The sequence below is a fragment of the Vigna angularis genome, chromosome 3 (assembly GCF_016808095.1).
Source record: "Vigna angularis cultivar LongXiaoDou No.4 chromosome 3, ASM1680809v1, whole genome shotgun sequence".
Taxonomy (NCBI): domain Eukaryota; kingdom Viridiplantae; phylum Streptophyta; class Magnoliopsida; order Fabales; family Fabaceae; genus Vigna; species Vigna angularis.
This window is the reverse complement of record NC_068972.1, coordinates 3645486-3787650: the sequence shown is the minus strand read 5'-3', so window position 1 is coordinate 3787650 and position 142165 is coordinate 3645486. Positions and strand designations below refer to the sequence as shown.

General features: G+C 30.9%; 17 protein-coding genes across 37 annotated transcripts; 9 read left to right on the top strand and 8 right to left on the bottom strand.

Annotated features, from left to right (window-relative positions):
- The first annotated feature begins 6974 nt into the window (after positions 1-6974).
- Positions 6975-9790, top strand: LOC108326662 (probable protein phosphatase 2C 63). Its single transcript, XM_017560271.2, has 4 exons — positions 6975-7437; positions 8142-8515; positions 9001-9237; positions 9328-9790. The coding sequence occupies exons 1-4, from the start codon at positions 7173-7175 to the stop codon at positions 9595-9597; spliced, it is 1146 nt and encodes a 381-aa protein (XP_017415760.1). The 5' UTR covers positions 6975-7172; the 3' UTR covers positions 9598-9790.
- Positions 9791-12603: 2813 nt separating this feature from the next.
- Positions 12604-15482, bottom strand: LOC108326611 (pentatricopeptide repeat-containing protein At5g02860). The gene has a single exon (XM_017560204.2). The coding sequence runs from the start codon at positions 15206-15208 to the stop codon at positions 12842-12844; it is 2367 nt and encodes a 788-aa protein (XP_017415693.2). The 5' UTR covers positions 15209-15482; the 3' UTR covers positions 12604-12841.
- A 6407-nt stretch (positions 15483-21889) lies between these two features.
- On the bottom strand, positions 21890-24913 carry LOC108326597 (uncharacterized). The gene is made up of 3 exons (XM_017560188.2): positions 24233-24913; positions 23232-23579; positions 21890-23141 (listed from the first exon to the last, which is right to left on the bottom strand). Exons 1-3 carry the CDS (start codon positions 24653-24655, stop codon positions 22524-22526), a joined length of 1389 nt encoding a protein of 462 aa, XP_017415677.1. The 5' UTR covers positions 24656-24913; the 3' UTR covers positions 21890-22523.
- Positions 24914-38021: 13108 nt separating this feature from the next.
- Positions 38022-46714, top strand: LOC108326614 (protein DWD HYPERSENSITIVE TO UV-B 1). 5 transcript variants are annotated; one of them, XM_017560208.2, is made up of 10 exons: positions 38022-38206; positions 38634-38700; positions 39094-39347; positions 39836-40424; positions 41413-42039; positions 42413-42853; positions 43150-43341; positions 43733-43789; positions 45662-45724; positions 46347-46714. In XM_017560208.2, exons 1-10 carry the CDS (start codon positions 38175-38177, stop codon positions 46431-46433), a joined length of 2409 nt encoding a protein of 802 aa, XP_017415697.2. In that variant the 5' UTR covers positions 38022-38174; the 3' UTR covers positions 46434-46714. The 5 variants fall into 5 exon arrangements, with proteins under 5 accessions (XP_017415697.2, XP_017415698.2, XP_017415699.2 ...); XM_017560209.2 differs by having other exon boundaries at positions 39066-39347; XM_017560210.2 differs by lacking the exon at positions 39094-39347.
- A 4285-nt stretch (positions 46715-50999) lies between these two features.
- On the top strand, positions 51000-51661 carry LOC108325508 (peamaclein). The gene is made up of 2 exons (XM_017558589.2): positions 51000-51157; positions 51246-51661. The coding sequence occupies exons 1-2, from the start codon at positions 51052-51054 to the stop codon at positions 51428-51430; spliced, it is 291 nt and encodes a 96-aa protein (XP_017414078.1). The 5' UTR covers positions 51000-51051; the 3' UTR covers positions 51431-51661.
- Positions 51662-55323: 3662 nt separating this feature from the next.
- On the top strand, positions 55324-57262 carry LOC108325089 (thioredoxin domain-containing protein 9 homolog). Of its 2 annotated transcripts, none has more exons than XM_017558094.2 (3): positions 55324-55829; positions 55975-56133; positions 56842-57262. In XM_017558094.2, exons 1-3 carry the CDS (start codon positions 55530-55532, stop codon positions 57022-57024), a joined length of 642 nt encoding a protein of 213 aa, XP_017413583.2. In that variant the 5' UTR covers positions 55324-55529; the 3' UTR covers positions 57025-57262. The 2 variants fall into 2 exon arrangements, with proteins under 2 accessions (XP_017413583.2, XP_052730834.1); XM_052874874.1 differs by lacking the exon at positions 56842-57262 and adding an exon at positions 56690-56800.
- Positions 57263-60623: 3361 nt separating this feature from the next.
- On the bottom strand, positions 60624-62316 carry LOC108324795 (pumilio homolog 9). The gene is made up of 5 exons (XM_052874079.1): positions 61712-62316; positions 61503-61641; positions 61224-61387; positions 60878-61136; positions 60624-60761 (listed from the first exon to the last, which is right to left on the bottom strand). The coding sequence occupies exons 1-5, from the start codon at positions 62314-62316 to the stop codon at positions 60624-60626; spliced, it is 1305 nt and encodes a 434-aa protein (XP_052730039.1).
- A 4157-nt stretch (positions 62317-66473) lies between these two features.
- LOC108324021 (uncharacterized) lies at positions 66474-70358 on the top strand. The gene is given in 7 exon segments (XM_017556802.2): positions 66474-66831; positions 67211-67416; positions 67746-68019; positions 68327-68434; positions 69389-69624; positions 69819-69878; positions 69880-70358. Coding segments are annotated over 7 exon segments (1116 nt in total). The 5' UTR covers positions 66474-66651; the 3' UTR covers positions 69932-70358.
- A 1675-nt stretch (positions 70359-72033) lies between these two features.
- LOC108325197 (putative pentatricopeptide repeat-containing protein At3g08820) lies at positions 72034-76259 on the top strand. 2 transcript variants are annotated; one of them, XM_017558220.2, is made up of 2 exons: positions 72034-74460; positions 75517-76259. In XM_017558220.2, exon 1 carries the CDS (start codon positions 72286-72288, stop codon positions 74182-74184), a length of 1899 nt encoding a protein of 632 aa, XP_017413709.1. In that variant the 5' UTR covers positions 72034-72285; the 3' UTR covers positions 74185-74460; positions 75517-76259. The 2 variants fall into 2 exon arrangements, with proteins under 2 accessions (XP_017413709.1, XP_017413708.1); XM_017558219.2 differs by having other exon boundaries at positions 75491-76259.
- Positions 76260-77261: 1002 nt separating this feature from the next.
- LOC108325311 (B3 domain-containing transcription factor VRN1) lies at positions 77262-83606 on the bottom strand. 6 transcript variants are annotated; one of them, XM_052874869.1, is made up of 11 exons: positions 83200-83606; positions 82916-83052; positions 81097-81253; positions 79522-79704; positions 79184-79337; positions 78638-79052; positions 78385-78464; positions 78016-78271; positions 77867-77932; positions 77671-77756; positions 77262-77535 (listed from the first exon to the last, which is right to left on the bottom strand). In XM_052874869.1, the coding sequence occupies exons 4-11, from the start codon at positions 79626-79628 to the stop codon at positions 77302-77304; spliced, it is 1398 nt and encodes a 465-aa protein (XP_052730829.1). In that variant the 5' UTR covers positions 79629-79704; positions 81097-81253; positions 82916-83052; positions 83200-83606; the 3' UTR covers positions 77262-77301. The 6 variants fall into 6 exon arrangements, with proteins under 6 accessions (XP_052730829.1, XP_017413857.2, XP_017413858.2 ...); XM_017558368.2 differs by having other exon boundaries at positions 79432-79704; positions 83200-83598; XM_017558369.2 differs by lacking the exon at positions 79522-79704 and having other exon boundaries at positions 83200-83592.
- A 3211-nt stretch (positions 83607-86817) lies between these two features.
- Positions 86818-94372, top strand: LOC108326239 (homeobox protein HAT3.1). The gene is made up of 9 exons (XM_017559619.2): positions 86818-86989; positions 87515-88422; positions 89765-89930; positions 90021-90144; positions 90226-90338; positions 90425-90982; positions 91166-91438; positions 93479-93568; positions 93659-94372. The coding sequence occupies exons 2-9, from the start codon at positions 87578-87580 to the stop codon at positions 93914-93916; spliced, it is 2427 nt and encodes an 808-aa protein (XP_017415108.1). The 5' UTR covers positions 86818-86989; positions 87515-87577; the 3' UTR covers positions 93917-94372.
- A 1848-nt stretch (positions 94373-96220) lies between these two features.
- On the top strand, positions 96221-100422 carry LOC108324212 (TIP41-like protein). The gene is made up of 8 exons (XM_017557076.2): positions 96221-96473; positions 96682-96867; positions 97092-97182; positions 97384-97494; positions 97882-97941; positions 98046-98087; positions 98355-98483; positions 100067-100422. The coding sequence occupies exons 1-8, from the start codon at positions 96328-96330 to the stop codon at positions 100169-100171; spliced, it is 870 nt and encodes a 289-aa protein (XP_017412565.2). The 5' UTR covers positions 96221-96327; the 3' UTR covers positions 100172-100422.
- A 544-nt stretch (positions 100423-100966) lies between these two features.
- LOC108325179 (zinc finger protein 7) lies at positions 100967-102144 on the bottom strand. Its single transcript, XM_017558201.2, has one exon. The coding sequence runs from the start codon at positions 101938-101940 to the stop codon at positions 101362-101364; it is 579 nt and encodes a 192-aa protein (XP_017413690.1). The 5' UTR covers positions 101941-102144; the 3' UTR covers positions 100967-101361.
- Positions 102145-106375: 4231 nt separating this feature from the next.
- LOC108324903 (uncharacterized) lies at positions 106376-108730 on the bottom strand. 8 transcript variants are annotated; one of them, XR_001831795.2, is made up of 5 exons: positions 108481-108730; positions 108148-108308; positions 107814-107883; positions 107285-107302; positions 106376-106718 (listed from the first exon to the last, which is right to left on the bottom strand). XR_001831795.2 is itself a non-coding variant. In XM_017557848.2 (4 exons), the coding sequence occupies exons 1-2, from the start codon at positions 108633-108635 to the stop codon at positions 108158-108160; spliced, it is 306 nt and encodes a 101-aa protein (XP_017413337.1). In that variant the 5' UTR covers positions 108636-108730; the 3' UTR covers positions 106376-106718; positions 107285-107302; positions 108148-108157. The 8 variants fall into 8 exon arrangements, 4 of the variants coding, with proteins under 4 accessions (XP_017413337.1, XP_017413334.1, XP_017413338.1 ...); XR_001831796.2 differs by having other exon boundaries at positions 108190-108308; positions 108481-108729; XR_008247806.1 differs by lacking the exon at positions 107285-107302.
- A 1497-nt stretch (positions 108731-110227) lies between these two features.
- On the bottom strand, positions 110228-116839 carry LOC108326459 (alpha-L-fucosidase 2). Its single transcript, XM_017559976.2, has 10 exons — positions 116434-116839; positions 115514-115659; positions 114316-115208; positions 113971-114103; positions 113605-113763; positions 112720-112944; positions 112535-112636; positions 112238-112373; positions 111482-111677; positions 110228-110902 (listed from the first exon to the last, which is right to left on the bottom strand). Exons 1-10 carry the CDS (start codon positions 116726-116728, stop codon positions 110587-110589), a joined length of 2601 nt encoding a protein of 866 aa, XP_017415465.2. The 5' UTR covers positions 116729-116839; the 3' UTR covers positions 110228-110586.
- Positions 116840-123429: 6590 nt separating this feature from the next.
- LOC108325131 (uncharacterized) lies at positions 123430-125348 on the bottom strand. Its single transcript, XM_017558143.2, has one exon. The coding sequence runs from the start codon at positions 125289-125291 to the stop codon at positions 123717-123719; it is 1575 nt and encodes a 524-aa protein (XP_017413632.2). The 5' UTR covers positions 125292-125348; the 3' UTR covers positions 123430-123716.
- Positions 125349-128082: 2734 nt separating this feature from the next.
- LOC108325171 (transcription factor bHLH113) lies at positions 128083-130526 on the top strand. 3 transcript variants are annotated; one of them, XM_017558192.2, is made up of 5 exons: positions 128083-128529; positions 128640-128759; positions 128949-129011; positions 129132-129254; positions 129391-129849. In XM_017558192.2, exons 1-5 carry the CDS (start codon positions 128212-128214, stop codon positions 129418-129420), a joined length of 654 nt encoding a protein of 217 aa, XP_017413681.1. In that variant the 5' UTR covers positions 128083-128211; the 3' UTR covers positions 129421-129849. The 3 variants fall into 3 exon arrangements, with proteins under 3 accessions (XP_017413681.1, XP_017413679.1, XP_017413680.1); XM_017558190.2 differs by having other exon boundaries at positions 128087-128529; positions 129731-130526; XM_017558191.2 differs by having other exon boundaries at positions 128090-128529; positions 128649-128759; positions 129731-130526.
- The last annotated feature ends 11639 nt before the right edge of the window (positions 130527-142165 follow it).

Here is a 142165-nt window from a genome sequence, read left to right as displayed (position 1 = left end):
TATAGTCCACGTTAAAAAATTTGTTGATGTGATAACACAATTTTATAATTATATATATAATTTAATATTGTGTTACTATTTTTTTCTATTTTAATTCTTATTTCCTTTTCTTTACCTTTTTTTTCCTTTTATGGTAAATTCAATATACAAAACATAAATTCCACCATTCCAAGTAGTTTTCATGATCACAAATAATATTTATTTATAATTTAAAATATTTTTTTTTAGATTTTATGTTCTCCGCATACATATCCAAAAATTATAGAAAGGTGCAAAATAAAAAGGAAATTCAAATATTTTAAGGAATCAAACAATGTATCATATCTATATTACTTTGTTATTTAAAGAAAATTAAAAATATAATTTATATTAAGATAAATGAGAAATTCCTTTTGAATACTTCCCTCAGTGAAAATTTTCTTTTTATCGACAAACATTATTTGTTAGTATTTTATCAATGGAAGAAGTTAAAATTTGCACTTGCAATGCGTAATGTTACACAAATTAAAAAATATGTAATGTTCATGTAGCAATATTTAAAATCTATCACATCCAATATTTAATGTTAGATGTGATGATTTTATTACAATATTTGAAAACTACCTGCGAGTTTCACTTCAAACAGCTTCTAACTTTTGTAGATTTGTGTTTCACTCACAATGTTTGCAAAGTACCAAACAAAAAATATATAAGATAAAAATAGATATTTAATTTTATAAAACTAAATGTACTATAGATTAAATGTATAAATAACATCTATTATGGTAGGGTGGTATAGACACAGGAAGTGCTGTACCAAAAGAAACGGAATAGAAAACATTATTAAAAAATAATGTATGGAATTAATTTATCTTGTAGAGTTTAATGTTGAGTTTGTCTTTGTCTCCTGTCTCCATAAATTAAATCTGGGTGTTATTTTTACTCTCACAAGGCATGCAAAATCCTATATTATCTCCTTTACAAGATTACTGATACAAAATTTTCATTTCAAACTTAATTTTTTAATTCGTTATGCGACATAAAAAACTTTCATCTATTAATCTCAAATAAAGGTTTTGTTTCAAATATTAGTAAGAGAGAAGCTCGCGATTAGAATTCCTATCCCAAAAGAAATCTTAGATGAACTCCAACTAGAATTTAATATTTGTCTCTCAATGAATTCTCATTGTGGATATCATCGAGACAATTAAAGGATTTTTTGAGATAAGTATTCCAATAGCAAGTTTCTTCCTTTTCGTGGTGACGAGACTGATAATCAGACAATGAGAACAAAACCTTTAGAAGGACTTGAGATGATAAAGATGAATAGATGAAGGTTCTCTATCACATAACGAATTAGAAAGTTGAGTTTCGAATAAAAACTTTGTGTTAAGTATTTTGTGAACAAAACAATAAGAGATTATACATGTCTTGTGAGAGTGGGAGTGGCAGCAAGGGATTTAGCTTGTGGAAATGAAAGTAATAGTCTAGACAGGTGTGACGAGAAGAATGATAAAATCTTGATCAACAAAGACAAGCTTAATATTAAACTCACAAAAAAAAATTAATCTCATACATAATTTTTCATTCAATTTAACTAATTTAATATAACCTGAATTTAATATTTTAAAATTTATATTTAACCATTTAATGTATTAGATTATAGGTTAATTTGGTCAAATATTTTGAATTACAAATTTATATTAAATTAAATTTTTAATGAAAAAATATTTTTATTTTAAATAAATAACATAAATAAAATAAATTTTTAACTAAAAAATAATATGTATAATTTTAGTAATGATTATTATAACATACTATGCTTTTATATAATTTATTATCAAATTTTAATAAGATAGTTTCATATTAAATTAAAATTTAAAATATAAATACTGAATTTGAATTTGAATTAAGTCAACTATTCATAAAGTTTCAACCTCTAAACTCGATCGCATTTATTCATATTATTTATCTAACATTATCTGATATCCCATCTTAAATTCATGGATCGGTGGGATTGGATCGAATAAGATTTTTTTTTTCAGTTCTAACATCCGTAACTTAACAAAAAGAAGACCTAATTCTATTGGATTAATAATTTATGTGTTCCTAAACTTCACTTCCAACAAACAACAATAATCATCATGCTTCACCCTGTCTACTGTTTATGGCATTCTCTGCAAACATATCATTGATTGCTCCAATAAATTACGGCTTAAAAACTATTTTCAATTTCTTTGGGAGGAATAAAAAATAACGTTAAATCCCTATATTAAAAATATAGTTATATGGTTTTCCCTCCTCTGTTTAATGGAGATACCGTCAGGAAAAAAAAATAATAACCCGTGGGAAAATTACTATTAGTAGTAATGTGAATTTTATAGAATTGTTACTTTATTTATATATTATTTTTAATCAAAGTAAACAATCCTAGATGAAACTTTTTTATGGGTCGGAAAAATACATTTTTGGAATTATATTGAGTGTAATAAGATTATAAAAGCATAAATAATTACTATTTATTATTTTATAATAATTAAGAATATTTAATGATCTTGTAGCATTTTACATGAAAAAACAAATATTAAATGTTAAACGATACATAATAAAAAAAAGATAAAAAAAATATTTTTTTAGGAATTTTTATATAAATTTTAATAATTTAAGCAACTATCTAAATAACAAAATAAAAAAATATATGAGAGATTTAATTAATAGAACGCGACATCGTGTTTCCCATTCCAAGTTTGGAGTATAGACGGAAGTGTTGTCGATTACGCGTTACGAAAGAAAGACAAAACCTAAAGGAAGAAGTCAACAACCTGTGTGTTGGTGTTGGTGTTGGTTACATCTTATTAATGAATAGACAAGAGCACAGCACAGACATTCTAAAGTGAGGCACTGTTCTAATTAAACCAACAAACCAAATCATTCCTGAACTTTAAGGTACATTATGAACTCCGTTACAGACAAAAGAATTTCCCACACTCTTGTCGCCTACTTTTATTATTATTTTTTTATCGTTTTCTTAACAGAAGTTATCATTATTTTGTATGTTTTACATTGTATCTTCAATTATTCACATTTTACAACTTAAAAAAAAACATGACTTGGCTTATATTATTTTAGTAGAATATGTTAATTGTTATCAAATAAAAAATAGTTTAATATCAAATGTGTAAAGCTTTAAAAAATCATATGAAATATTTTTTAAATGATATTAAAATATTTTATTAAAAAATCAATTCATAATTGAAATTTCAATAAAATGAAATTAATTTTGTAAAAGTTTTGAACTCTCCAAAATAATTTCTCTATTTTCTCTCTAAATTTTTAACTTTACATTTTGTCTATGTCAATATTCAATTATATTCTATGATTCATGATATTAAGAACAACTAATCTTTTTGACAATATTTCTCAGTAAATAGTTTTTTTTTTATTCTTTTCATTAAACTAATGTTTAATTTTATTGCGTGACCTCCATGAGATAGGTGATATTAGGTTGCTCAATTTAAATCTCTAATATTTTTGTGATTAATTTGAAATTTTTTTTGTGTAGTTAGAATTATATAAGAGTTTTATGTGTGAGATCTCTATGGGTAAAGAATTTTCATTTGAAATAAGAAAAATTAGTTTATTTACAATGAATGAATTTCGAATGGACGAAATTGAAATTGTTGTTTAACTAATGAATTGATTAAATTTTAAAATTTTATTTGTGAAACTGATTTAATTATGTTACTAGGAATGCATGAGTATACAAATTTATGCAGGTGTGTGCATGTGCGTCACTTTCAATGTTTCAAATATAAATATATATTTTAACGATTGTGCTTAGTATCTTAAATTGTGATACTTATATTAGTTATTTTAATATATGCTAATATAAGAGGTTACAAAAAAAAATTCTTGCTTTAAATATCTTTTAGTTATTTTTTGGTTGTAGGTTAAATTATTTTTTAATAGAAATTTATTTATATTTTTATAGTTAATATTGAAAAATATATATCTTTAACTAATAACAGTTAAGATTTTTTTGAGTATTAATTGCAAGTTTACTATCATTAATGAAATGTTTTTGTATTATTGTTGGCCTATATTATTATTTTAATTTTTTTTAGTTTATAAATTTTAAGGAAGTTCAATAAATTTGAAGATGACAAGTAAACAAAAAAAATCACATTCAAAACTAAAATTTAACTTATTATATAAACTCTTAATTTAACTAATATAATAAGTATTTATTATATAGAACCAATATAATAGATTTATAGTTCACTACAAAAGTATCTGCACGCGTTATATTTGTATAATTAATCATCTTTTTTTCATTTTTTTTACCGTCTATATTTTTTAATTTAACAAAAAGACAATAGTTATTTGAATAAGTCATCGTTTTTTATTTTGTAATTCATTTTTTTTTTCATTGATAAAAAATAATAATAAAATTATTATTATTATTATAAAAGTAAATATAATAATATTGAAAATTTTATTATAGATAATATTGTAAATTTAAAATTATTCTGATATTTTTTTATTATATAAAAAAGTTAATGATTTGAGAGTTTGTCTATTGCATGTCATGGTTTGAGTTAACAAGATTCCAATTTATCACTAAATTGGGTTGGTTTTCTTCCAACCTGAAAACGTGTACATAGGGCCAAGAAGTTGATTGGTGGATTGCTAGCACTTTTGTATATATATATATATATATATATATATATATATATATATATATATATATATATATATATATATATATATATATATATATATATATATATATATATATATATATATATATATATATATAATTAACTTACTGAAAGATAAATTATTTGAAGAAGAAAAAGAAAATACATGGATAATGTAACAGGAAGATAAAGAATCCAAGTTAACTAAAAAAGACTATTAATTAGAGACTCAAATGTATTTACGTTTTTTTAAAATATAGAAACTATTTAGTTCTTATAATATTTTTCATATTATGTTAATATTTGAATTTTTTTAATTGAACAAATTAATAGGCTTTTTATGAAGAGTTTACTTGCTCTTAGAGCGATGACTTAGTTGTGACAGAAGGGATGATTGTCTCCCAAATTATTATATATATATATATATATATATATATATATATATATATATATATATATATATATATATATATATATATATATATATATATATATATATATATATATATATATGAAACTTTTGAGATTCTAAAATATTTCTGAGATTCGTCATTGTTATTGAATTAACTTAAATGTTTTGCTTATATGATTTTTTTTGTTAATATCCTTAATGTAACTTAATTTTGTCATGAAAAATATTTTATTTTAATTGTCTTTTAGATTTTTAAATTTAAGATTTTTCACAGTTTTGACCGATTTTACTCTAAATGATAGTACTTTTTACACTCAACCACTAGTATCAAGTGTCACAATTATCATTGCTAACTAAAAGTTATAATTAATTATGCTAACTAAATTCTCTTTCATATTTTTTTTTACTTTTACAGTAATGTTCTTAATAATTTGAAATGGATTCTGTATCGATATTTCCAATACCCTTAACTGATATTCTTATAGACAAAACTATATATTTATTAATTACGAATGATTTGTTTATATAAATGATTAATCATATAAAGTAAAGTTTAACTGTAAGTTTCGTATGAAGGTAATCCTAGATAAATTATTTTACCTTAATGAAACGAATAAATGTTTGACCGGTAAATATGTTAGTTTTCAAAATGTCCAAAGTTTTGAAATAGATTTCAAAGAACTCAAACACAGAAAATCTTAATCAAAGTAGGCTTAAAATTTGCGTTCAACACCACGAAGTGAAAAACAATAAAAAAAAAAACATAGTTACAAGTCATATCCATTTTACACTAGAATTGTCTTCACCAGCGTCAACAAAACATGCAAGATTAAATTGGAGAAATATATTAGGATCATGTTTGATGATTTTAAAATTTTTGAAAATTATAATTCAATTACTTATTGTAATATTTTTTTCACTATCATAAATTAAATTACTTAAAAAAAAAACGTAATTAACATTTAACCAGTGTACACTGAGTTTGATATAATCATTTTATTATAAGCAGAATTTGAAAATTTTGAAATGATTTAATTTTTAACAACTTAGATAGTAAATCATAATTAGATAAAGCAAAACGTTTTTGTCTACTCATACTCTCATTTCTTTTCAATGCACACACTTTTAAATATAATTTTTAAGATTCATCATGAATAGGTGGGAACCTATGTAAGTAAAAATATAAAACAGATGAAAAGGGTTATTGTTTTATTTCCGTTACCGAGGAGTATTTAAAATTTTATTGATAATTATTTTTTACTATAAACTACTTTTATTGTAACCTCGTATGTTTAATATTTGTTTATTGTATCGAAATGAATTACTCATGGTTGATTTTTTTTTATTAAATTAGAAATTTAGACTTTACATAAAATAATGTAAGGTTTGAATGAATGTTACGTGGTTAAAGTATTATAAGTTGAATTCACATTTAATTAAATCTGAATGATAACGTTTAATTTGGTGTGGGATGAGTTGGCTAAAGAAATTTTGTTCCCACTGTAGTCAATGAAAATGCCCACAGAAAAAGTCGTAAACTATGCACGTTATGAATGGGTTTCTTAAGATAAGAACAGATTAAGATGGGTCCCAACTTCTGAGGTTAATTTTAAACTATTTTTCAAAAAAGACTTTAAATATTTGAAAATTTATTTTGGTCTCTGTCCAGTAAATAAATAAATAAAAATTATTATTATGAAGAAAACCTTATTTTTGAATGAGAGGAAAAAGGAGGTGTATAGTAAAAAGGGAAAAAGAAAAAGTAATTAATTTAGTAAAGAAAAAGTGAGAAGAGAAGAAAACAGAAATTGTAGATTGTAATTGTAATATTGTGTAGTATACGCGTCAACTCAACTAACAAGAACGACAACAATAAGCATATCAAAATCAAAATCAATATCATATCATATCTTTCCTTCAGCCTTCTCTCTACTCTTCCTCTTCCAAACGCGCCATTCCCATTTCTCTCTCTCTTCTCATTCTTCTTTACACTTTTCTTTCTTCTCTGCATATTGCAAACCTAATTTCTTCGACCTAGCAAACAAATTCTCATCACGCGCCCACTCGGATTCAGACAGATCATGCTGCGTCTGTGCTACGCTCCTCTCGATTGCTGCTTCCGACGCCGTGGTGGCCGCGCCGCCGACGCACTGCTCTGGCACACAGACTTGAAGCCCCACGCCTCCGGCGACTTCTCCATCGCCGTCGCACAGGCCAATTACAGTCTCGAGGATCAGAGCCAAGTCTTCACCTCCCCCTCCGCTACCTACGTCGGCGTCTACGACGGCCACGGCGGCCCCGAAGCTTCTAGATTCGTCAACAAACGACTCTTCCCTTATTTACACAGTAATTCATCCGTCCATCCATAGACGAATCCTTTTATTTTCTTGAGTTTAAGATCCGGAACCAGTTCAACCCTCACTCATTTCTTTTTCTCAATTTCATTTGTTATTGTTGTTGAAATTAAAATATTGAATGCCTTTGATTTTTTTTAACATAAGAGTATATTTATTTAATTTAATAGCCTCTTTTTTTGAAGAATATTTCTGGGAGATATGGTATTGATATTCTGGTATGGAGTAGTGTTTCTTTATTATTAACTATCAATATAATTGTATAAAATATTGTTTGTCTTATGAGATGAGAAAATATATAAATTTTTTTAATTTAGTATTTTTCTTTATTAAGTACGAAGAATATTTTGGAAGGTATAAATTGTGGGATATTGATATTCTGGAATTGATTGACTGTTTTGTTTCCTTTGTTTTGTGATACTTAGAAACTGAAAGGTGATGTGCTAACTGTTGTTGTCTTCTCAATTATGCTTCCTCAAATAGAAGAAGCAAATGGTTTTGGTTGGTTCATTCGTCAAAGAGTCATTTGTAATTGATTGGAAAGTTGCTATCAATAGCCGCCTCTTCCCTTCCTGATTCCCCTTTTTTTAGTCTTTACCCAGTTTAAGATTGGTCATGTTAATTCGTATTGAATTTGTAAACGAAGAGTTTGAACTAAATAAGCACCATGCTCACTTGCTTGTTTTTAATCTGTAGAATTTGCCACTGAGCAAGGCGGTTTGTCTGTGGATGTGATAAAAAAGGCATTTAGTGCCACAGAGGAGGAATTCCTGCACTTGGTGAAGCTTTCGTTGCCCATTAGTCCTCAGATTGCTTCTGTGGGATCCTGTTGTCTTTTTGGTGCAATTTCTAATAATGTGTTGTACGTTGCCAACCTCGGAGACTCTAGAGCTGTTCTTGGAAGGAGGGATGTCCAGAGAAAGAACAGTCCAGTGGTGGCACAGCGCTTGTCAACTGATCATAATGTAGCTGATGCGGAGGTGAGAAGAGAAGTTGAAGCTCTCCATCCTGATGACTCACACATAGTGGTTTATAGCCGAGGAGTTTGGAGGATAAAGGGCATTATTCAGGTATAACAAACTGATACATTGTACCTTTTAGTGTCATCATTTTCTTCTTTACAGTTTTTATATGATTTTAAACTTCATGTTGAGTATATATATATAAGTACATTGTTAATATATCCATGAGGTAGTCTATGATCGCGTTTGCTAAATGTGTCTGATTGTGGCATACTTTCTTCAGGTTTTATTTACAGTTATCACCTGAGTTAGCCCAATTGATCTATTTTCCATGTTTCTTCTTTCAACTTTCTTGCATGGTTTTTACAAGCTTGATGTAGTTCTGCAATTCTACTCAGATGTCAGAGAATTTGTGGTTTCCTGTGACTTGCTATAACTAAAGATTTGGATGCTCTAACAAGTGACCCTTTGTTGCCTTTCGTGTGTTTTTTTGCTTCCATTGGAGTGAAATACACAGAGAGGTTACGCCTGGTTTATCTCATTTTTCAAGAATGGGGTCAGGATAACTAATATAGACAGTTTTGGTGTTGCAGGTTTCAAGATCTATTGGTGATGTGTATTTAAAGAAACCTGATTTCTACCGAGACCCTGCTTTTCAGCAATTTGGAAATCCTATTCCTTTGAAGCGTCCCGTGATGACAGCTGAACCTTCAATCATTATCAGGGAGCTTGAGTCGGAGGATTTATTCTTGATATTTGCTTCCGATGGACTGTGGGAACAATTAAGTGATGAAGCAGCAGTTCAGATTGTTTTCAAGTATCCAAGAGCTGTGAGTTTCCACTGTTATTCTGGAGCTGCATATAATGATAAACTTGGTACATCCTTACAAGGATTTTGATTTGTGTTCCGTTACTTGCAGGGAATTGCCAAGAGACTGGTGAGAGCGGCTCTTCAAGAAGCTGCAAAGAAGAGAGAGATGAGATATGATGACATAAAAAAAATCGACAAAGGAATAAGACGACACTTCCATGATGATATCACCGTGATTGTAATCTATCTTGATCACCATGCGGGATCCTCTAATGGTAGATTCAAGCAAACTGCTGTTGGCTATACAACTGCTCCTGTTGATATTTTTTCCCAAAATGCGGACGAAGCAGAAAAGAGAATGCTTGGTACAATTGCCTGAAGAGTGATTATTTCAAAGGATCATACACTGACATTATTCGGGGTGAAAATATTTATAGGTGACGATTAATATTGTTGGTAAACTAAAAGAAGTTATTGACAGAACATACAAATTACTGCATAGATATAGTAGCTTGGAGTGACTGACAGATTTTTTCTGATGCAGATATGCATATGTATAGTTTTGAAGTCTATTTTTTGGGTTTGATGGTATCAATTTTGTTTTTCTTTGGAAAGAAAGAAAATTAAATTAAATTGATTGTTTAGTCATGATATTTATCTCCCGGTAATGTTGATGGAGGGTAATGGGATTTGAGGGGTGAGTGGAGACTTTCACAAGCAAGCACATTCATGTTGCCATGGTACTAATATTGATCACAGCCATGATAGGAAGTTGGTTGTGTCATTTCCCACCTTAACAGGCTGAAAATTTGTGATTGACGCGTTCTAAAGTATGCTGGAACAGCCTGCATTTTATTCATCAGACGCATTGATTTTCATCAGACATTTGACTTTTTCTGAGTTTGGAAACCAAGAAACTTTTGGATCATGTTCAATTGTTATTATCTTATGCAACGTTGAGTCGGCATTTTGTTGGACTTATCGTGAATAAAGAATTAGGATCAGTAATTAATTGAATAAACTGACAAAGCTTATATTAAAAACCAATGGAATAGACAGACTATTCAAAAGTGGATACTTTGATGCCTTCCTATATACGCCTAAAGCCTGTCATTCTTAGTAAACCAATCGCTCGTCTTCCATTTCATATAATTATTTATTTTTATCAATTTCAAATTAAATTATAATTTCATATCATTAATTGTATTTCTTTTTTATGTTTAAATTAAACAATAACAATCAAATAAATTATATTTTAACTTTCATTATATTGCAATTTTACAATATAAAAAAAGTTAAAAGTTGCTTTTGTCCTTTAATTGTGATTATGTAGATGCAATTTAATTATTGATTAATAGTTTTATTTTTCATAATAACCAATAATTTGCATGTTTTGTACTAATTGAGTATTATTTAAATACTGATTTATAATTTTCAATTCTGATTGTAACAGATTTGTTTAGGTCAACAATAATCCTTATTTGGTTCGCTCTTAGTTAATAAATTAATAAGTATTTCAAGTAAATCAGTTAAATAGAACATATTGTGTTAAGATATAATTAACTGGTTTTGTAATTCACTGTGTGTAAAATTTCCGAGTTATTATAGTTTGTAATAATGTGGTATGAATAATAATTTAGGTTTGTTAGAAAGTCAATCGGGATGTTGGGCCCCAAAGTCAATGCGGGTGTGGCCTCAATCACTTTCCAAAATACTCGTTTTCATTTGAAGTGGTATTTCTCACGAATGTCGCGTAAACCTTCTTCCTCGAGTCACATCATATGCAAGAATTCTAATTTTCAACGTTTGAAGAAGCACTTCCTTAGACCATAGATTTGGTTCATTTAGCCTTTCAAGTTAGACAGAAATTTCCCAAAATAAACCCAAACTTATCTTCTACCAACTCATTGATTATTTGTTTGGAAGAGAAAAAAATTTGTGAAAAGAAGAGTACGTAGGTTAGAAAAGTAGGGAAGAGAAATATTTGAGAATTCAAATTATTTAACTAAAATGAAATAGAAAAGAAAAAGAAATAACAAAACATTATTATAAGAATTCATTTTTTAAATATATTATCGATTTTACACACACACACACACACACATATATATATATATATATATATATATATATATATAATAAGTTATATTTAATATTCATTGAAAAATTAAAAAAATGTTCGATAATATTTTATATAACTTTTTATAAGGATTTTTAAATGGATTTTCATATTTTGAAATTTTCTTTTCATATATTTCCCTTTTGAAGAGAAGTTCATCTAGTCTAAACGTGTTTATGAGAATTGAAATAAGTGTTATTTTCGAGCTTTTTCTTCTAACATAAAACTGATTTTTTTTTTAGCCGACACCATTTTTTCAATTTATTTTTTCAACTTCTTTTAATGATTTTGAAAGAAATAAACATTTTTGGAAAAACTAACATTTTTCATTTCTCCCCTCTTCTTCGCCATTTCATGCTTCTTATGTTAACCAACATTTATTTTTATACTATACTAATTAAAAGCTAGGTTAATAGTTTTATTCTATGAAATTTTAAATTTAGAATTTTTATTATTCTCCCAACCGTTTTACATGGAAGAAATCATATTTAACTAATTAATTAGCTTTAAACAATTTTTACTATAATAAAAAGTCATGGTCAATCTTTAAAGAATGTGCAGTTACTTCAAGGAAATGTTTCGAAAACATCAGGGCACAAATAATGAATGTTAAAAATATAAACTATGCAAATTTATAACACTTTCATATTTTATAGTGTTTTCTTACTTATTAACTGTCGAAATAGAAATTAACATTTTATTTTTAGTTGAAATTTCTGATTTTTTTTTTCAATATACAAACAATTTGTGAGATAATTTCATAAGCTAATTTTTGTTTTATAATTAGTTTCAAAATACATAATTTATTATAATGGTGTTAGTCGGCAGCGCATCTTCTGTATTCAACATTTTTTTTTTAAATTAATATATTTTTGTTCTTTTTAATGGTCTAGTTTTTAAAATTTTAAATTAATATCTTTCCAAATTATACTCTTAATTTAATTAATATAGAACAAAATAGTTATGATAACAGAGACAAAAGTATAATAACAAAATAAACATTTAAATAAAAAAACTAAAAAATATAATAACTAACTCGCTAAAAATATTAAAAATTAAATAATTTCACTATCTTTAATGTAACTTCCCAACAGTTCGCAAAGTAGAGCTCGTGGTACTGATTTTTCTTCAGATCAAACAACCAGTTATGACTGTATATGCCAACCTTTCAAGCCAAGTGTTACATACATGGATTGATAAGAATGAAAAGACTAAGATCCCATTTAGATAGACTTTCCAAGTCACATGTTTACAGAAAAAAATATATTAAGAGAATAAAACTTATTATATATATTCTTTTTATAAACTTTATTTGCTACAAAACTCCTCATGATCAGGTGCATAAATTATTTTTATATTATAAGAAAATTCTGAATCATTTTGACATCGAATTTCTTGTCGTGAAAGTGTTTATTGAAAAGTTGATCTAAACAGAGCCTAAGAGAATGGACAAGGGGATCACGAAGTTTCCAATAATAAAAAGGCTCAGGAGACTCTCTCTCATTCATGGTTTAACTTGTGACCGTTTCTTTGCTATGCGCTCAAGTAACCTGCTTTTTTCCTCCTCAGCAATATGTGGATCAAGGTTGCCAAGGTCTTGAACAAAATTGCATGCCTCATCTCGCAACTTCAACTTACAGTACCAGTCAACTATGGAGTTGTGAGTATTCTGGTTTGGCCTACATCCTTGCTTGATCATATGCCGAACTACATCAATAGCCTCCACAAACATTGAGTCAGCTGCGTAAGTTGCTATAAATGTGTTGTAAGTTACAACATCCGGAGCAGGAGCAGGATCTTTCATTTCTTCAAATATCCTTTTTGCCTCCTCCATCATGCGATTTCTGCAATATGCATAAATAACTACGTTGTATGAGACAACATCGGGTTCAATACCTTTATCCAGAATCTCCCTCAAGATTTGCTCTGATTTTTGGAATTTTTTCGTGCGGCTGTACCCATACATCAAACTATTATAAGCAGTCAAACTTAGAGTCAATCCACTCTCATACATGTAGTTTAAAATCTCATTGGCTTTGGATCCCTTCCTATTCTTCCTCCCATAAATGGAAAGCATTGCATTCATAGTAGTAATATCAGGCGAGATTCCTCTCTTCCTAAACTCCAAAAATGCACGTTCAGTTTGTTCTACAAGATCAACCTTGCTATTTACTAGAACTAGTGTGTTCAAAAGAACAGTATGGGTTTTAATTCTGTCAGAGTATATTTCCTCTGCTAGAGCATTCATCCTTTCAACCTCTCTTCCATTGGCATAAGCATGGAGCAAAGAAGAATATGTTGCCTCATTAGGTTTACATCCACCATTTTTCATTTCAGCAAGTACTTTCTCAGATTGTTCCCAAAGCCCTCCTCGAGCCAGTGTTGCCAAAACAGCATTGTAAGTAGAAAGATCAGGACTCACTCCAGCCTCCAGCATTCTCTTATAAACAGACATAGCCTGGTCAAATGAACCACACCTGCCATACGCACTTATCAGAGTGTTGAAGGTGTCCCTCTCCGGCACAAACCCAGCTCTCTTCATTTCTTCAAAAACTCCCGACACTTCAGAGTCCATTCCATTTTGTCCAAAAACTGCCAAAAGTGTATTCCAAGTAACAATATCAGGGGAACACTTGCACACTTTGATCTCCTTGAAAACTCTCTCCATTTCCTCGAACTTTCCTCTGTCACCATACATCTTAATAAGCGCATTAAAGGTGCATATATTAGGCTTGCACCCCACATATCTCATTTCCCCAAAAACTTCCATTGCAAGCTCATCTTTCCCCGCTTTCACAAACCCTGACAAAAGCGTAGTATAAGTGTAAACGTCAGGCTTAATCCCTTTCTCCACCATTTTCCTCTTAAGCTCCAAGGCATCCTCCAGCAAGCCACCTCTAACATAAGCCGACACCAACGAATTGTAAGTAACAACGCTAGGCAGAAAACCATCCAGCTCCATCTGTTTCAGAACCTCGATGGCTTCTTTCGGCCTCCTGGACTTACCATAAACATCCAACAACACATTATAAGTAACCACATCAGGTGTAAATCCAGCCACCTTAATCTCCTCGAAAAGATCAAGAGCCTCTTCATACAAAGAACCCGCCCTACAACAACTTATAAGGGTATTGTAAGTACACAAATCAGGGGCAAGGCCACGGCACTTCATATCCTGAACAAGAGCAATGATCTTAGTCCAAGGCACGCCCATCTTCCCATAAACATTCAAAATTGCATTGTAAGTAATCAAGGTGGGTTCACACCCCACTTCTTTCATTTTGCCAAACACCTTGAGTGCATCTCTGTACTTTCTATTATTTGCATAAGCAGTTATGAGGGAGGTGTAGCCATACACATCAACCTCAACCCCGTCGGTTTCTAGATCGTGCAGCAGCGACGCCGCGTGGGAAACCCTACCCGTTTTACCGAGAAGGGTGACAATCACGGCAATTACGGAACCGTTCAAGAGCGAAACGAGGTCGTTTCGGGTTCGAATAAAATCGAAGACGGACAATGCGAGGTCGAACTTGTTGTTAAACCCTAAAGCCTTGATTATGCCGAGAATGTCCGAGGAAAGAGAGGAAGAAGCCGGTTGGTGGAATAGGAGAGGGAAAATTTGGTGGAAGCTATTGGAATCGAAGGAAGGATGGATTAGGGTTTGGAGAATTCGGTGAGCCTGAGGTGAGAGGCGGGGAGTGGGGTGGGTGGAGGTGGTGACGTGTAGACGAGGCGGAGAAGAGGGTTTTTTGTTAAAAAATAGGTCTTGGAGAAGAGGGGTTAGGGTTAGGGTTTTTGGGAATGTGGTGTTTGAGGGTGTGGCTGTGGGTGGGTTTGGGAGGATGAGAGGGACAGAAACATTCTGTGCCATGGAATGTGATGCAGTGTGTTTCCAAAAGCAATCAAATCTCAATCACAGAGTTGAATTTTGAAGCCTGGGCAGAAAATTTTCACGATCACAGTTGAATTTGAGCTGAGAGTTGCAGCAAGAAATAATTCCCACAATCGTAGAGCTCCCTCTGCTCATCCATGGAAGACTATGAACTAAACATAACATTTATCTCACTTCTGAAGTAGATTTAACTTTCTCTTGATAACACTAATAAATCAACTGTTCAAAGATAAGACCCACTTCCATTAATAAATCAACTGTTCAAACTTAGGAAAAATCGAACTTTATACAATTAAAGTTTTAATCAATACCACTTTCTTTACAAATTAAGTTCCTCTTAGTTTTTTTTTATGTTAATTATTACAAAATTATATATTTTTTAGTTGAATATATGTAGTTTAATTTGTTCGACTCAATAGAAAAATTCAATGACGAGAATTCAATTAAAAAATATTAAATTTTACTGCATTTAATAAATAAAAAAACTATAAAAACTCAATTAAAAATATACATATTTATTACAAGTAAGAAATTTAATTAAACTTTTTTAATTATTAAATTTCTTTTTATTCCTAAATTTCTCCATTTTTTTTGGGTCCGTCGCCTGAAAGGAAAGGGCCCATAGTGTTGCAAAACCCAGCCCAAAAAATACTTTGCTTCGTTTAGGACTTGCCAGTGAGTGACAAGTATCTTTGACATCTATTTGTTTTGGGTGTTGATCCTTCCACCACCACCCTATACTTCCTCCACCTCCCGACACTATTTTAAATACCATTATATTCTTAAGTTAAAAAGATTTTTACTTTTACTCTATTTTAAATAATTTGAAATCCTAATTTTACTTTCCCAGCACCCACCCACGGAACTCTCTTCCCCTATCTCCATTTCCGTTTCACCTCCCCACCTCCCGCACTTTCATTCCTTTTTCTTTCCAGTTTTTTTTTTTGGTTTGAAAGCTTCCACTGCCGTCGTGGTGTGAAGGAGCGTCGCCGCCGTGGTGTGGAGGAACATCGAGGAGCGTCCAGAGCATCAACCAGTGTGAGGAAGTATACATCAACGGAGGTGACATCCTTCAACGGATGTCCCCTAATAAAACAAAGCCTAAAATAAAAAACGTAACCTTTAAACGGAGGTGACATCTTCAACGGATGTCGACATTCGTTTTTCCTTAAACGGACATCCGTTGAAGGATGTCACCTCCGTTTAAAGGTTACGTTTTTTATTTTAGGGTTTTATTTCAAGGTTTATTCGAATACGCACTGGAGGAAGCACGACATGCACTGCACTGCACCACTCCACGCACTGCACCACGAGAGCGACACTGCACCACGAGAGGGAGACTGCTTGATAATTCTTTCCACCACCACCAACCTTTGCAACTTGTAGTATCTCACAACGACGAAAGAGAGGAAAAAATATAATGTTAAAATGAAAGAAAAGTATTTTACTCATGTACGATACTAGAATAGGTTATTAGTGAAATATGTTGTGAATGGCTAAAATTAAAAAATAATAACCCTAAAAATAAAATTTTACTGAGGGGCAAAATAGTAAAGGAGAGGTGGAGGGAGAAAGGTGTGGTTCATTTGTTTTTTGTTTGGCATTTAAATGAATCTTCCATAATTTGCAAAGCCTGGTGCTATTCACACCCACAGTTTTACTCTTTGACATGTCCTCCGTTTTTTGTGATGTAATGATAGCCCATAGTTTAAAATAGGAAGTGAGTGGGCTTTTGTGGGATGTAATCCAGTATATGCCAGCTAGCCATCACAGTGGTGCCATGATTTTGAAGCATGAAACAATAATACACTTCAACCTTTATTTCTTTGTTCATAAAGAGGACACTATCCCATATTTTTAATTTGGTTTGTTATTTCTATGGTAGAGTTTCTTATTTGGTCCCTAAAAATACAATCTTTATTCACAAAACATGTACTGCAGTAAAAGAATGGCAGAGGTGCATGCATGATGCATTGAGTGCAGGTGATAATAATAATAATAATATTAATAATAATAATAATAATAAAGTTACCTACCTGCGGTCCAAATTCATGTCTATGATATCAATATGTACATCAATACAGCTCTTACCGATGGAAACCCTCATCAAAACTATTTATGTAATTCAATGCTATCAACCCATGTTATAATAAAGACAAATCATACATACCTATCATCGATATCAACAAATTTAGTATTTTACTTGCATTTTCTTAAATATACAATATATTATTAAGATAAATCTTTAAATACAATTTGAAAATGATACTAATAACACTTACAATTCTATAAGTAAGTGTTTCGTGCATAGAATCAAGGTCAACAGATGGTATAATATCATTTAAAGTTCAAAAGATTGTCTACAAAGTAAATTATAAATTTGTTCAAATAGCTAGGAGATATATATAGAAGACACTCAATGTTTGATAGTTAGTAATTAATGTAATAAATGTATTTACTTACCTTCTTATCTAAAACTTCTACTGTAAGTTTTGAGGAGATTTTTGATTAATTTTGATCTAATTACGATCAAAATATGAATAATTATACTTTATCTTTTATTAGTTTTATAGTTAAATTTTTGAGACAATTTGTGCTGATCAATTCAGTCTATGTTTGACCAATCTACTTGATATATAAATTAGACTATTATTGATAGTTATGTTTATGATTAATCGGAACATACATAGAATAAGTTTTCTTCTAATAACAATTTTAACACTTCTTATACTTATTTACCTATAACCTTAAAAAGTATGGTTTATATTTGTTTCTTATAATTTTAAAATTCTGGATGCACTTGTTTTATTTCATATGTTCTGTATAAAATATACAAAGATATTATTATAATGATTTGATGAGATCATAAATAGTTGAACACGTTATCAACGATTTTTTCTAACGTACTTTTATATATTTTTGTAGATCCAGCTATGTAAATATGATATTGGTATTTTCACTGATATATATTGAGAAAAGTAACTGAGTAATAAAATTTCACTCATAAACTAAAGATAAACTCAAGACTACATTACACATGTGATTAAAAACCTCGTCTCATAAATCAATTTAATGAAACTAAATTAAATTTTTAATATATCATCGACATGAAACCTTAATCTTGAATGGAGTGCATTGGTTGTTTGTCCATTTGTAAAGTTGACATTATTAAATATATTAAAGGTAATTAAATTGACATTACATTTGAGTGGTTATATTAATTGAGAAGTACAGTACAGAGTTATTTAGAAGGCATGTTAGAGTTGCTAATACCCTCCTTAAATTGCATGAAGGTGTGCAGGTACAGAATATGAACACACCCTGGTGGACAATAAATGACAGCACACTCTGCACGTGCAAATGCCCATTTCACGATCATCTCAACGACATATATTGCATACTGAATTTTCTGCTATACATCACACGCCACTGTCAAATCACCTATATACACAAAAATCATTTTAATCTGACTCGGAGTGCAGTATTGGGAAAAAACATTTTGGTGTTTTTGCCTCAATCTTGTAAAGTTAAGATTTTTCACAATTTTATAAAAATGAGAGAAGATTGTGTTATTTTGGTAAAGCTGTGAAAAATATAGTAGCAGCAAAGGGATATTAAAAATATGGTAAGTAATAATTGGATAGGGTGGTTCTTCCCCTGGTGGCAAAGGCAATAATAGGGTATAGAGATATGTGAGAGTGAAAGAAGATGTTTAGAGTGGGATACTGAATTTGTGTAGTGGGAAGCAATGGTACCACATGGACAGTGTCATAAATATGTATGCATCAATTAGAGGTCTCGGCAGCAGTATAATAAATTTGTCTCCATCTCCGTGCATACCAAGCCTCCTCTGCCGACACTCCTTCCACGATTTCACTTCAGTAATACTACTATTTTAAGGTGCAACCTCGTCACTCGTTTTCTCTGTGTTCGCACGCATCTCTTTAAACTTCTCACCCTGTTATGCAGGATTGTGCTAACACTGTCAGAGAAACCAGACTCACAAAAGTCAAGGCAATTGCCTCACACTTCACAGTTCTTCACTAACATCAAAAGATTTTACATTTACTGTTTCATCATCTTCAAACAGAATTCATTTTTAAGGAATGCATGTAAGATGCCAATGTCGGCAACATCTCAACACCACTGGTTCAGAAATTAAAAGGGATATTTTCATGAAATGCAAAAACAATCCCGTCGATTATAATTTTTTGTATATGAAATATTAATATTATTACTATACATTGCACGAGGTAAATCCCTTTTCTTAATGCTAAATCAGTCAACGGAAGAATAAGAAGAGCTCTTGGGTTTAGTAGGAAGGCTCCAAGCATTTTCATGATTAAATTAAAAGTTGTGAGTCAACTTGGAATATAACATGTTCATGCAAGGAAGGAGACATGTTTAAGGAAGTCAAACAAATATTACTCGGGCACTGTCATCTAGAATTTTGTCTTTGAATTCTGCGTTGTGTAATTTTTAAATAGTTGGATCTTATATTAAGATAAGCAAAATAAGGTGAGGTTTAAAATGGCAGGCCTATGATACCAAGGAAAGCATCACCAACCCAAGAACCTTAAATAAATCTCGGCAACAATAGCATACACTTAAAAGAATTCTATTGTTTTTAATTGAACCCAGTAACCACATGGTGTAATTTGGTCCACGACTGCTGAATGATCAGGAATATAGTAAGGATGATACTGTAAGTTGAAGGAAGATGTCACATTTTTTGGTAACGAGCATGAGGAAAACTACTTAAGGAGTAAAATTTGAGTGTCTTACTACTAAAGAGCAGAGTAGGTGTAGTTGTTGTATTTGGTAGGAACTTTGGTCCAATGTTGCACGAGCAATTGAAGTTTGGGACTGAATTCTGAGACGGCTAATTAATTTGGATCTTGAAATCCATTTGACCCTGGGCTATATCCATTGTTATCCTATTACAGCGCCACGGTAACTGTGTCTGCATGTGTACACAAGTACCTATACACTAGGCTTAGGATTGACCACATATTTTCCAAGTTTACCGTTTTAGAATGTACACGCTAAAGGGAGGTTGGCTTGTCTGTTTCCTTGTGTTAATTACATTCACATCTTTTAAAAGGTAAAATAATTGAAAAGCTACCAAAGCCACCTGGACTTGACTCCACCGTGATTAGGAAGACAGTTTTAAAATCTAAAGGAGGGGCGTAAGAGAACAGAGATGAGGGACCTAAGTTAATTACGTTCACCCGATCTCAGAATGTTAGTCTGGTTTTTCCTTTTTAACTGCTGCTATATGTGATAAGTTGATAGAATTTACAAATTAATCCAACCTAACATAAGTCACATTCCAGTTTCTCTAACCACGCACAATTAATTTAGCAAGCATGGGGATGGTGATGGCCATAAATGTGTACACATTTGACCTCGCCCCCACAAAGATGTGAAAAGATAACAATATTACTATTTTAAAGCTAGGTTTTCTATGAAGTACAGAAGTAAGAGCATATACTCCCATATTTAATTTATAGTTTAATGTAGTTTTAGAGTCGTTAAAATTTAATGGATGGTACACGTACATTTAAAGGAACTTTTTATTAAAGGTAAAACTATTTACCAAGAGAAAAGAAAAGCTCAGAAGATTAGCTTCCAGATTAATACATTAACTTAGACTGCAGGCCACTGAAAATGGGCAAACAAATATATCAATGCTACATTTGCGTGTTAGAGGCTGGACAACACGATTCAACAAGGGATCACTAAAGAGAAAAGGAAGAATACAGATGGAATAATTAAAATTAAGAATAAGAAACAAAGCTTAACTCATATTGACTGCTTTGGGAATCTTCCTCTAGGAATATTGCTCAAGAAGATAAACAGGTAAAAAACGCTATCTGATAAAGCAAAAGAAAACCATAAAGACTGCCTTAGAATTGAGCAAGAAAGCGAAAGAAGCTGCTAACATCCCTTGGGCTTTGGAAGCCCCAAAACTCGTGGTTGGTTGTTCCATAATCATGTTCAGACACACAAAGAGACACGCGCGCGCCTTTCATCAGAAACGTAACCAAATTAACTTTATTTATTCCCTACTCCCTGTCTTCTGCACCCTATACTTAAAAAATTGTTATATTTCCCTTTAGTCACCATTTTCTTCCCTATGCTCCATTCATTTGACCAAGACCGTCAGAAAATGAGCGAAGCTTCCACACATGCAGTAACATGTGGAATGACAAGAGTTTTTAACTATCCCTTGCACTGACAATCATTAATTTGATATGCTTACTTAAATTTAGCAATTTGGGAGTTCTAAGATGCACATTTACTAAGTTTTAACAAATGAGTAAACAATCGACATTACAACGTCCCCGGTCTCACCTTCATAAATATAATTTGATACGAACATTTAATTAATCAATATATGATTGATGATGTGATTCAATAATAGACACACTGGACTGATGTGCCCGCAAATAAGATTGAATCCCAGAATGCGATTAGTATACTAAAAACTCGATAACTACTGTTCTTGACGATTCTAGTCAGTGGTACCATTCCGTTTTTCTTTTGCACACAACTTTCCCATATATAAATAAATTTGGGAGAATACCCAAGACCATAATCTCTAATGAGAAATTAAAGTGAATTATGGTTACTATTTACAAGCACACAGAAACTATGTAAAAACATAATGTAAGGAGTGACATATTCATCACGAGCATTCATTCTCTGACAATTTCATTATCAGGAGAACTGACAAAATAACATCATAACACAACCGGAAATATAAAAGAGATGTTTGGTACATCAATATAGACTGAGCATTGTTCCTGTAACCCTACTCCATTATCTCGGCAAAACACCCACGTTGCCTTTTCAAGCACATAACTTCCACACCATGTAGAAGCTGTTAGCGCCAAACTGGCTGAGGTCGATGGTGGACTCTTTAATATTACCACCATCGACGCTTAGATATGTTGCTAAGTAACAAAAGTTTAATGGGTCCACTATACCAGAGTTTCGCCACCTTACCTCGTTTATGGAAGGTAAACTAAAATTAACCTCCAGTTGCTCTATTCCGAAGTGGAAAACCGAGCTCCAACTCCATAGTTGGATTCTGCATTGAGTATAAACATTCACTCAGGTGTGCATAATACCCGTGAATTTTTATGCTCTATTTACAGAACTATATAGAGGCATGAACAAACTTCCACAAAAAGAACCAACTGAACCCCCTACTCTAACCTCTAAACGTTAGTAGTCAAAAACTAGTGACTGCTATTAACAATTGCCTTGAATTGATCCTACCCCAACGTTAGATTTCCATCTTCCAGATCATGTTATCAATACTGCAATTATGTGATTTCTCCAGTGCAACAACTTTGGCTCGGTGTACTGCTAATGAGTTTTTTCCTCTGTCGTCCTGAGGAAGTTCACAAGCTTCGCTTACAGACCCTGTTCGCAAATCAGCTGGGGGAATGAAGCAATCAACTGAAAGACCCGGTACATTGAATGCAACCTCTTCAATCGTCCAGGCCTCTTCCATTTTTGTTTTAGTGTGGCTCATGGCCATCTCCCCAAACCTGAAAAGGGTTACCACAGAATGCCCAGAGTGGGCAATCATTATACCTTCCACAGGCTTGTAATCACCGAGGAATGAATTGATTGTGGTCTCCCAATAAACTGCATCACCCCCATTAGATTGGATGCGCGTCAGATGAGAGTCCTCAATGTGAACAAGAAGACCAGTCTTCTGGCTGAAGTAGCCGAACAAGACATGCCTTATGATCTCAGCAGGACCCTCACTCCGAGCCTTCAATGTTTCAGGGTCAGTACAAAGCTTCAGGATGAAGCAATCCTCACCATTGATGTTTTTCTCTCCTATGCATCTGGCATCGGCAAACATACTTGCAGTGGTTCTAGGATCAATACCCTGATCAAACAAATATACACACTTAGAAATTACAGAGAAAAATGGAACAAGCGGCACATGTGCAGTTGCAAATTTTAAAACAAAATCAACCTGAAGAGCACGCCGCAAAGGCCTCACGGGTCCCTTGGCCGTATGAGCACCGAGCCAAGGGGTGTGCCTCCAGACAAGCTTGCCATTGCAGCCAGCATGAACCTTGCTACCCCCAACTACAAGCTCTACATACCACATGTCCGGATTCATCTGCCAGAGCACGAATCCGCCAGACTCCGCACACCTAGATGAATTTCGGTTCTTCACTACCTTAGTCGCAGTTTCAAATTCAGAAGCCACCATTCTAACCTTTCCCATCGCATAAGCATTTCGTATAGAGTTCTGCAACTTTAGCCCCCCAGATGCTGCTAGGTACTGCTGCAATATGTACTGGGCAGAAGAAGTTTCCTGCAAGGTTACCCATGAACAAAATAAAACCCAAAAAATAGTTAAAAATATTAACCTATTACCATTGAACTTCACTATTAACAATTAACAACACTTTTTATACTTTAATTTCTAAAAAGAAGAGGTCCATTTCTCCCCCTATACTGCAAAACAGTTCAATGCATCAATTTAAGAAAATTATTTGAGTTATTACCAAGTGAAACTATCTCATAATACACAACCGGGTTTAAAGGCTCTTGTTTCCTCCCTATTCTAACTATTTTTATCCCAGATTTCTGTTCTCAGCAGGCACTCTTAAAGTGAAATTACAGAGAGGAGGCACGTGACTGAGTGTGTCCCTGGTTAACGATTTCAGCCAAACACTTGGAACAAGAGATAAAACTAGAAATCCCAGAGTGAATCTTGCACGGGATCAAAAGACGACAAGGAGCGTAAAACGTTACATAAGTTACCAGAAAAGCCATATTATGAGTAGCTGAAGAGAAAACGACCAAAAATCCAAAACACAAACATCCAAACAAGAGAGAGAGAGAGAGAGAGAGAGAAAGAGAAGGAACGAATTCATTCACTGTAAAGTACCGAAGAAACAGCAAAACACCAAAGCATGTTCGAGAAAAAGAGAAATTGGAGAAGCGTTATGACTGAGAACTCACAATGGGAGTGTCTTTAATGCTGAGATGAGGCAAGGGGTCGGTGGAGCACACGTGAACGGGAGCGAGTGGGGCGCCCATGACACCGAGAAGGAGTCTCAGATCAGACCTCTTGTAAGACACGGAGGGGGCACGTGACAGCTGGCCCTTCATCCAGTGTCCGAGACCCGACCCGATTCGCTTGGGATCCCCGTTTTCGGAGGCGTCCGGGTCGGGCCCCTCGATAAGAGGCGTGAGCGTCTCACCAAGCGGGCGGAGACTGGCGGATCTCGCAACGGAGGAGTCTGGGTTGTGCTTCTTGCGGCGGAGGAGACCCGAAATGGGGGAGGCGGTCCGGGCAGGGCTCTTGGAGCGAGAACGCGAGGGGGAGAGGCCGCGTACGACCTCGTCTTTGAGAGCGGAGAAGAAAGACTGCTTATTTTCCATTTGAGAGAGTAAAAAAGAAAAAGAAAGAGAGAAAGAAAGCAGTCCTAGAACGGTGAGGAAGAAGTGGTGAGTAGTGAAGAGAAGGGAAAGAGAAAAAGAGAGAATTTCATAGATATAGAAAAAGAGAGTGAGAAAACGGTTTTGGAAGAGTGGGAGGAAGTGAGTTTTGTTTGGAGCAGTGTGTGTGGTTTGTGGGCGTACGAAAAAGCGAAACAGAGAGAGAATGGTATTTTATTTGCTGCTTTATGGGAAGGCTGAAAGGTTGTGATAATATTATATAGCTCTTTTTGGTCAGTTGCACTAGCAGTTGCAACCGCGGAATATTTACCTTTTTTTATTTTCTTCTTTTCATGGATTTCATTTTCATTAAATCCTCTTACCACATTTTATCATTTAAACGCTCTTTCCTGCTGTAATAATGGGTATCTCTTCCTAACGCACCTTCCTTTTTTTCTCTTTCCGAGTTCCATTTACTTGTATGGGGAAGAATTGAGAATAAAAAAAATATTAATATTAACAGTTTCTATTCAATAGTTTTCAGAATCAATTAAGAAATAAGTAATATAAAAATATTACCGTAATTTAATATATTTTAAATAAAGCTCTCTTTTAGTTAAAATTCATTTGCGTGTGTATCTCTCTGTATATAATATATATAGTAATTTAGTATGTTTCCTTTTTACCTTATGAAATATTTAAATTAATTACTATTTTTTGGTACACAATTAATTACTATTCGATAGTTTCAGTTTTTAAACATGTATTAACGTTTTTAGATATAGCATAAATTAAATTAAGATTACCTTCGAATTTAGGAGAGATTCAAGTCTTACCAAAGCAATTTTCATCCAATATAAAGGAGGAACAGATAATTGATGACATTCAAGGCAACTAAGAGTTGTTCCGGTAATAATGTTAATTACATTTTTTTTATAGTAAAATCTTAAAAGAGTATAATTTTTTTCTGAATTCAAATTTTTAAGAGTCATAATAAAAATTACTCAGAAAAAAAAATGAAATGACACATGGATGTTGAAGGAGGATATGATAGCCTCAAACATGTATAGAAAGTATTTGAAAAGAAATATTTGTAATTCAATTTTTTTTATTCTTATAATGTTTTATGAAAGAAATAATTTAAAAAACATGAATATCGAAAAATAATTTAAGAAATTAAATAATTTATAATTTTATTTTAATTTTACATTATGTTAAATTTGTTAAGTAAATTTATATAAAAAAACTTGATTTTATAACTCCTATTTTTTTTTCTAATGTTATTTTTATGTGTTTTGTTTTGAATTTTATATTAAGGATTTTTTTATTTTTTTTAGATTTTCTTAAACTTACATGTTTATATATATAATAATGTAAATATTTTGGAGTTATGTTATATGTATATTTAAAAGAAGGGATTCTATTTGTTCTTGATTAGAATCTTTTTAAAGATTAATATTTTTATGACAAAACATCACTTTATTTATCAATTTGTTAAATGATATATTTCTATCACTGTCTTATTTTGTATTATTTTCTAATTAATTTTTATTATGTCTTTTAATAATTCAAACTCATAAAAAGTCGTACTTTTTACTTGCCATTGATCATAAAATGATTATTTTTTTAAAAGAATTACTAAATTCTCTTATAATCCCTAAAATATATAATGAACTTCATTAAATGAATGCATATTATGTTATGCAATTTGGGTACTAATGATAGATTAATGATTTGAAACACTATAATTCACGATTCTCAAACGAATGCAAATCGATTTCGAGTATTTTTGAGGTGCTTATTAAGACTAACGAGTTAATTTTAAGCAGGATTTACAAATTTTGAGGTACTATAATGTTTTGTTTTGATAAATTCAAAAGAAAATTACTGCGTACAATTTTTCTGGTAAATATTTATAGATATTTTATTATATTAATGTGAATTGAAAAAGTATTAAGAATCCTTCCCATATCTTCTCAATTCAGGAATCTGAAATATATTAAAAATATAATCTAAAGCTAAATAATTACATCATAATGTAGCCAAAAAATAAGTAGCTGGTAACGTGATCTCTTCGCTCCTATGTTACAATTTAATTCACGTGTTGCTGAGAGACTACAAAACAAAGGAATAAAATCTCTACCAATATTGAGAAGCAAATAAAAAATGATCAGACCAAACACCTCCATGAAGTTTGTTGCGAAAGATTTCTTAAAATATCAGGTTTCTTATTCCCGGTCACGATCCAATCAAATAATTTATTTTAATTAAATATAATATAACTATTTCGTGACTAAAGTATAGCTAAAATGATCATATATTTAGTCATTTTCATAGCTAATTCATGTTTAACATGTACTTCCAGGTTAATTTATAATCATTTTCTAGCCAAACTCATTCATTAACTTTGTTACTTTTGAATTGATGGGCTTCGGGTAAAAAATTATTACATAATAATTAGTCTTGTCGTTGAAATTCTACTTTAACAAGATGAATCACATATAAAAGAAAATCACAAATATTAGATTTATCACTTATTTTTCTATTAAATATAAATAAATAAATGACATTTTGAATATGCAAAATTTTTATATTTATTTGACATTTTTTTTCCTTCTTAAAAGTATAAAAATATATTTTTTTATGATCATTTAATCATTATAATGTATGCCAAATAAATATAAATGTGTGTCATTTTACCATTGCTTTAAAATATTACAATTTTTTCAAATCTATTAACAATAAAATAATTTTTAAGTTGAAGTATTAAACATCACCATGGTTGAGTTATAGAACGCTGATTTATTAATTTAACTTTCTATAAGATTGGATATTTTATTTTAAATAAATAAAAAAAATAAAAAAATGCATATAAATACGAAGTAGAGTTGAAAATAAAGAAGAAATAATTTGGTAAAAAGAAATCAAACTCTGAATTGAACACGTGGTAAAATAATTGATTGACAAATTGAGAGAACTTGATGTAATAAACTATAATAGGATGTCGATTTGAGAAATTCATCCCTCGTGTAAACTACATAAAAAAATTATGTTTCTAAATCTCATTAAAGTATTTAATTTTTAATTATTTACGTAAATGATTTATTATAATTTTAATCTTTGATAAATTATAATCAATCAATTAATACTATAAAATAGTATTGTAAAGATGTCAAATTAAAATTAATCTATTCATCTAATCAACTGTAAGTGTTATTATCAACACTAGATTAGATGTTTAAATTAAGTCTTAAACATCAATTATTTATAATTAAATTTAAACAAGTATAATATGATTAACCAACAAAAACCTTAAGTATGTAGATATTTTTTATTATTAATAATAAATATAACAAATAAAGACTCAATCAATATAAAAACTAATATGTAAAAAAATATATACTTTCTACCTATATGCCACTGCAAAAAAAGTACATAAATAATAATATAATTAAAATAAACTTTTTGATGATACTAAAATCAATTGTCTATATGAATTTTTAAGTTTTATCATTTAATTTTATCTAAGAAGGAAATTAATCATTTAAACTCTGCTAAGAAAGAATTTTTTATTCATAGATGAAAATAAATTTACTTTCCAATATTAGTTAATATGTGAAACGAAAAGTACTCTATATAAATATTATAAATGAATCCCTTTTTATGGTATTATGTATTTAAACTTCTAATTTTGACGATAAAATTTTCAACCGTAAGGTATTATGTTTTTCACACGTGATAAAGAAAAAGTTAGATATATTTTAATCCAGTACGTGTAGTAAAAGTTGATGATTGTTTGTTGTTTGAATTTAAAAATGAGTTTATGTATAAGAGTGTGTTAGTTGTAACTAACTGGATATACCTATAGAGTTGTTGAATAACAGAAAGGAATCTTGTTGAGACTTTTTGTTTATGCAGAGAGAAAGTAAGAAATGAAGGATGGGTTGTGAGTGAAGATTCGTTGTTGTTATTGAAGAAGTGTATGAGTATGGGTTGTGTTTGAATTTGGAAACATGGTTGGAGGAGGAGGAATTGGCAGTTAGAAAGGTGGGTGGTGAAGGAAGTTGTGGCGAGACGACGTTCAAAGGGACCCGCACCTTCACTCTTCATGATTCCTTGACTTGTTCCATTCCATAGCTGAAATCAGTGACTACACAGATCAATCATGCAAATTCCTGTCTAATTCTTGATCATCAACCACACCATGGTGGGTCCTATCAACTTCATACACGCCCAACGTGTAACATGACCTCAAATAAAAAACACCTTATTTTACTGCATCCTAAACTTCATATATACACATAAAATTTCACTTGTCAGTATGCTTAATTAGTATCAATTTATACAGCCTCGAGTAACCAAATCTAAGCTTTGTAGATTTGAAAACTTCAATTTCATTAGTTAAGTCTATGTAACATGGTATAAAAAAGTCACGCACAAAACTTTTTTATACTGGTTAGATTGCTTTCTGGATTAAGTTCTTACCGATTTATTTTTTGTATCACTAAAAAAATTTTATTAACAATAAAGGTATCTTATGTGTATATAACTTATGTTTATATCTTGTTTTATCTAATGTGAGACTTTGTTTATATCATAACAATCCTTTCTTCAAACAAAGGACTACCTCTTTTACAACAAAAGTTTTTTTTATCCTTGAATATACTATGTCTACATTGAGCATCTCTTTCTCTCTTTCACCACTCATGGTCACACCACTGAGCATCTATTGCTCTCTACCTCTCATGATTTATCTAGTTGTCTATCACCGACCACCTGTTAGGGTCTCACCTTACCATGGAGAGACGTACTCGTCTAAGCCTGGTCACAAGACTTGAACCACTCGCTCTAATAAACCGAACAAGTGATATAAGAGTCATGTTAGACCCAAATGAGTACTAATCTTTGTATCGAAAGTCTTCATGAAAAAATGGTTAGAGGTAAGCGTGTCCTGTTAAGATGAATAGCGGTACGAAAAGAGATACTTGAATGTTTCCACTAGAGATGAGTGTACCAATGTGGAAGAGACTTATCCTTAAAGGAGAAAATTGTTAGCATTTCAAATGTGAGTCTAAATCCCACATTGAATTAAAAATGAGAAAATAGAACACTATATAAAGGTCAAAGACCAATTAATTCATTGGTTTTAAGGTTTTGAGTGAAGAGTGATGTCGATTCTTTATGTGGTTAGACTTAGATTTCATTGGTGTTATATCCCACTAGTGAACCTCTTCGTATCCAACATTTAAGGATATCTGATAGAAGATTCGTGATAGTTAACTTTATTCATTTTTTATATTGGTTGATGAAAAATTTGGTTTATACATATGAAAAATCTCTTCTCAAATACATTTTTTATACTAATTTTGAAATTAATTTTAAAAATAAACTTTTTATGTCATTTTTAAAATTGATATAAAAATTTAAAGTTTATATTAATTCAAAAATCAATATAAAACCATTTTTGTACTCTATACTTTTATAGGGATTTGAAGATACATGTAGTTCTAGAATAATATCCAAACTATATCATGAGGATTTCACTACCCACAAAACACCAAATCAGATCAACAAATAGTCATCTTATATTACACACTAGTAACCATTATCCCACTATTTATATTACTTATATAAAGCTTTTTACTTCAAAATAAAGTTTCAGAAACTCTTAATCTCACAAGACAACATGCAATTAGAACTCATACATTGCATAGCTTCCAAAAATTGACTAAAAAATAGTCAAAGTGATGATGTTTTTAAAATAAAACTTGATGGACTTTTCTATTTATAAATGTAACATCTTAATAATAAAATACTCAAAATTCACCAATAAAACTTATGTTATTCTTAATTATATTTTTTTTGTTCTTACATTTTATCTAAAATTGTCTTCACATTAATTAATTTAATTAATTATTTGATAAATAAATAAATATATTCTATATAGCTCAAGCTTTTTATAGGTAAACTAAAACAAAATTTAAACAGTGAATAATATATATATATATATATATATATATATATATTAAAAGATAATAATATAAAAATAAAGCACAATATTCTATATAAAAATTATTAAAAAATATGTTCCTTATATTATTAATTTGTGTTTCATGTCAAATTTTCTTATTTTAAAGAGTAAAGTTTTGTTGTGACTTCTTATAAGTTTTCTTTACACATCTGTTACGAAACAACTCTTGTAAAATTACACTCTCAAATCTACATAATTCATATAATCCATAGAACCAAGAAAATTTAAGTAGAAAAATAAGTGAAAAAATTAGTATATTTAGAAAATAGTAAAGATTTAAATTTATTTATAAATATTAATAAAATATTGCTTATACTAACAGAATATATTGTGTTATAATATATATGTACCGCACATGTTTGAAATATTGGCTTGGATGAAATCGTATTGGACATAACATTAATAATTGATAAAATATTATTAAGTTAAAGTATACTTAATCAAATTAATTATGTTATATGAATCAGGTCTAGGTCCATTAGATAAAAACTTATAATCATAATATAAATAATATATACAAATTAAATTAGAAACGCTTATGTATTATTATATTTATTGTGCATTTTAGTAGCATAAGTTTTAAAATGCTTTCTATAAGCACATTTCAATTTAACTTGAGGAGGACAAACACTAAGACATTTCGGTCTAAAGTGTAAAGTTTGAGCTAAAAATGTTAGGAGTTAAAGTTTTTTATAAAATTAAATCAAAATATAATTATTAATAAAATATTTATGACAACATCAATTATATATTATCATGTTAGAAATATTATTTATTATATAAACTATTTGATAATATCATAAATTCTTATTTAATTTAGTATATGATATTATATTTGAAAAATTTATGTCTTACATTTTTACTCGTAAATTTCCTTGGTAATTTTGAAAAGAATAGCTTATTGTTTTTTTTATTTTTTTATTCTTCTATGTACCTTCTTTTTTTTTGGTATATTATTGATAAAAGGTGATAATTATATTTAATATATAATGTCATTAATTCATGTCAAAGTTATTTTTGACACTTTTTTTTTTGTTTGAGATGCATCCAGATTCCTTATCACATGGTTATGTATTAGGTATAATTACAGAAAGAATTACGTGATTAATTAAGAATTAAAATGAATATACAAATTTAATTTTATCCTAAAACTCTAATGCCAATTGTAAAATAAGTAATAATATAAATATTAAAACAATCGATATTTTGAACCGATATATCTGTATTCCAGGAAAGAAAAATGAAAGTAAGAAGATAGGCTTGTTTTTCTTCTTTGTAATTTAAAATGTATAAACATATATGAAAATACAATACTTTAGTGTTTTTATCTTGTTGAAGCTCTCTTTCAATTTTATAGTATTTAAACAATCATGTGCAATTACACTTTCCAAAACTAGAAAGTGCATTTGAAATTAAGAATGAAAGACAGCATGTATTGATAGAGTTTGAAATTGAATTGGTAAAGTGATATAATTTTATTTATGGCATGGAAAAACATCAAACACAAGAATAATCAACAATGGAGCATAATTTTCTAAGGCTTTGGGGCCCAATAAACGCGTTTTAACTTTATCCTTTTCGGTGCATCCAACTAATCACATACCCTCACAAAATCTCCCACCAAAATCTTCTCATTCCTATCAAATAAAACCAAAAATATGCATATACACAAAAAAGTCGTTTTTTATTTTTATTTTTAAAAACACCTGTTTGACTTCGCTTAACATTTTCCATTTTTTTTATTTATTTATTTTTGGTTTCCCTCTTTTCAACAAATAAAGTTTACAAAAGTAGCTTTTATTTCAATAATAACGGTAACAATCTTGACGGCATGGCTATGATGCGAATTTGGTTTGGAGTCTCTTCATTTTTGTTTTTAATTCTACAGTTGTAATTTTCAATATGATTTTGAAACAACAACTGAACAGAGAACAGATAACAGAGAAGTCGTGATTAATGATAATTGTATAAGTTAAGTTATTCCAATAAAAACTCCTTTACACTAATTCTCACACATTAATATATATATATATATATATATATATATATATATATATATATATATATATATATATATATATATAAATCAATTTTTTATTATCATAATTCCTTTTATTAATCAATTTTCACAAAATTGGTCATTCTAAGTTTTATTTTATCTTTATCATAACTTTTCATGATAACCAATAGTTTTTTATATTTTATTAAATTATATCTGGGTTCATTCTATTGTTTCATATTAATCACATAATCAAATTAATTTGTCATTTAGTTTTAACTAAGTGTTACTAAAATATTACTCAAATTTTTATATTGCCATAATTTTAAACATACAAAACTCAGGATTATGGTGTTTGTGTATGTTCATTAACACATTGTGTGTGGTTTCTGAGTTGAGATGAAACCAGTTAGTTTAATTAAGCTGATTCCCATAGTCCAAAAGCAGAAAGCATTGTAACCCCTACTTTGTTAATTACGAACCCAGTTATCAATGAACTAGTGCTTTTTAGGTTAATCATATAATTTAATAACTGTATGAATTCTCAATTCTAATATTTTGCTTAAAGAAATATTAAAATGTATAGCTTCTCTCTCTATGCATATTTTGTATTTGATATTGTACATGTGAGAATTAAAGTAATCATGAGATTAAGCTAATAATGCGTTATATGTACTGGACTAACAATTAAGAAATGCATGATATGTATGAGAACAGATTAAAAATCATTGTATATAGAGACAAAATATTAAACAAAGTGTTTTACATAATTCACATTTATTTTAAAAAAAACACAATATTTAAGAGTATCAATGTCATGCTCAAATTAATCTTTAAGCAAAAAAAAAAAAAAGAATTTACAGTAATAAGTATTTTATGATTTAGAATTATTGATGTTAGGATTCAAACAAAAAAGTCACATATAAAATAAAAATAAAAATAAAAGATGGTCTTCAGTTTATATACATATATTTTTAATTAGTAAGAAATTTATGAAGGTTTAAACAATATTTTACTCGAAGAGTAAGAGATGTTAAAGTGATATGACCACGAATATGCAAACCATGTACTCGTGGATATTTTATTTTTTTCATAAATAAAGTAAAGAACCAGAATCTTTTATTTAACAGAGAATGATTAAAGTAAAAAATAAAATTCAACTAAAAATAAAGATGTATATGGATTTATATATTATAATATGTGTAGTTAATATTGTGTAAACACATTCCATACGGATTATGTTTAAGATGGTGGAAATACTAATGGAATATAAAGTTGGTATAATGTTGAAAATTGGAGTACTATAAAGGTGATGTGGGGGCATGCAACTAAATAAAATGATTGGAAATTAGTGGGCCAATCTCATTTTTATCCAAGCAGTGGACAAAATTGTTGTTCCTTATCGACAAAGGCATTCTCTTCCCAACAACCTTTTCCTTCTTCATCTTCTATATATTTTTGTTTATAACTTTGAAAAAGTAGGATTTTTCCTTTTCCAGTCCCCCCTTCACTTAGATTTGATGTTGCACCCTTCTACTTCTAAACCTGCATTAACACTTCCCACTTTCCTCATAAGCTTATTTTAATTAAAACTCTCTCACATTGTCACTATCTACAACCATAAGTGATCCAAGTGAGCCAGCTTACACATATCATTATTAATTATAATTTGACCTCTGCACATAACTTCATTAACTTTCTAACACCTCTTCAAATTCTCACTTAAATATAACTATCTACCACAACCACACCATCTCGTGTTTCATAATAATAATTTCAAAGTTAATTCTCCTTCGTATGTGGGAATAACATTCAATAGCTTCATTTGTGTATTCTTTTGCAAACAATAATAAAAAAGTGTAACACTAAACTGTGACGTTTTTAATGGTTTAATTAAATTAGACTATGATGTTAGACATGAAACAATGATTGTGTTGGTGAATCATGCTTAGAAATGCACGTGAGTTATGGTCGTGTCTTTATAACAGGATCTAAGCTGGTTAATTAATGGGGGTTTTCTGAAGGTAGGTTTCTGAGAGCTGGTACTAGTTTCCACATGGAAGTAGTCACTCGTTTGTTACACTCTGATTTTTTTTTTCCTTTTCCTTTTGGAAATGCATGTTATGTTAGTGAGTTCTTTGTAACTCTGGCATGTTGAAATATTCTTTCCCATCTTGTTGCATCTATGTTTGTTGGTTTTGACTAGAATAGCAAAAGGAATCCATGTTGTGCTGCAGTGTGCTATGTATCAGAGTAGCATAATAATTTAAGAATCAGCTCGAACATTAAAGCAGAGACTCCATTTGGGTCCCAAAACCATATGCTATCGTTTCTTTCCTCTTGCCAGCAACCTTCCTCTTTACGCGCTACAGCACGTGCCACGCAGGTTTTCGGTCTTAAAAGAGAAATACATAAGCAAAAATGTTCACTTTAGTTATACTCCTGGTTGAACTTCTCCCGGAGATATAGTAGCAATAACAGTTGAATCTAATTATACAAGATATTAACGTTACTTTTTATTCAAAATTTAAGATAGTAGGTTAACGAATTTTATATGATGTTTTACTTTTATATAATATAGAACTTAAACTCATACTTAGAATACTAATTATATTGTATAGTCATACAGTTGTATAATAGGATTGATCGAATGAGACTTTTAAGAGGAGACGATCAGATAAATAGTTTTGTGTCAGCCACCAAGCGTTACATGATTCAGATAACTAACATGCATACCGTTTGTCATAGAAAACGCGAGACTGAACGGATAACCTACAATGATAATCATCTTTAAATATCTCCTCTAATCAAGATTACTAATAAATGTTATCTAGATAATGAACAATGAAACTCATCTCAAAATCTGTAAATAAAAGTCAAAAAATAAGAAAATAAATGATTGTATATTTGTTATAAATTTAAAACTTTATTATCACTCTCGAATTAATTAAGTTAAGTCGGAGTGCTTAACAATTATACTTAAACAATTTAGACTGCAACCATAAAAGGATTTGGACCGAAAACATTCAGAGTTACCTAAAGTAACGGAGAAATGAATGAATGTTTTGTAAAAGATCTTCGACCATGATACACTGACAAAAAGTTATTCTAACAAAAATTTTATGTGTGAAAATAAACCATAATACTTTTAATATACGATGATTCATCTAAACATATTAGTCAGATGTAAAATCGAAAGAGCTAAAGTGGGCGATATTGTTGATGTGGTGGGCTCGGCTTTACAACTAATCTTCGAAGAAGAGGAAAAAGAAGACATCCCGTTGAAAAGTGAGAAGATGTGGGCAACTTTTTCTTCTTTCTTTTTCTTATTTTTTCCAAGTTGTGTAGCTGTCAAGTCTGGTGCATGACCAACGTGGTTGGGTTTTTGAGTGACAGACATTTTCTTATTTGGATTTAAAAGTTATAATCTCGCATTCAATGATGACCAGAGAGATCAAAGCATGGTACCTTCATACTTATGCACCTTACTTTGTTTTTTAGTTTATGTTTTTTCTACAGATATTTATGTAACAATTGTTAAGAGTATCTCTAAATGGTATCTTACTCAGAAAACTTCTGTCCTGCTCAAACATTAAATTCATCTATTTGTAACACCTTTTTATCTAAAATACCAAATTTCCATCCAAATCATTCTAATTTTTCTTTTTCTTTTTACTAAATTGTATTTAAACAATATGACTTCATTAAAAAATAATAATAATATATTATGTATAATTTCAGTATAAAAATAAATACATGAACCGAAATAATATGTATCAAATATGACTTCCGTTTTGTGAAAAATAGAAAATTAAAATTATACTTACAAAATTCATATTCTTGAACCGAAGTGACTTTCAAAACAAATTATCCATTTTTAAAATTATATTTTTATTTTATAAGTTGTCTTTAATATTTTTATCTTAGTTTTTAGATACATTCTCTTGAGGAATTTAAATTGACTACGGTCTCTCGCATGGACTTAAAATTCATAAATTGACTGCGTTTCAAATATAAGTCTTAATCCTAATTTAACAAAAACCCTAATCATCTCTTTTTCCTCTAGAACTATTTATTCTCATAATAGCCAGTCTAAATTAATATATTAAAAATATAATTAGGCATGTTAATTAAGATTCCAATTTTATTTTGTTGAAAAAAGTATCAAGTAAGATGGTTTTTGTATGACAAAGTAAAATTTAAAGATCAAAACCATATAAAAGTATATAAAAGATTGAAGTAAAAGTTGTTTAATGATTATATGACAACTTCAAAACGTCAAACAACCTTTTCCTATTTATAATTGAGTTTACCGCGTCTTTTCATTTTTTTTAAAATACTGTAATCTTATGCTATTTTTAAGATTCAATAATCTGAGGATAATTTTTTTTCATCCACTCGGAATAAAACTCTCCTCATTTGATATACTACGTAGGCGTTTATATATATATATATATATATATATATATATATATATATATATATATATATATATATATATATATATATATATATATATATATATAATATAGAATATATTTTCACATTCTGATTCAATAAACAAAATAAATTACTATTGTGACCAGAATAAAATTAAAGCTATTTTTTTTTTAAAATAAAAATTTGTTTTCAAAGTTTTTATTTTTATAACTCTTTGTTTATTACTTTTCAAAGTTCATCTGAATGATATGTCTTCATTTTCAATTGGGCCTAATGTCTTTTTGATACATTATACAATAGTGGGCCTACATGGACTCACCGGTGATATTAACTTCTTCTTATACTTCCATATTTTTTAAAATTTTCATTTTCCTTTGTTGTGTATGGGAGTATTCGGTTTGGATTTCGTTTGAATTCTACTTATTCCAGATTTAGCAGTTCGTAAAGTAATATGAAAACTTAGTGTTTTTGTTTTCCTGAATTAATCCAAAACTCGAAAACAGTGTTTTGAATTACCACGCCTAAAATACAACTTTGACTTTTGAGTTTATATTATTGATTTGTAATTCAAATCATGGCAATAATATTTCCGATTTTACAATAAAAAAATTGTGATATGATTCCATAAATTGTTAAATCTGTCATACGTCGAATATTTTACTTTTAAATTGTGTAATCTGCATCACTTAAATTGGAGTTTTTATGGCAAAAGTGTATGAAGGGATATTTTTCACATTTCTCACACCCATGAAGTTGGAAGAAGAAACTAACAGGGTGCATAAAAAATATATATTGGGCTTGGACATATTCCAAAACGTGACCCATAACAGGCCTAAAGAAAAAAAAACTGATAGAAGAATAATCGATAGCCAAGATGACCGTAAGAGAAACTTGAAAAAAGAAAAAAATAAAGTAAGAAAGATAGAAAAGAGATAAATGTTTGAATCAGAGCGTGGTTTGCATTGTGACATAGTAAATTTTCGTTTTCCGCTTTGGATTCCGTAAGTGTTGATCGGAGATATTCTCCAATCACTCTGTGCTGTGCGATCACCATGACCATCGACATCCAGACCTTGGAAGACAGGTACACTTCATCAACTCAACAAAATGCGTTCTCATTTTTTTGTTTGTCTTCTTCAATCCTTTGTTATTTTCGGATTTCTATTGGCTGTTTCAGTACTTCGCTCTTAATTTCCTTTGAATTCGCCGTTGCTTGTTGAAATGAGGAACTTCATGTTCTCAAACGAATTCGCTTTTTCGGTTGTATTGTTTAATACACTGAATATCATTCCTCCTCCCTTTGCATTGTCTTGTCGAATCAAAATATCCGGTCTATGAAGAGAAAATATGAGCAATAGCAAACTTACTAGTAATTTGTGTCACGCCTCTTGCTTAAATTCATTGATAGTTTTCGTAATTGCTAGTGAAGTCACTGTACTCTTTTTTTTTTTCTTTTTCGTTTTTGTGTTATTGATTCCATTCTAATTAGCTAATATTGATTTTGGTTCTAGGTATGTTGATTCTTGCAGGAGACAGGGTGTCTTGGCTAATTCTTCTATTTTGTCAAGTCTTTTCAAGGTCAGTTATCAATTTGAATCACAAAATCTGCTAGACCACTGAAAAATATTTCACCATTTTTTATATTCAAATATATGCAGCTTTGCTCTTGTCGTGATTAGTGCGTCAACTACGAACCACACAAACACTTATAAATGTATAATGAGTGACTCTAGTAAGAACATTTGGTTATATTCAATTCAAAACTTGCCATATGTGGTCCAAATTTTTAGTCCTATATTCTTACAAATAACGAGCTTTTAACATGAGTCAACCCTCTATACAAAGCAGTGTATATATATTTATTACTCCATTTCTTACTGTGTTTAATCTCCCTGAGTAGGGAGCAGCGAATGTATTCATTTTTATATTTATTATGGGGTTAGGAATCTAAGCCTGACCATGATCGAACAGGCTGAGGTCAAAAAGTCCAATCATGAACTGTGCAAGCTGGAGATTTTAATTGATGACCTAAAGGATGTTGATATTGCTCCACTTCTTGACTTGTGCATGAACTTTGATGCTTCTGAAATAGAAGCTGTTGATGTTCGTAATGAATCATCATGTGTATTAAATGGAGAACATGCATTGTCATTGATGCGTGCTGTTAATAAAAAGCTTCGAGTAGTGCATCTACAGGATCTGTTGCATGGGAAGGACTTCTTACGGTATATTATGGTATTTATGATGAATTATTTTTGTATAAACGACATAATTTCTGATTTCTTGTTTGTTTTCACCTCCTTAACAAATTTAAATTGGTAACAGGGAATTCCTAGCCTTTGAAATTCTGGCTATTCCAAACATTTAACAATCTTCATGTTATTGAATTTGTGAGTTAGGTTTTTAAGTGATTAGAAAAATATCTTGCAATGTGTTTTTATATCAACGTGTCTGACATTATTATCCCGCTACTGGCTCTTTTCTCTCTAAGGATTACCTTTGTCATTGACTGTAGCCAATTAACATAAATTCCATGAGGTGCTTTGTTCCTATTAATGATATATACCAAACTGGCTTATGTTTGCCTAAAAGTCTAAAACGTGAATGGATAATTCATCATTGGGAGAACTGGCTTTTTATGGTTGTATTTTCTGATTTGATAGGTTTTGTTGTATATTTTCTTTTTCATGACTATGTTGGATCTTACCATTAGGGATATTTCACAAAGAGGTTTGGCATGCCAAGTTTTGACATTGAGGTGCTCATGTTTCCGAAAGCTGAACTTAACGGGAAAGTTCATGCATATGCATACCCTAAATCTTGATTTCAGTACTTCCCTTACGAGTTTCCAGGAGGAATGTTTCAATTGTATGCCCAAGCTAATGCGCCTTTCAATGTGTGATACAAGGATTACAAATCTTTGGACAACTGTTGCAGCTCTCTCTAAGCTTCCTTCTTTAGTGGAATTAAGGTTTCAGTATTGGCAGTATTGCAATGATGCTGGGACATCTTTTACCTCATGCAGTGGGAAGTCTGATGACACTGCTGATTTTAGCCTGCTTGATAGAATTCCTTTTATTGTTGAACCCTTGACCAATACAACTGAACTGACAGATCCCAACTTTAGTGCTGAAGATCCACTAAGGAATTTTTATTCCTTGGATGAAGAAGTTATAAATCATGATGTTCAAAGCATGGCTGAGGATTCGTCTGATGACAGTGAAGTTGACTTTACTAGTCGTCATCATAGATACTGGTTGTCTTTTCCTGGGTGGAGTGCTGAAGTGCCTCTTCTTTATGAGGTAGTCAACTAAGCCACTTTTTCCCTGTTAGTAGATTTCCTTTACACTCTGTTTCTTTTGGATGAATTAGAGTTGAAAGAATTAGAAGGATGAGATAGTCACTTCACTAGTTTGGATTGTGATACTCTCTCATCGTGGAGGGATGTGTGTGGGAGACAGGTTTATTTTATTTTATTTTATTTTTTAATTTTGCACTTTCTTGTTTTATTATGAGTGCTTATAATGTAGTTTTTGTTTTCTAAAAAACTTAAAATAAATACTTAGACAGGATAAAACGTTTGTAAAAGATTTGGGATCATCATTGTTTGGTCAAATAAATAAATTATACAGAAAGGTTATTTTATGTAATATTTAATTTTTTTTACTCTCTTTACCAACAGTTCTCATAAGTTGATGTAGAATTCTCTGTTATTCTTTTTCATTTCTATTCATCCAAACAACATATATTTTCAACTCCATCTCTATCTTATTTCTTTCTTCCATTTATCCAAACAAAGTATTATAGTGGCCTCAATAATAGAATAACAGTAACAAATCTCTCTTTGTAGCTAATATGTTTTTCATTATTGTAAGATAATAAATTGCATACCATCAGTTAGTGAAAAAAAGATAATAGTTTGGGTTCTACAATAGCAGCATCATTAGAAGTTCAGGCTTGTGAGGTTATGGTGTCACCTTATATTTAATATTCCTTTATCTATTGTTTAGAATGCCATTTGGTTGTGGTAATGAATATGGCTTGGATACTGAAATAGTAGCCTGCATCAACATTGTTTTTATGGAATACAGTATTTTGAAAGTTTAGTAAATGACACTATTTGTTTGATTTGGACTACAATATAATATGCCTGTTTTAAGGAAAACATAATGAAATGCTTGATATTGAATTGCTTAGAAATGATTTCATGTTACTGTAAGTTTCTTCTGATCACATTATCCAAGTTGTTGTTTCTTAGGCCTTCTTGATCTTTAATGGTTCATGTTACAGAATGAAGATGAAGAAGATTCATCTCAAGGCACTTTTATGGAACCTATTACTGATGTTTCTATGAAGTATATGTCTCGCCATGCATCACCAATATGCTATGAGAAGCATTACAGAGAGTTCATGATTGCTTCATTGCCAAATCTGAAAAATTTAGATAATATGCCTATCAGAAAGATTGACAAGGAAAGGGCTACTGGAATATTTTCTCAATACTTTGAATATCTTCCATATAAATGGAAGCACAAAGAGAGTGTTGTAAGTATCTTACAGAAGAGAGAAATAAAATCAGGCCAGAATAAGGTGCACTCTTCCAAGAATAGGACGTCATATCCTTCTAGACAATCCCAATATTTTTATACTAGGTCTCTTTCTGCTGCTAAATTGGGATCCTCAACTTGGCCTTTCTTGCATCCCCTTTCTCTAATAGGATCTGAACTGGACAAGGGCTTTCATCCAAGGCAGTTTGAGTATCATCCATCTGACTCCAGTTTGATGGTGTTTGGAACTTTAGATGGTGAAGTAGTTGTAATCAACCATGAGAACGAACATATTGTTAGTTATATTCCATCACTTGGAGCAATGAATAGTGTTTTGGGTCTCTGTTGGCTCAAAAAATATCCCTCTAAGGTATGTGCTTATTGCATAAAAATTGATCTTGTAGTTATGCTTAGTACGGGTATTAACTTCTCTAGTGGATGCTAGCTGCAACATGTATTGGCAGTTAATCAGATTTTACATAATGTGTTGTTTGTTATACATAGCCTTCTAGAGATAAAAGTACGTTTAAATAGAGAGATACTGTATTCTGTAAGAATGCCAGTACAACCTTGCCAGCTGTAAGGATAATTGGGTATTTCGTTACAGAAATCAGAATGGTTGTAAAGATTATTTATCATAGGCAAAACCTGTTCTATTCTGCATTGTTAGAGAATTTATCCAGCATTTTTTTTATTTGGTTGTCAGTTTTTTATTCTTTTATTTTCCTGTTATTGCATGTCAGCTTATAGCAGGATCAGACAATGGTTCCTTGAAATTGTATGACATCCACCACATACCAAGAAAAGTTACTGGCATACATGGGAATTTTGGTTGGGTTACGTTTGATGAATTTGACCAGTTGACATCTGTACATGTTAACTCTACGGATGAACTATTTCTTGCAAGTGGTTACTCAAGAAATGTTGCTTTATATGATATCAACAGTGGGAAACGCTTACAAGTTTTCACAGATATGCATCGTGGACATATTAATGTAGTCAAGTTTGCTAATCATTCCCCATCGATTTTTGCCACTTCATCGTTTGATCATGATGTGAAGATGTGGGACTTGAGACAAAAACCAATACACCCCTGCTTTACAGTTTCAAGCTCCAGAGGAAATGTGATGGTTTGCTTTTCTCCAGATGATCAATATATTCTTGCTTCAGCGGTTGATAATGAGGTAATTTTCATTCAGTTTTGTGATTGGTTTCTGGTGACCGCATTTGAAGTGAAACTTTTTGTTATCTATTTAGCAATAGTCAGTTGTAATACTGTAATGTTTAGTTAGTAGTTACCCCTTAAATGGTTCGGTAGAGTAGGCTTTGAAACAATGCAAAATCTGATTCAGCTGTAAAACTAGTAACATATTCCATTGGATTCTGTTGTCTATGTAGTAAAGCAACTTAAGTTGATTCAGTACTTGTCTGTCTTTCATTTTGAAATTTTTTTTCTCCAGACTGACATGACTTTATTCAGGTTAGACAATATCTGGCTGTTGATGGTAGACTTCACTTAGTTTTTGATATAGCTCCCACTGAAAGTTCTCAAAATTACACCCGTTCTTATTACATGAATGGGAGGGACTACATCATAAGTGGGAGTTGTGATGAGCACGTTCGTATTTGTTGTGCTCAAACAGGGAGGCGCCTAAGAGATATATCCCTTGAGGTAAAGCAATCTTCCATTTTTTCTTCTTTATACATCAACAAAATGTTACATTTACAGGAGGCATGTATAGACACCTTAAACTTTTTTTTTAGGAAATTATTTCTCTTTTGAAAAGATCCCTGGAAAGCTGCCAAAAAAATAAAATAAATCTCAAATCAACCACTACATATATGCACTTGCATGATAGAGCTGGACCATTTTTTAAAGCTAGACTTCTCTAACTTACCTGTCTGTTTATATTCCCTTTTATATTTTTTTTTCTATGAAACAAGCAGTGTCTCAGAAACCATCACAAAAAGGAACACAGAATTACTAACATCTGGCTGCCGTATTTTCATTTTATTGAATTATTGTTTCATTGTGGTAAGATTATTCATTTATTTGTATGCAGGGAAGAAACTTAGGAAGTTCCGTGTTTGTTCAGTCTCTGAGGGGTGATCCTTTCCGGGTAAGATATTTTTGAAAGCTTTTCCCTGCCGTCTCTTAAGGAAAAAGAAAAGGCTTAAACGGGTTATTACGAGCAATGTGTGGCTTTTTATAGTTAAATGTATTCTACTATATAGTTTTTGGATATTTTATGATTTTTCTCTTTCGTTTTTTTTTTACAAGATTTTCTTCATAATTTCCGCCTTCTTTGTTTAATTGTTTCCGGGGGGGGGGGGGGGGGACTTTCAAAATGTCAAGTAGCTTGAATATGAAATTTCTTATAGTATTCTTGCGGAGTTTTGTTTTCCTAATTAAAGATGTCTTCCAGTTGATTGTGATTATTATTATTAGGTTTAATACATCATTTGGTTCCTACTTTTAGGGGTTTGGTTCAAAGTAATCCTACCTTTTAAAAAAGTTCAGTAAGACCTCATATTTTGTTAAAAAATGTTCAATCCGATCCTTTTCGCTCACGCCGTTAAAAACATAACGGTGCAAACGCCACCGTGGCATCTCATAGGCACGTGGCACACGTTAATAGGTGGACTTAAATATTTTTTAATTTAAAAAAAAAAGTCTCTACCACGTCATCATCACCATCTCCAGACAAACCCTAATTTCTCTCCAAGAAACCCTAGCCGCCGCACCACCATCCAGCACCGTCACCGTCATCCTCGTCGGCAGCTGTCCTCTCCGACGCATCACACGCCCACACCAAAGCTATGCAACGAGAACGCGAGAAACCCTAGCTCTCCACAGTTTGCTTGCAGGTCTGATTGTGGTTGCAGGTGGAGGCAAGCAGCGGCGCGAATAGTGGTGGAGAAGAGCGGCGATTCGCGATCTGCAGCAGCTAGCGATTTGGCTGGTGGTTAGTGGTGGAGATTGGACGGCAGTGCTGCTGGCGCGACGATGATTTGGCTGGTGCGAGGGTGAAAATGGTGAAGATTGGTGGTCGCGGCATAGTAAAGGATCGCGTTGGGTGGTGGCGCGAGAACGAAGGTGAGATGCGAAGGTGATGGAGGTGCAACAGAAGGGAGAAGACACTTTGGTGGTGATGCGTGATGTGTTGAAGAGTACGGCTTCTGGCGAGAATGGCGGTGACGGCGCTGGATGGTGCGGCGGCTAGGGTTTCTTGGAGAGAAATTAGGGTTTGTCTGGAGATGGTGATGATGATGTGGCATTTGCACTGTTATGTTTTTAAAGGCGTTTGCAGAAAGGATCGGATTGAACATTTTTTAACAAAATATGGGGTCTTACTGAACTTTTTAAAAATGTAGGATTACTTTGAACCAAACCCCTAAAAGTAGGGACCAAATGATGTATTAAACCATATTATTATTATGGCGTGATAGCTATTCTGAAATTCCTTATATTGTTACAACCTGACCCTTCGGCGTGTGTTTTTTCTATAACCATTTTCTAAAAATCCAATCACGGCGTGAAAATTGAAATTACTGTTTGTATAACCATTTTCTAAAAATCCAATCAAGGCGTGAAAATTGAAATTACTGTTTGTTGAGTAGTTTATACTCGCAAATTCCTCACCATGCAAAAGTATGTGTAGATTGGTGACAACCCAATAACTTTGTGCCTTGTTATTGTGAGCTTTAACATAGTTAAAGGTGATTGTCTAGTTGGGAAATGCCCTTCAGAAAGGAAGGAAACAATTATTTTATATTTTCATTTATCTTGTATCATGTATTTTTGTTCTTTTTCCCTTGATATTATGAATAGGATAGAGTACCACGTTTTGTTTTTTTAATTTCGTCGTATTATGGGTTTCTCTTACTTCAGTAGATTGGAACTGGAACTGTCGCTGATCCGAAAAGTATTCGCAACATCTTGTTTCTGTAATTTCAGTTCTCCTTGTTTCATTTAAATGGTTTGTGTACAGGATTTCAATTTGAGCGTGTTAGCAGCTTACATGCGGCCAGGCTCCAAGTCTAAAATTGTCAAGGTTGTACCATATTTTCTTGTTTCTTTTGTGCATTGTTCTAGAGCACGAGAGTCTCAATGATATGTTCGCTGTTTTCTCAGTTTTCTCTTACTTGTCCAGAGTGTGAATAAGAAAAAAGAAATTGAGGTTGATGGATCCATTGAGTTCGAGCATCTGAATGTGGGAAGATAATGACTGCAATACTGATAGAAGAATGCTACATTGCTATTTTAAAAAGACCAAGTTTCATTTTCTAAAACTAAATATTTTGCATTAAAATATTTCTAAAAAAATGTTATATAGTTTGAAGAATTCTATAAGTAGTGCTTTTGTAGTCATTTGTTGCCTTTAATATTAATTGTTAAGAAGTTCTTCTGCTATATTTAAAATTAAATGCATTTTATATCTAAATGTAAGAAAGCTACATTATTAAAACAACAGTCAAGTTTTTCGCCTTCATTCTTTCGTCACAGGATATTCTTTTCCATGTTCATTTTTTCAATTTACACTCATTTCCATATATTACTACAAGATTTCTTTTTACATTCGTTCTAATTATGTCTTCCACATTGGAAGATTCAATTTGAACTTACTAAGCTGGAGATAAGTGTTCTGAAATTTGTATTCTTGTTTATTTTTGTAGATCAACTTACTAGCATCTAGTGGCCATGCCAACAAGGATGATTCTTTTGATCTGCACCCTTGTCCATTTCACAGCATGGGAGCTTGATGTACGATACTGTACTTGTTGTATAGAGGTTAGTTACAGTCTGTTTCATAGAGTTATAATTTGAAGCTAGCATGCCCATAGTTTTGCTTGCTTGTAATGAAAATTTAACTAGTCTAAAATAAAAAGCATTCACTGTCTGTAAAAACTTTTAATGTATAAATGATGTTATATGATGAAACCTGACATCTCATCTGGTTGTTGAAATTCTTTTTAAATCAATGCCAGCTGGGAATAATATGATGAAATAAGACGGAGATAAATTGACCGACGGTTGCACTTTACCTCAGAGCGCTTCAAGATTTTAATTGAACGATTTGAAATAATTGATTTTGGTTGTTATAATTTTTACTTATAAATTTTAAAATTAATATTTAGTCTTTTATAAAATATTTTTTTTACTTTTAAAATTTTAATTAACTGAATTTAGTCTCGCGTATATGTTTTAAGATAAATAAGTAACATTTACTTTGTGGATTTTAAGTTTTTTTTTTTTTATATGATATATGTTGAAGTGGATATTTTCTTTTCTCAAACTCTTTCCATTCACTTTTTTTTTTCATTGATGCAATCATTTAATGATCTAAAATAATTATATTAGTACTAGTAAAAATGGACAACACACTAAAGGAAAATGAAATTGTCAGTTTTACATGCTTCTTTTTCCTTGTTAAAAGCGCTTCTTTAATTTCCAGCTTTGCAATTAGAATTGGAATAAACCTTGTCCAAAACGCTGTAAGAGTAAATTTTATACAAATTAAAAATAAGAAAATTTGTCGAACAATAAAGATCACTTTGCAAAACATCCAACTATTACAAGTTTTTTCAAATTTTTGTATTACTGCACGTTCCATCTCTCTTGGCACCATTTTCATGCCACTGTTGCGGAATGTTTGGATCATTTTAAAGTTCCTTCAAAAGAGCAGCTTTGTAAGTGATTTTTTCCCTATCATTATGCACATGATTTTTAATTTTACTTTATGTTCTTTTTAATTTATGTATATGATTTATAATTCAATTTTATAACTGTAATACATATATGGTTTTTTAAAACTAAATCCAAATACAATAAGAAAAAGGAAAAGAAAAAACTTTCGCTAATTATTTTATTATTGTGTTTTCTAGTTTTCGTTAGAACTAAAATATAATTATTTTAAAAATTATTTAAATTCAACAGCTTAAAGATGACACGAGAGAACCCTAAGAGAGGAATGGTTGGAAACGATACTATGGACATAATATTATAACACTAATAATTAAATAGAATTATAGTTTAACTTTTTGTAATACATAAGTAATTAATTAGTGTAATCTAATACTAAAAATTAGTGTTGTCAAAATGAGTTACAATCCGCGAGGTAACCTGGTTCGTCATAGGTTTGAGTTGGGTTGGGTTTGAAAAAAAATATAATTTTTTATGAGGTGTTGCTCCCTCCACCACCCCAAGTACTTCTGCATCTCTCCACTATTTTCTTTTATTCCAAAAATACTCTACATGTCCCCACTATTTTCTTTTATTTCAAAAATACCCTACACCTCCTCACTATCCTCAACAATCTTTCTCTTTCTCTCAGCATTAATGGAGCATTATCTTTCTCTTTCTCTCTCTACATTAATGGAGCACTCATATGGCTTAGATTTAAACTTGTGATATATTGCAAAATATAAAATTGAGAGGAAACTTCAATATTAGTGCTTCTAGCACTTCCATTTTATAAACTTAAAGGTTAGATGCAAATACAAAATAATAAACATAATCATATTAATAGTAAATAATATATTATTATTATTATTATATACTAACTTTATAATGACGAAAGAACTAAATAAATACCAAATCTTTAACAAATAACTTTTCTTTTATATTTTAAGTATTTAATAATATTTTTATATTATTTATCTAATAAATTAAATACTTTATTCAAGTTATTTGAGTCAAACATGTCAGTAAGTTAAAACATAATATAATGTTAAAAATTATAGATATGAAATGTAAAAAAAACACACATATATATAAACATTTTTCTAGAAATTTAGAACAAAATTTTACCATTTATTAAGTGATTTGAAGAAAAAAAATATATTGAATAGTGCAAATAAGATTCAATCAAGCTTATTTAAGGGAAAGTGTAAATAATCCATTAATGTGGAGAGAGAAAGAGAAAGATTATTGAATATACTGGGGAGGTGTAGGGTAATTTTGGAATAAAAGAAAATAGTGGAGATGTGTAGAGTATTTTTGGAATAAAAGAAAATAGTGAGGAGGTGCAGGAGCATTCGGGGTGGTGGAGGGAGCAACACCCTTTTTTATATGCGTTAGTTTTCAACCCGGCTCATCCGAGTTGAACCCGTGGTGAGTCGGATTGGCTTACCAACCCACCAATTTAATTTAATTATTTATTATTTTGTGTTTCAATATTATAACATTTTTATTATTATATTGTAGATAGAGATAAAAAAAAAGATGTTTCAAGTGAGAAAATATATTATAGATTTATCTATTCAAGACTTTAATATTATAAACGCACAACTGATACAAAAATTATCAATATTAAAAACTTATTTGTTCGCCTTTTGTGTTTGTTTTTTATTACGTTTGGATGATATGATTTTTTTTTGAATTACATTTAGAGTTTAACATCATTTTAAAGTAAAATTTATTTAGATTTGAATTAAAAAGATTATGATTTTTTTATTTAAAAAAACTTATAATTACAATCCACCAACCTGTGGTGGGTTTGACCGAATTCAATTTTTTTTAATTTGCTAATAAATGAGTCGTGTTGGATTGACTCACTAAGTTGCTCAATCCATTATGGGTTGAACCGTATTACCTTCAAATTTTATGAAAACAAAAATACAGAAATAATTTTATAAGGAGAAAATCAAAACTTTCCTATTTTAATAGAACTAAAAATTTGTTTAAGTGTAATTTGAATCACTTGCCTATATAAACTTAGTTTGAAAATTTATTGGAGTGGGATGAAGAATTATTAAATTGTAAAAAGTATAAATGAGTTGTAATTGTAAAATCCATTTAAACAGTGTAAAAGAAGCATAAATAAAATGTTGGCATGGAAATGCTCCAATATAATCTGAAGAAGGGTAGACATTCGAAGACAAACAAAAATAAGAAAATAAATAAATAAATGAAATAATATAATAAAAAAATATATGAAATAAGTGAAAGAGCAATGAATAGAATAGTTATGAAGTTGTTGTTGTGGGATACAGCTTACATACAAGGGAAAGAAAGAGAGAGAGAGAGGACGACAACAACACAAAGTGACAAACAAGTGTAAAGCTTCATGCGCAGGTTGTCAGAAAACGCGTTTTTTCCTGCTTCTGTGCTCTATATTACGTTTACAATTTTTTTCATAACAAAGACAAATTAATTTTAATACAAATACTTAATATAATGACAACGAGGGTTAATGAATTTCACCTTTTGGTGAAACCTAATATGAATCTTATGATTTAGGTCAATTTAAGTTTCTTTAACTAAGAATTCTTTGAAATTTTATGTTTAATGACTTTCCTTTTAGTTTTATATCACAAATATTTTTTGTTTGCTTATATATAGCTTTTAAACTCCGTCAAAGAAATTAAATAATATACTCGAAAAATTAATTAAAAACAACATATGCAGAATTAAAAAGAGATATACAAAAAATAAGATTTTTTTTTTATAAATATAAAAACTAAACAACTAACTTAATCTATTTCTGAAATAAAATAAACCTAAATTCAAACCTTTTTCAGTTTAAAGATCAATTTCGTGTGATAAAAAAATTCAAATTAAAAAGCATTTGTTCTAAAATGATATGCAAAAAGATTATACCATAGACTTATATTTTTAGTTTATAAAATATGAAGTGTAGTCAATTTAAAAATATTTATAGTCTGTCAATTTAGAAAAGAAAAAACATTGTTTTTAGGTTTTGTTTAGTAGAGGAAAAAGAAATACAATAAGAGAAAATAAATAGGCTAAGAGGAATAGATTTAAATAAAAACAAATACAATTAATTAAAAAAGATAATAATTAAAATAAAAAATTATTTTATTTGTGTGAATAATGCCTATATATAATTATTGTATACAATAAAAGATTTACTAATATATGATTTTATTTATTAATAGCTGTTTATTTCTTTAAACTTTATCGTCCAAAAGATAAACGATTTTAATCATTTAATTTTTTCTTTTCTCTATCCTCACTTATTCTCTTTTCTCGAGTTTCAAAACATACCATTAACTTTTTAACTACTGCATTTAAAGAATTAAACTACTTCTTTTAAATTGTTGTTAGTTTCCAACAGTAAATAAATGAAAAAAAATCTTATTTTCAAACTTAAGAAACAAAAAAAATATTGAATTTCGAGAATAAAGATTATTAAAAAAATAATTTGAAATTTCTGAAACAAAAATCATAATAAAGTAAAATAATATTTACTCTTTTCGATTATTTTATAAAATAGAACTGGACTTGGTTGTAAAAAGGCTACTATCCAGTATTCCCCATTTTCATTTACTTTATTGCTACCAACTTCATAAAGAAGTCACTGTCTGGTAGCTTCCAATTTCAAGCTTCATCACTATAAGTACACGCACCCTCTTGCAAATGGCATCACAAAGCAAAATGAAACTTCTCTTTGCCACCCTACTGCTTTCTTCTCTTCTTCTAAGCTCCTCTTTCTTGGAGACAGCCATGGCCTACGAAGAATCATGTAAGATTCAGTTACTGCTATATGTTGTCTAAGTATACATATTTTTTGAAACTAAGTGTGATGTGTTTGTCTTGTGTGTTGATGGTAGCTTATTGCAGCAGCAAGTGTACGGATAGGTGTTCTGCCGCAGGGGTTAAGGATAGATGTCTCAAGTACTGTGGAATATGTTGTTCGGAGTGCAAATGCGTTCCTTCTGGAACCTATGGGAACAAGCATGAGTGCCCTTGCTACAGGGACAAGCTCAACAAGAAGGGGAAGCCCAAATGCCCTTGATTCCTTCAAACTCATGGAGACAGATTGTGTGTTGTGTACGTTAGTTGTTAGGTTATGTGTTTACAAATGTTTAAGTTTTGTGTTAATTAAGTCTAATCTGTTTATCTGTTATCTGTTATCTGTTATCTGTGTCAGCTCATGTGTTGGATTCTTGCATAATCCTAAACTTCAAGTTTCCAATATCTGTTGATGTTAGATCTAAATCCGAATAAATTAGACATTCTGCGTAAACCTTGTCTTCTCAGTTAAAACTATAGTTAAGATTTTATGACAATTAATCTATGTGCTTGATGGAGATTTAAATTTCATGCCAAGAAAGTAGCTCCATTATTTATTATCATATAACTGATGATGCATGTACACAGTACTATCATGTCTAAGAAACATTTTCTTAAGAACATACCTCGGATTCTCCCACATGTGATTCCTAGATGGATGTTCAAAATTTAAAGCACCGTCATGATGTCACTGCGCACTTGCACGCATGTGACATGTCTGTAACATTATAGTAAAAAATACCCAAACAAGGTGCCACTATACTGCTCATACTAGCCGTGCATCTTACTAAAATGAGATTTTTTGCCTTACTCTCTCGAGTTACTAAAATGAGTTTAACATAAAAAATTCATGATATTTTTATTTTTTCAGTTAATACACCTGAAAAATCTCAATTGTTCTCCAATTTTCCATCTTTATTAGTTAAGATCAATTAGGATTTAGACTGTTTAGTAAAAATAGTATTCAGTTTTATGTTATTTTGGAGTTTTGTTCTTGGGAAAATGCATGCTATGTAGTAGCGGGAAGCTGGTATTGGTGTATGTTGTGGTGGGATGATGTGTGGTACTTGGTGCGTGTTTGGTGGTTCTGGTAATGGGGATCGTGTTTTTGGAAAATTTTCTTGCTTCTGATAGTTGTTGAGAAGCTGAATTTGTTAGTGCATTATTGCTAATAATGGATGGGCTAAACATTCACTTACAAGTTTAATGCCATGAATAATCACTTCTTAGAAACATGTAATAAACTAAGTGCATATTTAAAAATGTAATAAGTGCTGCAAATATTGAAAAACAACAATGAAATTCAAATAAATAAGTTACATAAAACACTTTAATATGTATAAATTCATCAAGTGTTAAAATTATTTAATTATACCAGTTTGGATAAGATATATCTTTAATCCCTCGGTTTAATATGAATGAGATGTAAGAAAAAGTCTAAACTATCCATGTAATATATTTTAATATTGCATAATTCAAAAATATATTTTGAATTGCAAATTTCAAAATTTATAATTATATGGTTACATATTTAGATTTTATAGTGTGAAACATTTCACAAATCCATTATGAATATACAATACAGAAATATATTATGAGTGTATAATTTAAAAAAAAATGTTTTGAATTGTATAAGTCAAAATTCATAGTTATGTTTTTAGATTAGAATAGGTATTTTTCTTGAATTTCATAATCCAAAAATTAAAATTAAAATGGCAAATTGTACAATAATTTATTTTTCTATTAACATACCTTTTCACATTGTGTAATAGATAAACCAGTTTATTATAATTACAAAAGATGCTACAATTTCCTTTCTCATTGTCCAATTCAAGAGACTTCTAATTATACAATAAATTGTAAAATGAAAAAATGAGTCAAAAAAAATCAAAGTCAGCTCCTTGTTAAAATTCTTAGATACTTACAAATAGTTTATTAACTTCAATACCTACAAAAAGATCACTTCCAACTAGGAATGATAAAATATCCGCGGAGACAGATATCTGGGGTAAAATCCGCGACGAATAGTTACTATCCGTGAATATTTACTATCCGCGAGTAACGGGTAACGAATATTTTATTATCCGCTTCTAAACGTGTCGGGTATGCATAATATACTATCTGACCCGCGGGTACTCTTACTCGCAAAAAAAAATTAACTTATATATTTTTTAATTAAATTTAATTAAAAATAAAGTAAAACTATATTTTATTAGGTTAAATTTAATTAAAATTAAATTTTAATTTATATAATATTATATATATATATATATTGTAATTTTATTTTAAAAATATATAAAATATATTTTTTTAATTTTTTATGGGTATCTGTGGATATCTACTGATTTTAAAATATTTGTAGTATTTTCTAAATGAATATTCACAGAGGTAGCGAGTACAATTTTATCCGACGGATCGAGTTATGGATATTCATTATCCATGTCCGACCCACCCATTATCATTCCTACTTCCAACTATAATGGTCTTTGCCAACAGAACGTTTAAAACAAAGATGTTACAAACTAGATTGAGGGAAATAAATAACATAACAAAAAGGTAAAATGTAAATTTTAAAAAATAGATGTGCATCTAGAAATCACAAGCCAAAGGCCCAAGAAATAACCATTAATTTAGATAAAAAGATAATTGAACACACTGTTTAACCCTTTCTTTCAAAATAAATAATGTCTAGACATATTTAAGTGATGTATTACTTGACATCGATTATTTTAATTTAATTATTAGATTTTAACTCTCAACTTGTAGGATTGTGTTTGTTTCCATGAATGACACAGTTAACGTATATTTAGAACGATTAATTTACAAGTAATTGAGACGTTTGTTTCAATGGATGTAACACAATTTGTAAGCGTCGATTTACGAGAAATAAAGTTAAAGCATTCTGCGTGATCATGAGATTTGAAAGGATTAATTGTTTATATATAACTCAAAAAAATATCAAAATATTCTTAACACATTCATGTATTAGGAAGGGAAACAAGTTAACAAATCGATTCTTGAATTTGTAGAATTGATTATGAAGATGTGAAAGGTCATCGTTCAAACAAAAAAGCATGGATTCGATTCTTTAAATTTTGTAATTGATTCTGGTTGTATTTCAAAAATGATGAATCGATTTTTCAGCTTTTGAAATCAATTCAGTGTGTTTTAATGTTTTTGATGAAATATGTTCCTGTGTCCATGTTGGAGAGAGGAATTGATTCCACGTTTGCTTTGCTCCACTTCAAATTGCTTTGTTTAATGCCACCATAAAATGTAGTCATTTAATAAAATCAATGCTAACAATGAACCTATTTTCTATTTTTTGAATTTACTCTAGTGTAACTTGATTTCGATTACAATATTAATAATTATAATTATAGTTAATATTAATGATAAAAAATTATAATTAGAATTAATATTAATACTAACAATAATTAATATTAACAATAATTTTAATAACAATAAAAAATAAATTAAATAAAATAATATATTTAAAATTTATTCCTACAAATCCCTTTTATGAATTTTAATTTTATTTTTCTAATTTTAATTTTTCTTATCATAAATAACACGTTCAGTCTTATTTTTAATATAATTTCTATTACTTACATTTAATTTTATATCACATTTCTATATAAAAATAAATTAATAACGATCTATTTTTATCAATAAAAATAATTTTATAATCTATCATATTATATGCAAACTTTTATGAACTTTTCATTCAAATTCTTCTATTCATCCATTCATATTTCTTAATCTAAACAACATAAAAATAATAGTATTTATCTCCTTAAATTCTTCAACTTACTCTTCCTAAAATCTACTTCCCCGGTCACTTACTAAATGTTAAATAGAAGAGCTTTTAAGTGTGTAAAGTGATTTTTTAGTTTTTTTCGCAAAGCTTTGGATAATTTGTCTCAGGAATAATGATCCGAGGAGTATTATTCATTTCTTAAAAGCAATTAACTTCTTTAAGGCAAAGAACATAGAAAACATAAGTAATATATTTTTTATTATTTAAATAATGATAAAATAAAAAAGCTAATTTTAAAAATAGGAATTAATTTAATTCAAAATTTTCTTTCCTCCAAAAATGAGTAGATAGTTTTGAAATCCTAAAAGGCAATGTTGGTGTTGTTAGATCTTGCAGTAACCTACACCATCAATATTTCCTTTGTTCATGTTTTTGAGTGACATTTGCGGCAAACCTTAGATCCTGAATTGATTCAAAGGATTAGAGGAGAAGGGAGTAGCGAAGAACTGAGACGGCGTCTTATCGGTTAGAGAGAGATCTTGTGTGAGAGTGGTAGCGGAAAATGGAGAAGGGTAAGATCGAAGAGGTAATTGAGCAGCAAGTCCTCACGGTGGCGCGCGCCGTCGAGGACAAGATCGACGACGAGATCGCCGCCCTCGAGCGCCTCGACACCGACGACATCGAGGCTCTCCGTGAGCGCCGTCTACAGCAGATGAAGAAGATGGCGGAAAACCGCTCCCGTTGGATCTCCCTCGGCCACTCCGAATATACCGAGATTCCCTCCGAGAAAGACTTCTTCTCCGTCGTCAAGGCCAGCGAACGCGTCGTCTGCCACTTCTACCGCGAAAACTGGCCCTGTAAGGTTCGTACATATATACATACATCCTCACTCACCTTTCATTTCCAATTCATTGGAATTTGAGTTACCTATTACGTTGATTTCTTCCTGAGAATTCAAGCTGAGTTGAAAAGGAACATTCATGTTATTGTTCGCGATTCGCTTGCAGGTTATGGACAAACATTTAAATTTGTTAGCTAAGCAGCATATCGAGACTCGGTTTTTGAAAATCAACGCTGAGAAAAGTCCGTTTCTGGCTGAGAAGCTCAAGATCATTGTTCTTCCAACTCTTGCCCTCATAAAGAATGCCAAAGTCGATGATTATGTGGTATGTGTATATACGAGGGCCGTGATATGTGTTTGCCGGGAATGTTGTGTTGGATAGGGTTTTTGCTATCTGTTTATTCTTCAGTAATTAGTTTATGTATTGATGTCTTCCAATCTCAATTGTCATGTATTAGTTTGTTGAATATTACCCTGATTGTTTTAAAAATCATATCTATCGTGATTTTTGATTGTTTGACACTTAAAGTAGTCATATAATAACGTTGTACAAAGGTTAAACTATTTTAGTGGTGTTTGTTTCTAGGTTAGAGCACCCTGAATGGGAATCCACGGTTAGAGTAGGGTTCCTTTTCAACAGGCTTTGGGGATTTTTTAAATGGTCTGTTTACTGATTTCATTAAATAGTCTGTGATGTGAAGAGATTTTCTGTTATCACGACAAGTTTGTTCAATTTTATCCTCACTATCTTAAAAATTGTACTCATCATGAATTGTGAATTGTTGGTCATTTAAAAGGTTTTATGATGACATGAACATAAATTGAATTTCTATTAAATTTTAGCACAAACAATATAATAATGGTGGTACGTGTGGTATTAGGTTGGGTTTGATGAACTTGGTGGGACTGACGAGTTTAGCACAGAGGAGCTAAACTCGTCATTTAAAAGGTTTTATGATGACATGAACATAAATTGAATTTCTATTAAATTTTAGCACAAACAATATAATAATGGTGGTATGTGTGGTATTAGGTTGGGTTTGATGAACTTGGTGGGACTGACGAGTTTAGCACAGAGGAGCTAGAAGAAAGATTGGCTAAAGCTCAAGTAATTTCTTATGAGGCTGAATCATCATTCCATCAAGCAAGGTCCAGTGCCAAAACCACAAGAAGTGTTCGGCAGAGCTCAAGAGCAGACTCCTCAGATTCTGAGTAACATGCATTTCTTGATGACTTTTATTTGCCATGTTCTCCTGAGCACTCTGATTTACACTCTAAACTCAGTCTTCGCGCCATGCGTGTGTCTCTGTCTGTAAGAATTCATCTTGATTCTAGCTTAGCACATGTTTCTTGAGATCACCCCTTTTTATAGTATAATGTTTTTGAGATAGTCCTCTGTTTATGCTAACTTCATTCATCTTTGTTAATATTTTTATTTTATTAGTTTTGATCTATACAGTGCTTTATTGTTGTGTTTTGCTAATGTGGTGATGTATTATTATACACGGATGCATCGTGTATAATGTAAATGTTGGCTGATGATAAGTTTCTATGTCGGGAACATATAGAGCTATATGTTGTGGATGGAATTGGGATACTTCAAAAGAAATTACGGTTTCTTGTTATATAATACTATTCACCAGGATGAAATAAGTAGACTGCATTTGTCATGTTAAAGATAGTCAAGCTTAAGATGGGAGATTGGTCTAAATATTCATCTAAATATCAAGTATCTATTTTGTGGCAAATTGGGAATTCTTTAAGTAGAAGCATTAAGATGGGAGATTGGTCTAAATTTTCCAAGTATCTATTTTATGGGAATTCCTGAAGTAGACACTTGATGATTGGAGAACATGTAGCACTCTTTGCTCGCAGTAATATCGGTTAGAATTGTAGGATTGAGTTCAAAAAGAAGGTTGAATTAAATTATCACCATTTTTTGGAAAACAATATCACATAATCAAATTTAGTAAACAAGATTGCAGGAAACAAAGTTTTATGTATAGAGAAGTTTGATTCAAAAGAACAAGACAATTTACGATAAATACATCAACTAAAAAACATAGAGAGAAAAAACACACACAAAGGTTTATTCTGTTCATTCTAATTACAGCTATATCCAGTCGCTCAATGGTTTTGAGTAAGTTAATCAATTGAACTTTTAAGCTTTACAAAGATACTTAAAACAAGAAAAAAAGAAACCATAAGAACTAGAGTCTTCTACTTGATAACTCTATCAAGTTTATAGCCTTTTCAGAAAAAAACTATTCAATATAAGATCAATGTCACTCGAGAAATTGAAGTGCACCACAAAACAGTGACAAAGATAGGTGATCACACAAATGTTCTTCTCATGACAATTATCAATCACAAAAAAAAAAGATAATTCAAAAAAATATTGTATTGCTCAAGTCTCGATCTCCCTCGACAGGTAAAATACTTTCTAAAAAAATGCAGTTAATTTCGTGTAATTTGATTTTGAAACTAGAAATATAAAAAATTTAAAACTTGATTGTTTTAGTGTATTAAAATCAGTTTTAAATGGTATTAATAAATTAAGTTATCGTTATTAAAACAATAAATTTGAATTACTTGATAATTAAGGAATTTTAATTAATTTTAATTATTCAAATTTTAAGTAATTTTAATCGATTAATTCATCATTTTAATCTAGTAAATTCTTCACTAGCGCTTATGACACTAAAAATGTTAAAACACATTTTTATCAATTATATTTTAATATATTAAAATAAATTTTAATCAATTAAAACATAGTTACAAACACATTCCAATAAATCGAAACCCAACTGCAAACATGGCTCCATACTACTTTCATAGGCTTCTTAAAACCTAAATCAAATTAAGATAAAATAAATTTGAAAACCTAAAACCATCATCTAAGACACACCTCAATCAATATTGACTTTGGATGTGCATCACTTCATCTTCTCTCCTTAAGGCCTTGTTCTTTTGAGTGGATTTGAGGGGATTTGAGAGGATTTGAAGATAAATTTTTTTATTGTTTATTTGAGTGAATTTGGAGGTAAATGAGAGTGAATTTGGAAATAATTTTTTTTAAGTTGTCACGTCAATACAATTCTATACTATTTCTCACAAATTTTATTTCTAAATTCACTCTCATTTACCTCCAAATTCATTCAAATAAACCACAAAATAATCTTCAAATCCTCTCAAATCCCCTCAAATTCACTTCCTCAAATCCACTCAAAAGAATAAGACCTGTCTTCCAAAAAATGGTTTGAATTGATTATCAAATTCACCTAATGCAGTACACAGATAAGATGGTAAAATTGCAAATTCATATCATGAAAGAAACATTATATTCACATAAGATCAGTTATTAGTGATTTATTTTGGATTTTCGATTAGAATTAACAAATCAATAATTACTTATTTAGGTATTTTGCTATTTCAAAAGCTACATATTTAGGGATAGTAATTAGCTTTCTATTGAAGTTTTTAACACATGTTTTAAAGTCACAAAGCTTATGTTTTTACAAAAATATTAATTTTAAAAATATATGAATCATTGTGATTATGCTAATTAATATTGAGAACCATTTGTAAAATACTATTTATTTTTTAAATATATGAATCAGTTTTCATAACTTTTTATAAGTATATTAATATTAAATTAATTTTAGATATTATATTGATAAATTTATGAAATGATTTAAAAATATATATATATATATATATAAAAGCAAGGTTAATAAGTTATAAATAAGTCAAACAAGACGAAATTCGAGGCTAATTATTTTTTCAAGCTTAAACGTAAGCTTTTATTTAATTATAAATAAATGAGTTAAACTCTAAAGGGGAAAAAAATAACTATGCAAGGTTATAAGGGCATGTAAAGGACCTTCAACACGAGATGCTTACCAGTTATTTTGGATTTAAGATGTTTTATGTGACACTTCAATTTCTTTTTAAAGATCTCACCAAGCAACTCAACTTTGATTTTAAAAAATTATTTTTTTATTCATTGAAGTAAGAAATGTTATTATATGCAATAATTAAACCTAAGTTTAAAAAGATAAAATTATGAATTGATTAAAGTTTTTAAAAATTTCGTTTATTGAAGCAAATTCAAGGATAAGTCTTTTAGTGATAATATGACACGGTAGAAATCACAAATTTCATATTACATTTTGTAATGTATAAACTAATTCATCTAAATCACTTCTATTTGAAATTCCCTTATTAGTTCGCTATGGAAGATGCTACTGTAGATTATCTAAGCAAAACTCTCCCGGTTCGATATAAATTTATAACCATTAAATTATTTTATCTAATGGTTAAATTTGTTTTAATCGTTAACGGCCTCTTAAATGTGAAATAAATAAGAATTGAAACTACGTAATTTATTTTTAAGTTAATTAACTCAAGATTTCAATTACGATAGCGTCAACATAACAATGAGCGAGAATAAGGTAAAAAATCATAACAGATAACGTAAAAATCTGAAAACTCTCGTAGATAAAGTCAGAAATGAGATATAATTGTTCAATGAATAACACTTGGATACTTAGACACTAAAAAACACCACATAGATTCAATGTTTCACTCTGCAAAGACACAACTACAGACACACTGATAGTAATAGAAAACGAGGCCAACAAATACATAGAGCAGCATCAGTACAGTCATGGCCAAACACTCTTGTTTTTCACAACAACATCTAATATATAACATCCCAACATAATTAAAACTCAATCAAACTAAACAAAACAACGACCCAGACACAGCAATTCATAATATAATATAATGTAAACCTTCTTCAGACGCTGTTTTCTATCCTCTCACCCTTCTGCTCTTTTGGGCAACATGTAGAACCATTTTTCCATGGAGACAGCTACTCAGTCTCTCGTGATTAGATAAAATGATGGCACAAAGACTTTCATGCAAAAAGCCCTGCAATCGAAACCCAACCTTAACCATCCAGAACAATTATACATAAATAAGGTTTAAATAGAAACAAGATTGTGTATGTTGGAGTTGTTAATGTTATTTTTAATTTAGAAAATGCTTATCTGACAGATTCAAACCTTAGTGTATTGCAAAGCTCTCTGAACAACGTAATTCCCGTATTGATGCTGAACAACTTGAAGAAAGTTTGGGCTCTCCATGATCTCCTCCACTATAAGAGCAGCACTCTCAGTTCTCGAATAGTGTAAAAGGTCTTCCACTACGTTGCTGGCATACTTGTCTATAGATAAACCAACAAATTTATAGCGAAGTTCTGATACCAACATTGCATTCACTTCCAACATCTTCTTTTTGACCAAAAACTGCAGCACATAATTTCTGTGAACAATAAAATGAAACGAACGTTAGAAATTGATCAAAGGGAAAAAATTCAAATTAAGAAAACGTGTATATGAAGAGACAAACCCGTATTGATCTTTTGCCAAGTCCTCAGCGTTTGAGATTAGATTCTCGATCAGAGCATAGAAGGCTGGAACATCATCGTGATGGATAATTTTTTGAATATTGCAGCATCCGTTTTTATTTACTGCAATATCACGACAGTTCTGCGCTACAACATCCAAAATAGCCTGCAAGAAAGTTTTCCATCAAGAAATGTGGGCAAATTTATCAAGAAATTCATTATTTCTGGATTAGTAAAAATTCAAGATTGTGAATTACATTTTTATGCTCGAGTGGGAAAACCTTCAGGCACTGTAGAATAACATAACCACCATTATAATTTTTCATAAGTGCAACAGTGACACCGCTCATAGCATGTGTAATTCGATCTATCGCGATCAGAACATCTTCAACCTCAAGAATCTGCTGAAGAACCCGACCTCTGTAACAATAAATCTAGGTTCATCAGTAAATAATAAATAAAATTCAAGTGCAGAAGTTTTAATACGTACCCCAGATCATGGATGCACAAATCTCTCAGCTTTGGCTGGTCAGCGGTAATCAAGGAGATAAAAGTGTTCTTTTGGATAACGCTGATATTTCTTGATTGAAAAAGCTTCAGAATCACGAAGCTTCCATAAGGGTGTTTTATTAACTCGTGCAAATGATACTCGAGTTCTTTCACCATTTGGAAGTTTTCATGGGGTGTGCCCTCGTCGATCTTCTGCTGAACTACACGAGACCCACGTGGATCTTTTGCCATTGAAAACCAACCTCCCCGAAGAGTTTCAAGAGTATAATGTGAGTGTGGCCAAGCCAATTCTTCACCGCTTGGTGGGCCCGAAATACCTCCAGTAGCATGAGGAAGACGATGGTGACGGCGCGTGGGAACCGTGGCGTTGGCAGACTCGATATTCCTCACGCGCTGCAAAGAAGCTTCATGGTATTGGTTGGTCTGATAACCATGGAAAGTATTAAGATTGGACAAGTTGAGTGATCCCATTCGAGACGCAAGGGTTTCCACTTGAGAAGAATCTTGCAGAAATCTTGGTGAAGAAGAAGAAGAGCTTCCCATCTGCATGAAGGAAATGGGATGATATTCGTTTGTTTGTGCCATTGCCAAAGAGAAACAGCTGAGACTACGAAAACAAATTGCAACAAACTTCTTATATAGATTCACTTTTCAGTTTCGTATGATATCAAATATCATTCCTACGAATATACGTAATAAATAAATTCTATATTTTATATAATTAATAATCATGATAATTTGTTAAATCAGCGACGAAATTGTTGACTTCTAACTATAAATTAGAGTACTTGATAACGAATCCAATTCGTCATTAAGTAATTAGAGGAAATTTTGTAAATAATACCCAATTGAAATAAGAGGTGAATATTTATAAAGCTTTAATTTTTTTAGACAATTTTATTCTCTCTTGATATCCACATTCGTGTTAAATGTGATAATTAAGTTAAGGAACAAAATCTAAAATTAATATTAAATTTTGAAAAAAAAAATATTGAAAAGGTATTAATAGAACATATAAATTTGAAATAACAAGTTGTACTATTAATTTCTCCCTTGTTGGGACTCTTGTTGGAAATATTAAGAGAATTAATATTCTCCCAATTAACAATGTATCTAAGAAAGTATCTTTGTATTTACAATTTCTGTTTTTATTTTTAAATGACATGTTTAATTTTTTCTAAAAATATATGTTATATTAATTTAAAAAAAAAAACAAACTAAAGCCACCGAAACGTCCGTTGGGTAAAATATTCTTTGAAAAGAGTATATCTTTTTAAAGACTTCAAATTCTTGGTTGGTTATTTTGGCCTTGCCGTTGGTCAGATAAATTAATTTTAATACTGTTTAAAAATGTTAAGTATGGCTGATTTCGACACATAATTTTAGATGTTTAAATTTTCATAAAATCTCAAAATTTTATAAAAGTTAATCAAATTGAATTTATAAAATAGAAACTCAATTGAGTGTTTTAAAAAGTAAAAACTCAATTTCTTTTCATAAGACCAGATGGAATAAAAAAAATAAAACCAAAATGAATTAAACAATTTCATAATTAATTTTTTTAAAATATATTTAAAAACATCAAACTTAATATCCATAAGACAAAGAAATAATATCATAAACTGAATAGAAAATTCAATTTTTTTAAGGAGTGTAGCACTAAAATTAATTTATAAATTGAAGTAATTATCCAAAATTGTTATTTTTAAATATATCTACATTATATTTTAAATTTATGACACAATAACAAAAAATTTCTTGATAGTCATAATAATTTACATTATTTTATAAATTATTATATTAACTTTACAACATCTCAATTAAATTGTTTTTTGTTTTAATTTCAAATCATCATAGACTAATTTGGACATTTTTTTTTATTTAAAAAAACAATACAAAATCATGAAATAAGACTATGAATGTTGCAGTGATACCTGAGCAAACGAAGATTGATGGACATTGTTGATTCTACTACAATCAAAATCATAAAGTATTGAAATTTGAGGATATTTATTTATAAAATGATCCACCAAACTCAGATAATGATCCTCCCAACTCAGTTCCATGTGTTGTACATTGCTTGAAGACGAAGGAACTAAATTTTCTTCTTCTCTCACCGTTCCACCACTGTGAGGCTCTAGCATGAAAGGAAAAGGATGATCATCATCTTCTTCCATAGCCACAGCCATTCTCATTCTCGTTCAAATTCAATTCAATTCAAAGCGGGTTCATCATCTATGTATACATATGAAAATATATGGTTTGATAGGATCTTAGTGTATATTTTCTGTTGTTATTTTTAATGATATATTTTAAATTTGAATCTGTGATTTATATAGTAAGATAACCAAATATCTTTATCTTTTCTCACAAGTGTAATTTTTTAGTTTTTATTTTTAAATAAGCATATTCTTTAACAAAGTATATATTTACGCATTTTCAATAATTGTTATTGGATATAATATTGTTAATATTTTTAAAAGCTTAAATATGTGGTTAGCAAGTCCATTTAAACCGTATTTCTTAAAATAACAACCTATTCAAAAATGTTAATCCCTTAATAAACATCAATACTCTCGATGTATTAAAAGTTATATTATATACCATTAAATTTCATGATAATTATGCACATAACATAAATTTTACACTTAATTAATTGTCTTTTCTTTTCTGTATTTACCATATTCTTGATATATATCTATAATATATGTATATATATATATATATATATATATATACTTTGAGATCTTTGATTTATTTTTTTAAGCTCCAACATCTATTTTTTATATTTCTAAATATTTTTTTATACTTTTTTATTTTAATTTTTTAAAAATTAAAATTAAAATTTTGATGTTGTTACATTCTAAAAATTTTATTTTTATATTTTTTCTAAATGAATTTTTTATATTTCAATATCTATATTTTTTATTGTTTTAAAATAAAAAATATATTTTAAAAAAATACATAGAATTATTTTCTAGAAAATATATTGAATGGATAAATTTGAGGAATGATATAGATGGTAAATTGATATTGTTTGTTTTAAAAGATATTTAAAGATAAAATTTGTAAACGATTTAATAAGATATAATTGATAAAAAAATGTTTTGCAATATTAAAAAAATGTTTTAATAAATTTAGCAGTGGTGTTAAAATGAGTTAGAATTTGTGGATCAACTTGATCCACCACAAGTTCGGGATGAGTTGAGTTGGAAAGAAATGAAACTTTTTCATACGAGTCAATTTTTAACTCAGCTTACTTAGAACCTAGCTCACTCGGATTAAACATGTGGTGAGTCATGTTAGTTACTCACATAATTTAATTTAATTATTTATTAAATATGAATAAAGAAAAAGATGTTTTGAGCAAAATATTATAAGTTTATCTATTCAACACTCTAATATTATAAATTGATAAGTGACACCAAAATTATCAATATTATAACTTTCTTATTCATTTTTTTAGTTTTTGGATTACATTTGAGTTGTATGCTACTCTTTTTTATTTTTGAATTGTATTTGGAGTTTAACAAACTTTTAATAAGTGTGTCAACCTGTTTAATCATGGATCCGACGGAATTTACTTTTTTCGACTCATTAATAAATGAATTGGATTGGGTTGACTCACTAAGTAGCCAACTTTTGGTGAATCAGATCAGGAGACCCGTTTTAACAGCACTAGGTGAGATTATATATTTATATTTATGGTTGAAAATAATTAAAATAAAATATAATTAGTTAAAATTAATAAAAATAAAATATAATCAGTTAAAATTAATTTAAAATAAAATATGAATGATTTTTTATAAAAAAATTAATAGGTGTGACTAATTTAAAATAAAATATGATTGGTTAAAAAATAATTTAATTAAATATTAAATTTTATAAAAATGAATACTTATTATTAATTAATTAATTTTGTTATTAAAACTTTTATTAGTATTATATTTATATGCATTATTTCCTACATTAATATTATTTTTAAATATTTATATTTCATTTTTATTTTTGCTATTATGGTTATAGAGGTTGTAAATTTCAGAACAAACTAATAAAAAATTTGGTAACTGCATTTTTCATCCATTTAAATTACCAGGAGAATCTCACATCACATCCCTTCCTTAAATATTCTTCCTTATTTATTTACAAATCTTTTAAATAGAAAAAACATATCATTCACACTTACTCTCTCACAAATAATAATTCCATTAAAAGAAACAAAAGTTTAATCTATGAAACGTCAGTTGAACTTTGTTTTTCAAGGACTCAAATTTACTTCATCTAGTCTACTTAAATAAATAAATTTGAGGTAAATAAATATTAAAAGATAGTGAGTGTTAGAAAAAAAAATTCTTGTCCTTATTGATTTTTTCATAGAAAGATAAAAATAGAACACAACTTTCAAAAGTAAATATTTTCCATTTAATAAAAAGAAACTTAAAAAGTGTTATCTAACATAATCATGTATCTAAATATTTTATTAATATTTATATATCATGATTGATTATATCATCGATATTGTTCTAATAATTTAAAAATAATAACAAAATTGTAAATAGACTTATTCAAAGTCATTTTTCTGTCATATCATTCAAGGAATCCCAATCTCAATCTGAATTTTTATTTATTTTATTTTCTCATTTTTAACTCCTCACTTTCTGTTATGAATTGAAACAAAATCATTAATATTAACTAGAAAAGAGTTATGAGAGATAAGAGAATAATTAAACATAGGAGAAGGAAAATGTTGTCGTAGGTTTTCAATTGGCGGAGGAGGAATCCATCGCGATCGTGTGTTGTTCTGACCTTATTTTTATCACCCACATACATTTACTATGTTTTTCGTGTTTATTGTGGCTGCAAGACAACGTCACAGAGAGAGAAGGGAAGGAAGAGTGGGTGTTGGTGGTTGTCTTCCTCATGGCAACCCTTTCCTCCATCATCTCCCTTTCTTCTCTTCCTCCTCTCCGTCGCCACCCTTCTCTTTCACCCTTTCCTCACTCTCTTTCTCTATCATTCTCTCGCACAAAACCTCGTTCTCCCTTTCTCCTTATTGCTTCTTCTGCCCATTCTTCCGATGATTTCACCTCCAAATCCAAGGTACCCTTTTTCCATTCCTTTATTCCCTATAAATATTTCTCTTCTTGCTATTCTTCGCATAACTTCTCTTGATGTGGCTATTAATTTTCCTCCCCTCTATTGGAGTGTGTATTTGATTACAGAGTTCAATTTTTAAATAATTTCTTTTTAACTTCCTGGCGTGAACTCTTTCACACAAGCCCTTTAGGTGCTGTGAAAAATAATTATAGTGGAAAAAGAGCCTTTCTTTGCGATAATCGAGTGTAACCTTTTTACCTCGTGTCATTTCATCCGAGATATCTATATGTATTGCTAAGCTTTTGACGTACACCCTGTAAATTGCTTTGGGATGTTTGGCAAGTAAAATAACGAATTTGACTATCGAGTGTTGTACTTGTAGAAATCAGTGCTCACTGAGGCGATACAAGAGATAGAACCGCTGGATGTTAGCCACATCCAGAAAGATGTTCCACCAGCAACAGCGGCTGCCATGAAAAGGATTATATCTGGAATGCTGGGCCTGCTTCCATCTGATCAATTTCACGTTGTCATTGAGGCTTTGTGGGAACCCCTCTCCAAGTTGCTGATTTCTTCAATGACGACTGGGTATGTTCAATTATATATGTTCTACGTGCAGCCCGTTTGGGTATTATTTTATGTTTTTGCATTATTGTTTGTCTTTAAATCTCGTATTCTTTTACTTTCTTGAAACCTGCAATTACTGTCTCTTATTCAACAACTTGTGTACATAAATGGATTAGCCTTTTGAAAAAGGGGGGGTGGCTTTATTTTCCAACAGCTTGGTTGAATATACATTAACAAGTGTCCCACATTATTTGAAAATTCTAAAGTATGTTATGGTGTTCAGTTTTTACGCATGACCTAGTGACGTTTACGTAGTAGGGAGCATGAAAAGTTTTCTTCGTGTATCGCAGGTATACGCTACGCAATGCTGAATATAGGCTTTTCCTTGAGAAAAATCTTGAAATGTTTGATATAGAGAAGCCAAAGGAAGAAACTACGAAGGTGGACTTACAAGGGTTAATGCATGACAGTGTAAATGTGATTGACTTTGGTAGAAATAGGAATTTGTCTTCCAAAGTTGAAAAGCTTCGTGAGGATGTTGACATTCAAGACCTTGGTGAAATATCTGCAGAAGCTCAGCAATATATTTTCGATTTGCAATCTCGTTTGTCTTCCATGAAAAAGGTACATTGTAAAATTAGGGATGGTTTTTTTATATTTGAACTGAAAGAGTTTAAGCATAGGATTCATGATGCCTTGAATGGCCTGTGAAATGTATTTTGTATTGGACATTGTTAATTCTTGATTGTCGCATATTTTATGGTATGCTTCATCCTTTGGTTCGTGATTTTTCCTTTTGTGCTTGATAATGGTTGAAGATCCTTTGCTTCATCCTTTGGTTCAAGATCCTCAATTGCAAATAGGTCAGCAATATATTTAACTTATTTTTCTCACTTGGGTTTCTTTTCCATTTTTCGGGACACTTTTAAAGGAGCTACATGAAGTAAAGAGGAAAAGTGCTGCTCTTCAAATGCAACAATTTCGGGGAGAGGAAAAGAATGATTTATTGAATTACTTGAGATCTCTTAAAACTGAACAGGTTTTCCCCTTTTCTGGAATTTCTGAAGCATTTGGACCCGCCCCTTTAGTCTCTTTTGCTATGTTACATCTGTGGCACGTTCTCAATCGTGAAAGGATTTTTTCTGATATAATTTTTCTCATATTTAATCTAGTTGTTTTTCTTGCTTTTTTTAAATTGCTGTCAATGATATGATATTTGGAAATCTTTTATCCATTTAACCGAACATAAGTGGTGAGAAGATTTTTTGTTGTTCTGAAGGTTGTCAAATTGATATTCAAATTGTGAGTCGTGAAACTAACTTTTGAATCATAGTCTATGGAGCATAAATTTGATCGAATTGTAATGTTTAGGGATGGATGATGAAAATTTACTTTAAATATATGATATAGATGATGTATAATAATTTTAAACTAGAAACAGGTAGAACAAAATTAGTAGTATATTTGAGTTTGTGAAGCCTTTCTTTTAGAAGAATGGAAACAAAGCAAAGAATGCATTGAATGAATGAATGACAAATAAAGCAGTGGAATAATAGTGAAATATTGTATGCTTAAAAATTCTTCTTCAATTCCTTTTCATTTTACAACTTTAGCTTATAAAACTTTTCATTTTCATGTGAAAAAAAAGAGAAAATAAAGAGTGTAATTCATATACATGATACAAAATTGCTTAGGTTCATCTTATGATATGAATGAATAGTTAACTGAATTTATTGAATTATTGGATTCTAATAGTGAATTGTAAGATTCTCATAGGTTTATGCCTCCTAGTCCTCAATACTTGTTTTTTTTTTTCATTGCTACACTGGACGTTTGATGAATTCAAGTTTTCATTCAAAACATTTGAAGATGACATTATTCCTTCTTAATCATGACATTATTAATGTGAATGCCTAGTTCATTTAACTATATTTTCAGTTTTTTTTTTAATTTATTTTATTAATTTGGTTGGGTGTGTGTGGCTAATGAGCAGGTAGCTCAGCTTTCAGAATTTTCATCCCCTGAGCTGAAGGAAATCATGCTCTCTGTTGTCCATGGTCTTCTTGCTACCCTTTCTCCTAAAATGCATTCTAAACCTTCCACCATGTCAGAAGTTGGGCCCAAAAATGTTAGAAGTGAGGATTGTGCTGAGGTTGTTGAGAACTCTGCTCTTCCTTTTCAGCCTGTTATTTCCTTGACTAGGGACTATCTTGCCCGCCTGCTGTTTTGGTTAGTTCCTCCCCGCTTTTGATTACATTCCTTCGTACATGTATTTTTTTATTCGCAAGAACGAGCAATTAGTGTTAATACTGCTGTAAAGGAGATAAAGAATTATTTCGAAATTTATTAATTATGAGTGCAGTGTTTGTTGATGATGAAGTTATGAAACGAAACTAACATTTTCTTTATGTTTCCCCCTAAAGGTGCGTGCTGCTGGGATACTATCTTAGAGGCCTGGAGTGTAGAATGGAATTGATGGATTTGCTTGACAAGTGAGGCTGAGAATGATGTCCCTGGCAGTCAACCAATTGCTTGAATGAAGTTCGAAATTCAGTGGTTCAATCTGTATATAGATGTGTGTTTCCGACAAGAATTTTTCTTCCAACACCAGGAGATTCTGATACAGATTCTAGTACTGATCACTTCTGCTAAGGAGTTATCTATGCTTACTGTACAACGTTGCATTCTGGCACTTACCAAATCTCAGTCTCTTCTAGTGTCAGACCAACAGTAGAATCGAAGAGGGTTGACATTTGTTTTGGCCGGGGGGACATGTTATAGAACATGGAAATGCTGTTACGCAGTACCAATTTATTTATTAGGTGATCTAGATTTTATATTTCTACTTGTCTCATATTTAAGTCTTTGTCAGGGTAATATAGACATTGCGAAGATCAAATGTTAAAATTGTTTAAAATTTTCTGCAATTATTATTTTAGTGAGAAAAATCAATTCTCTGGCAATATCAAAATGCTACTTTCTGTGTTTGGAAATACCTCTAGAGATACGTCTGCCAATTGTAACTTTTTATCTAAAGTCTCAAGTAACTGTGTGTAGCTATAAGTTTTTTCTTATTTATTTCATAAGAGAAAATTAAGAAAAATGAAATAAAATGAATATACATATAAATTAAAAAAATGGAGGTTATTTGAAAACAAATATTATAAATGAATATGTATAAATTGATTTTAACTGATGTCGTTTTTATTTTTGAGCAGTTTTCCTGTACCTCCATTATTTTTTTCTTGCACATCCAAAAATTTATATTATTATTTTTTAATTAATAATAATCTACGCTGGTTATTTTTTTTATTTTAACTTAATAATAATAATAAAACATATTAAAAATATTAAAAATTTAATATTTTAAATGAAAAAATTAAATTAGAAATATTATTTATTTAAATTTGATAATCAAAATATTGTTTTTTAATATAATAAATATTCAATTACTGTAATATTTTTTTATATAATTAAATATATATTAATATTTTAATTTATAAAATATTATTTATTAAAATAAAAAAAATATATATTATAAAATTAAAAAAGCTTTAAAAAAAATGTTAACCAGTTACCGTTCCAAACAAGGTTAACATATTTTTCTAGTTTTTTTTTGTTTTTAATTTTTTAATATGTTTTATTTATTTTGGTTTATTAAATAATATTTTCAAAATTAAAATATTAATATATATCTAATTATATTAAAAATATTAATTTAATTAAATATTTATTAAATAAAAAATATTTATTTATTATTGAATTAAAACAAATAAACTTTTAATTTAATATTTTTTTAATTTAAAATATTAAATTTTATTTTGTAATTTATTATTATTATTATTAAATAAAAATAAAAAAGGTAAATTAAAAGAAATAAAAAAAAAATAATCAGCAGACGGTTAAGTGTTATTAACGAAAAGGACATAATAGAATTTTTTGGAGATATGCTGGGACGGAGAACTATTCCTTATGTTTTCTCCTATATTCTTGTATAAAGTTGGTTAAATCATATCTATACCTTATATGAATTAATATATACGTCTTGGAATGATAACAGGTTATGTTGGACACAGATCTACCTGTAACTTGACCAAAAAAAAATTTATTCGTTACTCAATTTGTTACCAGCATAAATATTTACTTAAAAAATATTTATGAATATTTTAAAATCTAAATATCTTTATGAATATATGCATATATTCATAAATATTTAAAAAAATATATTTTTATAATTTATTAAAATAAAATTATAAAAATATATAAAATAAAATATAAATTAAATTAAATATTAATTAAAATTTAATTTTATAAAAATATAAATTAATATTAATTTTAATTAAATTTAACTTAATAAAATATAAATTAAATATTTATTTTTATTTTTTTACTGATAACAAATATAATACGATAATATAATACATCTACCCGTATAAGAAGGTATTTTAATCCTTTATCTACAACCCACAAAAAAAATCTTTTTTGGCATCCCGCTGTATTCATCTCTCTCGTTGAGCCCATTTTTATCTCTATCTTTTTAACAGTACATGTCAAAAACTACTGCAATATGTCAACCATTAATGGTAGGTTTCTTTGACTGAAAAAACATATTGTTATAATTTGTCCTAACTTAGTAGCAGTGTTTTTGTTTGAAAGCAGTTTTTGTCCTTCCTTGGGATAGCAAGGAGTTACTAGTTTTTTTTTCCTTAGTACATGCCATGTTCATATTGGAGCGTGGCAATGAGAGTTCTTAATCAATAATTTTGTCTTCTGCAAGCTTGCAACGATGGAGGACGACTCCTAAAAAGAACATATGTTAACACAACATTCGTTGACATCAAATATGTAACAATTGCAACGTACTTCAAATGAAAATTGAATCAAACAAGCATGTTCACCCTGTCTCACGAGTTGGTCGTTCCCACCACCCAAAAGTTCAAACCCATCGTTGCACTCCTTCACTCTCCCTGTTCATGTTCCATTGCAGAACCCACCAACCTTGCCGACCTCCTACAAGGCAACCTTCCATATTCGTATCTTCACCAAATCCACACACGCATTTTCCAACTTGGTGCACACCAAGACAACCTCGTTGCCACGCGCCTCATTGGACACTACCCATCACGCATTGCTCTTCGCGTCTTTCACCATCTCCAAAATCCAAACATCTTTCCTTTCAATGCCATCATCAGAGTTCTCGCCCAAGAGGGTAACTTTTTTCACGCCTTTTCTCTGTTCAAAGATTTGAAACGGCATCCACTTTCGCCCAACGACTTTACTTTCTCTTTCCTCCTTAAGGCATGCTTTCGGTCCAAAGATCTCCGTCACGTAGAACAGATTCATGTCCACATTCAGAAGACGGGTTTCCTCTCTGACCCTTCTGTTTGCAATGGCTTGGTTTCTGTGTACGCGAAAGGGTACAACCACTTGCCATCTGCCCGAAAAGTGTTTGATGAAATTCCTGACAAAAGGGTAGTCAGTTGTTGGACTAGCTTGATCTCTGGTTTTGCTCGGTCTGGACAGAGTGAGGAGGCTTTGCGGCTTTTCCATGTGATGATTAGTCAGAACTTGCTTCCCCAAAGTGATACTATGGTCAGTGTTCTATCAGCCTGTTCTAGCCTTGAGGTGCCAAAAATTGAGAAATGGATTAACATTCTTTCAGAATTGATTGGTGATGGAGTGAGTACTAGAGAAACTTACTGTGATTCAGTTAACACGGCGCTGGTTTATTTGTTAGGTAAATGGGAGAAAGTTGAGAAGAGTAGAGAAGGGTTTGATCGAATTTCTGCAATAGGAAAAAGAAGCGTGGTTCCTTGGAATGCTATGATAAGTACATATGTTCAAAACGGTTATCCTGTGGAGGGCTTAAGTCTTTTCCGTATGATGGTAGAAGAACCAGCCACTACACCTAACCATATCACAATGGTTAGTGTGCTTTCAGCATGTGCTCAAATTGGTGATTTGAGTTTTGGAAGTTGGGTTCACGATCACCTAATATCTCTAGGACATAAAGACACCATTGCCTCAAACCAAATTCTCGCCACATCTTTAATTAACATGTATTCAAAATGTGGCAATTTGGATAAGGCAAAGGAAGTTTTTGAACATACAGTCAGCAAAGATGTGGTCTTATTCAATGCGATGATCATGGGTCTTGCAGTATATGGTGAAGCAGAGGATGCATTGAGACTCTTCTACAGAATGCCAGAATTCGGCTTACAACCCAATGCTGGAACGTTTCTTGGTGCTTTAAGTGCATGCAGCCACTCTGGACTATTGGAAAGTGGGCGCTGGATATTCAGAGAAGTGTCCCTTTCCCCTAGTCTTACATTGGAGCATTGTGCTTGTTATATTGATCTTCTTGCAAGAGTAGGATGCATAGAAGAAGCTATGAAGGTTGTGATTTCCATGCCTTTCAAGCCTAACAATTTTGTCTGGGGTGCTTTGCTCGGAGGCTGCTTGCTCCATTCTAGAGTGGAGTTGGCCCAAGAGGTTTCCAGGAGGCTTGTTGAAGTAGACCCAGACAATTCTGCAGGCTATGTTATGTTGGCAAATGCATTTGCATCTCAGAATCAGTGGAGTGATGTCTCGGAGCTGCGGTTAGAAATGAAAGAGAAGGGAATCAAGAAGCAACCAGGAAGTAGTTGGATTGTTGTGGATGGAGTTGTGCATGAGTTTCTCATTGGCTGTTTGTCACATCCTAAAATTGAGAGCATATACCATACATTGGGTGGATTGGTGAAGCATATGAAAGTAGCAAGCCATTGCCTGCTTGTATGCTGTTGTTAAATAAGCCGTGATTGCAGTAACAGGAAATTGCGCAAGTAATTTCTTGTCAAAGCTTGCACCTTTGGTTATATGAGCAAGGAGTATTTTTGAGGGAACTAAACTTCAATGTTGATTTTTTTTTTATCTTTGACCATTTATCAGCATGACGACAATTTTGAGACTAAACCCCCTGGGTGGTTGTAGATTGTGTTGTGAATAACAAGTAATTAGGTAGCATCCTCCTGCATGAGATGTTCATTTTATGATCACACTCCACTTATACACGACCATTTAAAGGTAACTAATTTTTTTTTCCATGTATGAATAATTTATTAATTATATATATATCTTGCATCAAATATAAAAAAGTCAGTTTTTTTTGTCAATATTGATAAGTGAATAAAGCTGTAAAATGAAATTACAACTAACAAAATGTGTGATATTTATACATTGTACTGGAAGGTAGTATGAAATTTATCGAATTTATCAAAATCTTTCTTAAAATAATCCATAAAATACATATACTTTCAAGTACCAACATAATTTTTACAAGTTATAAAATTTTAAAGGTTAAATTTTACTTTTAGTTTTTTAATTTATTTTTTATATTGAGTTTGGCTCTTCAACTTTATACACATTTCAATTTAGTCCATGTTAAGTCTGTAAAATGGTTTATTTTCGTCATTTCCATCACAAAGCTTACGAAACATGATAAGAGTATGATATGATCACTATATACTCACCTACGAATATGAGTTCAATTATTTTCTTGCTTGCAATATTTTATTTTTTTAAATAACGATTGAAAAAGTTATATTTGTGGCTAGGCAATTTTTTTAAAAGTTACTATTGTTGGTCCTCTAGGCAGTACATTAGTGATTCTGTTCAGATTTTGTAAACTGCTTTTTGAATAGTTGTGTTTTCTTTTATGTTTTGTTCAGAGTGCAAAGGCTTAAATGTGAGGGTGTGCTAAGTCCCTATTTTCTTGTATTTTTCATAGTTAATAGCATTCCTTTTGGGCCTTGTTTACTTCTAATTTTCTCTTTTTTGTTCAAATTTATTTATCATTGTAAAAATCTTAATTTTTGTGAAAATGTGTTAATTTGGAGTTTTTATATAGACTTTTTGTTAATAAGTTTAAAAGTAAATTCTGACAGCTTTGATTACTGTTGCATGTTTGATTCATAACTTTTTTCATAGTTATGTAATTAAATTGATTCTTTTTGCATTGCTTTATTGATTCAATTATTTTTAATTTGGATGTAAGAACGTAATTTTGAAAATGTCAAACAATTTGTAGAGGTGTTGACTTTAGAGTTTAGTGCAGTTCATTTTCTTAGCTTGCTGGTGCAGTGAACTTGAGAGGAGAAGCTTGGGTAATTCTGTGCTGTGATAAACCCTGCAGTTCCAATCCTGTGAAGTTAAGGGTAGTCATTGCTGAAGTGTGAACAAGACTTGAAGTAGGCTGGAAGTGGAGCTGAAGAAACTGGCTGTAGGCTGTCATTTCTAAAGAATTAGAAGCTAAACAGGCTTGGAAACTGCACCTGACCTGAACGTGACTTGATGGAAGAAGCTTGCATGGCAAGCTTGAATAAGCTGGAGATGTGACCTGAAGCTGGTTGGACCAAGGGAAGTAACCTGCTCCTGCAAGTTGGGACTCAAAGAGACAAAATTAATCAAGCTAAGCTGACCTGCACTAGCCTGGCCTGAAGATTGGAGCTGACTTGTTTTACTTCCTACCTATTAGTCTTGTAATTGTGTTTTAACTAGTCTAGACAGATTGTATATACTTTACACCTGTCATTGGCAGTTGCTATTATGACTGTTTTTAGGAAGTTTTATAGGTTTTCCAGTTTTAAATCACAGCAGCATATATAAGGCTTGTTCATAGACAGATTTACTTGTTTACAATACAGCTTCCTTAGCATAGTTTTCAATAGTAGTAAAAGCTCTAGAGTAGGTCCTGTAATTGGAGTTCTGTCCGTTCATCTGAAGTTCTCTTGCTGCCTTATACTCCAAAGGAGCTAGGTTGCAAGTGCTTCAGAATCTTTGTACTTTCACACCAGTTTACATCAAATTCAAGTTAGTTTACATGCAATTTTACTTTTCTTGCAAACTTCTACAGATTCCTCTACTGCTTTTGCCTTTACGTTTCTGTCTTTTACTTTCTTGCACATTTACATTTGATGCTTTTACAATGCTTTCTCACTTCTACATCAGAATTCATTTTTCTGTTGATGATCATGTGGCTTTTACTTTTGTAACCTACTAAACTCAATTATGGATTCGTGCTGAGACTTAGTGAGTATAAAGTAACCGCCTATACACCAAGGAATCCGAAATGATCCTTGGCCATCAAAAGTAAAACCTAATGAACATCAATTGAGAGTTATTGTTTTCTTGTTAGACAGCTTTTACATGCTTTTCTTTACTGCCTTTAGAAGCTTTCTTTAAATTCCCAGTTCTGCATTTGATTTCAATTCCAGCACTTACTTTCTAACCTGTTTTTACTTTCAACAATGCAATTTAATCATTTGAAACTCATTCCAAACGTTTGATTTCAGTTTTGTTCCAGATTACTCATAGGTAGTAATTCTCGTTATCTCCCGGGCACCAGTTTTTCTTTGTTTTGAATGTTGAGTTTTGATTTCTGCTGCTAAATTCCAGTTCCAATTACTGTTTCATGATTGTTTCTACATAAGATTCATGCTTCTGCATTCAATAATTACAGATTTAGCTCTTAGTTTCCAGTTCTAGCCATTTAGTTAGGTTTTCTAGGTAGGTAGTTTGCTAATTTTAGGAATTTGATGTGTAAATATTGTCAGCATCTGTCTCATTCATTGGTTTATTTATTTGTTCATTTGGAAGACCTCTCTGCTACTGCACCTTTGTCTGTTAGTAACACTTCACAGAAGAAAAAAGCTTCAGCTACCTACCAAAACTAACGAACACATTTAACTATTAAGTTGTGGGAACCAAAGTACGCATATTCATGGCAGTGTTTACACGTTGTCCCTGTCCACAGACCTAATAATAGCATTGCAAACATGATAGCGTGTTCAGGTTCTGTATACAAGTTTGAGGATTAAAAACTAAAATGAATGGGCAATTTTACAATAAATGCTTCAAATGAATTCTCTAAGATTGTCCCCTAAAAATATGAACATCAAGTACTAAATCTTCTTCGTTTGTTAACTCAAAGACGCAAACATTTCCAGGTTGCAACTTACATTCTTTTGCAAATGGGCTCCAACCTTGAGACAGCTTTGTTGGAACAGCACCAACCAGTTTTACCCGCCATGATTTATTCCCAAACTGTAACGTCACCTGTTTCTTGTGGAAGTACTCTCTCACAAAATCAAGTGGTACACGCTACATCAAATTATATTTCCATCAGCTAGATATGATACATCAATTCTAACTATCAACAAAACTATAACAAATAACTAAAACCGATCACATATGGTGGCTAATAGCAACTTAATTTGCTTCATAACTAAAACCTACCGATCTGAAATCTCCCCTATGATTTGCCCTTATTTTGAGCGTGAAAAAAGGATTTACGGACGTGAACTTTGCTGCTTCTTGCATAGCTCCATTTGTGAATGACATGACAGAAAAACCACATGAATTTAGAATGAACCCTACACAATATTGAAATATCTTGGAAGATGTTATAAAAGTAATTAAAGCTATTATTTACCTTTGATGGAAAAAGTATCAATACATCTAAAGTCTTGGATTTTCGTAAGGTCAACATATTCTCTATCTGATTCAAAGGAAGAAATCTACAGTCATTACTTTACACAAATAGTACAGTGTAATTTGAAAGAATAACCAACTTAAGATTACCTTGTGAACTCGAACATTTATCTTGTGAAATTGGAATTATTGACACTTTAAAACATGGAGCTTGGCTCTCGGTTAGCTCAAAAATGCAAACATCCCCAACATTCAAATAGTTATGTGATACAAAAGCCCTCCATCCCTTGAAAAATTTGCCATTCTTTAATGTAACGTGCCAAGTTCTCCCATCCAAGACTTGAAGGAGGATATCTTGTTTGCCGGTTTCCTTCAAATACTTTTTAGTAAAGATGGACGGAATGACCTGAGTTTATTCTTACAAAAGTTAGGAAATATAAAAATAACGTAATTGTTCCGGCTTCAAACAAAAAATATTGAAAACTATGTTAATGGTTAAAACGAAGCTTGACAGCTCACCAAAATATATCCATTCACGTTTGTATCCTTCAGGGTAACCATAAAAGAAGGAGTTTCAGATCTGGTTGCACCACTATTCTCTGAAACAATCGAACATGATATGTCATGAAAAAATCACTTAAAAGCTCAAAAGATCCCTATAAAGAAAAGGATGGTCATGAAATAGATAATGTTTTAAAGAAAAGGATGGTCATGAAATAGATAATGTTTTAATCTAACGTTTCCTTTTTAAATAACTCCACAAATCTAGTACCTTGAAGCAGATCAACTTTAACTTGGACGTGCTGAGGTAAACTGGAGCCTGGCCCAATTGGGTGTTTCCTTGGTTTCTTAGAAAGCCCAGGAAGAGATGGTGATGTTGGAGCTACCTCAAACAAAACATTACTAGAACTGTTTTGAGTGTTGTTGGAGGGATAATTTATTTCTACGGCACATGTATTGTATATGTGTACCTCTAATGTACATGTTTGTTGGTATTTGAACGTCACAAGATGACCGTAGCCAAGGGAGTAATAAGTGGCAAATTCCTTCCATCCCTTTTCCAACCAAACATTACCAGTACCGTCTTTAGTCCAACATAGTTCCCATTCAATGCCATCGGGAACCTTGAGAAACAAAGGGTTTAACAATCTACCACCATATTTCCGAGTGAACTCCTTTGGAATCATCTGCAAAACTTTATGTTAGAACACATGAAGAAATTCACAAGTTTCATCCTACATTTATATACCATGACAAAAGTTTCAGTGGAAATGGAAATGAACATAGAGAAAGAGTATGTAAAGGAAATAATGCTCACAATTTTTCCCTTTTGGAGAGTAGTATCCACAATAATCTTGAAGAAGCGGAACTCGGAGGGAAGAGGATCAATTCCTGGGCAAGAAGAAGTCATGGCTGATGTGACTCGGTTGGAATAAAAGGTCCCTGAGGTGAAACTCAGCAGGTAGCTAGCACTAGTGGAATCAGAAACAATGAATCAGCCGCCAAGAAAAACACATAAAAATCACAAAAGCAGCTAGCACGGTAGAGTGAAAATGGTAGACAAACCTGTTCATACAGATGGCACCCACATTGTAAAGCAGAAAAATGGAAACAAATTCAATTCAGAAACATTAATTATTTTCAACTTAGCTACACCTAGGATAGGGTGAGGGCCGAAAGCATTGGCGGCTTGGAACTAGGGTGTTCGCCAAGTGCACCTTATCGACAGGAAATAGAGAAAATATCTTATGATGATTCTGCATTTATCCATCAAGCTTCTTAGTGTGAGGCAAAACCAGCATGCAATTAAATTGATCTGATGATCTTCGGGGTTTTAAACTGTGAAAAAAGTAACAAAAAATCTTTTCTTATCCTGAGCAGGTTCAACCACGAGTAGGAGTTTAACATATGGCTACGGGTGGACAAAATAAACTGTACTGGACTGTATTGTTAAAAACTACACTAAACTAAAAACTAGTTTATCGGAACTGAACTAAAAAGTAATTCAGATGAAATGAACTATAATTTGCTTTATGAAACTGCAGTATACTAAACTGGTCTAAATTGCCATGAATTATAATATAAATTGAACTGAACTAACTGTACTAATTTTTAGAATATATTCAATAGTTTTTTCTGGAAAAAAAAAATTCTAAAACAGAAACTGATAAAACAAAATAAGTTTCACTGTAAATTCAAATCTGCCCCATGTGTTGGTACCTAAAACCAAGAAGCAGTTTTATGAACACAAGGCCTGATAACATCATTCCTTATAGGATAAACAACATTCAGAAAGTGTAAACACAGAACATAATACTTCAAAAATGAAGTCAGCAAGTTGAGTGACTCCACAATATTATCATCCATAACATATGAAAGCCACGTAACTACTATATACTATTTCCGGATCCATCTTAATAAGGCACGGGTCCATTGATCTCAAATCAAGAAAATGCATTTCTTTATACCCATCCTAATTAGTAAAGAGGTCACAATTATGACCCATTAGAACAGGGACAATGCATTGAGGTTGACATCCTTAATATATACCTCCTGGAATAGATCCCAATTTCAAGATTAGATTTTTTAAAGAATATATGAGAATTTCATCATTAGATAAGTTGCATTTTGTATTTTCTCTCTGTATCTTAGCCTTTTCATTTCCTCCTTTCATATTATTTTCCATGAAATTACCGTTTCCAGATTTTCGATTTCTTTTCATCCCACATACATATAGCACTCATAATCTTTGCCAACTATGTATAGTCAAAAGGGGTATAACATTCTCCATATTGTTCAGCTTTATCTTCATGAATATCGTAAGCCTAACTAAAACTAAAAAGTTCAGTATTTGGAACAATCACTTAATGATTCCCCAAAATCCTCACAGATTTCTCCTAAACTCTATCCTCCTTCAATCAAAACAAACTAGTTATCCAATGTCACCCCGCCGGTCTAAACGCGGAGTAAACATAAAACCAGAGTTAACCAATGTGCCCAATTGACAAAAAAGCAAAAAGATCATATAACACCCTTTCAAAGCAATAATCTTTCATTAGTTTCCATCAAACTCCTCATAAAAAAAGTCTAAGCTTTGAACAACATACAACACTAAAACATACATAATCTTGAAAGAAACCTAGAATTAGCAAAGAAGAAGATAAACACAACACAAGTCATTGAATTCATGAACGGAAAAAGAAAGAGAAAAAGTGTGTAAAAGAAAGACACCAGTGGCAAATGCAGCAAGCCTCCCTCAGCCCCAAACATTAAGACGCCTCGCTCAGGCCACAAATGTCAGGGTCACGGTGAGCAGTAGCACGGCAGGACCAGGGCAGGTCACCGTAAGTTGGGTTTTCGTTCAAGCTATCCTTCTCTGACTCACGTTCTAGGACAAAATGGAAAAGGTGGTGTGATGGAAAACAACAAGGTTTAGTTGCTTGATTTAGGAGACACTGAGAGATAGGATTTCAAAGTAAAATTTTGAATTTAGAGACAAGTAAGAATAAATTTAAAAATAAAATAGATTAGAATTAATATAGAATTTAATTGATGTTATTATTAAAAAATATTATTTGAATTATAATTTAATATAAAATAATACAGTTAACTATAATTTAATATAGTTAAATTATTTTTATTCACTGGTGTAACAGACTGCACTGACGAGGACACACCATCTCATCATTGTCGTGGAGTTAGTTTTGAAGGACAAAACAAACTTGTGCTATTTTGGGAAACAGCAACATAATGTAGAATGAATCCCCTCTTACCATTCCACTTATGCTACTCACAAACAACTGTTGTCCAAGTGTTGTGTTTTCACTTGCTTCCTAATGTCACAACATTGCTTTATATCAGTTCATTAATAATCTTTTAAATGAAAAATACAGTGTCATAATTACAATATTTTTAGAAGAATATTAGCTCCTGAATAATTATGTAATATATAAATATTAAACCGATTATTAATATAATTTATGCACATATGTTAAATTTTAAATAGATGGTAGCAAATTTGATTTAAGATGTCTACAATTTTTATTAAACATGTGTCTATAATTTCAAATCCTTTTTCTAACAAAATTGTCATAAACTAGACTCGTAACCATTATCTCTTTCCACTTATCTTATTTGCTTGATGTTCACTCTTACTTAATTTTATTTTTATGAAAAATTAATGTAGAATTAATAACATAAAATAAGAATTTGAATTTTCCACGTTAAAATTATTGTTATTATTAGTTTGGATTACTGAGTACATATGTAGGTGGTAAATATAAATTTTAAGTTTGAAATAGATTGTAAGTATTATACCTAGCAGTAAATTTAATTTTCTTACATCAGGTAAAGTTAATTTTGCATTTAACTAACAAAACGTCCTACATATATCAGGTTTTTGTCTTAATATCATGTCGAGTATCAAAATTATTTTATTTTTAATTTATATTAATAATCAGTAATAAAAAAGATAATATCAATCAATTTCAAATTAGTATTTATTTTCAAACATATATTTTTATCATATGAATTTTTATTATTATATTTATCTCTTCAATTATTAATATACTGTTATTTTAATTAATATATTTTCGTATACTTTTTAAAACTACTTTAAACCTGTATTTAAATATTTAATAATTTTATTTTTCTTTATTTTAAATTGCTAGAATAATAATATTTTCAATTTTCAATTCTATAAGCTGACGACGGCGCCAGTTACTGCCGGAACCAGCGCCGATGTCACAGATGCGTGGGCAACTCTATCAGCACAAGCGCCGCTATCGTTTTGACCTTTTTTCATGCTTAAAACTGTGTGTGGGAAGGATGATGGAGATGGTTCGGTTTGTGGTGTTTCTGTAGGAAGTGGCGAGAAATGAAAGTGACGAAAGGACGAAAAGGAATGGAGGTGTAGAAGGGAAGGAAATGGAATTGAGGAAAAATGGAAAGAAATATGATGTAGCGGGTGATGAAAAGTAGATGTTATCTACCCTTGCAGAAGAACATTTTGACGAAAAATTACAAAGCATGAAGAAGCGAAATTGCGCACCTAAGAAGGAATTAATGTAAGGGAATTGTCTCTAGATTCTCCAACTCGAAACAAATGATATTCTGTCTCCTCCTACGTCAAATTTCAATTAACCTCCCTCTCACTCTCGGCATTAGCCTTATATAATCTTCACGTTCCTGCAAATTCTACCCAGAAGTCATTATTCACCAAATGGATTGACCCTTTGCCAGAGTTCTTCCTGAATAAACCTTGAGATTTTTCTATTACAGAGTTTTTATGAGAAAACAAAAACCCTAAATAAGAGATTTTTGGATTAAACTTACCTTCACTACGAAACTGACCGATTCTGATTGGGCTCAAGCATGTGAATCCTACCGTGAGTCCAAAGTTGACAGAAACCATTCAAGAATGCGAGAGAGGATCTCCAAAATGTCACACAGTAGGTTTTTGGAAATGCTAGGGTTTGGAAATGGCTGAGAGTAAATCATGTAGCATGTGTTTGAAAACGTGGAAGATCCCGTGTTTTTGACCAAAATCTGGAAGCTCGAAGAATGTGGAAGCACAACCGTTTTTGTTTTCTTCTGCATCAGAGAATGGCCCACCTTATTGACAGGAAAGAGAAAATATCTTGACTGTGATGATTCTTCCATTAATTTGAACTGATAATCTTGGAGATTTCCAACTCTGAAAAAAGCAACAGAAAATCTTTTCTGATCGTGAGCAGGTTCAACTACGTATTACACAAATCTGCATGACAACGGCATTTATGGAGTAGCATCTCATCGTTATGGTGGAAGAGTTACTTTTGAAGCACTACCGAATCCTCTCTTACCATTCCACTTATACTAGTTACAAACAACCCTCCAAGTGTTGTGTTTTCACGTGCTTCGTAAAGGATTTTCACAACATTGTTTTATTCATTAATAATCCTTAAATAAAAAATACAGTGCCATGATTATAACTCTTTGGAAAAAAAATTAGCTACTGAATAATCATGTAAGATATAAATATCGAACCGATTATTAATATAATTTATGCACATATGTTAAATTTAAATAGATTGTAGTATAATTTGATTTAACATGTCTATTTTATTTTTTAACTTTTATTTCTCTTTTTATTAAATACGTGTCTCTAATTTTAAATTCTGTTTCTAACAAAATTTTCATAAGCTTCAAGTTTTAGACTCGTAACCATTATCTTCTACGTATCTTGATTGCTTAATGTTCATTCCTAATTAATTTTTATTTTTATGATTAAAAATTAATGTATAACTAATAATATAAAGTAAAAAATTTTAATTTTCCATGTTATTATTATTATTACTATTGATATTATTGTTTGTTATTTTGAATTACTGAATACATATTTATGTGGTAAATATAAATTTTAGGTTTGAAATAGATTGTAAGTATTATACTTACCAGTAAATTTAATTCTATTACTTTAAGTAAAGTTAGTTTTGCATTTAACTACCATAACATCCTATATTTATCAGGTTTTAGTCTTAATATCATGTCGGAGTATCATGATTATGTTTAGTTTATATTAATGATACCAATATCTCATTATATTCAATATTAACAATTCAACATCTTACTTATACAATACATTGCTAATATCTATGACAAACATTATATTTCAACTACATAAGAACAATTACAAATATCTCAAAAATCATCATTTATGTTATCCACATCAAAATACTTTAAATATATATATATATATATATATATATGAGTTTGCTAAATTGCGCATGCTCTTTTTTCAGTGGTACATTTTAGCAATGTATATATACAAGATTTTTTTAGACAAAAATATCCTCATATATTATGGATTCTAAGTTTTAAAGTCAAAAGTATTTGAATAACAAGAAAGCTCCAACCCTTACTCACCCTCCTCATTCCTCTCAACCCTTTCTTTTTCATCTCTTACCCCAACATTTTCTCTGTCATTCCTACGATAGTCCCAACTAAAAAAATCAGAAACACTTACGGTTAAACAATTTCTTACAAAAAAAATGATTTTATAATGAGTTTTCATTTTATAATTTTTGTCTTATCTAATTTTATCTAATTTTCACAAGCATAATGACATTAAAAAATTGGTAATTGGCCTAGAAAAAAATAAAAAAACATTTGATGTTAAACAATTTCTTAAAAAAAATGATTTTGTAATGAATTTTCATTTTATAATTTTTGTCTTATCTAATTTTCACAATAAAATGATATTTGAAGGAATTGATAATTGGCCCAGAAGATTTTTGTAGAGATGTCAACATCCACATATGATGAAATTAAAGAAGTTAGTAAAGATGATGAAATTGAAGAGATCTTGAATAAATCTTTGCTTAAAAGCGAATATGCTAATGAATCAACTCTTTACATATGTAAATTGTTTAACTGTGTTTCTTATTTTTTTCAGTTACGGCTACCATAGGAATGAGAGAGAAAATGTTAAAGTGAGAGAAATGAAAAAAAAATGATTGAAAAGAATCAACGAAGTGAGTAAGAGTTTAGAACTACACTAGAGATGACGTGTGTGTATATATATATATATATATATATATATATATATATATATATATATATATATATATATATATATATATATATATATATTTTAGGTTGAGTATAGGTAATGCGCTGTTTATTATCTGTCCCTCGTCTAAAAATTTTTGTTCATTACCCGCCTGTTTCCCTAACAACGCATACGTAAACTTTTAATATCATGTATTACAACACTCTTAAAAGATAATATTTTCAATAGTTGAAAAATTTTGTCCTGTTAGTTTTTCTTTATTTATTTTAATAATTTGACAAGTATATGTACTAAGATAATCCGTATTATTGTATAAGTTAGCATATTAGATTAAATCATAAAACTATAACTTTTTATTTATTTTAAGGTGTATTAATTTGTAGTTTTTTTAGTGATAAGTATTAGTAGTGGGCCAGTCTCCAGAAAAAAGAGGTCGGTTGAATGTAATTTCTTCACGCACCCCTATGTTTACTTCCTTCACCCATACTTTTAGAATTTCAATTATACTCTAGCTGAAATTAATAGAAAATAATTTTTTAAGTTCTTCCGTGTTTTAGTTATAGTTTCAAACTGTGTAATCATATGTATTTTGGATTTCATAATTTGGAGTTCAAAAATTTTATTTTTATATGTTTCATATGGTACAATTTAAAAGGTAGATTTGCATTTTAAATTATACAATTTGTAATAAAAATTTGAATTTTAAATTGTATAATTTGTTATATGAATTTAAAATATATTTCCAAATAGACAAAAAATCTTCCAAAATCAATCATCTTAGAAAAATCACAAATCGAAATTTTAAATTATATTTTGAATTATATAATTTATAATCTGAATTTATATTTTTGATTATATAATTAATGATATAAACTTAGAAGATGATTTAGAATTTAAATTAAATTTCGAATTATATAATATATAATACAAATTTAAAAACAATCAAAATGTAAATTATATATTTCAAATAGTAAAATCCACAATGAAAAAGTCTCTCCTTCAATAGCACTGTTGTCCCTTTTGATGTGGCTTTCCAAATTTTGAGCCATATTCTCTCCCACAAGGAGAAAATACTAACGCTAGGTTCCAAAGGCATTCTCTCAATAAAATGAAACGGCTCTTCAAAGTTCCCAAATGGAGTTGGGTATAGGACGTTGCACGCTTTCGGCAGTGGAGCTGTGAAAGAAGGGATAATATTAGGATTTTTAATATCTTTTAGTCAAGGATAGTTAGGTAATTTTGTAAGACTATGGGGGTGTAAAAACGAAACATGGAATTGCAGTAAGAAAGACCCCTAGATGAAATCCACGAAGATCCAGTACCCGCCGTTGTGTGTTTGGTGGCCCATATTTGGAGGAGTAAGAAATATAAACGAAGCACCGTTTTTTTCTCACTTTGGCGCTGAGATTGAGAAAAGGGAACTCTCACGAAACTCAACTCTCTCTCTCTTTCTCTCTCTCTCCTTCACCCTCTTCTCTCTGCAGCCAATCCCCATTTCAGATCGAGCCCTTCTTCTTCCTCCACCCTTTCCCATTCGCTGTGGTGACTGCTCTCTCATCTTCACCACCAAGAGTAAGTTCCTCTTCCACACCACTTTCTTCTCATCTCGTATTAACCGTCAGCTTCTCTGACTTTGTCTGCTTTTCCCTCTTTGAACTTTCCGTCTCCTGTTGAATATTTTTATTTGAACTTGTCCCAGCTTAAGTGAATGATATCCAAACAGCTCCCTCTCTTTTGTTCATCTGTTTTGTTCATTTTTAGGCAAGGGCTTTGTTTTTTCATCCTGTAGAGCCAAATGCTTAAATGTTCTGTGACATTGTTCTGCCATTGTAAGTGTTGTTTCGGAAGTTAGGAAGTAGATTTGGAACTGAAAATTTCTTGCACTGTGCCAATGCTGGTGGTGGTTTTCATTAGCAGTCAAAATCTATTAACAATTGGCTAATTGGCGTATATGTGCTGCATGAAGAGTATTTTGATTGTGTCTTTTAGTTTTAATGTTTGATTCACTCTCCCACTTCCGCATCGTGTATATAGTTATGTTACTGCTCCAGATACGCAGTGGATAATCTCAAGTTTTTTTTTTTTTTTTTTTGGTAGTTACTTGACTCACATTTAGACTATAGTGGTGGATGCTGTGGTGTGCGGTTTTTCCTCGGACCTATGACTAGACCATTTGGAGAATTGACAAGCAATAACAGTGCCGCTGGAAGGATGAGTACTGAACAATCTGAATTGTCTGAAAAAACACAGTTAGGGACTGAGCATTTACTAAAGGAACAACGGGAGTCTGGTACTGTGTTAACCAGTTCAGTTATCCATGAAAAATCAAATCAAGTTTCTGCTAATGCGACAGAGAATTCTGTTATTTTACTGCCTGCACCACCTCAACATGACTCAGAAAAGAATTGTCAGACTGTAGAAGGTTCACACCTGCAACAAAGTACCGATAAAGAAGTCTCTTTACAGTTATCTAACGACAAGCCAGAAAACCCATCCCAACCATTGTCTGAAAACGAACCTGTGGAATCCGTTTCTGCCTCTGCTGGGGATGGCCAAAAGCAATTCAGTCCAGCTCAAGCGAATACAAGTTATGTGAATAAATTGTTGGATCCACCTTCTGAAGAGGTTGTGACCAGTATTTCAGAAAAAGTGTCTAATAGCCCCGCTAATTCGCAATTGAGGCGCAAGGGTAAAAAAAACTCAAAATTGTTGAAGAAGACATATATGCTACGATCAATAGGAAGCAGTGACAGAGCTTTGCGGTCAAAAACAAAAGAAAATCCCAAGACACCTGAACCAAGTAGTAATTTGGTTGATTTTAATAATAATAATAGCAATGGTGGAGGGAAGAGGAAAACTAGTAGGAAGAAGAGAAAGAGTGGAGAGGTTGGAATCACTGATCAATTCTCCAGAATCAAATCTCACTTAAGATATTTATTAAACAGAATAAGCTACGAGAAAAGCTTGATTGATGCTTATTCTGGCGAAGGCTGGAAAGGATACAGGTGTGTACATTTTATCATTACCTTGTGCCTTGTATGGCTTGTAACCTATATTTGCATATTTTGCATTTGTATCTTGATCTATGTTAGATATCAGCTTATGTTTATTGATTTAATTTCTGTTGGTTAATTGGTGTGAAATCGAAATGCAACTACATCTGAAATATTCTGGAGGCCTTACCATAAAATTTCATGGTAAGATGCTTTGTAACTTACCTTTTACGGAGCAAATGATTGTATTGTATTAGCTGTTGTATCCGGGTATCAGGACTATTATTGCATGAAGTCTCATTATGATTTCAGAAACAGTATGCAATTGTGTGCTGAACGAAGACTCTCCTTTTGTTGCACAGTTTAATGGGATCTTTGGATTTGACTTTGTATTTAGATCTTATATCAAATGTTATTTTGATAATTAAATCCTTTCCAAAAATAAATGTAATGGATTTAATTTTACGAATTCCTTACTTTTCTGGTACTTAAATCTTTTTTATCATGTGTTTATCTTTACATATAATTTTTAATTTTCTGGGAGGTCATGGTCTGTTTTATGTTCTATGTTACAACTTTTTGATTTGCAATCATTTACTCCATCTTGATCCTCAATGGACATGGCGTTTGATAACATTGCAATCCATGGCTGGTTTGGCCGAGATCGATGAAAGTATACCATTTGAAGTTTATCTTAATTACACAATTATTAATGTCTATCATGATGAACAACTTTTTATGATTTCTATTTTATCTTTAATTCTTCGTGTGCTTTGGGATTCAGTCAATTTGGTCCGTTGCAGTTTTCTTCTCTCACCTTTCTATCTCTGACCAAACTGTCTTGAAACTAATCTTTTTGTGGAGTATCACAACGTTACTACAGGATTAAGCAACTGAGCTATTAAATCAGTCATTCAAAGCTTATTACCTATGTACTTCATTTTATTTGTGTTGTTGAACAAAAGCCTTTTTAACTCACATTTTGGAAATTAAATATACGCACTATAATCAACACACACTTCATATGCTGCATTTGTAATTGAATGACCTCTTTTCAGTAATTATTTTTATTACATTCTTTATTCCTACCCTTTCTGTTTTTGTAGAGATGAAGATATTGTTCTAGACTATTCTGTAACTTTTATTGTAGTCTTTGATAAGAGCTTGTCTGTTCTTGTTTTCTAGGAGTTTGTTTACTCCTGTTTTCTAGTAAATCCGAGTATGATTTGTAGTTGCACTGCTAAAAAAGTCTTCTCATGCATTTGTGAAACTTCAAATGCTAGAATTTTGTTTTCATTTTTGTTCTCAACGTGGGTAATTTGTGTCTATTGGTTTGATTGTGATTACTTTGCAGTATGGAAAAATTGAAGCCTGAGAAAGAACTTCAACGGGCCAAGTCTGAAATTCTTCGACGCAAATTGAACATTAGGGATCTATTTCGAGATTTGGATTCATTGTGTGCTGAAGGAAAGCTACCAGAGTCTTTATTTGATTCTGAGGGAGAGATTGACAGTGAGGATGTAGGTTAATATTTTATATTTAGTTCCTGAATTTTGTATTGCTTTTCTAGGGGTTTTGGAGATATGAATACTTTGAAGTTTATGGTGCAGATATTCTGTGCAAAATGCCATTCCAAAGAGTTGAGTTCTAATAATGATATAATTCTCTGTGATGGTGTCTGTGACCGTGGCTTTCACCAGCTTTGTTTGTGTCCTCCGTTGTTAACTGAAGACAGTAATCCCTGGTCTACCTAATTGATTAGTTGCTCTGTTCTTTCTAGTTATTTATAATTTATGTTACTTTTGTGAATTACAGTTCCACCTGATGATGAGGGTTGGTTATGCCCTGGATGTGATTGCAAAGATGACTGCATGGACCTTATTAATGACTCCTTCGGAACAAGTCTCTCTATTAGTGACACCTGGGAGGTCAGTGGGCAATTTTAGTGTCTTATCTGTAAATAATTAATGTTTTGGATCTTTCTTTCCTGATCATGTCTCTGATCCTTGTTTAGAGCGTTTTTCCTGAAGCAGCAGCAGCTGCTGGGAATAATATGGATAACAACTTGGGACTCCCTTCTGATGATTCTGATGATGATGATTATAACCCTAATGGTCCAGAGGATTTGAAAATTGAAGGAGATGAATCAAGTTCTAAGGAATCTGACTATGCTTCTGCTTCTGAGAATTTGGAGGGTTCACATGGGGATCAATACTTGGGCCTTCCATCTGAAGATTCCGATGATGGTGATTATGACCCTGCTGCTCCAGATGTTGACAATAAGGTCAATGAAGAAAGTTCAAGCTCTGATTTCACATCTGACTCTGAGGATCTTGCCGCTGCAATTGTGGATAACACATCCCCTGGACAGGATGAGGAAATCAGATCTGCATCATTGGATGATGTTAAGCACTTGAGAAGTTATGGCAAAAAAAAGGGTAAAGCTGGTAAGAAGCTATCTATGGCTGTTGAACTGTCTTCTTTACTAGAGCCAGATTCTGGTCAAGAAGGTTCTATACTTGTTTCTGGGAAAAGGAATTTGGAAAGGTTGGACTACAAAAAGTTGTATGATGTAAGTTCATTTTAATGACACGTGGTTTAAAATACTACTTTGTGATTCTAAATGCATGGTTTGCCTTGAAGTAGGTTATACATATACATATACAAGGGTGAGTGTGTAGAGTCAAACAATATTTATTGTCCCATTCTTTGGTTTTACTCTCCCAATATTTAAGCAGCTATGTTTCTTTTGTAGGAAACATACCATAGCGATACTAGTGAAGATGAAGATTGGACAGCCACTGTTACTCCTAGCAGAAAGAAGAAAGACAATGCGACTCCTGTGTCTCCAAATGGAAATGCTTCAAATAATTCCATGCACACTCCTAAGAGGAATGGCCATCAGAATAAATTTGAAAATACAAAAAATTCACCTGCCAAATCACTGGATCGCGATGTGAAATTTGATTCCAGGGAACAAACGTCTAGATCTCCAGGAGGCAATAGACTACGAGAAGCAGTAGTTCAGGTAATGCATTACCATCTAAATTTGGTTTTTAAATTTAATTTCTGTTTGGAGAATCTTTCATTTCAGTTTATAATTTGCATATTGACTTAATTTTTTTACTATTAAATCGTGTCCCCTAGATACACTAATAAATGCACTTGCAAAATTAAAGGTGAAGATCCTTTTGGTCGGGGGGAATGTTGTTTCTTTTATTGTATGACATAGAATATACTGGGTAGAAAATCCAGGGTTTGCCTGAAATACGGAAAATCCATTGGAATAATATTGATGAAAATATTTTGTTTTACTGCACAACTCATACCTGATCCTTTTATTTGTGTATTAGTAATCATACCTAGTGCATTACATAATTATGTATTCCAATTTTTAATATTTGTATCGTTAGTCATTTGAATTTTTTAAATAACTATATTAAATATGATTTTGTTATCCAAATCATGATACACTTCAATATGTAAAACATGAAACGGTTTTAAAAACGTTCTAAAATTTGTTTAGTTTTTTAAAAAGTTATTTACATATATGTGTGTGTATGTATATTTCCAAGAGCTTACAAAATTCTAAACTTTTAATTTACTAAAAAGAGAAATGTGGGTTACAAATAGTAGTTTCATGTTTATTTGCTTAATGTTGAACGTATCTATTTTGAAATAATAAAGGGGAATTTGAACTACTTAGACATTGGAGTCATGGCATTGATTTAAAATTTAATCTGGACGAAGTTGTTGTTCAATATCTTGAAATCATTGATGAAAAATACTATTGCATTATCATACTTTTTGGGCTGTGTAATAGATTTTGTATTAACATATATTGTGATTGAACTTATGTTTATTGTAATTTGTATGTATAATTGTATATATCAATTTGATTTGGATTTTGAATAGACAATCTTGTTCAAAATTATTGAAAATTATACATGTGTATGTATCATCCTAAGAAGATCTTGATACTGCACCAATATCAGCTAAATACCACAAACGTGACCTGGAGAATAATTCTTACATTAATCGTCATAAAATTTTAAAAAATCAACGATTTGGCTCTTTGTACTCCCTATTGTCTAGCCACGTCACATCCTCCTCTCTTCTAGCCTCTTAGTACAACCATTTTTGTAGATTACCACTAATGAAGTTGTCTACTTTGATTGTGATATTTATTTATTGTCCGTTGTAACAATTTGTACCACAATATTGGGACCTACTCTTATATTTTAAAGCTTTATTTAGATAATGTAATATTTTTAACTAAACGTTTTTGTTTAATTAGCTTTTTCAAAAATGTGCCACATAATTAGCTTTTATGATTATTTTATTACTAATCAAGCAGAAGTTGACGCTAGTTTTAGATAAACTATACTCAATCTAAACTTTTCATCAATGATAAGTATTAATCATCTTATTCTATAAATTTGACATGCAAATGTAAATCGTTCATAATGTGTCTTTGTGGATAATATAGTCCAAGTTGATGATTTGAGACGCGCCAATTGAAAACTAAAGTCATGGAGAAGCTGTGTTAAAAGTATTTTTTGTTGATTAGAAGTGAGACTGAGCATATAAAATGTAAATATACTAACAAGAGTTATCAATATCGAACAAGTTGCATGTTTTAGGTGATTTTAGATTCTTATTATGAAGTATCAAGGATGCTACACTTCCATGGGGATGAAATGATGAAGTGTTTTGTGTGTAATTGTTTCAAAGTGCTTATCAAACCCAGGGAAAGTTTTACCTATCTATAACTATAATTACTCATGTTCAATGGTGGACAGTTATAGTGTTGGAAGTGAATTGCAAACAAGTGCAGAAAATGGTTTATAATGTGAGTGTGTTGTCCAGACTTGAGAGAAAAATGATAGACAATCGAGTGTGTTCATAATGTTTTTTAAAAGTCAAACTGCAATCAGCCTCCTCTATGCTGCATCAAGCCATCATCCACCTTTTCTTGGATGCTTTGAATCCTGCATCTCTTTATTTAAAGTAACCTGTTTGTCTGGTAAAAGGTTTGTCTCAGGATTGCCTATTGTTGTATTTTCAGAGACTTCACATATCTTTTAAAGAAAATCAGTATCCAGATAGAGCTACTAAAGAAAGCTTGGCACAGGAACTTGGACTTACTTATCAGCAGGTAATATCTTTTAGCTTTACACTTTACAGTGAACACAATTTATCTTTCGCTTGTGACTTTCTAAATTTCCCATTCTTATTTCACTTTCAGGTTGGCAAATGGTTTGACAATACACGATGGAGCTTCCGGCACTCATCACAAGCTAATTCAGGTAGAAATACATTACGGAAAGCTACTGATAGCAGAGCTGAAAATGAATGTGAATCCCCGGAGGTCAGTGGAGAAAAAGCAAAAGCCCCAAGCTCTGGAAAAAGAAAGCATTTGTCAGAACACCAACTATCTGAAGACAATGCTCATCAAACCCAAAGGGGGAAGAAAATGAAGACAAGGAGAAGGAAATGGTGTTAATACGAACTCGGTTTTAACCTTCTTTAAGGCTTCAAATTAAACTATCCATCTTTTTGTGAGATCGTGATCCCATGGGATGATCAGCTCGGATCTCGATGGATTTGTTTCCATTCAGGCAGGTAATCATAAGATATGCTATATTGTTTGTATTTTTTAAGAATAGCTTTCCAGGTATTGATCTCAGGTAATTTGGTTTTAGTGTTGCTCCTCATGCAAACACTAAAATAGTTCACTCAGTAGTTTTTCAATTTTTAGATTTTTTATTTATTTACAGAGACTCAATTACTTGTTCCAATATGTTTTTTGCTCCATTACAGTGCAAAAAAGCTACAAAAAAACAATGAGAATAGGGGAACGATTTATCTTTGTACGTTAGGATTCAATGTCATTACTGTATTAACCTGCAGGCAATCCCTAGTAAATACAACAGCTCATTTGTTTGTCGTTCACAGCATATATGGATAAGACGCTAATCTTTGATTGATTTTCAGGGTTGATTTTTTTGGTAATCCCAGTCTCCTTAAGATGTTTGTTTTGTTGTGTGTGGCGGGATGGGGCATCATATACTTCAATTGCTGCAGGCTTCTTATAATGTTGAGAAGCTATTTTTCATGTCCAAATGAATGCCCTGGAACTGACACGCATGATGATAAGCTATCTGTTATGTGTTATTTGGTGGACTATTGTGTATACGTGGGGAATGCTAAGAGGAATGGAATTAAAATTAGGCATTGAGGGACACGTGGTTGATAATTGTTTTAGGTAGTCATTTGTAAGAACTGAAGTTGGGTTTGTGATATATTGTAGTTGTGGAAACTGGGATTGAGCCAACATCAAAGGGTCATGATGTTGGCAAGAGTTGAACTTGGCTAATCCAGATGTGTCATGCCTTCAACTACTACAACTTCTTTAGGGGTCAACTGTACACTTATATTGGGTGTGGATATTTAAAAATTTAGATAAAGTTTCATTTTTTTTTTGTATCCAATCTTTTTCAAGATTGTCCTTAAATATTATTTTTTTCAAATAGTTTAACTTTTATTTTCAGCATTTCATATTGTAATGTTAATTTCTTGGGAACTGTTCCATTTAGTTTAATTTTAAAATTTAATTTAAAATAAAAAATAAAAGATAGTTGTTTATCATTCTGATGGGTACTGTACCTTTTTTTTATTTAAAAAATAACTATCTTTTATTTTATTAAATTTTAAATTTATTAAAATGTTCTTGGATTTAAAGTTGATTTTTTTAATAGAGATTTTTTTGTAACCTAAAACTTGGTATATTTTATTAAAATGTATCAATTAAAAGAATTTTTTACATAAATTAGCAAACTATATATATATATATATATATATATATTTTAAAATAAGTTTAGACGGCATTATTTAAAATATATTGTTAATTATTTTTAACTTATCATTTCAAAATATCCTATAATAAAAATTATCTGGATCAAATATTGTTTTGGAAACAACTTAAAATATATATCAAAAATGTAAATTTAAAGCTTTCTAAATCTTTTATCCGGAAATATTTTGAATAATATTTCTCCAAGTGTTGCATATTTTTGGCATATCTTCATGTTGGACATCACCTGAATATTAGTGCTGGCTTAGAAAACTGGTAGGCTTATTCTGGTCGTTTATGGAAGATTAAACCTTAACTCCATGTTTTTGCTTTTGTTGAAATGTGAATTTGGTTGTGTCCATTCAATGTCTTAATACTAAGTTTAAGTCATTGTTTGAAATTTGATATTTATTGAACTTTGATCTTATTTAAGATGTACCTTTTTGTGTCTGAAAAATGGTATACAATAATAGTTAATTATTGATATATTTTTAGAAAGAAAATTTAAGGAAAGACATAACTTTAAATGAGATATGAGTTTAATTTATTAAAAGTATTTGATATAACTCTCAATCTAAAATATGTATATGAATTTTGTTTTTTATACTATGTTTAATTTTTTTTGTCACTGTCTAATATCAATCTTATTTTCTGTTTAACATTTCACAAAAGTGTGGAGAAATACTATAAAATGTTTTGTACTATAACAATTTTAAATTTTATATTTCTACAACTAAAATTTCAAAATTTATCTAAAATTACTCTAAAAATTAATTCCATAAGTATATTTTGGAATCAATTACGAAACATTTGTTTTAAAATGTACTTTTAGAATGTTTCTGAATAATTTGTAAATTTTAATATATTATGGGCTTTATTTTCAGAAAATAAAAAAATAACAAAATTATTTTGATTGTTTTTCTGTATAGCAAGAAATTATGGAAGTACAAAAGGCAAGGTATGTGGCTGACCGGAAGGCCCATTTCTAATACCCAATTCTTAAAAGAGAGTCTCTGTGACTGTAACTCGGGAATCACCCAGTGAGTTGAAACCCGAAGGCGATGATGGATTTGGAAGTCGACGAGAACAACTTGAAAGCCGCCGGCGCCGAGCTCTTCGCCGACGATGGCCGACGAGGCATTCGCATCAGTGGTTGGTCGATCGAGACTCGGAGGCACTCTATACTGAACTCTTCCGCCATCCAGGAGTGAGTGATTATCGCATCACACTTAACCTAGCTTCTGTAATTCTAATTCGGAAAACTTTTTATTCAGTTGTACTTTATTTTATTGAAGAAGAAGTTGTGTTCTAGTGTTGCTTTTACAAGCTTCAGCGTCCTCATCATGTTTTGGCCGTTGATATTTTTGAAGAAATATCAAAGAACTTCGATTTGATGATGGATGTGTGCTTTTCAGGTGGGAACAGAAACTCAACACGTCTCATTTACCAGAAATGGTTTTCGGGGAGAACACTTTAATTCTGAGACACTTTAGCAGTGGCACCAGAATTCACTTTAATGCATTTGATGCTCTTTGTGGCTGGAAACAGGAAGCCTTGCCGCCAGTTGAAGTTCCTGCAGCTGCTAAGTGGAAATTTAGAAGGTAAGCTGTTGGCATGTTCACTTTCATATTTATGCATTGCTCAAAATTCAAATGACATTGCTTAGGTTCATTTCGTCTTTTCTTTCTTGCAAGAGATTTGTATCTAGTATGAAACTGCCTGGTAATTGTTCGTGCAGTCTACCCCTCCCATTGAATAGGATGTGTAAATGTCTGAATTACCGTTGTGTTAGTTAGTCTCACATTCTTTTGGGGGAAATGTGCAGCAAGCCCTCTCAGCAAGTAATACTAGATTACGACTACACCTTTACAACACCTTATTGTGGAAGTGGCAATATTGAGATTGATAAAGATGTGGTACGCATTCTTTCTTTGTTTTTCTACAGACTAAGCTGTCTTCCTGAATGCCATTTTTTATATATGAGTCACCAGTACAATTCTACGTGAGTTTTTTTATGCCCACTGCCACATATTGATTATTTTTTGTTATAAGGAAACCAGGAAACTTGAATTAGTATTTTATTTATGCTTTATTTAAGATATATTTATTTATGGTAGAATGAGGGAGAGATATCGAAGGAAACCAGTGATATCCTTTGGGAAGACTGCAAGGATCAAATTGATGTAGCAGCACTTGCATCCAAAGAGCCCATACTTTTCTATGATGAGGTCTGTAATGAATACATTGAATGATTGCTTAGCAAATTTCTGTGCACAGAACTGCTTTTGTATTGTAATGTCTCTATGAGAAACAATTTTGCGTGGTTCATGAGGCAAGAACTAAGTGAAAGAAAGGAAAAAGATATAAATAACATCCTTATTAGTTCTTTAGTATAGTGTTTCGTTTTTAGAAATTGATCATGCTGTTAGTCTGCACATGTGAAATAGTTTAGTGAAATCGGCTATATATTAATGATAGTCAAAAACAAAAAATCCTAAATGAATATGCTCTTGTTTTACTTCTGAGTGCCTTACATATAACAAATTGTCGACATTATCTTCCTTGATGTTATTTACTTCCATCCTAAATAAATGAATCCTCATTGTGAACAACAGGTGGTGTTATACGAGGATGAACTTGCTGATAATGGAGTATCACTTCTTACTGTAAAAGTGGTAATCACTAATTTGGTTTCTTCTGTTGATAGGAGATTTGATTGTTGTTATGCAAAACTAATATGATTACCAATGCCTGATGATATTGCTTCTTGGTTTTACAGAGAGTAATGCCAAGCTCTTGGTTTCTTCTGTTGCGATTCTGGGTGAGCTACTCTGTTTCTATCCTAAATCAGAAATTTCCTTCAGTCTGAAGTGATGTTTCACTAGAAATTTAGTTATTTCATTTTTACTAGTACTCTTATGGTTGATAGTGTAATTTTGGTCTTATAAAATAAGGAAGTTATTGCCAAATATCTACGATACCTCACAAACATTGAGATTAGGGTCCTTGTGTCAGCAGCCCATTTTATGGCATCATCACCACTTTCCCTAAACTTGAATTTTAACTGAATACTCTGGTACTGATGCAGCTTAGAGTTGATGGAGTGCTGATTAGATTGAGAGAAACACGTATGCATTGTGTGTTTGGTGGACATACAAGTCCCATTGTACTTCGAGAGAGTTGCTGGAGAGAATCTACATTTCAAGCTTTGTCTGCAGTAAGCTTCTGCTATGCACTTGTGCTTCGTTCTTTACATTAATTCTGAACATTACTCTCTTTTTCTGTTGTTGGCCATAGTAAAGAGAGAAAGTAAGAGGGTTGATGCTTGTCTATTAATCTGTGCTGATCTAGTCAATAATCTGGACTTTAGGTTGTTTGTCTACTCTTTTCGTACTTCACTATGTTTGTTTGTTTCTTTTGTTGTTTGAGATCCTAGATGGAGTGCTAATGTTAACTAAATGGCTTCAACAACTCAAAAGGGGGATTAATTTGGTTGTGAAGCCAAGATTCTTTGAAAAATCTTCCTCTTTTGAAAGTGTTTTATACATACATACATACATATATATATATATATATATATATATATATATATATATATATATATATATATATATATATATATATATATATATATAGTACAAGTGCAAGCTAAAAGAAAAGGCTATGTGTTTAGGTCTCTAATGAAGCACTGGATTGGAGGTGATATTAAGGGCTGCCTATAGTACAATTTCACCTTCTTAAATCACAAATTTATAATTCTTGAAGGAGTTGTTTAATTCATACAAGTTTACAAGTGTCTAAAGCCATTGATCTATATTCAAATTCTGCTCTGGAACAACAACACATATTTTCTTGCTTTTCCAAGAGATGATATTCCCTCCGATGAATACACAATATCTTGTGGTTAATCTTCTATCAATGTGATAGCCAATACAATCTGCATTACAATATTCCCTCCAATGAATACATGATATCTTCTGGTGGATCTTCTGTCAATGAAGTAACTAAGAATGCAATAAATAACTAATTGGGTATGTGAGAGACCAATACTGTGAAGTTACTTTCGAGGGCAAGCTACTTTGTGTGGAGAAGGGAATGAATTAGAAATGCTAAGTAAATTTTCCTGTGCTGGTTTAGTATAAAAAACGAAAGATGATTTTTAAGTTCTATTAGATGTGTAAATAATAGAAGGGAAATGTCAAGCTTATAAAATGAAAATGCTGGTCCCAGGTTGACTGTCATATTTTCTTGTTTATTCTGTCATGTCCCTGTTTGTCTGGACAGATTGGAATACGAGGCCATGCATTTCCTCGAAATATCTTTACTAATCTGGTATTTTTTGCTAATAAACAGAAGGAATCACAGGCTCTTCTTTAGTGAGCAACGAGTGTATCTATCATAATTTATTTTAAAATACAACATTGTCTTGGTCAATTAAAACTAAAGGATGGATACATCTCTTATTTACTTTATAGTAGTTTTTTTCCCTCGAGAAAACATCTAATCTCTCGATTATTTCTCCTTCCCTTTAAAATCTTTCCAGATCCTATGTGTCTATTTCCAAGCCTTGTGACAATGACAGCCGGCCCAGTGAGCGGTCGCTGTGATAGACTATGTTTTAGTTGCTTTGATTAATTTTTTCTTGTATCAAATTAGATTTAGCTTTTTGTTCCCATGCTTTCCTAATATTCTTTTACTGCTTTTATCTCTGTAAGTTTTCTTTGGCGTGGCTGTCATTTACAAGTTACAACTTATTGTTGAGCGCCTTTGTCATTGCATTTGATTGTGTTATTGATGCAGCAAGATCACCCTTTTGATTCTGGTGCGTATGGTGATCCAAGCTTCATCAGCCAGAAGCTCCCCATCATAATGCATACGACCAAAAAGCTTGTAATTTCCTCTTAAGTTACAAGACTGTAAATTCGCGTAGCAGAGAAGGGTTTCTGATAAATTCTTATGTTGTTCATATTTTATTCATCGTTTTACCTGGCTGTTAGAATTTAGAAACCATAAATATCTTCTTATGAGATAAGCTCTGGGTGTTTAGTTTTTGTACGAAAGATGGGGGGATCCAATTTTAATGTGAGGGACTCATTTCACATGGAAATAAATGAGAGGTTATACTTAAAGGTTGACATTTAAGCAACTTTATAATCTATTTCGCAAACTTGTGCATTCGGTCACACTTTTAACTATTATATTTATTACAGCTACAGCTTTCACGTTCTTCTCTAAAGTATATACTCTTTCATTTTAAAGAAGCTAAACTCGCTGGGAGAATGTTAAATGTTTGGAACCGAGCAGGCGCTCGCACTAGCATTCACTTTAAGCTTTTCCTGGCTGTCTTATTATCGTCGTGAATTTTGTTCACGAAATACCATTCTTAAGCAAGAGAAATGGTTGTTGTACATGTCACTTTCTACCCTATTCGATTGTTTTTTCATAGTAATGTATGCGATAGATGATAATAAATCATCACGTAGGGTGAGCAAAGTTGGAATATCGCGTATTTTAATATTGGCAAAAAATGCGTTGTTTGAAGTTTGAATGAAAATTATAGGGACTATAGCTCAATGTAATAAATCCAGAATTTTCTCTGTACAAGGACGTTGGTAGTAAATACTGCCTTGTTTTGGAAAGTTCCATTCGAATTTGTCATCTTTAATTAAAATCTAAGATTGGGAATTGAGGCTTTACATATGTTGGAAGCATCCTTATATTGAACGTACCTAGCACCCACAAAGTGTTTGTGGTACATGCAGGATGAAAATCTGAGTTTTAAGGTCGAAAAGCAAAGCTTTTGTCAGTAACATAGCATGTGAGCACTGCATATCGGGAATTATATCAAAACTAAAAAGAACTAAAATAGATAGCCAGGGTGTCATAATTTGGGTTTCGGGTGCTGAACATGTAGTCAAATATAGACAGTGGAAACTACAAATCTCCTAGCACATACTATGCAGTACTATCATCTTAGTTATTGACTCTTCCAGGTCAAGTGTCTTCTACCTGTGTTTTTTCCCCTCCATATGTTAAGGATCAAGCTCTTGAGGCCAAAAAAGGATGATAAAGCTCAAAGGTGAGGCCAACAACTATCAGAGTCTGAGGTCTAAATCAAGCTTAAGTGGCTCATGTGGTGGCTGGGGCTGTTGTGGAACCAAGCGAAAGCTACCTGGCCACACCAGATCTGTTTGATCCTCTGACGAGAACGGCGTCCAAGCCATCGCAAGCCTTGCATGTGCATCATGAAAGCTTGGTGCCACCACAGTACCACCTCTGCATGGCTTGTGCACGAGTGAATGGGGCTGGACACCGAGTGATCGAAGCATAATTGGCGTGTTCATGGAGAAGCCCATTACTGTCATCGACCTCTGAGATTGGTACCTTCTGGCAGCTCCCCTTTCCCTCTTGTGGGCGTTTTGATGACCTCCTAATGCCTGTGAACTGAAGAACTTCCTCATGCAGAAGTTGCATGAAAAAACTTTTGCAGTGGTTGGTCTTGATTGTACATCAGGGCCTCCAACAGTTGAGAGTGAAGTGCCTCCTATGTTCAGGTTCAACCACTCTTTGGGGTTGTCATCCTCACTTCCATAGTTGTCCTTTTCTCCGTTCATCACTTCAACTGGTTGTTCTTTGGCTGTTGATACGATTGTTTCATCTACTTTGATCATCATTTCCCCTAAATTCTCTGATAGCTCTGATTACCAAGGGGAGTTGAATACATGAAAAAAAAGGCTGATTGGAGTCCTTTTAAGTTTAGACCAAAAGCAGAAAAACTAACCGAAAGGGGTATCAAAGTGTAATGGAAGTGAGATGGGATGTTTTTTATTTTTTGTCATCCGAATCAGTAACCCCACCTGTTGATGCTTGGTTCTGTAGGGAACAATGCTTATGTCATCTCACTGTTGGCTCCCATCAGGCTTAGGATTCCCCACTATCATATTTTCTTCCTTTTCCTCTTTTCTCCTTAGAAAGTTCGATCGTTTCCTGGCTATCTTAGGAATACCTATAGAAATATAAGTTTGACAATGCTAAATCATTCCATCCCTTGTCAAAATCATATCTCATTTTATTTGAACTGCCTGCCATGTGTGCTCCCAACACCATCCTATACGCTATACTTTTTCCTCTAGTAGGATAGGTATTAGATGTGATGGGGTTTGCAAGATGGAGTCTTCATGTTTATCCACTTAGCTCACTGTTATATCAATTGATTTCTTTACATCCCACCTTTTATATTCCTTTTGATAGTGAAAGTAGGATCTGACTTCTGAGTTTATGCATATGTCATGTAGGGTTGGGTTGGCTTTTCATTGCTTTTGGATTTGATGTTGTGTGGGGGAGAACAGTACCTTCTTATTTCCAATAATGGTTGTAAAAAGTTGCAAACAGGATAGCAAGGTCCATTGCTATTTCAGAACAGTTTCTCCTGTTGACCCATGGCATCTGCGTGGGTGTTTTCTTGTAGGGGCTTTTTGGAGTTGGAGTGTGCATACATATGCACAAAGGAAGAACTACACCAAGTTCCACTTTGCACATGCACTTAGTTTATCTTTTTCAATGGTCCTAAAAGAAGCCACTTGTACTTGGTCTTTCCCTCATTAAACTGAGTCATAACGGGAAAAATTTTCATTGTTTCCCTGTTATGTAAAGGTGGTTGCCCACAGTTCACCACACTTTCTCTCTGAAACAGATCATAGAAAAAGACACTTCACCAACCAATCCCAGCTCTGCTTTGTGGAGTGTATGTAGATTGAAGATAAAAAGTGTTTGGTCCTTGGTCCTTCATTGCATAACACCGAATTCATCCAACAGTGTCAAGGTTTCTGTCTCGTTTCCACTTTCCAGAACAACTATGGATAGCAAGAGATATTTCCAGATTATGTTTCTCGCTACAGATATTTACGTATGATAATTTCTATCTTCGGATTTTCGGATGGATAGTAATTCAGAAAGTCCAACTTAAATTCATCAAACAAGATAGTACAGATGTCAAATGTTGTATAAATTAAAAGATGAGATGGATTTGTCTGCATAAACATGCAAGAAATGACTGCTTCTTTTGTCCGCATTAATCATGATCTGATCAAAGAAGACACCACTTTTTCATTACAATCTCATCGATACTTACCCTAAATGCTGAAAGATTGAATATAACAGAACCACATATTAAATTTCGGACTTAGACCAAAATTTAGGAATTTTGTTGCTTCACTCTCCCTCATATTATCATATTAAATTGTAGGATTAACCTCAAGTTAAATCATATATTCTCTTTATAATTTTTAGAGATTTAAATTATAACAATAGTGAAATTAGACATTATAGTTCTAACCTGACTCTTACATCATGTTAAAAAATAAATTTTAAATCTAACTCAATTTTACAAAATAAATTTATAAGATAAAATTTAAATCCACTTATATATTATAAATTGGTGTGAAACTTTCGATATTCTTTTCTTCGGACACTTTAAACATTACTCACCAAAATAAAAGAATTAAAAACTATTGTTAGTAAATGATATTTAGTGATAGTTTAAAGTTTTGCTCACAATTAAGTTACAACAAAATTAATCATAGAATTTTTTTAAAGAATTAAATTTTGGTTTAATTTAATCTTATAAAATTTTGAATAGAATTTATAAAAAATAATGTATTAACTTTCAATACGTTCATTTCTTTTTCTATTTTTTTAGATAAATTCTTGAATGTTTACAGCCTTCTAACTGTTTATTGTAGTTAAAGAGAAGATTATGGTTTAGAGCATTTTTATTTTAACATGAATGCTGTAATGCATGAACAATAAACGATGTATGTTGGAAATTCTGCTGTATAAGATGTGTATTGTCATTGTGACAAATTCACGAAGGTAAAACTATTACATTGTTGTGATTGATGAAATGATATCCTTAAGCTTATCTTATTTCACTTAACTTTGTGTATTAGGCATAATGCTCGAGATAATCTAATTGTTTAAAGTTTGATGAATAAGTTTTTTTGTCTAGCGAGAGAGATACTCGTATTTAAAGGTTTTAGAATTGTCCTAAATCAATATTACTTACAATAATTGTCTTCTTCAAGGTCAAAACATTCTTAACAATAAAGGAACAAAGTAAAGGGTATAAGATTGATTAAAGTTATGTTGAGTTGGTTTGATTATGTGATACATGGAAGGAATATTGTCGTTCATGATTTTTTCCCGCCATGATCCGATCATTTCAATTCATATAAGAATGATGACTTGATAATTCTAATGAATGGTGCACACTTAAAGTTTAGTTTTAGATCTTCAAGTCATCACATGAATGGGAGAATGTTAATTATATTAATTTAAGATTGGTTTATGTAATTTAAAGTATAACTTTGATATACAGATTCTAATGTGATGATTATTAGAATATAAAGTATTATAAGTTATAGGGATTATTTTAGAGTTATTAAAATTAATCCCTCTTTTCTCACTTCAATAAAGGGTATTTTGGTATTTTATTAAAGTTGATTAAATATCATAAAAGAGGAAAAAGGTTTTACGAAGTAAGGTTATCTGAAAAGAAAAGAAACTGTGACTATGAAAGAGAAAAACATCTTTGACAATTTCTATATCATCAAGAAAGCATTAGAGAGGAGTAAGTGAAGGAAGAACATTTGACAGGAAGGAACTATACAATGGATCCAAGTAAGTTCTCTTCTACTATGTATATGAGAATAGTAAGTATCATGAAAATTCAAAATCTTGTGTGTGTTTTTTTCATTTAATTGAAAATTAAAGAATTACTTACAAAGACAGGTTAATGTTGTTAAAAATCGAAAGATTCATTAAAATGAGAAGATATTTAAAGATGAACACAAAATCTCCTAAGTGACAACTACATGTTAGTGTAGCAGCACATGTTGATGTTCAGTTAGATAAATTAATGTTGCTAAAAATCAAAGGTTTCATTGGAATTATTTAAAGATGGACATGACCCGCTTTCCCCCATGTGAAGTGACAAATACATGTGAGTATATGTGCTCCCAACTAATGTTCGACTTTAAGAAAATAATTTTCTGCTAAAGAGGGATATATAATTTTGAGGATGCAAAGAACAGTGTAGTTTGTGTGGTATATATTTTATTGAATATTTTAGATGCTTAATATGTCTTAGTAATTATCCCATAAAATTACTTTGGACTTTTCTTTAAAATATGAAATTTTAAGTTGCCACTTTCAAGGGAATAATTTCAATTCTTTGACATTAATGTCATATTTTAGCCTTCCTTATATTATTCGTTCTAAGTTGGTATATTTTAGTCTTTATCTTATATTATCTTTCATATTTTAGTCTTTATCTTATTTTCTATGCTAATGGACGCTTCAAAAATCTTATTTGTGTTCAGTAAATTTGTAAATAAAAAACATTTCCTATTTTTTGAAAGATTTTGGACATATAATTTAACAGTTGTGTTGTTATTTTTAGTTAGTTGTCCTATTGGAATTCTGTACTTGCTGTTGGGTAATTTTACTTGGATGATTAAGAATACTTTATTAATTTCGCTGCGGCAGCTTTTAATATTTACATAGTGATTCAAATTTACTACTCATCCAAATCTACACGGTCATACAAATATTTAGACAAGAACAAATACTTTAAAAATACAAATATCAAGACAGAGACTATTCATGCGTCACAAAGTTAATAAAGAGTAAACTAGGAAAAATACTGCAAAGTATAAGACTTGTTTGCAGCTTAACTCTGTATTACTATCGTGTAAACTTTTACAGTAAAAGCATAATAAATTTATTATATTTGTAGATTAACATCTTTTTTATGCTTTTATACATTAAAGCTATAATTGATTGATCAAATGTTAATGTTTTATTAAATATAATATAATTTCAAAGTAAAAAACAAATATATAAAGTTTAATTCATGTATGACACTAGAATCAATTGAAACAAATAACATGTCCAAGAAAATGATTAAACATATCATTAAAAATACAAGCTTAATTGCCTTCCAAAAAATTGCATAACTAAAATTCCTCAATGATGTAAACTACCATTAATCTTAGTTTAAGATCAACCAACATAACTTCTACTTCGATTATAATTTGATACAAGTTGTCTGCAATAAGGGCCAAGAAAACTCGTTCATGGCTAATTTAGTGCATTGCTTGATAAGTGATCAACCACAGGCATTATTTCGAAAAATATTTAAAAGACCAAAAATGTACAGCAATTAAACAAAGCCGGATACAAGAAGAATAAAGAACTAATCCTGAATGTTGTTCGGATTTGGGGAGAAAAATGGTTTTCAGTGTTGAATAAGTACCACAGATGATAATAACATAACCGATGAGTCTAATTCGACAGTCCAACAACTGTTACTTCGCAGAAAACACTACTCATAATTATTGGCCACCCGTATCCTCAAAGGCAACTATGAAAGTTCAACAGCTTCCTCACGTACCTGCAAGAGCAAAGGAAATCATAACAGCGTAAGTCTGAGATTACATGGCATTAAAGATTTTAGACAATATTGCTCAACCAGACATTCAGATTATTTTGCTCGCGAGTTTTCATTACACAAAGGACATTGTTTTTCGGAAATTATATATTCCCGTGTGCATGCATTGTATCTGTTATATTGAAACCGCCAAAATAGCAAGAATTTCCAAAAATGCCTGTGGTGATAAGCCAGTAAATACTATGACGAACTAAGAATGCAACAACTAAAAGTAGTAGTAAGCAATCTCGACATGTTCCTTTTTATGATAAAAATACTTGGAGAACACTTATCATATAAAGGAACAAGCCAAGGTTGTAATCATCCTTTACATGAAAGGACAGACTGTGGTTTTTGACAACCATGCTTAGCTGCCCGAGACTTTCAAATTGTCTTCGTAGGAAGAATTTCAAGGCAGCAATCTCTTTAGCATAAAAATCTCATCTTTCAGAGCAAAGGATTTGAAGTTGGGTCAAGGAGGTATTTTAGTTTTTTTAACCAAAATAATCAATGGGGACTTAGAACCTCACCTCAGGAATCAGGATCACCTGTGAAAGGAATGTAGTTTACTCATTAGTAGCATTATAAAACTAATGAAAGGGCTGGACATACAGCCATTTCAAGGATGACTCTGGCATGGATTTTATTTCTGGTAAACTAAGCAAACGTGTGCATGGAATTCAATAAACTGACAAAAAAAATGCTCAAATAGTTCATCCAAGTGATTTTTGGTGGGAAGCCTCCGCAAATCTTGTTGAAAACCGTAAAATATTTTATATTTGGGTAAAAAACAATTGAATAGAAAGGCCAGCAAAAGTAAAATAAGATACAATAACTGCTCAACGCGTGAGATTTTTCCATACTGAAATTAATAATGAAGAATCCAAGCAATAGATAGACAAAATGCACGCTCAAAGCAAATAACTCAAAAAAAACACTTGCTTATCTGACTACTGCCTCAGTTCATCTCCAAGAATAACCAATCACTTTTATATGGTTTAACCGAAAACATTACTGAATTTATAATTTTGAACGAAGGAAAACAAAAAAAGAACCTACTATGCAGCATTCTTCTCTCGCCATTGGAAGATGATCAATGTCCTGGCGCATCACCCATCTTTTCCATTCCCTATAAATTTGAATCTTAATACCTTCTTATGAGCCAAGCTAGACAAACTCACAAATTCTACCCAACTCATGTCTTCGCATAAAGCAACAAAAGACTGCCTAAATTTACCATCCATCATTCCTATAATATAAGGCTTTTATATATAATCCAGAACATTAGTAAGATTTTTGGGTGAGGCAATGGAATGATATGCTTAAAAACAAAACAACATAAACCATTTTCACATTCTCAATTTTCATGCATCCTAGAACCAGCAAGACTCACAAAGAGACTACTAGCGATCTTGACAAGAACGACGGAAGGTACCATGGGACAGCTCGCAACAGGCACGAGCACTGACAGCAACGTGTGACGTCATGCAGGTAATAGCCATTGTACTTTGCAGAGGTAAAAGTGATTGTGTGCAGCCCAATTGCCCCAGATTCCTGATAAAAAAGAAAATACAAATTCTCAATATAATTCAGAATGCAACAAATTACAAAATTAATTCCAAATTGAAGAAATTAAAACGATGGCAGATTAGCAATTCGTTTTGAAACGATATCATTTTAGTTATCGTTAAATAAGAAGACACAGAAAATCGGCGAAAAGCGAAACCTGGTAGCCGGCATGGAAAAGCGGCGGGACTGGACGCGAGGGGCAGTGACTGGAGGTGGACGGAGGCGGGGAAGGGATGACGGCGCCGACGGCCGGAGAGAAGCCCTAGCTGTGGACATTAAGGAACGAGAGAGAGAACCAGAACGCCAAGCCATTGCAATCCAATCTGAGATGTTTTAGGGCTTTGCAAGGGTTAGGAGTGGTGGCTGGTCTATTGAGTGAGTGTGAGAATCATAGGTTTTGCTTTGCTTAGGTATATCATGGAGAATATAAAACGATGTCGCTTTCAGTTGCTTCCGATTTTTAACCTTGTAACGGTTTTCTCTAATTTTTTTTGGACATTTTTCTTTTATAAACTCCATAAATGTTTCTAAAAGAAAGCATGATAAATAAACTTTTATTTTAACCTAAATTAATTTTTGTATAATTTACAATATAATTTTGAGAAAACTACGTGAAAGAATTTTTACTAATTAATATATAAATAAACTAGTTTCAATTTGAGAAAATGCTGATTTTTTTTCTCCAAAACTATTTAGGAAAATTTTAATTCAACTTGCTTTAAACTAGTTTTTCCCATTACATAAATTTTAATCATTTTTATCCATATTATTTACATTAGTAAAAACACATGTTTATATGAATACATTCGAGTCTATTTTTACTAATAACAAAAATAAAAAGTATTATAATTATTAAAATACTTCTTTATTAAACTTATTAAAAATATGTTCATACATTATATTTATAAAATAGTTTTTATAATTTTATTATAATTAATTTGTTTTATTGTAAGTAGTTAATTAAATTTACAAAAACAAGTATAATACTTAGTTAAAGAATAAAAATAATAAAATTAGTTATATTAGTAAAGTTAAAATTAGTAAGGAATTATGTATATTAGAAACAGTTACAATATAAAGAAGAATAATTTTTATTAATAGTTATGATTAATAATGACCGGTATCAATCAGGTCAGGATCATTTTTATCCAATTTTTTTTGTATAATTTATTTATATATATTACTTCAATTGAATATTTAATTAAAATTTAAAACTATGAATGCAAAAGTCATTGACATCTTTACAATAAAAATTGCTTAATTTCCTTAAGCTTCCCATCCAAATAAAAAAATTAATAAACATTTTTTCTCCGTCTATTTCTTAAATCCAAATAATTTTAAACACCACAGACCACTCATTTTCTAAACTTTTTCTAGTCTCATTATGATTTATCTTTTACGTGTCTCCCGTCTCAACAATGCATTAAAAGTTCAGCTTAATAATATGCAAAAGTATTAAAATAAAACTAAATTTTAATTAAATAACATGATCAAATCTTATTATTCTGATAATCTTACATTTTTTATTAGTTTGTATATCATGCACTTAACTTATGACTTTTTTAATCTATTTAACTTATCATCTACAAAAAGGAATTTTTCTTTATACATTCCACAATTTTCTTGTGGAACCTCTCATGCATTACACTTCCATATATTATAATCTCAAAAGTGTATTATTTATATTGGTAAAAGCGCACTCTAGTCTTTCTTTTATTATTATTTACATTCTTAAAAGCTCTTGGGAAAATGAGAGCCATGACAAAGTCACATTGCTCAACCTGAACTCTAATTTGGAAAGCCTGACCTGTGTTTAGTTTAGATAAAAAAAAATTTGAAATATGCTTAATAAACTTCCATGCAGCAAATTCCAATACACATTGAGGAGGAAAGAAAAAGAATGCTGATTGGAAATAAACCCTTTTTAATTCTCCCAATTCATATTCAAACATAAACACCTAGACAACATCCCTCTACATATTCACGATCAGCAGAATATCTATGATCCATTGAATTCGAGTGAAGTTGAATACTAAAATGACAACAGCATTACACAGATTTTACGCATCAAACCATAAAACAAATGCATCAATGAAAACAAAATATTGGTTAAATTACATCCTCAGCGGCTATATGAAAAGAATAATCTTTGGAAGCAAGATAAATGTATCTTGATCCAGTAAACTGCATCCAACATTGAACCCATGACAAATTGCAAAAAGCAATACCTGTTACTTAGAAGTATTATTAGAATATCGAAGGATTAATTTTTCTGAGGGAGAGAGTATGTCTTCACGCACTTCAATAGGTTATTATATGAGTAAACTCTGCCAGGTGATAAACTTGTTAAGACCACGGTTCCTCTATAATGTAGTCTTACTTGGGAATTCAGCTTTTCTGACCAAAGCCCAACTTCAAGTAGATCTCCTTCTTTCCAGCAAATGTTGACTGTTACCCCGCCACGAGCTTTCAATCCTTTCACACAACCATTGGCCCATTTATCGCGTGGCAATGCCGGAAGCAAGTAAAGGTCCTTCATTGTGCTTTGAACAAGCATTTCTGCTATTGCTCCAGAAAAACTGCCACCAAAAAGAGTTTTTTTTCTATCAGGAGTTCACGTGGTTGCTAAAGCTAAAGCAATAGTCTCATCCAGGCTACGTTTCTATTTGTGCATTTAACTACCAAGAATATGGGTGAAGTAAACACAATACTACTATTCCTGAGGGGTCCACTTAAAGATTTAGAATGTAATGAATTTTTTCACAGTTATGGAATTGCTCAGTTATGCTGTGTAAGATGTTATAGAAGAAATTAAGGGAAGTCCTGGGTTATAATGTTGACAAGATGCAATGGTATATATTCAACAAGATATGATAACCACACAAATGTTTAAAAACAGGGAAAAAACTTGCATCAGTAGGCAGATTTATCAAAAAACAGGGAACGCATGAAACAAAAGTTGAAGCCTTAACATGACGTATAGAAATTGAAATTCTACTTAGTTTCTTGGTATTGAAACTTAACAGTTTCTGCAACAGCAGAACTACTCCTTCCTTACCCAGATATGAGAGAGAAAAAATATACAGCCCAAGCTTTTTAAGTGATGAAAGTGCAATTGACAAGATACCTTACAGTCCTTACAAAAAATTGAGCCTTACCCAAAGTTAGCATCAATCTGAAAAGGGGGATGTGTTGTGAACAGGTTGCTATAAAGTCCTCCTTCGTAATCACTTTCATGATCAGGGTCTACCAAGACAATCAAGTGTTTTATCATACGATACGCATGCTCACTATTATGAAGATGTGCCCACAATGAAGCTTTCCAAGTTGTCGACCATCCTGGGCCATCATCTCCTGTAATACAGAGTGAGAATGTTTACTATTGAACGAAAAAGAACACAGATTTACATTATGTATCTCGTCCTATATAAGGTTGAACATAAACATACTAATCCCTGCTTTCGTAGAAGTAAAAATAATTCCTGGAGAACCGTTACAGTCGTCAACTAAACTAACTAGAGAGGCTTTAAGCTGACACATAGTTGAAAATAATCTCTCTAGTCTCAACACAAAAAATCACTTCAGCTATTCATAAGCAAAAAGACAACTATTAGAGAGTGTTTTAATTACTATACAACCATTTTTAATCCGTGTTAGTCTCAGAGACTAAAAAGAATTAAAATGATCATCAAAAGTTTAGTTACTAAATGGAAAATCATTTTTAAGTATAGAGACTAAAAGTTGTAAATTTATGGGGGGGAAATGAGTAATTAAACCTATTAATAATTATATATGGCTGTTTCAACTTATCTAAGAATCTGAAATTTCAACATAATGAATAAGTTCCAGACATATTGCATGAAAAAAATATTATCTCTTGAATGATTTTAGCTCATAAAGTTCTCATACAAGACCTCTTTTAATTAGACTAGATTCCACAGCTTTACAGAGGACTGGAGTTTGCTCAAGACTAATCGTGTGCCCTGGAAATAGTCCAAACAGATGTGAAACATGTCGATGATGTACATCTGGGTCCTCAAAATCTTCTGCCTGAAAAATAAAATAAGGCGCTATAGTAAACATGGAATTGCTGGCAAACGGTCAAACTTGTTCGTTGCAAATCAGAACAAAATATCAGATGACAAGAACTGGCCAAATGGATATTAAATGGATGGAAGGAAGGAATACAGATAATAAATATAATTTCTTACCCATTCCATAATGGAACCATCTCTAGAACGTTTTGTCGGAGGAAGCTTAGACTGATACACAGTGACTCTTTTGATGATTGCGTCATCGTGTCTTCCCAAAACCTGTTTTTCAGATATTTAGTGACCAAGACAAAATTGGGATAATATGAAACTAGTATTGGTTTGAGTATTAAGATCATTCTCACCTCAGCGGCAGAAATGATTATAGTGAAAACTTCTTTTATGATTGAAATGTCCATGGTTGATGAGTAGCTCACACTAGCAGGCTTTCGGTCTGGTGCAGTGAACATGTGCTCTGGTGAAGTTGATGGGTTAGTTTCTAATAATCCACCACGGCCTTCAATCAACCAATCCAACAAAAATGATGCACATTCTTCCAACAAAGGGTATGCTTTATTTTTAAGAAAATCCTAATGTAAAAAAAATAAAACAAAATCAACCATCACTTACCTAGTAATTAATACACACAAGATACTACACAAAACAGATACATTTACTAATATAACATTTACAGGAAAAATATAGCTATATGTGCCATGATAATGGGTATCTAATAACTAGTCTATATTTATAACCTCAAAGGTTCATTGGTAATAATAGCAGTAAATAAGTTCCATCCTTAAATGAAACTTGAAATCTATAATTGAAGTTGTTGGTTGTTGAAAACAGTATGTTGCTCCCTGGAATTATTAATTGTCACAGCTGAACAAGGCAATATTTGGATTTGTATCAATTTTGAAATTATATTGAGTTCATAAATCATAATAACAAAAAATAGATCAACTGGTCATATAGAGAACCCTATCATGATATGAAGATGAATAACCTCTTTCAATATTTCAGGTCCAACACATAGTTATGCCATGAAAATAGAAGCAGACAATTGCATTCATGAAATAGGCAACTGTACAAGTATAACAGTTCATCATCAATAATTTCAATAGCTATCTAAAATTAATCCGTCTGAATAGGCAACTGTACAAGTATAAACAACTCGTTTCACAAGATCAGTTTTGAGTCAATACTTTTAAATCGAGGCTTAGATACTTTACTGAAAGATCTGAACTTACTTTGTCCATTGTATAAGTATAATGCTCCCATAAATGGGCACAAAGCCAAGCTCCACCCATAGGCCATAAAGCCCAAACAGCCTCACCTCTATCTGGTGATGTTTTAGCCCATATGTCAGAAACTTGATGTGCAACCCAACCATTTGTTTCATAGTTCACCTGTATGCAAAAGATCAAAGGAAAATATGGATAGAGCATATAAAATTCAGGGCATGGTGGGCAAATGGTAATACGGTAGACTATATCTTCTTGTCTTCTTGTTTTGCTATAAAGGATATAAAGTTACTAATAGCGGAAAGGGTGGATCTCTTTCTTAAATACAATGCCAAGAATAATATGAAAGCAAGAGGGAAAAGAACAAAATACCTTTGCAGTTTTTTTACCATTGGCTGACAAAGACGAAATGAAATCAAATAAGGGCTCTTGACACTCTTGTAGGTTGCTAGAAAGGGCTGGCCAATAATTCATTTGAAGATTAATGTTCAAGTGAGGAGCACCACTGGATGAAGTACAAAAAGAGACAAATTACAAACTCATAGCAATTGTTCGTGAAAGTACTTCTACATACTATATTTAATACTTCATATCCATGCGAAAACTCTACGCAACCTTATAAACAAAAAACTATAGTATACAATTTCCTTTTTATTTATTTATTTATTTATTTATTTATTGCTAGATGAGGGATGAAAAAGAGAAGGGAAAACATACTCCCATGCAGGCTCAACATCTTTGTTCCAGATACCCTGTAGATTTGCCACCTGAGATCCAGGACGTGAACAAGAGATTAGGAGATATCGACCATATTGAAACAAAAGCTCAACAAAGGAAGGGTCCTCATCAGTTTGAAAAGATTTGACTCTTGCTGAAGTTGGAATGGTGTCACCTTCCTTTTGAGAGATGTTTGTTTGGGAGGAAACTGACTGCCTTTTGAAGAAAACAGATTTTCCCAAAACAGTCTTTGAGCTTTTAGAGAGTTGCAATGAGACGCGGTGAAATAGATTTTGATAGTCATCTATGTGTCGTGCATAAAGATCAGCATAAGAAAAACTTTTCACGGACTTCATTTTACTGAGGGACTCAGAAGTAGGGTCCTTCTTTGAGTCTTCAGGCATAGTAAATGGGCCATCAAAGGAAGAAGAAGCTGTCAAAAGCAAAATAGCCGAATCTGAACCTTCAACTGTTAGCTTCCTATCATCTAAAACTTGTATAACCCCGTTACTAATCTGCATATCAAAAACTGCAGAAAACCGAATCCCCATTGGATTGTCAATTGAATTCAGTCTCGGTCGGATCCTACTACCAGGACATCTCCCTTCAATTATTATCTGATTTTGGCCACTTATCCTTGAATCATGATGCATTTTGCTATCAAAATACACTGTAAATGATAATGACCCAGGTTTGCTTGCAGATAACCTTGTCACTATTACTTGGTCTGGACTAGAAACAAAATGCTCTCTAGTAAATTCTACATCACCCACAGAGTATTTTACTTTTGCGGTAGCAGTATCCAAATCCAGCTCCCTGTAATAAGACTCCTTTGAATATTTAAGATGGGAATCATGAAACTCTATCTTGATATCACCGAGAAGTTGGTATACCTTCATGTCAAAAAATAACAGTTAGGAAAATGAGTACCAAGATTGTATAAAGCTTCCTTGACTCATGCACAAATGAGAGCACCAATTAGCACACATTTAAAAGGGGGCCTGGGGGAATGAATGGATTACTAGTTGAATAATAAAATTATGAGATTTGTATTGTAGAAAATAGCACCTAATCAGATTCCACTGTTCATATATCATATTACCGGGTTGTCAACCCCTGACATCGGTTCAGTAAATAGAATGTAGTTCTTTGAAACTTAGAGCAAGGATGGTTATATGAATTGTGACATATTACATACATCGGAAGGCTCTCCTGACAACTTGACAGCTGCTGCGGTAGCTTCAGAGAATTTTCTATCATCAACGAGCTTTCTGACTTCAGCCAGTGCTTGTGGAGCACTTTTGTTGGTGTAGTCTCCAGGGATCCCAGTCCAAAGTGTGTCCTCTACAAGAAAATTTAAATCTTCACATTAGAATGCTTCAGGAAAGAGAGAGACGTAGCTCATTCGTTTCACCTTGCATAAAATAGTAAACCATGACCATGTCCTCGCATTTCATCCCACTTATATAAGTTCTCAAGTACAAATGCCTATAGTGTCACCCATTAGACGAAAAAAATACTTACAGAAGAAGAAAATAAGAAGAAAAAAAAGAACTAATTCCTCTCATAAGCTAATTTTAGTTTCCACCTGATTAAAACTAATAAGAAAGTTTTTATAAATTAATTTAATGATAGCTAGTTTGAGCTCATGAAAGAAACTTAATTCACTTCTCTTCATTATTTTTTATTCTTACAGGTCTTTAACCAAAAAAAAATTATCCAAAGAAAAGAACCTCAGTAAAACCACACCAGAAAAAACACCCTTTCTAAGTGGAGAGCAAACCCCACACCAGAATGCCATACTTCTAAAAATCGGGACTCAAGTCCCGTACGTACAATTGTATTCCAACAAAGATCTTGAAGGAATTAAGGACAATACGCAGGTGTGTTTTGTCGTTCACATCATTAATCACAAACACGGTGAATTTTAAGAATGTAACTTATACAGGGTCAGATAGTGATAAAGGGTATAAAAAATTAATAAACGGGGAAATAAAACATAGTTTAAAACTCTTATGACTACCATATAACAACAACATCACTTTCATTGGCCTTTGGATCGAAGTAACGACAATTAAAGCGAAAGTTTTCCAGATTAGAGTTTGAAAGCAAGAATACCATTGAGCTGGAGAAGTTCGGAGGGTACGCCACCCCAAACCATGGCACCGAGACGGCCATTGCCAATGGGGATGGCATCTGTCCAGTGAGTTGCAGGCCCAGCGAAAGTAACCTTCAAGGGCCTTGGAGGAGACTCATCATCCCCTGCATTGGTTGAAAGTGGCTTCCACCACGTACTCTGTGGGGTGCTGCGCATAGTAGCCCGTACTCCATCTTGCATTGCCCAACACAGTAAGCAAGAGAAGACGAAGGACATCAGAAGTCGGTGGATAAGAACCTTCATAGCTGTTGGCATCTCTACTCTGAATGAACTTCTTCACACTCAGTTTTCACATACTATTTTATACCACAAATTATTGTACCTTGTCTTCTACTTCTTCAGATTTCTCACTATTTTAACATTCATTCCCCCAGTCAGAGGAAATTGCAAATTTATTTATTGTACGCTTTTTATTTCAATATTTACAATTAATAACATTAAAAAAACCCTGAAACTTTCACTCCTTTTAGTTCTTCTGCTAAATAAATTATAGTCTCTGAGCCAATAACTTATGTATTTTTTAAAATTATTTATAGTTATTTAATTTAAAATACTTATTTGTATTCCATTTTTATTTTATGTTGATTTTTTAAATATTTTTAAATTTCCTTTTTATACTTAAATTTTTTTTTATCGTAATAAAATTTTCATGGAGAGTAAATACAAAAAAATTAAACTTTTGAAGAACAAAAATATATCTAAGCTTTTTCAAAGAAAAAAAATCAACTGGGAACTAAAATAACTAATTTCAATTTTATATTTTAGAAAACTATTATGATAATGTTACGTTTTTTTATAGACTAATAAAACTTTTGTTTTCTTATTCAAGATTAACAGTGTCGATTAAAATAAATTTTAAATCGGGTATAGATACTAAAATTGCAATTTTCTATAAAAAACAAAATTAAAAATTAAAAAAATTATATGGATCAAACGAATGATGAAATTTAATGAATAATATGATTTACTTATTATATTAATTTTTTATTGTAGATAATAGTTTAGTTTAAAAGAATAATTCAATTTAAATAAATAACTATTTAAAGATAAAATAATTATTTTAATTTAAAAATTAAATAATTTACTTTTCTTTATGATAATAAAAATATCATAGAAAGAAGCTGTATCCACTTTTCTTTATGATAACAAAAAATAATAAATTTATTATTATTATTATTATTATTATTATAACTATAAAATTAAATATTATTTTTTTATAAGTTTATTATAAATAATTTTTTTATAATATTTTCAAAAAACAGTTAAGTTTAAAAAACCAAATAAAAATAGTGAAATTTAAAAAAAATCATTTAAAGGATAAAATAATTACTTTAATTTTAAAAAAAACTTTTATTTAAAGATAAAATTTGGAAAATAAATATGAAAAAAATTCGTGTAGATAAATAACTCAAAGGGATTTTTGTCTGATTTCTTATCATTTAATTAAAATAAAAAGCATTTCATGATATTAAAGTATAGATATAAAGGAGAAAAAAAATCCATCACTTGTTTCAATGATATATTTGGTTTAAAAGATTATTCGCAATAAAAAAAAATATACAATATTGTATTCCCTTTTGAATATACTTTTTTATATTTAAAATCGAATTTATTTTCTTTAATTGTTTTGTTTCAAATAATTTATATTACATGAATTAATAATATGATATGAAATGATAAAGCAACTAATCAAAATTAGCTGTAAGTGAACAGAAGTAACAGCGACTGCTTTAAATTAGACACGCGTTTGCTGGTCCACACTGACTGCGTATTTTTCTGGGAACCCACCCCCCACAACAACTACTACTCAACTTAACAAATCTTACTAACTTATATGTTATTAAAAATGTCTTATTTAATTAACTAATAATTTATATAAAAAAAATTCAAGTGCTAAAATATCTAACAAGTCGTATAAAAACGATAAAAATAAATTTAACAGTAAAAAATACCATAGAAAATAAAATTCAGAATTGTAAATTTAATAATGGGTGATTTAAAAAAATTCCCACGTTTTAGAATCCAACAGTGGGACTAAAGTGTATAATAGTTTGATATAGTAATAGATAATATGACATCAACCTCGAAAAATGGTGTTTGTTTCTTTGTTGGGTAAAAAATGGGATATATTATGATTTGCATGTGATGGGAGTTGTGAAAGGTGTGGGAGAGCCATGACAGCTATCCAATATTCACTCTCGATGTCTTTTTTGAGAGAAACTCCATCAAATGTTCTATAAAATAATGTTAAGTTTTTTCCTATTCTTTGAGATGCAATATAAAATTATGAATTTTTAAATTAAATTAATTGTTTTAAAAATGTTTCTCCCTTCGTATAGAATTTATTTCATATAATCGATTAAAAAGATAATGGATTGACAAAATAATTTTTTTATTACTTGCGGACTAAATTACATATGTGAATTGACAAGGTAGTTTTTCTCTTTATGAATGTTTGCTTTATTATAATTTTTAAAAGGAACATGTAGACGTGTACACCTACTACCAAACAGTTTTGCATTTGCAGTAAGTCAATACTCAACTAACTCGTATCTGGGAAAATTGAAAAGAAGATGCATTATATTGTGAATTGTCAACTCATTTCATAAAACCAGTATTATTTGTATAATATTTTTAAAACCTAGTATTTTTTGTCAGTTATATCATTTATTTCAATACATAATTTCTTTCTTTTCTTTTTAAATAATTTCATGTAAACATAATGATGAACTTAATATCTAGCAATAATTTGTTTTCAATGAAAATTTATTAAAATAAAAAATATATAAAATATGGAAGATCACAATAAATTTGGAATAAAAAACTATATTTGATTAAATATAATAAACTATATTTATTATTAAAAACTCTGAATAAATAATGAAATAAAATATTAAACCATTTATATCTGAATAAAAAATAAATTATTCAACTCATCAATATAGTGATTTTTGTCGTGAGTAACATGAAAAACTTTATGTTTATTAAATTATAAGAATCTATTTCATCTATTTTTTAGAATTCTCAGAAACCATTTATTGATTTAAGAAATCCTAACAACATAAAGTAGGGTTAATATTCAACCAAAGACTATAAAAACCCCTTTTTAAGTGTATTCTAAAGCATAAATGTATTAGTGCATAAAATGTATTCAAAATATTTAACAGACTATTGATTTCAAATAAAACAAAAATTTATAAAATTTGATGACAATTTTTTAAATTATTTATACAACTATATGCTTTGGTTCTAAAATTTTAAAGTTCTGAATTTTATAATTGTGCAAATTATTTCAAATATGTCACTGGTGAAAATTTTAAAATATTTGAACATTTATAAGCTTCAATTTTACGAAGAATCAAAGCTTATTTTTCTGTTTATGGTTAAAATTTTAGAAAAAATACTTATCTGTCTCAAACCCGTTGTTTCCAGTTTTTTTCTTTTCTTTCTCAATTTCTCTTATTGATTTCTTTATGTTGTTTGCTTCCACGTTCGCAGGTTCTTTCATTCTCTCTTTGGCTTGTTTCTGCACGCATAAGTTCCTTCATTTTCTCTTGTTTGCTTTCACATTCACAGGTTCCTTTTTCAGTTTTAGTTTAAGACTATGTTTTCAAATTTGAATTCCCTTCATCTGAACCCTAAAAATTATATGTTAATATATTTTATTTATTTCTTTTTTTATATGTATCATAAAATACATGAAAATTTATATTCTAATATTAGTTCTCAATTTTTACCTATGTTGTTTGTTTTTTATTCATTTGAGAGTATTAAATTTTTGTTTATTTTTTTAGATTGTTTAATACAGTGAGAGTCACTCAATAAAATGTTTTTTTAAAATACCACAATATGCTTTAGTTGTCCAAAAAAACAAACCATATAGTCAAATAAGTTTTAGTTATTTTTCAAAATAAAAGCCTATTCTTTTTTTTGTTATAATTCTTTTATTATTTTTGGTTTTGGTTTTAACGAGGTTAACATAATGTTGAAGTTTATGATTTGATTAAAAATCAAAGTCAAATACTCCTTTTTCTACTTAGTTTTGATATGTTTTGGTTGCAGAAACTAAAGTCTAATATTAAAAATAAGTAATATAAAAAATCCTTCGTTACTTTCTATAAAGTCAACATAAATAAAAATATGTACCTTTAAAGAAATTGTCAATATATTCACTTTTACTTTCTATAAAAATACAAACATGTTTAGTTAAATTACAATAAATAGTATTTTTTTTAAGCCAATTAACAAATAAACTTGTTATATAACTACCATAAATGAAATTTCTCTCTTCCTAAGTATTGAATTTTTTTTAAATTGATATGTTTATTAAATTTATTTTCAACAATATGCATTTTTTTTTAATTTTTAAAACAACAAAAATAAAAATATTAAGAATCTAAAATTTATTATGGTTTCATCTTTTAAATCGTTTCGATAATTACAGTCATTTTAAATAAAAGATTAGAAAAATACTTCAATAGACTAAATCAAATTAAAAAATTATTATTCTCACAATTGTAAAGTAATACAACAAACAGAGGGAAAAAATTTCACTCTTTTCTATCTATTTTCATAATTGTAAAAGTATATAAAATATAAGAATAATTTCTAATAGGCAAAGATGAAAAAGTGGTATTAAGTTTAGGTTTGGGACATGTATTATGGAAAGCTTTGTTTATATATATATATATATATATATATATATATATATATATATATATATATATATATATATATATTGATTTTTTTTTATATATTATTAAAGTACTGTCTCGAGGAATAGAACCCGGTAGCACCAATGTAATAATGGAAATTATAATTACTAATGATCAATCATAATGAAGGTCTTAACTCGTGGTAGGTCTAATTATGGGTAATGGATACACAAAATCATGGAACATTTAATAATGGACAAGGGTACTTTACTAATCCTTTGTATTTGAACATGGTAGAATATATCTGTATTTCTATATTTATGCATTCAATTATTTTAATCTTTGATTTTAGTTCGTTGTCATACACATATACATTGTTTATGATTTATTTAAATATAAGTAAATAAATCAATGTAAATATGAGAACAAAAATATATCTAACATAGTTAAAAAAACATTTAAACATAATCATATTATATTGACCAACTAATAATTTTTAAGTATAATGTTATAATTCTTAAAATTGATTAAATGCTGTATTCAATTTCGTGGTATATAAAATCAGGTCAACTAACAACGATCACAGCATACCTCAAGTGGACTTCATCACCCATATAAAAATAAAAAATAAAAAATCCTACAGTAATTATTAAAAACCACTAACCCTTAATTTAAACATCAAATGTTAATACTTTTTAACATCTAAAAATAATACATCGACAATAATTATTTTATAGTTGTATTACAAAATTAAAATATATAATCGTATAAAGAAAATTAGTTAAGCAATTATTGTGTATAGTCGTACTATGACTGTAATATATGACATTACGCTTGGTATAAAATTTTTTATTCTAATAAACAGCGATTGTAGTGGTTTTTTAAAAATCTGATCAAGATAATAGCCAAGTGAATTATTGACTAATATACAAATTAATAGTTAAGAATAATTAAAAAGATATAAAAAATATGTAATACACATATACTCATTTAGTTGTATTGGTGTTTTTTGACAAATTTATAACTGTTTAAATACTTATTTGATCCATATTACCTGCACAAACTTTATGTGGCTAAAAACAAAAATCCCTAATAATATAGACTAAAATATGTTGTATCTTTTATTTCTTTCAAATTTGGATGAGGAGAATTAAAAACTATCCCCTCGTAAATTCTAAAATAAATAGTTTTAAAAATTAATAATTAAACATAAAGATCTCGTATGCAAGTATATAGATTAAAAACTAATAAAAACCAAGTTATAATATCATATTGATATTTAAGAAAATATATTCAAATTTAATGTAGGTGTAAATTTATAAGAGATATTTAAAAGTGACAGACAAGAAAATCTGTAAGCCCCCTAACTCACCCCTCTCTTTTTTTCTTTCTCTCTTCTTTTTTTCTTTCCCTGATCTCTAGTTTTCTCTATTTCTCATCTTCACACAGCAGCCTTTAAGAGATGGATTTCTAAAAATAAAAGTAAAACAAATATTGAAAAGTAAGAACATTAATTTTTAAATCATGTATTACTTATATATATATATATATATATATATATATATAAGTAATATATATATATATAATAATATGAAAAAATATATCATATTCTAATACTATTTTAAATAAGATGGCTCTTGATATATAGCATGATAACATTGGGTTAGATTTGACTATTCAATCTCCATTTTCACAGGTATAAAATCATTCTCATATTCTGATTTCTGTGCATGTTGTGTCACTCATGTATTATTTTAAATATTAATTAACTACTTAAAAAGAATAAAAAAATACATTAAACAAAACATGATATTATTAAGTATTTAATGTAAAATTATACACATTTTTTTAATTAGATATAAAAAATAAATTATAATTATATAAATATCAAAATATCAAATAATAATTGAATAATATCACCCCAAAAAAATCACGTGTTATAAGTAAGTTACAAAACTAAGGAAAAAGCTAATATAAATTTATTAAATTTCCTAATAAATTAAAGGTGTTTTAATGCTTTAAAAGACAAATAAAAGAATAAGATGAGTATTGAATTGAGTATGAAGACAATGATGATATATCCAATACTAATATTTATACACGGTTAATACCACAAATTGAAAAAAATTTAGATAATACTCTTGAGAACATACATGCTTATTTGTTATCTCTAATATCTTGCATTTGTACACTTAGAGTGATAGAAGCATAGTAAACTTAACATCTAAATTTGATAAAATATTTTATTGAAATATATTGATATAGGATAAAATTTAAGGATTTAAATCTCAAATAATAGCCTTAATCACAAAAAAGAAACAAAAACTTCATAAAAATTAAATTAAAAAGACTTGGAAATGAGTCTTACAACTACTTGACATGAATACGACCTTATATGTACATGCAGTGCTTTAATGGCTATGGAACTATAGAAATGGCACATAAAACGTTTGTTTAACTATAGTGCTCTAATGGCTACTGGGTATTGCAGAAATATAACCATAACAGACACAGCTTCAAGTTTATTGTACATACATTACGACATAAACTCGTCCTGCTGAGAAGTTAAACTAGTCATAAATGGTTGCCTAGGATGTTTTGGCATGAATAAGAGGCAAGTCAACTTCATCACACCACTCAATATACCTAGTTTCGTAATAAGAACCCTTGGTTTGGTTGGGCAAATAGCTAAGCCAAAACTCTCCACCAATTCTCCACTTCAAGACACTCCCTTCCATCTCTTTGCTCAGTCTCCAGCCCACTTCCTCTCCATATTCATCTCCTGCAATAATCACCGATCCGCTTTTAGTAAACGCTCTGTTTCCCCTCACATATCGCCCTTTCAGTCCATGAACACGCTCATCACCCGTTTCACTTGTACCCTTCAACGACCCCACTTCCAGGCCCGTACCACCATTATCATGCAAAACCACGTCGAATATGGCTGCGTTGCCTTCCGCATCTTGGTCCATTCTCCAACTCCTACTTCGTGTCTTCCTCGACGACCTCGCCGATGCTGTCACGTTAGAACCCTCGGACTTCTCCAAATTACCCTTCACTACCTTTTGGAGTTCCACTTCGCTCTCTTTGTTCTCCGTCGACCGGCCCAAGCTCAGCCCGCCACAATAAGTCGCTCCTATCTCCGGGCCAACCCACACCCGAACACGGGACGGAAAGTGTTTCTCCTCGAGGAAATCCACTTCGTCGTTTTGGTTGAAACCTAGCCTCGCCACCTGGAGGCGTATGTTATCCAAGCGTGCACGAACCTGGATGTACCCGTCGCAGAATCCAACGGTGTACTCTATCTGTACGTGTGCCTCGAGTTGGTGGTGCGCCAGAGCGTAACGGAGAATGGACTCCTTAGCGTCGATGCCGCAGAATTGACTTTTTTGAGCGTTGCTTCGCACCAGTTTCATATTCATCACCGGGGAGTATCCCTTCAGAATCCAAAGACCGTGAGCCTCCGTCGCGTAAGAGAATCTGGGAGAAGGCAAAAGCGTTTTTAAACCTAACCCTACGCTCAGTTCTTTTATCATGTGCAGTTTTGTTATGATGTAACCGAGGGTGCGCATGAAGCAAAGTTCTGTGTCGACTCCGACGGTGATGAAGAAGGTGCGGAGGACGGAGGCGAGTTTGGACGACGTTTCGAGGGTGGGAGTGAGGAGGGAGTGGAAGTAGAGGGAGCCGGCTTCGGGGGGTGCTTGGAACGCGCAGAGCCAGAAGAGGCGCATGGTGAAGACGAGGTTGAAGAAGGTGGAGAGGGACTCGGGTGTGTGAGAGTCCATGATCCATGCGATGGGGTCGGGCTTGAGTTTCTGCAGCTGGGAGCGGGGGCAGGTGCTATCGTGTGCCGTGGGAGAGCTGGATATGATTTCTTGGAGCAGTTGGAGCAGGAGAGGGAGGAAGGGGTTTTGTGATGAAAGGTGGCATTTTTCGGAGACCCACAGAGGCTTGTGGGCGTTGTGTGGGTGAAAGCCTTGCAAGCATACGGTGAAGGTAACCACCGCTTCCGAGTCAGACCCGGAGGTTCTATCAGCTTTCAGGTGGATGGAACGAACTGAATTGTCCTTCTCCTCACTCGCCAGTTCGAACATGAGTGGCGAGTCAGACTCGGTCCACTCCAGCGAGTTGGGGAGCTCACATATCCATGACCAAATATCCATTGTGTTTGCTAGTGGGCTGTGAAGTGTGTAGGAAAAAATTAGGGTAGGTTATGTGGAAGAGAGAACGGGGTTTTAAGGAGCGAACGAACGATAACGGGGTTGCCAACTTGGAAGCAGTTTAAGCCACGCAGGGATGAGGAATTGGTGGTTGTAATGGAAGCTTTGTGTCGTATTTGAGGTTTTAGGTTGGATTCATTGATGGCGCCACTTTTCTTTCATTTTCTCTGTCTTCATGTTCTGCTACTTCTATGGCTGTAGAATTCACTCCAATTTCTTCTCATGTCCATGTGATAACTGCATACGTAGACTCAGGTTTTGTCATGGTTATGGTTAGCTTATGGGCCACGTGTGGCCCAGTGAAGTTTCCAACGAGCTTTATGAATCACACAAACAGGTATATAAATCAAACTATTTCTTGTCTTTTCTACAATCATCCAATACTTATTGCAAGTATTTTAGTAATTAAAAAAAATCTCAATATATAAACAAATTATAATTATTTTCCTTCCTTTTTAAAAATTATTAATGATCATCCCACTCTTTCTATACCATACATTATCAGTTATATATCTTTTATTTTAAGAGATGGTCATTTTAAAAAAAAGTATTAACAAATTAATAAAATGCAATACACTCAGATCGTCTTATTAGTTTTTATTTTTATATATAAAAATAATTTCAAATATCATGTCATCTGTTTTCATGATGCACAACTCCTACAACTATTAACATTTTTCTTTTCTTTATAAGTCAGCTTCTAATATATTATTGTCTAATTATAATTTTATATTTGTAAAAACTCAATAATTTTTATTCAAATATTAGTAATTATTTTTATTTGAAGAGGTCATTTTATGTAAAATTTCATCTGATGAGCATTAATTCTTTTTTCAATTTTTTATTTATTGGTGTATAATTTTATGTATTATCATGCCAATATATTACTTTAATTTTTCGATCAGGACTACATAAAGTTGAAAGATAACTTGACAAATATTCAAAATAATGCAGTGATACACTTATTAAATAGCAAATAATAATAAGTAAAATATACTAAAGACAATAAATGCATGTTAAAATATAAGAAATAATAATGAACAAAGATTAAATAAGCCATATTAATAATATATATATATATATATATATTAATAAAAATATTCTTATATATCATATATTTTAAGTTTTAAAGTGAAGAATATTTGAATAATTTTATTTTTAAAATTAAAAAAAAAAAAACTCTCCAAATCTTTACTCACTTCTCTCATCCCTCTCAACTCTTTATTTTTTATTTTTTTCATTTCTCATTCTTCATTCTTCATTCCTCTTAACTCTTTATTTTTTATCTCTCTTATTCCAACATTCTTTCTCGTCATTTCCTTAAATCTGTTTTTCATTAACATCACCAACACTTATATTATGGGTAGTAAAAAGAAAGTCTATAGACTAGCCTGACCCATAGAAATTTGAGAGTATTTAATCTTGCGAGCTTTTCTAATAAAGGGCCTTTTTGACTCTGTGAGCTTTTTCGGATCCAACCCATGTAGGTTAGAGCCAAATTCTATAATAGAAGCTTGTTTGAGAGACTTAGTTGATGTGTGTGAATGAGAGAGATGATGAAGATGAAAGTGAAACAAATTAGATAAATAAGGAACCTGAGTTAAAATTAGATGAGTGTTTATGTCTTTTTTTAATGAATGATAACTTTTTGTCTATTAAAACTTGATTGTAAACCTCTCTTTTTATATATATATATATATTTCGTGCTTAATTTTAAAAATCCTTAACGTTAAGAGACATAATTTTTTGGAGGAGAAAAATGCATGTCCCCTATAAGTTCTCCACAATGTATATTAACGCGTGAAAATTAGATTTTTCTTAATTGATTTAAGGAAGAGCAAGTAAAAAACTCATAATATGGTTACTAGATTTTGATTTTGTAATTGAGTACGGGCTTATGTCAAAACATCTTCATTTTTTTAATGTATTTATTTTCAAATAACAAAATTAGGAAAAAAAAAATTAAGTAGCATCTTAAGTTGAATTAATAATTTATTTTTTATACGTAGGTCAATCATTCACTTATATTTTTTACTCAAGTATTTGTTTTTTAATAAAATTTATGTAACTATTTCCGTTAAATTATAAATTAAAGATGCCATGTATCACAACGTAATGAAAAAATTACTCCTATATTTAAAAAAATAAAACTCAATTTTGTAAAAAAATAAAATAAAATTACAAAAGAATCATACAACTAGATATATCTAGATATAAAGAGTAGATTACCAATTAAATATTTGTTTTATTTGACCAATTTGGAAAACTCTATTTAGTCATGATTAAACAATTGTAATAAAAAAACAAAAATTGAAACCACTCTTCACTGTTATAAAAATACTGTAAAAAATATTTTATAAAAGAATGAAAATATAATTCTTAGGTGTAGTGACAAGAAAAAAAATTGAAAAACTAGAAAAGTTTTAATTTTTTTTTCATAGAAGGAATTTTATTGCAAAATGATGACAAATGAATTGGTACAAAATTTGAAAAGTAGAGCAGTAAACTAACAGTGGTAATATTGGTTAGGTAAGAAAGAAGAGGTTGAGGGTAGGGGAAGCGGTGAGAGGAAAAAACGCGTTGGAGGGCTCAAACACGGTTTTCTCGGGCCAGGTGGGTTTGACCATTGGTTGCCGAAAACCGAAGCCGACCTCGGAAAGAGCCCACTTTCCCACTCCACACCACACCCCACCCAGCCCATCCCTCTGTTTTTGTTTCTTTCAAACATTTTTCACCAATTACTACTCTCACGACATAAACATTTACATATGTCCCTTCCACACTCTTTCTCACTCGACACTTGTTTCTTCCTTTCATTCTCTTTCTCTTTCTCTTTCGCCCCTTTCTTTCCCATTCTTTTTCCATGGACCCCAAGGACGAATTTGAACTCACAGGGACCACTTTCTCTCAGTTACTATTCGGAGATGATCTCGATGCAACACCTGCATTGCCTCTCCCTCACCACCACTGCTCTTACGATCACCACACCCTCTCCGCTTCGCCTCTTTTCTCCTTTCACAAGCCACCCAAAATGCTATGCTTTGGAAACCATCAAACCCAACCCCACATTCCTCCCACCATCGTCACCCCTCAGAAATCTGTCATCACTTCTAGTGACTCCTCTTCTGCTTCCTCCTCCAACCACACCAACACCGCCTTCACTTCCCTACCCAAGTCCACTGTATGTCACGCTCTCTCTGTTTTCTGGCTTGTCAACCGGAAACCAGTCATGGTAGTGTTGTTCCCGTACTACCTTCTTTTTTTGGCTTTTCATTTTGTCTTTTGTTTAAGAGTTTGCAGAAAAAGCGGAATGGGTTGGGACAAGAACCAGTCACCAAGGTGGGTGTTGGAGGCCAGAGACTAACTAAAAAGACCAAGGCAGAGAACCCCACCTCAACCGGACATGCAAAGGTGAGGAAAATAATCGACCGTGGATTGTTTGCATGTCGTTTTCTTCTCTATCTTCACTTCGAACTATAACTTTTCTCGATGGCAGATACACGGCCTGTCGTTTTCTAATAAAAAAAATGTCGTATGGTTTTTAAAAGGGTTGTTATTATCATAGTTTCGTGTGGTTTGACGAGTTATTTGGAATATCAGAGGAAGGAGAAGCTTGGGGAAAGAATTGCAGCGTTACAACAGCTTGTTTCTCCCTTCGGCAAGGTGACTGAGATGCAGTGTTTTTACAATTGGAATTTTGTAAATTTTTATGTGGCCAAGGTCTATTGAAAACGGGGTTGACTGAATTGAGATTTTGAGTGTTGATCGAAACTGCATGTGCAGACAGATACAGCATCGGTGCTTCACGAGGCCATGGGATATATAAGGTTTCTTCACGACCAAGTTCAGGTCCTGTGCTCTCCTTACTTGCAAAGCTTGTCATCGTCACACCACCAACACCAGCACGTGAGTCCCATCCCATCTTTCATCATTCTCGCATTCTTCTTTATCGTGCAAGGTTTTTAATTGAATTCATGGTTTTGTCTCAATCTTTGACTTTGCGAGAGACTGTTGAATAATGCAACTGATGTCACGATTACAGGCAATTTTGTCACAACCTTTGATGTCGTGAAAAATCGTAGACAAACGTAGTACGAAACAGTCACAACTGTGGTTGCAAAACCCCGATATTGTGGATGCAATTGCGTGTTTTGAAAACCTCGATCATGAGTATGATTTATTAGAAGTAAACAAAATCTATAACTAGCAAAGGTGGGAGTTGCAGGGCCCGCTTGATGGGGACAATACTGCAGATATTATAGCTTACTTGAAAAATGCTGATAGTTGTTTGTAGTGAGTGAACAGAGTCAACAGTGTGACACATTGGCATATAAGGTAAGTATTGATGACTGAAGAGATTTGGTGTGTGTGCATTATTTCAGGGTGATGGAGAAAACAACGAAGAGGAAGTGAAGAAGGACTTGAGGAGTAGGGGTCTGTGCTTGATCCCAGTGGGATGCACCGTACACGTGGCGAGTAGCAACGGTGCTGATTTTTGGTCACCTGGTGCAATAGGGAACAAAGTTTCACCATCAGGGAAGAAGTAGTGAAAAGAAAGGAAGATGAATGAATGGTTTTGAAAATTTGTAGGCTTTTGGGAAATGGGTTCCTATGTCTGCCCAAATTGGAGTTGTACTCAATATGACAGCTTATCTGGAGATGGATGGGTAAGGAGGTAAACTGCAGGAAATGGCAAAGAGGGATAACAATTAACAAGAGTGGTTCAAAGTTCACACATGAGGTACAAATCAGAGGTCATGATTTTGTCCTTAAATATGTAACATCTCTTTTTGAGGTCCTTTTCTCAGGACAACAACTATATCTATATATATTATCATTATTCTATACATGGAACCAACCAAATATTTTATCTAGGATTTAGGGATGTGTGGCCTTCTACCCTCAACTACCACTCTAGGATTCCTTCTATTTTTATTATATATTTTCTCTCTAAATTTCGATTAAAATTTCACCTGTGTCCATCGAAACAATCGTGTTAAGGTATTTTATTGTGGGTGTCGTCTCATGTGACGGGGTTTTTGTAGTGTTGTACAAAATAATATTACGATAACAGAATATCCGCGAATACGCGTGATATTATGACACCGTTTGAAAGCATTCGTAATAGGCTGATCGTGACTTCGTTGGTATGAATGTGATATCTGAGTTATATAGCAATTTTCTTCCAACATTACTAAAAGGGAAAATCACGATTTGTAATTTTTACATCCTTGGTTTGCTTCTTGTTATCTAAACACTCACGATGTTTCTTGTTTGGTTAATAAGCAGTTAGTTTTCGTTTCTTCTAGATTTTTCAGTTTCACGTTGTACATTATATATTATATCTTATATTAATTTGTAATCGGATAAAGACAACAGAATGGTGATTTGGGATGAATGAAAGAAAGGTAATGTATAACATGATATGCACTTCTAAAAAGAGAAGACAAAAAAGAATGGCAATTTGAGATTATTTGAAGAAAGGTAATACGTCAAATACAGTTCTAGAAAGGGAAGAAAGAAAATAATAAAAATATTTAATCGAGAAGGTAGGTAGGCGATAAAATAGGTGACACAACACAACCATCTATGTTATTCTTTCTAAAATATGATTTTAACATGACAAAAATAAACATGGAAGGCATTTGCATCTCCCATATTGCAAATAGAAAATATTTTCTCAGTTTCATTTTAATTGTTGGATTTTAAAAAATATATATTCCTTTTTAACTATTATTCTCAAAATTCAAAACAAGATTATTAATCACTTATTTTTTTTCTCAGTTATACCCTTATTCTTCGTCTAATATTTAATCAGTTTAAACATAAGCATTATTGTAATGTAAAAATAAAGAAAGTAAAATAGAAAACCTAATAACTATTATACTATAAATATATTAAATCTATTGATTTCTTGAAAGGAATCTTTAAAAAAAAAACTGAACAAGGGATAGAATTCCTAGATTTGTAATGGTTAACATTAGGAATCTGGAAAGTTGGTGAAAAATAATGGAATTTGAAATATGAAAACAATTAACTGAAGAGAGCGTGGTAAGTTGTAACTTGGGGGAAATTAATTGTGTGTGTTTTTGTTTATGAATGTATGCAGAATTTGTTTTAAACTAAGCATGTTGTTGGAGTTATTAATTACGTTGTTTTTGACCTGGGTGCGCGTGTTTTTCTTCTACTGGAACAATTCATTGCAATTATAGAACAATGCGTTGTCAATTGACTTTCATTGAAATTTACGATTTAAAGTCTCTCCTCCTAACACCTATTTAATCAACTTTTACGTAGATTTCACTTTTAAGTAATTGTTTTATAACTTTTACAATGATTTTTATGAGAGAATTTAAAAATAATTTAAAAATACTTAAAAGTTAAGACTAGCTTATCCCTTATAAGCTATCATCTACACTTCTTAGTTACTTTTTTTTATACATATTTGATAAGATTTTGCAACACAAATTTCTTCTACATACATAACCCCCTAATTTATTGAAAATTTGAAAAAAAAAATCAAATATCGTATATTTGACAATTAAACTCTCATCTCTCATCTTAGTTATACATAGATTGTGCTTTCTGTCCTTATATATGTACCCAAAATATAAGTTTTTCTTTAACTCTTAACATTTATGAAGATCTATTACTAAAAAATTTATGATCTCGTCATCTAAACCTTTATTTTTCTCCTTTCTTTATTTTTATAGACTGCAATTTTCTAATTTCCTCATCCTATAAGATGAGAAATACTAAAATCTACTCTAGTATTTATTTACTCTCGTAAATTTGAATTCTAGTCAATGTTATAAATCTATCATTTACTTTTCACATGTAGGAGAATTGGTTAAACATTTATTATTATCTTAATTTCTTTTTTGTATTGGGATTTTCGTAGTTCTTCACTTTTTTTTCAGTTTTTTTTATTGAATAATTTTATCTAAAAAAACTTCAGTTGGATTAAATTTGGAAGTTCTCATATAGATCTTATTTAAAAAATTTCATGCTAATGGTTTGGATACTTCCTTATTGTTTTTTACATAATTTATGTATTACACACTTTTATAGAAATAATTTTTTTAATTATGTATTTATATTTTTCAAATTTTGATAAATATTTCACGCCATTAGTAAATATAGACAGAGATAATTAGATTGAAAAAGTCGTATTATGTCAAAAGTCGTGGGCGACATAAATAGATCAACATATTCAACACGTTTTTATAATCTTTAATGCTTTGTTCAGTTGAATGGAGTTGGGAAAGAGTGATTGAATGGATTTGAGAGGATTTGAAAGTAAATTTTGTGTTATTTAATTGAGTGGATTTTTGAGGTAAGTGAAAGTGAATTTAGAAGTAAAGTTTGTGAGAATTAGTGTAGAATTTGATTGATGTGACAGATTAACAAAATTTATTTCCAAATCCACTCTACTTACCTCCAAAATTCACACAAATAAACAACAAAAATTTACCTTCAAATCCTCTCAAATTCATTCAATCACTCTCCCTCAAATCCATTAAAAACTAAATGTTTTTAGTTAAGGTGAGCATTAAAGTTTTGAAATTAGGTTAACCCAATTTTAGTTAGCCTTTATAGTTGAATTAGATTAATATGTGTAAACCAACAATTTAATAATTCAATTGAAACATTTGAAACATCGTGGCAATGCTACACTAACTTTTTCCTGCAAAGAGAACCTCTACAATTTTATACTTGCCTTTAAATAATCTTTTTTATCTCGAAATTAATATGAATTATGATTCGTTGAAAATAATTTGTGAACAAGCTTTAAATAATTTAAAACATTTCGAGACGGTGCGTCTAGCATTGCTTTACCACACTCGATTCACTGAACTGAAAAAAAAAACTTACCACACCGAAAGCCCATTAGCGGTAAAACCCATTAAAGTGCATTTGATATAGGCCTAAGGCCCAAATAAACCCATTTTTCATTACATACTTTTATATTATAACTTAAAGCACGTAAATAATAATGTAAAACCTTCATTTATTTATAGGTAAAATGTTTGTTTCAATATTTTATATTCTTGATAATGTAATGGATAGAAATATTATACTTGCAAATTTATTCCTAGGAAAGTATAAAAGTATTTTTTTATTAGTTTTTTATATTTCCAGTAAAACTTTATAAATTTCAAACTAATTTAAAAAAAAATCAATAAAAATTGTAATGAAGGTTATAAAGTCCCTTCCCTTATTCCCCATAAAGATATAATTTACTCATGAACACAACAATAAAAATTACATTGATAAACATATGAAATTTACGGAGAATAAAACATATATAATAATATTGTTTTTTATAATCTTCTTATGAGCAGAGAAATATATTTTCATTTTATATTTTCGAAGATGTAAAAGTCGCGTGAAAGAAGGGTTAAGTTATTTCTTTCTCGCACACTGTCACTCAAATATCACGCCATTTTTTTCTTTATATATTTATTTTGTGTTTATAATTATCTACGTTATTTAATCTACAATCTTTTATCTTTACTTCCTAAATTAAATTTCAATATAATTAAAAACAATAGTTTATATTTACTCTTATATTATTTAAACTATTAATTTATTATGAATTTCGTAACAATTTAATAAGTACTTTAGCACTTCAGTTTGGTTACAAATTTAGTCTTCACTAACGCTAAATAGAGAATAGAAATTCATCATAAGAGTTTTAAAAACCTTTACTGGTCATTCAAATAGTTGTAGGACAGAAAATAGCTGTATTCAGGCTGCATGCTGCTCTTCAATTTACATTCCATGACATGGAAGGTCTTTTGCAGATGAAATGAAATTTGGTAGATATTACTGAGTGCAAGATGAACTGGGATTAGTCATACAACTTATAGTCAAATTCAAATTACGTGCACAGACATACTTGAAAAGTTGCATTCTTGCTGAGATGTCTGCTGCAGTTTGCAATAATAACTATACATTTCTCCTGCATGACATCAGAAACTGGTAGCAACGTGAAGCCAAGAAAATTGACCCATCCCCACGAGTCAGCAGATATTAATTCAATTTGGATTGGTCTACTCTTAACCAATTCAGTGTAAATGCAGATGTGAATACTGAATTGATTTAAGAGAATTGTTTTGAATGTCATTCTGTCAATATGGTTGACTTATATACATATATGATCAATGAAAATGTATTGATGAGCATGGATTTAGAGCGTGAAGCCTAAATAGACTGCTGAGATGGTGTTAGACCAATGACTGGGGATGTTCATCAATCTATGAAAATTCTGAGAATAAACTGCAGACCAATTCAAACTCAATTCCCAGTCTTTCCCAATACTAATTAACAAATCTTTTTAGTCTCAGCAAACTAGTAACCAAAGATTTCAATTCAATAATCGAGTACCACGCTTTGTTTTCATAATGGCAATGTCACACAATAAGATTAATGCATGGCTACATGATAAAAAGAGAGTAAATATAGTTTTTAGGCATGTATTGAAACCTGAAAGAAGAGGGCATCTGATATAGTAAAAAGTTACTTCATTCTTGTAAAAACATATACACAGTTTTTAAAATTATGTTAACTCTTTTAATTAATGTTATTTTCCACACCTTTTACTGAGTCTTATTTGAAGACTAAAGTATTTTATATATGTTTGGTCTGATATCTAATTCAATGCACTGCAAATACTAATAATGAAGTGTTTTAACCTTCAAATTCCGCTATCGTACCTAGGTCCCCACAATAATGAAGTAAGAGTCAAAAACGTACTTTTTTTCCAACCTTCTCACGCACACGTCCTATATATAAATATGGCACTAATCTTGGTTCATACCATATGATTTGGTCAGAATAAGAGGGTAGTTAGCAGGTACAAAAATGAAGGATTACTCTGTTGTAGTGGCATTTAACGCAACCTTTTTCACCATCTTCGTGCTCTTGCTCTCATACTCCAACTATGTAGAGGCCAGGAAATCTCTCAGAGATCAATATTCTTCACCTTCCTTCATTGCTTTGTTCATCAATCGGGCTTATTCTGGGCCTAGTCACAAAGGGCGAGGTCATTGAAGAAAGTCTTTACGTTCTCTTCAATTATTTTCCTGTTTTCTTACCAAAATTTCTAGTGAAATATTGTAATGTTTTTGTGGGTTTGAAAGCTCCTCTAAGTGTATAATTAGTACAAAACTTTTATGATCTATTATCCTCTCTTTGATAAAAAAAATTTTCATATGATTTGCATACATGGATATCATCTAATGTGTGGTTTGGAGTATGGTAATAATTAAGAAAAGTTCCTGAATAAACGAACGGTAGACATTATTAGTGCGACACTTTTTTTTGTTTCAAGCTCGAGCAATATATAGAGTTTTAAAGGTCCGCCATAATATGTCAGGAAACATCAACTGAGGGTGCTAGTAATATAACTGTCAACTTAACTCGTAAGGGGTCAATCCTTACACTTGAATATAGGGGAATTTTAATCAAAGAGGAAAAGAAAAATTTCAGTCCCAAAATCTCCTCTCCTTTCAAGTAGATTAGGATAAGAATTAAGATGAGTTAGCCTTCAGTACAATATTTTAATTAATTATTTAAAACAGTTTATTCAACTTGAGTTATATATCAAGTCGAGTAGTCTCGAGTTGAATTCATAAAGAGTCAACCAAAATCGAATGTCAAAATAACTAATTTTGAACAAAAAATTAAGACGAGCCCTCTTGGATCAAGGGTTGAGATGAATTGATCCAAGTCAAAGGTCGAAATAGGTCAAAAGTCAAGAAGGATTGACTTAGGTTAAAAGTTCAAACAAACTGACTAAGATTAAAGGTCTGGATGATATGGCCAGGACTGGATGGTATGACCAAGGTTGAATGTCGAGTCTGGTTGACTTGAACAGCAGGTTGAGACGTGTCATTCCAAACTGACGATTGAAATGGACAAACCCAAATCAAAAGACGAGATTGGGGCGAACGCCGAGACGGATTGGCCTAGGTTGATGGTTGAGATGAGACAGTCTGAGATGATGGTTGAGACGGATTAGTTTAGGCCAAAGGTCTAGACAAATTAGTCCAAAACAATGAAGGTCAAGACGATTATGTCCGAGCTGTAGGTCTGGATGGATTGATATGAGTAAAAGGTCATGTTTAGCAGCCTAGCTCGAAGGTTGACACGTGTCCCAATTAAGTCTAATCAATTGAAATTCTTTCAAATTTGAATGAGTCAATCTCAACTAAATTAGGCCGAGTCAACCCTTACTAAAATTCAGCCGAATCAACTAAATCAAATTCTAATCGAGTCAATTCAAACCAAATAAAGAGTTTCTTACAATGAAAATCTAAATGATTTGACCTCCCGTGACTCAAATTGAATCTAGGTGGGTGACTCAAATTGAGTTGAATTGATTTTTAAAATAAAAAAACTAAAATGTTTAAATGTGTTTAATATTTCAATAAATAAGTTAAATCGTGTGAACTCGCCAATAGAATGCTATCCTACCTTATCATTCAACCGTCTTTATAATCGAACTGTAGTTTTTGTTTTGTCTTCTGTTCTGTCCTTTTTATTTTTCTAATGCACAAAAACAAGGGTTACTCTTCTACTAATGGGCCTCCTAGTAACTGATTGAGCCCACTAAAGAATTTGTTGTGGAGGGACCCTCTTATCCAATTTTTAATGAGTGTTTCATCTTACACCTCCAACATCTCATCCTGCATCACCAAAAATTTCATTTTTAACCTTCTAACATTTCAACCTGCACCTCAACTTTTTCAAAAAATCTATTTTTTAACTTTAATAAAAATATTTTTATTTTGTTCTCTTTCTTATTAAAGACACTTTAATAAATACTTTTATTTTCTTCTCTTTCTTACTAAAGTCATTCTGCATCACCATAATAATTTAATTTAATTTAAATATTATTTAATATAATTTTATATTTTAATAATTATTAAAATATGATTTATATTATAATAATAGTTATATTAAAAAATAAAAAATAAAATAACTAAAATAAAAAATAATAATAAAAATAACAAATAAGAAAATGAAATAATAATAATATAAAATTTGATTTGATATGTTAAAATATGTTAAAATATATTAAAATATTAAAATAAATTAAACAATTATTAAATTTTAAATAGAAACAAAAATTTTAAATATGCTAATGTTTTTTATTTAAAATGTAATAAATATTTAATTTAATTAAAAATAATAATATTATTTATTATATTTTTATAATTTAATAATTATTAAAATATGATTTATATTTTTATAATAATTTTAGTAAAAAATAAAAATAAAAATAACTAAAATAAAAGTAATAGTAATAAAAATAAAAATAGTGTTTAAAATCATATTAAAATTTTTTAAATATATTATATTATATTAAAATATTAAATTAAATAAAATAATTATTAAAATTTAAATAAAAAAACAAAATTAAAATTTGTTAATCGGACATAGAAATCCGATAATATATTATACGGATATGATATCCAATTAAAAATCTTCATAAAATTTTGTTTTTTATTTAATTTTAATAATTATTTAATTTAATTTAATATTTTAATATAATTTAATATATTAAAATATATTAAATGTTATTTTAAATATTATTTTTATTTTCATTATTATTTTTATTTTAATTATTTTTGTTTTTATTTTTTTAATAAAACTATTATAAAATATAAATTATATTTTAATAATTATTAAAATATAAAATTATAATAAATAATATTATAATTTTCATATAAATGAAATATTTATTAAATTTTAATTAAAAAACAAAACCGTTAGCATACTTAATTTTTTATTCTATTTAAAATTTAATAATTGTTTAATTTATTTTAATATTTTAATATATTTTAACATATCAAATCAAATTTTATATTATTATTATTATTATTTCTTTTTTTATTTATTATTATTATTATTATTATTTTTATTATTTATTTTTATTTTTTAATATAACTATTGTTATAATATAAATCATATTTTAATATTATTAAAATTGAAAAATTATATTAAATAACATTTAAATTTTAAATTAAATTAAATTATTATCAAGGTTGTGTAAAGTTACAATAAAGAGAAGAAAATAAAAATATATTTATTAAATTTAAAAAATAAATTTTTTGAAAAAGTGTGTAAATTGAGATGTTAGAAGGTTAGAACTGAAATTTTTTGAGATGAAGGATGAGATGTTGGAAGTGTAGGATGAAACACTCATTTTTAATTAGTTTGTTATTGGATCAATGGGCTTAAGCATAAGACTTTGGGTGTTGCTCCCTACACCACCACCCCCTGCTCCTAGTACCTTCCCGTTCCTGATTTGCCCTTCAGTAAAATTTTATTTTTAAGGTTAATATTTGTTACCTTCTACCCACTCCAACATTAACTTATTTCTAGTCCCTGGATGAATGCATGCAGCGCGGCAATATCAAAAGCCCTTCTTTGCAGACAAGCTCTTCTTCATCTCTTTAACGTTTACTTCTTCCTCTTTTTCATTGTTTAACTGTGTCTGCTGTGAGAGTCTGGCGGACTTTCATTTGGTGGTGTGAGAATCCAGCGTTGCGAGAGTTCGGTGTTGGTGGTGGTCGTGCTTGAAGGTGAAGGTGCAGTGTTCCTCCCCTCCCAGGTGCGTGATAAACCCTAAAATAAACATTTTAACCTTAAATGGATGTGAGTATCCGTCAACGGATGTCAACATCCATTGAAGGTAAAACGGATATCGACATCCGTTTTGGCCTCCGCGACGACAACGAATAAACAACAGCAACACATGTTAAAACCAAACAGATTTACAGATTTAAACTAACCTGGGATGGAGATGAAAAACTAGATCCCGCTAGATCTACGCTCTTCTACACCAGGAATCAACACGAACAATGGAAGGAAGCAAACAGAAAAGGGAAAGGGAAGTGAGAAAGAGAATGTTGAAAGAAAAAGAAAGAAAAAGAAGAAGAAAAGCTTAAACGAAAATGGCAAGTGAAGAGAGAATTTGTGAAAGATGTAGTGGTGGGATGGTGTCGCGGGAGTGAAGAAGTGAGTGATAAAATTAAGGTTTTGAAATATGTTAAAAAATCCCAAAAGATAAAAATAAAAAAATTAAAACAGAAGAATAATTTTGGAAATAAAATAAATTGAGGAGGTGAAGGGAGAACCGATGGTGGTAGAGTCAACAACACTCCAAGACTTTATATCTATGATGTAGATGTAAGAATATTAGTCAATATTATAAAAAAGAAAGTTTGAACATTTTTTTTGTTTCGCATGTGTATCATTATTTAAAAATAATTTAATTCTATGTAGTAAACATGAACATTTTCCCGAGTACAGGACCAGTGCCCATTAGTAATAATTCATTTTTTATAACCGCAACTATCGTTTTTTTATTTGGTTTAATTAAAATCAAAGAAAAATATTATTTTACTCGTCTGAAAAAATTAAAAATCTGGGTTAATTTACTTTAAAAGATAAAAAAATATGAATAATAATTAAGCAATAAGATTAGGCTCAATGTCTCAATCCATTAAACTGACTAATTTGGAGTGTGAAAGTAAATTGCAAGTTGTGGATGAAGTGGTACTCCCATTAAATTATGAGTGCAAACAATTATTATTACCATTATTTTATATGTAAGTGCAAAGAACTATTATTATGCATAAGAAATGGGCAATAAAAAAATGAAGTGAAATGGTAGAAAGCAATGAAACCTAAATCCTATTAGTTCTAATTCTTTGTTAACGAATGACCCAACGAAGTAAAAAGAAATTGAAGTGCCGATTTTCAACCCACATAGTCTGATATCTCTCCTTTTTCTCCGTCAATTATTTATTGTTCCTTGTAGCTCATGCACAAGTAGTGGAGGAATGAATCGGATTCCTCTATGGATTCATATTCAACATTTTTTTAATATATTATTTGTATGATTCTCAAAATCTATTAGATTAAATTGAACATTAATTTCATTTATTGATCCTTAAATTGTTACTAATATGTTTTTTTTTTGTGTGCATATCATAAAAGTCAAACACGAGTTTAGTGTTACATAGAACACCCGTATACATGATATCTGTTCATAATTTCAAAGCGTAAACTGATCGATAATAAGATGAACGGGTTAAAATAAAGATACAGAAATCGTATAAACTTTTTCTGATGTGAAAAACTTAAAAAATATGAGTGAAGAAAAATACTTGGTTTTCTCATATACCCATGCTTAAACTTTGAATGTACTCAATATTTCCTCAATAATGTAAAGGATGTTATTGTTTTATTTCACACTGGCGAAAATAGGAGAAAACGATTTTTAGTTTTATATACTTTCTCAAAATCTAAAAGATGTACGATAATTTTATTTTTGTAAGATTATCTTTTTGGGTTTGGAGATCTAGGCTTCAAATTTTATATACTAACATCTTCTTTGTATTTTATTTTCATTATTTTATTTTTTTTTATTTTTTTGTAAAAAAATGATTTCATTTATATTGTCTAACAAAATCTCCACTATTACTCATTTGAAAATATTTTTTGTATTTGTAATATCCATAAATATTTAGATTATTTTTATTTTTTAATTTTAAATAAATTTATTTATAAATTATTTTTTAAAATATGATAAAAATAATTTTAAAGTATAATTAAAATAAAATTGTATGACAAAAAATATGAGTAAACATAAATTTGATATGACAAAAGAAACTCTAAATAAATTGATGTTAGAAAATCTAGACGTGAGCCAAGTGTAATGATGAAAAAGTTGAAAGACAGATAAAATTAAAAGTTTATAAATTTATAATTCTAACATTTTGGATAAAAACTGGTGTCATGTATAATTAATTTCAAATTTCATTTTAATGTTAAATACTCCTGAATCATCCTCAAAAACTTTATCAATTGATCATAAAATTTAAAATTTAGAAAATTAATTTCTTAAAAAGAAATTCCAATTTTAAAAAATTAATGACTTGCTTCTTTTAAAAAATAATAATAAAATAGTTTCTAAATGTGAATTAAATATCGTAATAGTAATATTTACTCACACCAAATCATGATTAAAATATAAGTATCATTACTCATAAATATCCATTAAAAATATTTATTTAATATCTCACAAATCTTACCTATATAGCCGCCTTGACGAATCTTTTTCTATCCCTGTCTCTGGATAAAGCATGCACCTTGCCGTATCATGGTGCAATGCCAAACACAAACATTAATAACAAACACAAAAGAAAGCCTAAAAAAGTTACCTTTGTTTTTTCCTAGATTCCTATTGAATTCTGATTCAACTTAAATTAATTATACACCTAATGTAGTTTTTAAATGGAAATTCGAGAAAAGTATATAACTAGATATGTAACATTCTTTATTTAGTGGCATGTACTTGTGATATAATATTAACATTTGAATCCTCAAAAGAATTTTTATGATTCATAACATAAATTTATTTTTATCTATTTTAAAATATATATTAAAAATATTGATTTCAAATTTTTAAAAATTAAAATTAAAAGCAAATGTTTTACATAGATTAAAAAAAAATCTCTTATTTTACAAGGACAAAAAATCATTATAAAATTTACATGAAAGAAAACATAAATATTTTTTAAATGAACCAAGATATTTAAGTCAAATTATTTTAATTAGTGCTAAGATTGAAATATATTTTTAGTATTTATAAAATTAATTTAAAAGTATCTCTAAGCATAAAATCCTTGAAAGAGTAAGTTAGGTTTGATATACCCGGAATTGAAATTTAGCAATAATACTTATATCAAAATAATACAAAAATTTAGAGTTATTTTATCTTTATATTCTATGTAAAA

Excerpts from the sequence above, each read along its gene's own strand:
- LOC108325508 (XM_017558589.2), top strand. The coding sequence starts at position 51,052 with ATGGCATCACAAAGCAAAATGAAACTTCTCTTTGCCACCCTACTGCTT. Across the intron at positions 51,158-51,245 it reads CATGGCCTACGAAGAATCAT|CTTATTGCAGCAGCAAGTGT; the intron begins GTAAGATTCAGT and ends TGTTGATGGTAG.
- LOC108325311 (XM_052874869.1), bottom strand. The coding sequence starts at position 79,628 with ATGCAGAATCATCATAAGATATTTTCTCTATTTCCTGTCGATAAGGTG. Across the intron at positions 79,053-79,183 it reads CTCTCCAAAAGGGAAAAATT|ATGATTCCAAAGGAGTTCAC; the intron begins GTGAGCATTATT and ends AAAGTTTTGCAG. Across the intron at positions 77,536-77,670 it reads ATAGGGGAGATTTCAGATCG|CGTGTACCACTTGATTTTGT; the intron begins GTAGGTTTTAGT and ends AATTTGATGTAG.
- LOC108325197 (XM_017558220.2), top strand. The coding sequence starts at position 72,286 with ATGTTCACCCTGTCTCACGAGTTGGTCGTTCCCACCACCCAAAAGTTC.
- LOC108326662 (XM_017560271.2), top strand. The coding sequence starts at position 7,173 with ATGCTGCGTCTGTGCTACGCTCCTCTCGATTGCTGCTTCCGACGCCGT. Across the intron at positions 8,516-9,000 it reads GGATAAAGGGCATTATTCAG|GTTTCAAGATCTATTGGTGA; the intron begins GTATAACAAACT and ends TTGGTGTTGCAG. Across the intron at positions 9,238-9,327 it reads TTTTCAAGTATCCAAGAGCT|GGAATTGCCAAGAGACTGGT; the intron begins GTGAGTTTCCAC and ends CGTTACTTGCAG.
- LOC108325089 (XM_017558094.2), top strand. The coding sequence starts at position 55,530 with ATGGAGAAGGGTAAGATCGAAGAGGTAATTGAGCAGCAAGTCCTCACG. Across the intron at positions 55,830-55,974 it reads GCGAAAACTGGCCCTGTAAG|GTTATGGACAAACATTTAAA; the intron begins GTTCGTACATAT and ends ATTCGCTTGCAG. Across the intron at positions 56,134-56,841 it reads CCAAAGTCGATGATTATGTG|GTTGGGTTTGATGAACTTGG; the intron begins GTATGTGTATAT and ends GTGTGGTATTAG.
- LOC108325171 (XM_017558190.2), top strand. The coding sequence starts at position 128,212 with ATGGACCCCAAGGACGAATTTGAACTCACAGGGACCACTTTCTCTCAG. Across the intron at positions 128,760-128,948 it reads CCTCAACCGGACATGCAAAG|AGGAAGGAGAAGCTTGGGGA; the intron begins GTGAGGAAAATA and ends TTGGAATATCAG. Across the intron at positions 129,012-129,131 it reads TTGTTTCTCCCTTCGGCAAG|ACAGATACAGCATCGGTGCT; the intron begins GTGACTGAGATG and ends CTGCATGTGCAG.
- LOC108326239 (XM_017559619.2), top strand. The coding sequence starts at position 87,578 with ATGACTAGACCATTTGGAGAATTGACAAGCAATAACAGTGCCGCTGGA. Across the intron at positions 90,339-90,424 it reads CTATTAGTGACACCTGGGAG|AGCGTTTTTCCTGAAGCAGC; the intron begins GTCAGTGGGCAA and ends ATCCTTGTTTAG. Across the intron at positions 90,983-91,165 it reads ACTACAAAAAGTTGTATGAT|GAAACATACCATAGCGATAC; the intron begins GTAAGTTCATTT and ends TTTCTTTTGTAG.
- LOC108326459 (XM_017559976.2), bottom strand. The coding sequence starts at position 116,728 with ATGCCAACAGCTATGAAGGTTCTTATCCACCGACTTCTGATGTCCTTC. Across the intron at positions 115,660-116,433 it reads CGAACTTCTCCAGCTCAATG|AGGACACACTTTGGACTGGG; the intron begins GTATTCTTGCTT and ends ATTTTCTTGTAG. Across the intron at positions 112,945-113,604 it reads ATACTTATACAATGGACAAA|GATTTTCTTAAAAATAAAGC; the intron begins GTAAGTTCAGAT and ends TTTTTACATTAG.
- LOC108326611 (XM_017560204.2), bottom strand. The coding sequence starts at position 15,208 with ATGGCACAGAATGTTTCTGTCCCTCTCATCCTCCCAAACCCACCCACA.
- LOC108324903 (XM_017557848.2), bottom strand. The coding sequence starts at position 108,635 with ATGGCTTGGCGTTCTGGTTCTCTCTCTCGTTCCTTAATGTCCACAGCT. Across the intron at positions 108,309-108,480 it reads TTTTCCATGCCGGCTACCAG|GAATCTGGGGCAATTGGGCT; the intron begins GTTTCGCTTTTC and ends CTTTTTTATCAG.
- LOC108326614 (XM_017560208.2), top strand. The coding sequence starts at position 38,175 with ATGACCATCGACATCCAGACCTTGGAAGACAG. Across the intron at positions 38,701-39,093 it reads TTTTGTCAAGTCTTTTCAAG|GCTGAGGTCAAAAAGTCCAA; the intron begins GTCAGTTATCAA and ends ATGATCGAACAG. Across the intron at positions 42,040-42,412 it reads TCAAAAAATATCCCTCTAAG|CTTATAGCAGGATCAGACAA; the intron begins GTATGTGCTTAT and ends ATTGCATGTCAG.
- LOC108325131 (XM_017558143.2), bottom strand. The coding sequence starts at position 125,291 with ATGGATATTTGGTCATGGATATGTGAGCTCCCCAACTCGCTGGAGTGG.
- LOC108324212 (XM_017557076.2), top strand. The coding sequence starts at position 96,328 with ATGATGGATTTGGAAGTCGACGAGAACAACTTGAAAGCCGCCGGCGCC. Across the intron at positions 96,474-96,681 it reads AACTCTTCCGCCATCCAGGA|GTGGGAACAGAAACTCAACA; the intron begins GTGAGTGATTAT and ends TGTGCTTTTCAG. Across the intron at positions 97,183-97,383 it reads TTGAGATTGATAAAGATGTG|AATGAGGGAGAGATATCGAA; the intron begins GTACGCATTCTT and ends TATTTATGGTAG.
- LOC108324795 (XM_052874079.1), bottom strand. The coding sequence starts at position 62,316 with ATGGCACAAACAAACGAATATCATCCCATTTCCTTCATGCAGATGGGA. Across the intron at positions 61,137-61,223 it reads TTGGCAAAAGATCAATACGG|AAATTATGTGCTGCAGTTTT; the intron begins GTTTGTCTCTTC and ends TATTGTTCACAG. Across the intron at positions 60,762-60,877 it reads GAGCTTTGCAATACACTAAG|GTTGGGTTTCGATTGCAGGG; the intron begins GTTTGAATCTGT and ends TGGATGGTTAAG.
- LOC108325179 (XM_017558201.2), bottom strand. The coding sequence starts at position 101,940 with ATGATGATCAAAGTAGATGAAACAATCGTATCAACAGCCAAAGAACAA.
- LOC108326597 (XM_017560188.2), bottom strand. The coding sequence starts at position 24,655 with ATGGAAAATAAGCAGTCTTTCTTCTCCGCTCTCAAAGACGAGGTCGTA. Across the intron at positions 23,580-24,232 it reads GCATTAAAGACACTCCCATT|GAAACTTCTTCTGCCCAGTA; the intron begins GTGAGTTCTCAG and ends GTAACCTTGCAG. Across the intron at positions 23,142-23,231 it reads CTTTGCGGCGTGCTCTTCAG|GGTATTGATCCTAGAACCAC; the intron begins GTTGATTTTGTT and ends TTGTTTGATCAG.